Below are 142,570 nucleotides of genomic sequence, written 5' to 3'. Positions count from 1 at the left end.
AACTGGATGCCATACCCGCCTCTTCCCCTTATCCTTTACACTCTTTGTAAAAACTCCACGTCTGAATCCATCACCCAGTGGAAGTGCTCTTTCCAAATTTTCCAATAATGCAATGACATCAGTTGTGTCCCATATGACAGTTGACCACCATCGCTTCCCACTTACCTAATTTTGTTCTCTCCTGATTCTTCTCTGGTCGGTAGACCTTGAAGGTTAATCATTTTGTTCCATTCCAAATATTGAGTGTGTAAACTTAGGAATATGCTGGTAAATGATTAATAAGTGGCTCTCTGGTAAAGGAGTAGGGAGGAATAATGTGATCATACTCTAAAGTTTAAACTATATTTTTACCTTACTATTCTTATTTAATTTTTTCTTAATTACATGAAAACCAAACATTTCAACATTCTTTTAAAAAAATTTTACTTCTATATTCTCTTTCTCCCCCTTACCTCCTTGAGAAGGCAAGCAATTTGATTTAGGGTTATACATACAGAGTCAGGCAAAACATTTCCATATTAACCATGTTGTAAAAGAAATCCCCCAAGATTAATATAGAGAGTAAAAAAGGGTTTGCTTCCCAGCATGACCTGTTTTTGAAAAAGCCATACTAATTCTTAGTGAGCACCATTTTTCTTTGTAGATGCTGTTCTCAAGCTCTCCCTTGAGTAATTCTGCAATGGCAGAATGTTCTGGGGAATTGAAGTCTAGTTTACTTACCTGTAGTTTTCAGATTCCCTTTTCATGGATATTTGCCCTTCTACATTCCCGTAAGTGTTTTCTCATTTACTCCAAGATCACCTACAGTGGCTTAGCTATCACTTTTTCCAGTTCTTTCAGTAACCAAGATGCTGCGTTTAAATTACATTAACATTTTTCTATAACTTTCTTAAGTCTAGACAATCAACAAAATAATAAACCAACCCCCTGATTTTAAGCATTTGCCAATTTTTGAGGAGGAAATGTCCACATTGAAAATTTAATAATCTTGTTTTCCTATTCAATTGGCTTCAATACACCCCTGGACTGTGCCCTGGACCCTCATCTCTCAATACGTACTCTACTATTGATGAAGTCCAACAAATCATGAAGGTGGGGAGCTGTCTAGAATGAATTCACAGGATCATCTGATTCCCAGATCAGAAAGCAAAACTTTGTTTTAAGGTTTAGTAAGTGGGCAGAGTTCCTAATGAACTTGCCATTAATAAGAGATAAGATAACTGTATCAGTACAAAATAATCCAAATGGTCAGATCCAAATGGTCAGCTTTCCCCTCAGTGGTGTTCACTTAGATAATGAGTTGCTATCAGAGACACAGTCTTCCTGGAGTTTATTCACTACATCATTACCAGAAGCTGTCATACTTTATGTAGCTAAATCCACATACCTAAATAATCTATATATCCAACTCATGCTGGATCTCTCCACCCAGATGTCTTATAGAAATCTCAAACTCAGCCTGTCTCCCAAAGAGCTCATTCTTTCTCTCTAAATTCATTCCTCCAACTTAGTTATTTTTAATTTTCTAGTTGCCCAGACTCACACCTTAGGTATTATCCTCAACTTTCTGCTCCAACAGCTAGAATCTTGTTGATTTTAGCCCCATGATAGCTATGGTTTATCCCTTCTCTTCTCACATAGTCATCATCTTAATTCAGGCCTTTATAACCTCTTTATTATTACTATTATTATTATTATTATAGCTTTTTATTTACAAGATATATGCATAGGTAATTTTTCAGCATTGACAGTTGCAAATCCTTTTTGTTCCAACTTTTTCCCTCCTTCCCTCCACCCCTTCCCCCAGATGGCAGGTTGACCATACATGTATAACCTCTTTTTAAAAATTATCTTATTTTTAACTTTAAATGATCTTATTTTTATTAGTACCTTTGTTTTTATATACCATGTATTTTTTTATCATGTCCTTCCACTCTCCCTTACCAAATGAATCATCCCTTGTACTAAAGATTTATAAAAGAAAGAAAAAAATTTCAGCAAAATCAACCAACATATCAACTCTGTCAGCATATGAAACTGCCCATTCATAATGTTTTGCCTCTGCAGTTAGGAGGGATGTACATTTTTCCCCATTTCTCTGGAGTCAAACTTGGTCATTACAATTACACATTGAACATTTTCTTTTTGTAGCCGTTCTTTCAGTTTAGACTGTTGAGACAAGGCATTTTTTTTTTTTGGCTGGTTTTGATTACTTTTCTTTACATAAATGCATATCAGGATAATGACCCCTCTGCCACTTTCCTAACTCAGCACTTAAAAGCTGCAGATTTTGTTACCAAGGGATAGCTACTATGTCAGTTTACTCTGTTTACACTTTTTTCCCCCTGAGGCAATTGGAGTTAAGTGACTTGCCCAGAGTCACACAGCTAGGAGGTGTTAAGTGTCTGAGGCTACATTTGAACTCTGATCCTCCTGACTTCAGGGCTGGTGCTCTATCCATTGCCCCACCTAGCTGCCTCCTGTTTATACTTCTAAAACTATAGATCACAAGCCCCTACTGGTGCATTTCTCTTTAACTGTCAGCCCCTACATACAATTAATTCAAAGCAAAGGTATTTACTGACATGGCATAATAAAGCCAGTAGATAAAAAACACCTCTCCCATTCCCCTCAAAAACCCTGTGGAAACATTCTTTTCAGTCTTAGGGATATTTTGAGCAAAATTTCCCCACACCCCTCCCTCTGACAGTTCTCTTAACCTAATTTTATTGATTTTGCTCATGCAAAAATTTCATAGTTTCTTGTAACCAAAAGAAATTTTTAAAAATCTCTTCTATTTGATTGAGAATTTCCTGCCTACTTGCTATAAAAGCTACCTGACTTCCTTCTTTTCTTGTTTTTTTTTTTTTTTTTTCAAATCATCACATATCTTACTTGGACTTAGGATAGACTCCTAATTTATTTCCTTGCCTTCAGCCTTTTCCTCCCCCAATTCAACCTCTACAAAGCTACCAAATGGATTTTTCTAAAGCAAAGGTCTATCCATGTTGCTTGTGAAGATTTAATTGCTCTCAATTATTGTCTTTAGGAAAAAATGCAAAATCCTATTTTTGACAATATTGTTCCAGTCTATCTTTCTAGGATAATTTCACCTTTTCTACATTTCAGTCAAACTTTCCAACTTGCTGCTTCCCATATGTGATACTTTGTCTTCCACCACCATCCTTTGCACAGGTTGGGTCTCCCATGCCCTTTTCACTTCTATCTTTTATCATTCCTGTCTTCCTTCAAAACTTAGCTCAAGTATCCATTCCTACAAGAGGCCCTCTTGCTTCTCCGAGTCATCAGTACTAATTATTGCCAATTTTGTATCTATATATCTGTGCTCACATTATATGTTATGTTTGCAAGGAGCCAGCTGGTAGATAAAGAATCTCAGAAGCCCTTTGCAGTTTTAGGAGGTGGTGGTCCAGCTTTAATGAGCCTGTCTTCTCAGCAACAAGGACTCCTCTTCTCTTTCATGCTTTTTTCCTTTCAAAGGTGACCCAAGCGAGCATTTAACTTGATTTCCTTTCTAAAATGTTGGTGGGGGAAGGCCTAGAGGTCAGATGATCAAAGCAAAGATGATGTCATTCTTACACAAGCTTCTTATCATATCTGATTAAGGGAAATTTCAATCTTGGTTGATCTCTGGAATCAGCATCTTGAGCTGGGAAATTCAACAATGACACTTCATTTGATAAATCAGTCTCTGCTTCTTTTGAAAGAGTCTTCCAGGATTCTTTGAATGATATAGGACTGCTTCACTTTGAGCAAACCCGACACACCAAAGTAGAGACTGAAGATGCTGATTAATTAGGGTATGGTGACTTACTTTACTTTTGTGGGAGATTTGGTATTAAAGATTCAGGCTTTAGGCAAGGGGTGAACTAGATTGTCTCCAAGATGCTTCCAACTTTATAATTCAACTGTGTTGTCAATTAAGGATTAATAGACTAAATCCAATATGGGGAAACTTTATCAGCTGACATATATTTGTCTCTGAGAACAGAATGTAGCCCATTTCTAGTTCACCCACAGGGGTACTCAGTTCATTCTATCAGTTGCCACCCCAACGGCTTAAGAAGTAGCAAGTTCTCAATAAACATTTGACCATAAATCATTTTTTTTAAAAATAGATTTTTATTGATGTGTCATCTTTGTATCATTGAATTTCTCCCAGGATGTTTTCCTTTACCCTCCCAGAGAGAAATCTCTCATATATATTTTCCTTTCTCTTTGACTAGTCTCTACCTTTCTGCAATTGAATTTTTTAGTATATGTGCTGCCGAAGCGAGCACATGCAATTGAATTTTTTAAAAATCAAAATAAAGTGCAAAGTCTTCAATACATGGATGCATAGTTCAGTATAATAAATCCCCACACAATATGTCTGTTTATGCATTTTAAATTTATGTCTTACATATTCAATTTAAGTATAGAAATCTATCTCACCCTGCAAGAAAGTAGGAAGGGAAGGTGATCTGGAAAGGCAGAGAGTGTGATAAAATAGAAAACATCCTGGAGGAGGGTTGATCAGTAACAAAACATTTTTGAGAAAGGTCAGGATGATAGGAGAGAGAAAAATAGAATAAATAAGGGGACAGAATACAGTTAGCAAATGTAATTGGGAAAAGAATTTTGAAGCGACTTTTTATGATGAAGGCCTCATTTCTCAAATATATAGGGAATGGAGTTAAATTTATTTAAGGAAAAAAAAGAGCCATTTGATAAGTGATCAAAAGATATGAAGTAGGGATAGCTAAAAGGTGCAGTGGATAGAGTACCAGCCCTGAAGTCAGGAGGACCTGAATTAAAATCTGGCCTTAGACACTTAACACTGTCTACTTGTGTGACCCTGGGAAAGTCACTTAACCCCAATTGGTTCAGCCAAAAAAAAAAAAAAAAAGATATGAATTATTCCCAAATCCTTTGACTTATGAATCCCCAAAGAGATTTTTTTTAAAAAAAGGAAAAGAACCAATATGTATAAAAACATTTATTGCATTTCTCTTTTCAGGGCAAAAAATTGGAATGGAAATTGAGGGGGATGCCCATCAATTGCAGGAATGTTTATAGTCTCTCTTTTCTGGGGAAAACATATATATATATGAATACATACATACATATTGTTTATATGTATATATACACACACACATAAATTGTTCTCCTAATTCTGCTCATTTTCCTCTTCATCAATTCATAGAGGTGTACCCCATTTTCTCTGAAATTATCAGTAGTAGTCCTAATAGCAGTAGTATGATAGCATATAGCATCTTAAGGTATGCAAATTGCTGAATAAATATCTCATTTTATTTTATAAAGACCCTGAGATATAGATACTATTATTCTTTTTTTTTTTTTTTTTTGCTGAGGCAATTGGGGTTGTGACTTGCACAGGGTTACACAGCCAGGAAGTGTTACGTATCTGAGGACAGATTTGAACTTAAGTCCTCCTGACTTCAGGGCTGGTGCTCTATCCACTGCCCACTTAGCTGCCCTGATATTACGATTATTTTTATTTAACAGATAAGGAAACTGAGGTAGACAGAAGTTAGATGTCTTACCCAAGTTGACATAGCTTATAAATTTATAAGACTGGGTTTAAACTCAGTTCTTCCTGACACCAGATCTTTAATTCTATCTATATACCATGTCACTCAGCTGCTTCTGACTATATTGTTGTTTTTTACGGCATGATAATATTCCACTAGTTTGCATACCCCAATATATTTCCCAAATGAGAAGGTACCTTCTTCCTTCGTTTTCACCTTGGGGACGCCATGAAAAGAGTGCTCTAATATTTTGATACACATAGATCCTTTTCCTCTTTCTTTGATTTCTTTCAGGGTATAAACTTAGATACTTGGTCAAAGGATTTGCTCAGTAACTATTTGGGCAAAGTCCCAATTTGCAGAAAGCATATTTATCACAAAGAAAGAATTAACTGGGATGAGATTAGTACTTAAGTCCAATTACCAAGGAAATGAAGTTGTTTTCCCTTCCCCTTCTGGGGTAATCAGAAGAAATCCACAAATCTACTGTGTCTGACACTATGTCTCATTCTGCCCTGCGTGCCTCATGTGAATCGTTTCTTATGGGGCCCTCCCCTACAGCATGAAGGGAAACGGTCCTTTCTTATCATGGGTCATAGGTGCTGAGAAGGAAGGTCCCTTACAATTCTAGGAAGGTTTCCTTAAGCAAAAGAGAACCTAAGTTAAGTCGATTGCAAACTAGATCAGAAATGAATATTGAGCATGCTTGACATACTCAATAAGCTTATGTAAGTTAGCCAGCATTCAGGGAATTAGTGAAATCGGATTTATGTGAACATTTTTGAGAACATATCTATAGCGTACAGTGGCTCTGACCTGTACCCAGTGTTCTCTAGTGGGGAGGGAGGGAAGGGAGTGGTATCCGGGGGAACCCTGCTCCCCGTCCTTTGAACACAACGGTCCTCTGAGCTGGCCACCCCCTTCAGTCTGAATGAGCCAGCCAGCGTGGAGGGACCTTGGCCCACCAACCAGGCGGCCATTCTTCTCTTTGTTTCTGGCATCATTGAGCTGCCAGCCTGAGCCGACATCCCACAGCCAGCCTTTATTACCAGCAGCCCCTCCTGGTCTTCCCTCCCACGGTCTGCGTTGAGAAGAAGGTTATACAGATATGAAGCACCTCTCGGGCTGTCTCTCCCCCTCCTCCCTCCTTCTTTCCTTTGTCTGACTCAGGAACCAGGACCCCTTCCTTTGCTGCTCTCCTGCACAGAGCTTAGGTCCACACATTACCCTAGATTTCTGCCTTGTTGCTATTCTTCCAACTAAAATAAGAGCTGTGTCCCCATTTATGGTCCCAGGACGGGGGAGGAGAGGATTTCTACGTGCCTTTCCTTCTCACCTCCCTTTCCCTGGGCCACTCAGTGTCATATGCAGGATCCCCTGACTCTCCCCATTCTAGAAGAGAGAGATTAGGAGCTGCCTTCAACCCAAACCCCCAGCTCAGCCCTCGGACTTCTGGGATTCATAGGAAGCAATGAGTGCCGGGGTTTGGGAAGGTGGGGCTGCTGCCATCGTGGGCCCGCCAGAGGGCAGTACTTTTAATGAAGCTGTGGCCAAGCCCTGGTCATTTCCTACATTGTTGTTTTTGTTTGTCCTTCCTTTTCATGCCATAACATGGGAGGGAACTGGATTTAGGTGAGGGAGGATTGTGCAAAGTCACCAGCCTCAAGTTCCCCTCTAGAGCCATCGGGGTCTAATAAGTGTATTAGAAATACACTCTTGACACTGAAAATCAGGTATCGAGGAAAATTTATTAAAGAAGAATCTTAAGGAATTGTCTTAATGTTTCTGGCCAGAAACGGGCTCCACTCCTCTTTGGGAAGAGGCAGTCCTGAGCACAGATATGGGAAAGGCTTTATACTTGTTAGTTTGGCGCAGTCCCTCCCTTCAGAGACTGGATTGGTCCATATCCTTCCAGGTTACAGTCTTTCAGATTCACCCAATTACATGTTTCCCCTAAATATATATAAGCATGTTTCCCCTTCCTCATCATGCATCCCATGTTCAAAAATGGTGGAAAACTCCTACATGATGTGTTGTTTAATATGCAGTTAGTCCATTAAGCAGGTACAATAGTGATTTGGTCAAGTCAGGTCATTGACCCCAACTCATTTGGGCTGATGGGCTATTATCTTAAGTTTGTGGTTTTCTCTGATTGGCTGAATCCACCCTGGGCCTTCCTGGGCCTTCCTAGCTCCCCAATTCCTTGTTTGCTCAAAATTTCTATTGATCATTTAATTGTTCTGTGGGATCTTAACCTTCCTTAATCTCTCACATTCTGAAAACCTCTTGGTCAGTGGTACCCACTACCCTACACTACCTGGAAGCTTGTAACACTGGAAACCTGGCTTCTCAGTATTTCTCACAAATATCACAGAAATCAGAACCACTGACCATGGCTCTGGAGGCAGCTGGAGACCTTGGCTTTTTTAAGCCAAGGTTTTCAACAGGTCTCAGTGTGACTGAGGCAATGTCCAATCAGTGATCAAGGCTAGATAAGAAATGAGGCACAGGATAGCCTCTGCTACTTAATCAATTAGAGCCCAAGCAGTAGTAGCTGTGACACACACACACACACACACACACACACACACACACACACACCCATTCCATATCCACTCTCCAACTTTTTTTGTTTCTTTAATTCCCTAAATCCCTTCAAAGTTGAATTCACATACCCACATCTCCATGTTGCAGATCACGCCTAAGTGTGAAGGGGCGGGAAGTGAAGCCCCCACAACTGTGAATCATAACACACTTGAAGGAATTGGAAATCAGCCTTTATTGACACAGATGTTTGGGAACTGGGAATGAAATAAATTGGAGGCAAGAGGGAAGAGGAGGGAGGTCAGAGAACACAACTGCCTCTCGGTCTCCTTGTATCATATACGTTAGCATCCTTTCCCATGAAGGGATCTGTTCTGCTGGCCAGAAGTAGACCCTTAATAGCCATTGGCAGGTGGCTCCCGTAACATCTCCAGGAGGCTTTTTCCATGCTCCTGCTAATCAAATCTTAGTACCTCCTTCCCTTATAATCTTGCATTCAAAAGTCTGCACTTTTTATGTACTTATATGTGTTAATTTTCTGTTTCCCTTGATAGAATATAAGCTTCTGGAGGGTGTCATTTTTCCATAGCTCAGTAACTAGGTATGTAGTAAGTTTGTTGTTGCTTGCTCGCTTAATGTAGTCCTAAGCTTATGAGTCAGTCACAGTCTGCTATGATTTGAAAACCTAATCCCAAAGGATTGGGACAGTTCTGGTCCTTTCCTGATGTCCCATCCAAGTAGGAACTCCATAGTACCTGTAAGAGGCTGGAAAAGGAACTATATTCCCAATTCTGAAAGGTCATCTCACCCAGCCTTTTCAGTTTACTGAAACTGGATCTGTGAGCTCACTGAGGTGGGGACTGCTTCCACCAGTAGAGGCCATAATCCATCCCTCCCTTCTCATCTTTTCTACACCCATGTAATGTCTTCCCAGAAATCCTCCATAAGAAGGAAGGGAATGAGTATTTTTTTATTTTTTTATTAAAGCTTTTTATTTACAAAGCATATGCATGGGTAATTTTTCCAACATTGACCCTTGCAAAGCCTTCTGTTCCAAATTTCCCCCTCCTTCCCCTCACTTCCTCCCCAAGATGGCAGGTAGTCCCATATATGTTAAATATGTTGAAATACATGAAATACACATCCAATATATGTGTACATATTTATAAAGTTATTTTATTGCACAAGAAAAATCAGATCAAGAAGGAAGGAAAAGAAACTGAGAAAGAAAAACAATGCAAGCAAATAACAACAGAGAGCATGAGAATGCTGTGTTGTGAACCACATTCAGTTCCCATAGTTCTCTCCTGGTGCAGATGGCTCTCTTTATCACTGAACAAGTAGAACTGGTTTGAATCATCTCAATATTCAACAGAGCCACATCCATCAAAACAGATCATTGTATAGTGGTGTTGTTGCCATGTATCATTATAGCCTGTACTACTTACCTGTCCCAACACAGCTGACAGTTTTCTTGCATGATTTTTTTTTCTGAGGCAATTGGTGTTATAAGTGACTTGCCTAGGGTCACACAGCTAGGAGGTATTAAGTGTCCTCAGGTCCTCCTGACTTCAGGGCTGGTGCTCTATTCACTGTGCCATCTAGCTATCCCTTTGCATGTCTTTTAACATTAGTTGGATAGCAGTCCAACACTCTGCCTATTCATCATTCATCCCCACAAATTGCTGCATGACCAGTCTAACCCACCTCCTTTTCCCATCATGTATTTCTTGGATGGTATCCCTTCCATCACTTCCTTGCTCATAAATCATCATTTGGGAAAATGCCATTGCCTATTCGTACTCATTTTCCATTTCTTCATTGCCCTTTGGGTCAGCTCCCATTCTGGTTCTTTGGAGACTGTAATATCTCAGGCTGGGTAGCCAGCCAGCATCACCTGAAGATTATATCTGGAGTATTGCAATAACTTCAGAATAGGTGCAGTAGATAGAGTGCTACTTTTGGAATCAGAACGACTCATCTTCATGAATTCAAATGCAGCCTCAGACACTTCCTAGCTGTGTGTCTCTGGGTAAATCATTTAACCCTGTTTGCTTCAGTTTTCTCATCTATAAATTGAGTTGGAGAAGGAAATGGCAAACTACTCCAGTGTCTTTGCCAGGAAAAACCCCAAAAGAGGCCACAAAGAGTAGGGCGTATTTAATGATGACTAAACAACAAAAAGTACTGGTAATCCCCAAGGTCTGGCAGGTCACTCCCTTGTTTAAAAAGCTCGGCTGACTTCCTGCTGCTTTGCAGATAGAACAAAAATCCTTCAAGTAGGCATTTAAAGCCTTCCCATACGTTGGCTCTACCTTCCATTTTCAGCCTTATTATACATAATTCCCCTTCATACAGTCTACATCCCAACCAAACTGTTGCCAATAAAAGATATTCCATTTCCCCTCTTTGTACTTTTGCTCAGGCAGTCCCTCATGTCTGGAATGCCCTCCCTCCTCACTTCTGTCTTTTAGCTTTATTCAGAGCTCAACCCCAACATTATCTTCTACAGGAAGCCTTTCTTCATCTCCATTAAGAGTGTTTTCCTTTCCCCAATTGTCTTTGTGTTTATTTCACATCATCTTATATAAACACAAATTATTTCCTTCCACCTAGAGCATGGGAAGACCCTAATTCGTTTCCTGCCTTAGAGGCTAGCCATGATTTGTGAGCAGCCAGTATCACCTGAATATTATATGTGGAGTATTGCAGTAATGTCAGAATTGATAGAGCACTGGTTTTGGAATCAGAACGACTCATCTTCATGAGTTCAAATGTAGCCTCAGACACTTCCTACCTGTGTGACCCTGGGCAAATCACTTAACCCTATTTGCCTCAGTTTTCTCATCTATAAATTGAGTTGGAGAAGAAAATGGCAAATGAGTCTTACCATCTCCACGTGGCTCAGTTCCAATATCTATAAAATAAAGATAGTAATACTGTGTACTTCTCAGGGTCGTTGTGAGTGTCAATTGAGTTACCATGTGAGAAGTGCTTCCCAAACCTCAAGCACTATATAAATGCTAGCTATCAATTTTACTACCTGGTAATTCTGGGCAAGCCACCTAACTTATATGGGTCTCAGTTTCTTCATCTGTATTAGACTAGATATCCTCTGAAGTCTCTTAAAGATTTATATGGATTTTCTTTTATCCTCATTGCTTAAGTGGTACTTAGTAGGCACTTAATTAGTGCTTATTGAATGAATGGATGGATGGATGGATAGATTTTATAGGAAGAAAAATCCCAGAGGAGAGTCACTATCAGAATTTGCCAGCACAGTAAGCTGCCTCTTCTCACTGACATCAAATGTAAAAAGAATTTCCCCTATAAGTCCGAAGGAATTGTGGTCTTCCTACAGAGTGACCTATTTGAGGACTAGATAACCAAATCACATTACAAAGGAAGATGGTGACGTCCTGCCCCCCTGTGGCAGAGGCTAGAACTGGGACATTTTCATTCTGGGGTTTCAGTTTTAGTCAGGAGATCTGGCTCCAGATGTTTAGGTAAGGAGGGATTTGAGAATTTCATTTCCTCCTTGGTCCTGATTGATATAGGGCCGGATGTCACTGCGGGGAGGGAAGTCTGCCTTCCTGGCTTTTCATTCACACGCGCACACACACACACACACACACTCAGATTTGACTTTACTACTGGCTTGCCCTGCTCTGCCTTTCCTGACTGGGAGATAGTTAATACTAGATACAACACTAGGCACTAGGATTTCAAAGGGGGGAGGGGGAACAAACATCTCCACTACCTAGGAGCTTTTATTCTACCAGGAAAGACATCGTTTACAAATAGAAATATATACCCAGGGGCATCTAGGTGGGAGCAGTGGATAGAGCACCAGCCCTGAAGTCAAGAGAACCTGAGTTCAAATTTGGTCTTAGACACTTAATATTTCCTAGCTGTGTGATCCTGGGCAAGTCACTTAACCCCAATTGCCAAGAAAGAGAGAGAGAGAGAGAGAGAGAGAGAGAGAGAGAGAGAGAGAGAGAGAGAGAGGCGAAGAAGAAGAAGAAGAAGAAGAAGAAGAAGAAGAAGAAGAAGAAGAAGAAGAAGAAGAAGAGAAGAAGAAGAAGAAGAAAAGGAAAGAAGGAAGGAAAGAAGGAAGGAAGGAAGGAAGGAAGGAAGGAAGGAAGGAAGGAAGGAAGGAAGGAAGGAAGGAAGGAAGGAAGGAAGGAAGGAAGAAAAGAAACATATACTCAATAGATCCCCCCAAATAAAGCAATTTGATTGGAATGGGGAATCAGTAGTGACTATGTACATTAGGAAAGACCTCAACATAGAAGGTGGTATATAAGCTGAAATCTGAAGGAAATCCCATATCTCCAAGAGATGGAAGCAGAAAGAAAGTACATTGCCAGAAGGCCCTGTGTGAAGAAAAGGAAGAAAAAAAAATTAAGTTAGTTTGACTAGATTGTAAAGTGAATAAATACATATAACAATTTTAATAAATTGTTAATATATTTGATATATAATTATATAATATATAAGTAATTGTTAATATATTTAATTTAATGATAAAATTGTTAATGTTTAATTTAATAATAAAATTTAATATGTATAACAAGTATGTAATATATACCTTGCTATCATTATTACTAACTAGTAACTTTGGGCAAGTCAGTTAACCTCTATGGGTCTCAGTTTCTTCATCTGTAAGGCTTTTTTTTTATCCCATCGTAATGTATGATAAGTCTGGAAAGATAAATTTCAGGCAGATTGTGAAGAGCTTTATTTCATTCATGCAAAAGCTTTCTAATTTCATGTCATGCAAATTACCTCTTTTATGTTTTACAATCACATCTATCCTCTATTCAATTAAAAATTCACTCCTAGCCACTGTTGAGAAGAATAACTAATCTGGTTTTCTTCTAACTTTTCATGGTATAATCTTTAATATTCAAGTCACATATCCATTTTGAGTTTATTGTGGCATATGGTGTAAGCTGTTGGTCTAAATCTAATTTCTGTGAGACTGTTTCTCGTTTTCCCAGCAGTTCCTCTCAGAGTTTTCTTAGGTATGTGGAAGGCTTTAAATATCAGAAGAGTTTATTTTTTGATCCTAGAGGTGAAAGGAAGCCATTGGAATTTGTGAATAGGGGAGTGATATGACTTTTAGAAACACTTCTTTAGCAGCCATATGGAGGAAGGACTGGAGAGGCAGAAATATTTAAGGCAAAAAGAAGGCTATTAACAGTAGCCTGAGAAGTGATAAAGATATAAAACTAAGGAGATGGCAGCTGTGTGAGTGAAGAGAAGGAAACAGATGCAAGAGATATTGAGGAAGTAGAATCAAAAAGATTTGGTAATTGACTGGCTATCACTCAATGTGACAGAGGATTGAGGATAATTTTGAGGTTGAGAACCTAAGTAAATGTGAAATGGGGGCACCCTGGACAGAAATAGAAAAGTCTCAAACAGAGGTACATTTAGAGAAAAAATGATGATTTCTTTTTAGGACATTGTACTTGAAATGTCTTCAGATTTAGAATGTCTACTGGGAAAAAATAGAAAAGCTTTTTTTACAGCAAAATCAATGCAATTAGAATTGGAAGGGGCAGGTTAACGAGCATTCATTAAACACTAGGTCCTAAAACAATACTTGTTCTCAAGGAATTCATATTCTAATCAGAAACAATATGTAAAGAATTATTTGTGTGTCTCTTGTCTATCTGTCTCTGTCTCTATCTCTGTTTCTGTCTCTCTCTGCATGTGTGTGTTTTTCTCTCCCCATATCCAAATATTATTCACACATATATATGATAAATTGGAACTAATTCAGAGGGAAGGCACTAACAGGAACCAAGTTTCAAAGAAAACTGGGGAAGCCAGGAGATAGAGATGAAGAGGCAGGGCATTTCAAGCATGGGGAAGAGCTAATGAAACTGTCCAGTCAGAAGATGAAGTATCTTATGTGAGGATCAGCAAAAAGAAATCATCCTCTTTTCCCTAATGTACCCTCTTTGAGACTTTTCTATTTCTGTCCAGGGTGCCCCCATTTCACATTTACTTAGGTTATCAACCTCAAAATTATCCTCAATCTTCTGTCACATTGACTGATAGCCAGTCAATTACCAAATCTTTTTGATTTGTCAGTGTCATTGGAATATGTCAAGAGGAGTAAAGTATAAGAATAATGAAAGGAAGGAAGTGATCAGGTCAGGAAGGGTCCTATAAACCAGACAGGGTGTTATAGTTGATCCTTGAGAAGCCACAGGAGCAGTCAGATTCGTATTTTAGCAAAATCACTTTGATAGTGGAATGTAGGATGGACAGGAGGAGGGAGAGACTTGAGGTAGAGAGAGGAACCAGAAGGCCATCGTAATAAGCCAGGCACGATGAGGTTTGGTACCAAAGTAATGGCTACATGAGAGGAGAAAAGGGCACATGAGAAAGATGTTGTGAAGGAAGAAGTAAGACTTGGCAACAGTTCGGATGGAAGGAGTACTGAAAGTGAAGACAAGTTAAATAATACTACTAATAATAGCTAACATTTTCAGGGCACTTTAAGGTTTACAGAGTCCTTTACAAATATAATTTCATTTTATCCCCATAACTAGGGAGATAGATGCGATTATTATCTCCAGTTTACAGATGAGGAAATTAGGGCTGGGAAAAATTACATGACTTGCCCAGGCTCATACAGTTAGTAAGTAATAAGACTGAATTTGACCTGACTCTAGCTAGGTCCAGTATATCCATGGTACCACCTTATTGCTTAGGTTTCAAGGCTGGGTAGCAAGAGCCATTTTCTAATAGATAAATGTTTAAAGGAAACAAATAGACAGATTTCAAATTAAGAAAATAAGTTTATCAGGGGCAGCTATGGGGTGCAGTGGATAGGGCACTAGCCCTGAAGTCAGGAAGATCTGAGTTCAAATTTGATCTCGGGCACTTAACACTTCCTAGCCGTGACCCTAGGCAAGTCACTTAACCCCAAATTGCCTCAGGAGAGGGAAAATGGAAAAAAGTTTATCAACAACTAAATGAAAAAACATGCTCTTAATCCTTACTACCAAAAGAAATTAAAGCAACTCCACAATAGTTTCCACAATAGAGTCATCAGATTAGCAAAAATAACAAAACAAACAAAAAAGAAAATGATCATTACTGGAGAGGCTATGGAATCACATGCATACTGATGTATTGTCAGAGGAGTGGTCACTTTGTCTCTATTTTCAGGAAAGTAGTCTAAAACTGTGATCACAAAATATATCACGAAGCAAGGCCACTCAACAGGGAATATACCCTCCATGCAGCCCCAAAGACTCTAAAAATGGGAAACATACATTTAAAAACATTCATTATATCACTTTTTGTAATAGAAAGAAGTGGAACTTAAGAGGGTGCCCATTGATTACAGATGGCTGAACATCAGCAGTGTATGAATGTAATGGAACGCTATTGTGCCCTAAAAAGCAATGGATTTAACAAATTCAAAGATTGGGAAAACTTGTATGAATCAATGGAGGGTGAAATGAGCAGAGCCGGGAGGACAATTTATACAATGACCACCATAAAGTAATGGGGGAAAAGCTTTAAAGGATTATAGAATTCAGATGAGTGCAGCAATTAATAATGACTTCAGAAGACATAGTTCTCATCTCTTGACAGAAATGTGATAAACTAGAGGTGCAGATTGAGACGTGTCTTCAGACATGGCCAATGTTTTAAATGAATCGTTTTGCTTGATTATAATCTTTCATTAAAAAGGAAGATGTCTTATTGCAGGGTGAAGAGTGAATTAGTGAGCAGCTATTAAGATGCAGAAAAAGAATCATCAATAAAACATTTTAAAAGAACAAAAGAAAACTGAAACTATTCAGAAGGCAATATAAATGAAAATTTTGTTGCTATGGTGTTAAATTCCACATAGATTTGTTTTTTTTAAAAAAACAATCTGTATATAAAGCAAGTTCATGGTTTCATATACAATCTCGTTTTTGTGCGCTGAAATGTTCATCTTTGCATATTGAGTTCACAATGCAAAGGAAAATTGTTTAAAAGAAAGAAATTTGCAGTAGGTAATTGGTGACACAGGTCTGGATCTCAAGAGAGAGATGATGGTTGGATATACAGACCTCAAAATCAACTGGATAAAGATGATAGTTGAACCCTGAAAGAGAAGCCCTAAGACAAAGCTACAGTTAGCAATAGGGATGCTGAGCCATCAAAGGAGACCGAAAAGCAATGTCTTGAAAACCCAGAAAGGAGAGACTATCCAGGAGGAGAGGGTTTCAACAATGTCAAATATTGCCATGACTTTAAAAAGGATGATGGTTGCTTTAAAAAAAAATTGGATTTGGCCATTAAATCATTGGTAACTTTGAGAAAGCGCTTTAAGGGGCAGTTAGGTGGTGCAGTGGATAGAGCACCAGCCCTGAAGTCAGGAGGGCCTGAGTTCAAATTTGAACTCAGACACTTAACACTTTCTAGCTGTGTGACCCTGGCATGTCACTTAACCCCAATTGTCTCCCCGACAAACAAACAAACAAATAAATAATGAACTCTTAAAAAAAGAAAAGAAAACCCTTTCAGTTGAAAGTCAGATAACAAGGGAGTTCAGAGCCTTATAGTTGCAAGGTCATCCCAATAGCAGAGGTTTGGAGCCACATTTCTTCTTGCCTTAGCTACATCTTAACTATCTACACAAGATTGCCTCTGCTTTTTAAAATCCTGTTCTCTTCTTTAAAAAAAAACAACTTATGATATATGAATGTGTTGTAACATGATTGCACTCCAAGAAAAATGATGGATATGTGAATTCTGAGGAGCATGGGAAATTTTACATGAACTGACCAGAGTGAAATAAGTAGTAGTAGAAAAACAAAATGCACAATGACCACAACTATGGAAATGGAAAGAGCAACAATAATAAAATAGTCAAAATTGAAAACTGGAAAATTATCAAGCTTGGTCCCAAAGCAAAAAGTCACTTCCTCCCTACTTTGAGAAGCAGAGGTTTGACATAAAACATTCCTTGTAATGTCAGACTATCTTCCTGATTTTTATTCTCTATTATTATGTAGATAACTCTGTAAGATGTGGAAGGGAGGTTTATACTGGGAAATATCAACAAAAATATATTTCAAAAAGCATATTAAATTTAGCTTTATTGTGTCAAAAATCATCCTATGTACCTGCATTCTCTTTTAAACTTCTTTCATTAGGGACAGCTAAATGGCCCAGGGGATAGAACATCAGCCCAGCAGTCAGTCTTCTGAAGTCTTGATTGGTCACTTCTTTGACCAGAGTTCTTGGAGCTTTCAGAATTGCCTTCTTTTACATTATTACATTTTATATTTTACATTACATTTATAATACATCTATTACATTTAAATTACATTACATTATGGTCATTATGGAAATTAACCTCTTCTTATTTCTTTCTGTATCAATTCATAGTCTTCCTAGGTTCCTCTGAATTCATCATATTCACCATTTCTCACTCTGCATTAACAGTCGAGGACATTCATAGGTGAGATTCCCTGATTGAAATACACTAACTTTGTTTCCAATTCTTTGCTAAGAAAAAAAAATTTCCACTGCAATATTTGTGTATGTATGATCTCCTCCTGTCTTTGATCTCTTTGGGGGTAAATGCTCAGTAGTTGAATTACCTGGTCAAAGCCTATGTATCATTTAGTGTCTTTGGTGGGTATTGCTCCAAATTGTTTTCCAGAATACTTACATCAATTCACAGCTCTACTAACAATGCATCAGTACAATAATAAGTGTAGTACAATTAGCACTTAATACTCATTAGTACAATAAAATTAACACAATAAGAATCTGTTACATTAATATACAATAATTTGCTTAGTTACTCCTCATTTCATCTATTTTGTTTTTAATTCTTTGCTACTAAAAGAAAAATGCATTACTATAAATATTTTGGCATGAATGGAACCTCCTTTCTGTTTGCCCTCCTTGTGATATATGGCCTAGCAGTCAGTTCCCTGGGTCAGAGGCTATGGATATTTTAGTCATTTTCTTAGCATAATTCAGAATTGATTTCCAGGATAATTGGATCAATTCACAGACCACCAATAAGAGTATTAATATTCCAACCCCAACCCCAACAATGGGAATTCTCTTCTTAGTCAATTTGCTGGCTCTGAGGTGAAACCTCAGAGTTGTTTTGTTTTATTTTTCTTTTTAGTAATTTGGAACATTTTTTCTCACGTGGTTGTTTAAAATTTATAATCCTTTTTTTGAGAACTATTTGTTCGCATCATTTCACCACTTATCTCTTGGGGATAATCTATTGCTTAATCCAATAGCTTTTTCTCAGCCTTCATTCTTCTTGACCTCTCTGAAGTATTTATTACCCTGTTGATTACAATGGTCAGAAAACTTTCTCCTTCCTGAGTTTTCTTAACATTCTCTTCCTTTTAAATTACCCTTATGTACAAAAATATTTTAGCAGTTCTTTTTGTAGTAGCAAAGTTTGGGAAATTAAGAGAATATCCTTCAGTAGGAGAATGGATGAATTAATTATGGCATATGAATGTATTAGAATACTACTGTGCTGTAAGAAATACAGAAGGGAAAGTTCCAGAAGTCTGGAAAGACTTATATGAACTAATACAAAGTGAATCAAGCAGAATCAGAATAATACTGTATAAAGTAAGAGTATTGTGACAACGAGCAATTGTAAAGGCCTTAGTTATTCTAGTCAATATGATGATCCAAGACAATAACAAAAAACTCATGATGAAAAATGCTCTCTACCCCCTCAGAGAGAACTGATGAACTCATTGTATATTGAAACAGATTTTCTTTTACTTCTTTTATTTTTCTTTCTCCACCCTCACTCCACCCTCACCATAACATGTCTAATATGGAAAAATGTTTTTCATTATTTCATGTGTGTATTGGGTATTGTACTTCTGGCCTTCTTAATGGATATTGAAAGAATGAAGGGAGAGAATTCAGAATTAAACAAAAAAAATTTTAATTCACCAAAAACAATAAATCCCACTACTTTCCTTCTCTTCCCACCCGTCTCATCAACTTTTCTCAGCCTCTTTTTTTGGGATCACGATTCAAGACCCACCTATGCTGTATGGGTGTTCCTCAGGATTTTGCTCTGAACTTTCTTCTCTTCTCTTCCTCTCTCCAAAATTTTCACCATCTCTTATGGATTTAATGATCATATCCTTGGTCCCTAAATCTACCTATCCAGCTCTCATCTCCTGAACTCCAGTCCCACATCTATAACTGCCTACTCAATATTTCTTCCCATATGTACCACAATAATTTCATATCCAAAAGCATGTCCAAAGCAGAATTAATTTTCTTTCCCTATAAGCCCAATTTTGATTCCTAACTTCTCCATTTTTATCGAAGGTACCAGCATTCTTCCAATCTACTCAGGCTCACAACTTAGAAGTCATTCTGGTCTCTTCATTCTCCCTCACCACCACTGCCCCATACCCAGTCAGTTGCCAGATCTGTCATTTATACCTTCACAGCATTTCTCATTTTTGTCTCCTCCCCTCCATTTATATAGCTACCTCCTTAATTCAGTCTTTCATTTTCTCTTTTCAGAACCAGCCTGGACTTCTGTTTGCTCTCATTGCATCTAATTTCTCTCCTTTCCAATCCATTCTTCCTCTTCAATCCATCCTCTAAACAGAAGTCAAATTAATATTTCTAAAGTTATGTCCCAACCATACTGTTTTCCTTATCAAGAAGCTCTAGTTTCTCCCTATCACCTGGAGAATAACATATACATGCTACTGGCACTTTATAATCTGCATCTGGATTTTCTTTCCAAGCTAATGATATAGTATCTTTTCTATCAATTCTGTGTTCCAGTCATATTATCCTACATGACTGGTTTTGGACAGAGCACATCATCTCCCACCTCCAGGTCTTTGCACATTTTCCCCCTTCATCCCTAGGCACCTTCTAGTTGGAAACCCCCCAGCATCATCAGTACTTCTGCATATCCCAACGTTCAGGAACTTTGAGAGCCAGGAGACATCACACTGATGGGTAGTGTGAAAGAATAAACTCTACTCTGTTATTCTTCTCTTTGGCTAAAGCATTTTTTGTTAGACTAAGAGAGGGAGCATTAAAATATGGATATGCTGCAGAGAAGTTTCTTCCTTAGTTGAACAGGCTCTTTTGAGGAAACAAGAATTAAATGAAGAAAGACAGATGGAAGAGGGAAGTACAAAGTAATATTGATAAAAATATATAAAGTAGCATCAGTGAAGTTCAACAGTCAAGCAGATTTCTTGCAATATTATGAGAAACATATTATGAGTTACTATATACTTGATTATAACATCACAAGTGTTTTCCATTGTTTTGCTTAGAAACAGCAAGGATTCCCACGGGAAACACAATCTTAATTCTTCATGGTAGCAGTGTCTAGTCTACCCAAGGCCTTTACATTAATGTCCGACTTATAGAAGTCCAGCAAAATTTCAGGCCTAGAGTCCTGATCCTACAGAAGTAAGTAATAGAAGTGGAATATTGTTCCTGTGTACATCTTTGCCCAATGAACAACCAACTTCTCCATTAACAAGGAAGTATAGCACCATGTTACTTAGCTCAAGAGACCAAAAATCAATTAGTTTAACTCATACAATTGATACAGTTAATATACAATATACAAGACTAATGAACAACTTGAAGGAATGAATTGTGATGGAAGAGACAGGAACAGGGAAACGGTTTTTCTTAGCAAGCTCTTCCCCAATTAAGGTTGGAGAATACAGAAAACTAGGGAGTTCTCTTGATCGTGATCTGGTGGAAAGTTTAGAATCCAGGCTCCACACTCTATACCAAACAAGGAGTTCTCTCTAAAAATCTTCTCTTTTCTCCAAGACCTATTCCAAGCAATGGAATTGCTTCATGAATCCACATTCATCAATGTGAATGGTTGAGCAAGGGCTAGGGGATGGAGAATCGGGAAGGAAAAGGGAACCTGGTAGCTCAGTAAGGGAAGCAAGGCAACAACTAGGGAGAATGACTCAGCTAGAATGTGAGGATCAAAGGGATGCATATGTGCACATGTATACGTACATATTCACATGTGTATTCATGCATGTGTACTTATATTATGTGTCTGCATATATTTACATATGTGTAAATACAAATGCATGCATTTATATGCATGTGTATCTATATGTGGATATGTGTATCTATTAGTATAAATATACATGATATATGTATATATTTACGTATATTTGTAGGTATGCATGTCTGCAATGCATATTTTCACACACTATATACATGTATTTATACCTTATACCTTACTGTATCCATGTGTGCATATATCCGTATACATATATTTACACACCATAATGCATATGGTTATGTGTATGTCTCTCTATATGAGTGTTTACATACACGCATGTATAAATATATCTCTGTGTGTACATACATGTATACACAGTCCTTATAGAATTCATAGCTAGGATACCTTTTCCCTCTCTCCTCACTTTCTCTGGGCAGTTCTTTTGTGGCATTTTTTCTTTTCCAAGTTTCCCTGAATCTGCATTTTAACTTGACAGGGTGGAGAAGTACATAGTGTATCAACCTGGCCCAAGAGATGACCTTGTATTCCCCCCAGCACACCATTCCAAACCATTCTATTTCTTTAATTTCTCCTTAGCCTGAACTATGTCCTGCCCTTCCTGTTTCCAATCCATTCTTCATTCACTCCTGCAAAGGCAATTAACAAGAGAAGATTTTTAGAGAGAAGTCCTTGTTTGATAGAGATAGTGGAGCTGGATTCTGAACTTGCCACCAGATCACGATCAAGAGAACTCCTACTTTTCTGTATTCTCCAATCCTAATTGGAAAAGAGCTTGCCAAGAAAAACTGTTGCCTTGTTCTTGAGCCTTCCATCACAGGTTCATTCCTTCAGATTGTTAATTATTGATGCCCTTACTATGTGCTAGGTACTGGGCTAAGCTCTGGGGACACTGAGAAAAGCAGCCCAGGTCCTAGGAGCTCCCAGGCAACATGCAAACCACTATGTAGATGTAGAGCTCTACAGGGAAACTTGGAGCAACTCTCAGAGGGAAGGGACCAGCACTAAGGGAGACCCGAAAGACTTCTTGTGGAGAAAGAGGACATTGGCTGAGACTTGAAGGAAGCCCAGATGAGGAAGGAGAGAGCCCCAGACATGAGATTTCATGCCCAGGGTCAGGAGCTGGGGGAGCGGTGGGAGGGGAAGGAGAGAGGATCTGGTGTGAGGAACAGCCAGGAGGCCACTGTCCTTGGATTGTTGAGTATGTGGAAGGGACTAAGGGCTAAAAAAAGACTGGAAAGGGCGGGGCAGGGCTTTAAAAGCCAAACAGAGTTTTCTTTGATCCTGATGGTGAGTGCTGGTGGGTGTTATTCTTGAAGATGAGGTAACATCAGAGAGGTGACGCCAGGACATGCAAGTGAGTTGGATTTAAGTGAGGAGGATTGTGAAAGTCACCAGTCTCACTCTCTACTCCATCTTGCCACTGGACCCCAATGATTTGATCCTAGAAGGATTAAGGAACCACCGGAGTTTATCAAAAGGGAACATGACTTGATCAGACCTGAGTTTTAGGAAGATCATTTGGGTTTGTTTTGTTTTGTGGGGGAAGACAATCGGGGTAAAGGACTTGCCCAGTGTCATACAACTAGTCAGTATCTGAGGCAGGATTTAAACTCGGGTCTAATTGCTCTATCCACTATGGTGCCATCTAGCTGCCTCACTTTGGTTGGAAAAAAGGAAAAATAATTGCCTTTGCCCAGCGGTCCCAGAGTTTCTCCAGGGGCAGCAGTTTCTGTCATGATCTGTCCCTTATGTAGTATGACAAGAAAACATGGTGTGAAGACTGGAGGGTTGAAGTTCTGCCTTCCTAATCCCTAGAATTCCAAGATCTCTTCAGAGGTGAAGAGACTCTATCTAGTGGATAATTCTTAACTTAGAATCCAAGAACTTTTAGATAGCTATAAAGATACAAATATATACAGATATATACACACATATTTGGATAACAATAATTAATACTTAAAATGTCTTACATAATTTACATATAAACATTATATTTTAATGTTTGCAAAACAAAGTGATAACCCTGAAAATGCAACCTTCTTCCTCAACTACACTAAGTGATTTATCTAGGGTCTTACAGCTTGTAAGCCCTAGAATAAGAATGCTTTCCCGCCTAACTGTATTTGGCAATTTCATTTGTAATGTTCTGTACTTTATTTTATGCATTTAAAAATATTATTCTGGGATAACCTGGTGGCACACTGGGTAGAGCATTGGCCCTGGAGTTTGCATCCAGATGCAAATACTGTGTGACTCTGGGCAAGTCACTTAACCCCAATGACCATCAAAACAAAACGTTATCCTAGGAAGGGGTTCAGAGGCTTCGTCAGACTGTCGTTGAAGGATTTGGTCCATGGCAAAAAAGGGGTTATGACCCTCTGCTCTAGTCCAACCTTCTCATTCTACAGATGAGGAATCTGGGACCTAGAAAGTGAAAGTCTGTCTGGGTCACACAGGAAGTAAGTGATGGGGTCAGAACTTCAGCCCATGTCCCCAGAGTCCCAAAGCAATATCATGTATTCTGTTACATTAATTTGGAGTCATAAACCCAGAATTTAGGATCCCTGGAGGCCATCTCGTCCAAGTCCCTCATTTTAGGGCTAGGGAGGCTAGGGAATTAGAAAGGCTTCCTTGGGGTCATGCAGATAGTAATGATCACAAGGAAAATTTGAACCTAGGGCCTTCAGACGCGCAAAGCTTTGGTTTCTCTGCTAGGGTATATGGCCTCCTCCCCCTCCCTCGCTGAGTGATCAGGGGAGCGAGTGGCTCACCCTATCAGAGACTCAGTTTCCTCATCTGCAAAATGGGTGTGGTTTTTGAGCTCCGTGCATTTGTTATGAAGAAATCGCGTTGGAAGTTTTTGAGAGCTAAATAAATGGGAGTTGTTGTTATGACTGCCATTATAACGATCACTCCTCCACGCTGGCTACTGGCCACCTCCTGTTAGACCTAGCAGTGTTGCACAATGGGAGGGGCTTGTTCTGTTTGGGAGGAGAGGAAGAAGGGGAAGAGGAAGAAGAGGGCCTGCAGCCCAGAGGGGACTTGGAATCTCTCGATTCCCGGGGAGCAGCTGGTTTGCATTTTGGACAGCGCTTGCCCCGGGACATTGCGGGGGATTGCACGCAGCCCGCCTCCTCCCAGCCCCTTCTGAGCTTTCCCCCCATCTGAGAGGCCCCCTGGGCTCCTGCCAGAGACACAGTCTCAGCAGGCACACCCTGGGAACACAAGGTTACGGGGAGCTATCCCACCACGTCGGGAAAGTCAGTGGGACAGAAACCGCTTCCAGAAGCTTCTCCTCCCCTCCCCTGTCTCCTCCCAGCTTGAGCTCAGCAGGCAACTGAACAATCTTTGGGGCCCTCAGCCATCCCGTCCTCCACAAAGCTCCCAAATGCCCTTTCCTAGCCCCCTCCACTCCCCTCGGCTCCCTGGCTTTGCCAGGACCTCGAGTTCCACCAGACCCCCGCCCGTAGATCGCCAGTGTGGGGCTGGGGGAGAGATATCGACTCTGGGGACCCACCATTGCCACTGACTATCTGTGGAACTTTGGGCAAAGCATTTAACTGCTTTCGGTCTCATTTTTCTCGCAGATGGACAGAATGACTTCCAAAGTCCCTTCCACCTCTAATTCTATGCTTGAACCCCAGTCAATGGACCAGAGAGGAAAGCATCATGGGGGAAGCATTTCTCGGTCCAGGGGAAAGCATCCCAGCCCCTTCCTCTTACACTTTGTTATTTTCTCCATCTTCCATCCTGGCTCTGCATCCTCTGCGGTTTGGAGATATGGGCTTAAGGGATTGGGAGTTTGGAGGGAAGCTTAGAGATGATTCAGGAGACGTTTTAATGGTAACTAAAAGTGTTTTCCACTCTTTGAAGCTTATTGTATATCATTCTTATTGTTGTTCTTTTAGAGCAGAGCATCCTGGATTTTATGAAGGTGACACGACTTTCTCCAAGTCATGCAGCAATGTGACTGGATTGGAACTCTGGTCCTCTTTCAAAGCCCACTACTCAATTTAATTACACCAAGCTGTCTGCTCCTAGTGGTCTGACAAGATTATTCCCATTTCACAGGTGGGAAAGGGAAACACAGATTGTGATTTGGTCCTGAGGTGAGCAATGTGGAATAAGACCCATCCGGATTGCAGTTTCTTTTTATAAAAATGAAGAGATTGGATTGCCTGATCTTCATGTTTCTCTGCAGCTCTAAATCCTACAATGCTCCCAAAGTTAGAGGTAAAACCCAGGATTTTTGACTCCTGATCCAGAGACTTTTTCTACTTCTCAAAGACCCAAAAGGGGACTTATCAATTCTTCCTCCATCTACTGTTCCAGATTGTATAAGAAATTTCTTTATGATTTCTAACTGGCTTTGATGATTTCTTTTTTTCTTTTTCTACAAAAAGGCAGTCGGGGTCAAGTGACTTACCCAGGATCCCACAACTAGTAAGCATTGGAGGTCAAATTTGAACTCATATCCTCCTGACTCCAGGAACAGTGCACTTTTTACTGGTGCCACTCAACAGTCCCCCTCAATCATTTCCTGAGATCTTTTCCAACAGTTAGATTCCAAGCAATTCTAATGAGATGCCTTCCAAGGCTGGGCGAGTCTCTTAATCCTTCTGAACCTCAGTTTCCTTGTTTATAGAATGGCAGGATTCAATTAAATAAAATAAGCATGAATTAAGTGCCCACTATATATCAGAAACTGTATAAAGACAAAATAGTTCCTGCTCTGGAGGAGCTCACATTCTACTGACGTAGATTCATTGACTTTTGTGGTCTCTTTCAGATCTAAATTTGGAGATCTACATCATACTTTGTCATCATCATCATGAAGGGTATTCATTTTCATGTATAGATATGATTTAATTCTGGATTTTACTTTTAAAAGTATAATTGTTCAATTTTTTTTCTTGTAGTTTACCTCTTTTAAAACATCCTGCTTTAGGGCAAAAAAAAAAAAAAAAGTGAGAGGATGCCCATCAAATGGAGAATGTCTAATTAAATTTTGGAATGTGATTAAAAAATAAATAAATAAAGTTGGAAATCTAGTTCTGCAAACAAGGAGAACAAATAAAGAGAGGAAATAGGATGACTGGGTCTGTAGGAGCCAAGCCTGTGCTTGAAGCTATTTGGGGACTGGACTAAGGAGCTCCAGGATGATCTTCCCTCCTCTCAGCTTCGTCAAGGCTATAATAAAATTTGACATAGAGTGAGGGCAGCTGGATGGTGCAGTGGATAGAGCACCAGCCCTGAAGTCAGGAGGACCTGAGGTCAACTCTGACCTTAAATACTTAGCACTTCCTAGTTGTGGGACCCGAGGCAAGTCATTTAACTCCAATTGCTTCAGCAAAAAAAAAAAAAAAAAAAAAATTAAATTAAAAAATATATATTATATATGTATGTATTTGAAATAGAAAAATCTATCAATCTCTACTTCCCTGGATCCTCAAATCATTGTTCTCAGGCTCTGAGCTTTAGTCTTGACCCCCAAATCAACACTAGTATCTTTCCTAAGTCTAGACAAAAAGGCAAGCGTTTTGTCTCTTCTGACTGATGCCTTTTGTTTTCGTGTCACCTTATTTCTGGATCTAACCACAGCCCTTCCACCCGAAGGGCCTCCCTTTGTAGTGGAGAAAAAATGTTAAGCAAAACCAGCTCACATAGCAGCTATGTCTGACAACACATGCCACATGTGTCTGGATCCCATAGAGCCTCTCTCCAAGCAGGGGAAGGAGGCTGCGTTTGGCCGTTCCGGTGGGAAAGCATCAGGTTTTGTTTTACATTTGCAAAGGTATTTATATCTCCTTTTGTCTAAGAGTTGACTCACTCTCAGATCCACTGGAACCACTCAGAACCAGCTGGATCACTTCTAAGAAGTCTTCTCGGCCGTAGGAAGTGGGAAACTCACTGCAGGACGCCCATCAGGCGCGAGGTGACAGATGTTGAGCTCCATCAGTCACTCCAAAGGTAGCTGACCTCCACGTGACCCCTTGACCATTTGAACGAGATGCTACAACACAGAGATTAAGGCATTAAGTATCATCTCGTACCCCAAGACCCTGTATAGCCCCCAGTTCAAAATCAGGAATTTTGCCGTTTGGCCCAACTGAGTCCTTGAAATCTCCGTTAGTCAATCCTGGAGGTTAAGACTGAAAGCATGAAGGCAATGGAGGAGAGTGCATACGGTATCTAGGTTGAACATGGGTTCAAGACCCATTTCTGCTACTGGCTCGGACAGCTCACCTCCAATCTCTGAGCCTCAGTTTACTTATTTGGAAAATGAGGAGTTTGGAAGTACATGACATCTACGTTTCCATCCTGCTGTAGAAGAAAGGTGTTTTCTGAAAGGGAGAAGTCTTAGCACCCTCAGCCTGAATCAAGTTATTCTTCCGAGGGACCATCATGGGCTTTCCTGCCTGAAGGGGTCTAGCCCCAGCTCTGCTACTAGGCGGCTGTGTGACCTTAGCTAGGGAATCACTTCACCTTTTGGGGACTCGGTTCCCTCATTTCACCTCTGTGTCCTTCCTCTGGGCCCCAGCCCTCCCCTATGCTGGGATCCTGAGGTTGTTGCAATTCTCTGCTAGGTTTTCACCCCGGCTTGAGGGAAATGAGCCCCAGGTGGCTGGCTTCCTTTTTCATGGTGGGAGGCCAGAGGGGCCTTTATGACTTGGAACGTACTTGAGAAAAACAGAAAGAAATGGAGCCAGAGCCAGACCCTTTGGAATGTGAGTCCTAGAGGGTGGAGCCTACCAGGGAAAGAAGGGGACAGCTCTTGATACTCAAGTATTCACTTAGAGGCACAGCGTTCGGCTTGAGTCAATTCTGCAGCAGCTTCCCCAAGCTCGCAGTCAGGTAACCACCCAATAGTTTGTCCTGCTTCTTTCTGTCTCTCTCTGTGTCTTTCTCTTTCATATTTCCTTTCTCTCTCATCTCTTTTCTTCTTTCTCATCTTTCCCTCCTCTTCTTTCTCTCTCTTTCTCTCATCTTCTCTATCCTCTCCTCTTTCTCACCTTCTCTCACTTCTCTCTCATTTTCTCTCTCCTTTCTCTCTCTTCTTTCTCCTCTTTTTTCTCTTCTTTCTTTCTTTCCCCTTTCTCATCTCTTCTCTTTCTCTCCTCTTTCTCATCTCTCCTCTCTCATTTCTTCTCTTCTATATCTCATCTCTTCTTTCTTACCTTCTTTCTCTCCTCTCTCTCATCTCTTCTCTTCTGTCTCTCATCTCTTCTTTCTTACCTTCTCTCTCCTTTCTCTTTCATCTCTTTTGTTTCTCTTCTCCTTTCTCTTCTTTCTTTCTCTCCCTTTTCTCATCTCCTCTCTCATTTCTTTTCGTCTGTTTCTCATCTCTTCTTTCTTACCTTCTCTCTCTTTCTCATCTCTTCTCTCTCATTTCTTCTCTTCTGTCTCTCATCTCTTCTTTCTTTCTTTCTCTCTTCTCTTCTTTTCTTTTCTCCTCTCTCTCTCTCTCTCTCTCTCTCTCTCCTCTCTCTCTCTCTCTCTCTCTCACACACACACACACACACACACACACACACACACATACACACACATATCTTTTCCCCTCCTTCTTCACCCTCACCCACCCCAATTTGTTTTCCTGGAAATGATGGGAGATAATGTGAGCCTTTCAGTCACGAAGGCTCCCTTCAGCAGACTTAAGTAATTCTTTGGTTGTTTGGTCCAGAGCCAGCTTTCCTATTTCATGACATTTAAAGGGCCCCAGTAAGAAACATTTGCCCAAATATCTCCTCTAGTGGCGTTTACTTGGATAGACACAGAGGTAATCAGTACAGGATCATCAGAAAATTTGCTTACCTGATATTATTTCGCAAAGAATTCATTCTTATTGGTTAACATGTGGGTTCTTTTTTAAAAGTACAATTTCCCTGGGAGGGGTAACAATAATAAGACTTCACAGCATTTTGAGGTTTTCAAAGTACTGTATATACCTGATATCATTTGCTCTGTTATTATTTGATTTCACAGATTATAGATTTGCAACTGGAAGGGATTTCAGGGATCATTTAGTCCAACTCCCTCATTTTACAGCTAAGGAGGCTGAGGAATGGGGAGATGAAGGACCTGGCCCACGGTCACCACAATACTTGAGGTGAGCCTCAAATTTCTAAGGTCCAGGGCAGCACCATGCTGCCTCTCTACAGCTAGAGCAAACTGTCTCACTCATTTATGCATTATCGAGAGGGAGTTGATCTGATCCAAAATGAAAAAAGGGCACTCATGGAATGAAGAATTTTGATGTGGAGATGGTTTTGGCTCTTGAAATTTTGTTTGGAGGCTGGATAGCCACTTGTAACTTAAATGAGGTATACTATGGGTTAAATTAGATGGCTCCCTTCTTTCTATTCCTCAAAATCTAGGATATGTGATATTGCATGGAGATGCTGGGTCTTGGGAGAGAGTAGGAGAGTGAGACAATTGCTATTTTTTATTTGTACCAATAGTCACTAGCAAGAGAGTCTCAGAAAGAAAAAAGGTGATGGTTGGGTCTCAAAAACCATTTTACTTCTGACAGGCTCTGGATGCATCTTGGGTTTGGGTATTGTGCTGTGTCTGAGATTTTCTGGGGTTTATCAGGAAACTTGGCCAAATCAAAGACCTTACATCCCCCGACATTCTTTTCATTTAATAATTCCTTTTTTGGGATAATAGGAGCCAGAGGAACTTGGGAACATGCAACAGATAACTATCATGACTAAATAAATTTGGAGGCAGGGGACCTAAGTTTAAACCTGCAATTGCTACTCATTAGCCTTGTGAATGTAGACGAGTTTCTTTGCATCGCTGTACCTCAATTTACCAATCTGTAAAGTGAATAAGGGTTTGACTGGAAAAGCCTGTGAGTTCATTCCCATGGGATGACTTACGGGGGATGCCATGTTGGCTGCACTGGCATGAGTCCCGGTACACTGCCAAGGAGGAGACTCCCAGGAATACACAGCTAAGTAGAATGGTAGTCAGGCCAAACCAGGATGAGGGGCAGGCCCATTAAGGCCCATTTCACACAGCAACAAACTGCTGCTAGCAGTCTGGGAAACAGGTTGGGGCTCGTAGTGATCTATGGGTTTGAGTACTGTTAAGTAGGAGCAACAGTATGCTATAGCTCACTGAGGACATAGCATGTTCTTAAAAATACTGGTTTTTTATCTTTGTAAATCAAATTGAGTATTAAATACAGTTCAGGAACTGGCTTTCAGTCTGTTAGTCAAAAATTAATTTTTAGGAGCAGCTAGGTGGCTCAGTGGATAGAGCACCAGTCCTGAAGTCAGGAGGACCTGAGTTCAAATCTGACCTCAGACATTTAACACGTCTTAGCTGTGAGATCTTGGGCAAGTCACTTAACCCCAATGGCCTCAGCAAAAAAAAAAAAAAAAATTATTATTATTAAATACTGACTATGTGCCAGACCTGTGTTAAGCAATAGATAGAGAGATAGACTTGGAGTCACATAATACCTGAATTCAAATCCAGTTTTAGACATGTCCTAGATATGTGACCTTTTGTCAGTTAATCTTTGCTTCAGTTTTCTCTGTAAAATGGAAATAATAATATCATCTGCTTCTCAAGATCATTGCAAGGATCAAATGAGATCTTATTTGTAAAGCCCTTAGTGCACTATATAAATGCTGCCTAGTATTATCCTTATAGTATATTGGTTAATTGTATGCAATTATTATATTTATATATTATACTATTATATAATTATTATATATGAATATCAATGATTATTATATAATTAATAAATCATAAAGAAAGGCAAAAACATGATTCCTGCCTTATCTAAAAAATCAGGGCTTCTCAACCTATTTTATACAGGGATAATACCTAGTGGAAATGTTACGAGCATCAAATGAGATATTATTTTCTTTTTTTTAGGTGAATTTTTTTATTAAAGCTTTTTATTTTCAAAACATATGCATGGATAATTTTTCCACATCGATTCTTGTAAAACCTTGTGTTTCGATTTTCCTCCCTTTCCTCTGCCCCCTCCTCCAGGTGGCAGGTAATCCTATATATTTAAACATGTTTATGTAAATCCAATATATACATATATACAATTATCTTGCTACACAAGAAAAATCAAATCAAAAAAAAAAAAGAAAAATTGAGAAAGAAAATAAAATGCAAGTAAACAACAAAAAGAATGAAAATTCTATGGTGTGATCCACACTCAGTTCTCACAGTCCTTTCTCTGGGTATAGATGGCTCTCATCATCACAAGATTATTGGAACAGGCCTGAATCATTAGATATTATTTTCAAAGTGCTTTTCAATATGTCTGGCACATAATAATGCTATATAAATGATAGCTATCATTCAGAATAATATATTATTCTTAGAAGAACATGTTGAATGTACCAAATATGAAATACATGAGATTATAAAAGAAATCAGTTCCCCGAAATATAGTTATCAGAAGAAAACAATTTTTCAAAAAGTTAATGGACCGTAGGCTAAAGGAAACTCACAGTGAGACTTTTTGTAAAGTGAATTAAACAAAATAAAAATAAAGTGAATTATTCCTTCCTCCCCCAAACCCTCATTTTGTCATATGTAAATCTTATCTTTTTTCTGTAGTGTTTTTGGTCTACTTGGGACAATCTTTCCCCTTAATATCTGAGGATATTTCCATGTATTAAGGGATTAAATTGTCCTGTCATCGATGATTAAATAAATTCACCAAGCATGGATATTGTCAGTGTGATGGAGTTGGGTCCCATGGCCTCTCAGATCCCATCCCATGATGCTGCTTGGTGTTTGGAGGATCCTACCCATTCTACCCATCCAAAGAAGCCTGGGGCAGGCAGCAAGAGGCATGAGTGTGTGGCAGCTTTTTGACTCTCTACCCTAAACCTATGGGGATCATAGGAGACCTAAGGTGTTACAGATGAGGAAACTGAGGGCCAGGGTTGCGGCTTTCACAGGGTCACATGGATAGTAAAATCAGGGTTCATTTGAAACCAGTTATTCTAACTCTAAAGCTTGTGCTTTTTAAAAAGCTAGCATGCTGTCCTCCTATATCATGGTAATAATGATTGGAAATGTATATGTGGGTGAAGGAAAGAATATCTCCCAGGTCCCTTTACCTTTGCCCACCTTCGATAGATAGGGCAACAGAGGACTTGCACACTGTGGATACAACTGTGCTGGTTTGTACCAAGTGAATGATACTTCTCCTTCTGCCTTTTAGTAAAGGGATCTTCAGGAAAGCTGAGCAGAGTCCTGTACAAGGTAACAAGGTGATTAAATCTCTGATTTGGAGCGAATGCTTATGGCTGATTTGTACCAATGATCAGTTAACATTTAAGTGTAGAATTATGGGCCAGTCACTGCGCTAAGTATTGGGAATACAAAGAAAGGAAAATATAGACTTTGCCCTCAAGAAGCTCACATTCTAATGTAAGGGGAAGCGTCAAATGTGGAAAGACAATACACAAAAGGAAGTTGAAAAGAGGGAGGAAGAGGAAAGGAAATCTCTAAATCAGGGACTATTTGTTATCTAGTTGTTTTTCTTGGCAGATATTGGAGTGGTTTGCCATTTCCTTCTCCAACTCATTTTACAGATAAAGAAACTGAGGCAAACAGGGTTAAATGACTTGCCCAGGGTCCCATAGCTAGTGTCTGAGAACAGATTTGAATTCTGAGTCTTCCTGATTTCAACACTCTATTGCTGTGCCACCTAGTTGCCCAAAAGAGACCAACGTAAGTAACTGTAAACAATCTGTTAAGTGCTGGGTATGACTTTGTGAATTCTTTAATGGTTCAAGAATCTGGAATTTCATGAGTGAATGTACTTCTTCATCAAGGCAGATTGAAAGTCCTCTAGAACTTAATAGATGCTCTTGAAATTTGTAGCAAATAAAAATTAATCATCTTTTGACCAACATGGTGATGTTCATCATTCAGGCTGATCTAGTGCATCCATGATCTCATCAAGGAGGTAGAGTCTTCAAGGTACAGATCATAGCAAATCTAATGCCTGCTCTTTCCCCATGTCTTTCAATAAACCCTTAACAAGGAGTCTACCCAACATGCTGTGAGGTTTACTCAAGAATGCTGGGGAAATGGGTGCGCCTATTTGTTGGACACCTACTTTTGCAAGAATGTAAATAAAATTCTTTTTCTGGAAAAAAAAGAATGCTGGTGAAACATCTGGCATCAGTGGGCTATCTCTAACTCTTGCCATGCAAGAAGCCCTTATCCTTTCTGGCCCTTTGGGGATATGTTTTAGGTTACTTGATACATGGAATTCATGGCTCAAAATATGTTACAGGCTATTTTATGCCCATTATACATCTATCCATGGACATGTGAGTGACCCACAATTCTAATTCCTTATAGAATGTGGTATACAGTCAACACTCGTTGAATAGTCCCTGAGTAAAAAGCACTATATTAAGCACTGGGACAATGTTCATTTGATACTGATTATCTAAGGATCATCACAGTTATTTCTGTCACAACTGTTGAGAAATCTTTACCCTGGCATGGATTCTGTCAATATAAAGTTATTATTAAATAAAATAAAATAAAATATTAAAAAAAGAGAAATCTTGAACACATGTTAGAAGAGCCTCCATGGCTTTATCCTACTCTATCAAATGTTTTTAGAGTAGACAAGTTTGAAAATGGACCAAATTTGAAAATAGAGGAGTGAATTCAAATTCTGGTCTTGTTTACTTAAGATATATGTCTCACGCAAATCTCTTAACTTCTCTGGGCCTCAGTTTCCCCATATGTAAGATAAAGGGGCTAGACAATAATCTCAAAATTGCCATTCACATCTAATTCTGTGAACCATAAATGATGTGGGATCTTTTATTCACTGTATTTTTCAGTCAGTTTAGTGACTACAAAGAGTGGTTTGTTGTAGAATATCATTTGGGAACATCTGTCTTTTCGCATATTGTCACCAGGATACACTCAATATGTGAATATATCATTCTCAAAAGGCTTTGCAAAAATAAAAAATAGGTATTTGGATACCTATAATAGCAGATATTCTCTTGATCACCTTTTTGGGAGTATTAGTAATAGTTATGATTTTCAAAAAATCTTCCCCACTCTCAGAAATCTAAAGAGTTGATTCTTTAATATCTCAAAATATATCACTTCCAGAACAGAAATTCCTCTGACTGTATTTAATCTGGTGCAGCTGTTCTTCCCATCTTTGTTTGTTTTATATATATCATTTCCATTTCTTCTTGTAGCACACTGATGTTAGATTTCAAATGTAGAAGTTTTACTGTCAGTGATTGACAAAACAGTTTGTCATAGAAATCAACAGGTATTTTCTATTTAAATCTATTCAATATTTTCCCCCAATTTTATCCTTAAAAGCTCTTGAAATGATCTCTCAAGTACATATCATGCCAAAATTTGTTTTTTCTTCCACCATTTCTTCTTGCTTTATGAGTTGATACTCTTCATAATTTCTCCTGTATAAGCCGTTACAAATGAGTTTGTATTCGAAATTGTTCTTGGCAAAATAAGGTGTCCTGATAAGTTTTTAACAATTGGTACACCAAAAGAAAAAATAAACTTTTAACATTTAATCTGCTTTATTAACATTTTCTCCATGACTTTCTAAATTCTATATAATCAACAAACAATAAATCAAGTCTAATTTTGTAGCACTTGTCAATTTTCAAGGTATAAATGCTCAAGCAAAAATGTATCAATCAGTTGTCTTGAACTGGTAGAAACTAGTTCCAACATACCCGTGCTTCTTAATTCATGTTTCTTATGTTTCTTAAATCCACAGGCATGTCATAATCCACATTGATGTTGGCTCCCTTCTCCATTTCACATTTCAGTAAATCTAGTATATTTAAAGAGGTTGGTCAGATTGTAGTTCATTTGAGTATATATCTCATCTTTTCATTCATATTTTAATTTGGTACTGATTTTGTTCTCTGACATAACAAGTGAATGGTCTGATTATATATATAGACAACTGATTTAAAAATTCCTCCAAAATCAGTAACCAGTTTTTGGTCTCAGCTAGGATATTATCAATTTTATACTTTTAAGGATAGTAGTGCCTCCTGCTTAACTTCCAGAAAGAAATATTCATAATATTTAGGTGTGTAGTCTATAATTCTTTGACTACTTTGATTTCTTTGTCTTGAGCAATATTTTCCAACATATCCCCCCCCCCCCGTATTTCTTATATCCATCTTTGCATTGAAGTTACTGAGTACTGATTTTACATGGAACATCTTGTCAAAGTTCTTCCTTGAATTTCTGTATTTCTGTGTCTTCTCTAACAGATATGTTGACATGTAAATTGTAATTTTCTCCATGGTGATCATTTTGCTAACTCAAGACAAAATGACCAACATCCCATGACTTGATGTTTCTTGAGATATACTAAATTGGCCAACTCCTTTATTTTTCTCTACAAAGAAAGCCAGTAAGCCATTCACTTAGAAGCTGTAACTTCCTTGTGGAGATCAGTTTCAGTTGTAAGAATGTCATGAGGGTATGATTCAATTCTTCTAGCAATAGATTAACAACTTATTCATCATTAGATAAGAATGTCACATTTAGAATACCAAAATCTAAGTTGTCATTTATAGACAGACTAAAAACTGTGTGACTCTTAGCAATCTCTGCCTTTTTCTTCCACTTTGCCAGCATCATTTTAAAAGGAAGCTAAATAGGAATGAGAGTAATTTTAAAATTGTCCTTTGTTTTATCATTTTTTCTTTTGTTTAGACCTATGATTTCATCAGAATTGGGAAGTCCCAGAGTGGAAACTCCTTCCACCAATACAAATTAGCCTACCCTCTGTAATATATAGTACTAGGGAAGTATTAAGAAGTAGGCAAACAGCTACAATATGTCAGAAGCAGGACTGAAACACAGGTTTTCCTGACTACAAAGTGTGTATCCATTATTCCAGAATGTTTATCACCATCATAATTGATTTTATTATATAGCATTTAAAGGTTTTCAAAATGCTTTTCTTTTGATGACCACCTCCCTCACAGTCCTCCCCCTTTAGAGTCCCTCCTTTTTTTACACCTTTCCCCTAATTCTTCTGCTTTCCCTTCTATTAGTCTTTCCCTTTCTTTTTCCCCTTTCTCTTTCTTTTCCCCTTTCCCTTCTACTTCCCTATAAGATGAGACAAGTTTCTTTATGATACCAAATATGTCTGATATTCTCTCTTAGAGCCAAATCTTATGAGTAAGATTCACACAATGCTCATCTCCTTCCCTTCTTTCCCTCAATTATAATAGGTTTTCTTTGCCTCCTCATGAGATGTAATTTCCCTTATTTTACCTAATTTTTCCTCTTCTTCCAGTATGATTTCCTTTCTACCTCTATTTTTTCCCATATTATCATAATAAAATCAAATTATACCGCATTCTCTAAGTATACCCATAACAGAAATATAATTCTCAAGAGTTTTTTTCCTTTTTAACCTTTTTATGCTTCTCTTGAGTTCTGTGTTTGGAGATCAATTTTTTTTTTTTGCTCAGTTTTGGTCTTTTCATTAGAAATAGGTGAAATTCATCTCTATCATTGAATATCCATCTTCTTCCCTGAAAGATAATGCTCATTTTAGCTGGATAGCTTATTCTTGGCTGTAATCACAGTTCCTTTGCTTTTCAGATTATCAGATTCCAAGCCCTTCCATCCTTTAAAGTGGAAGCTGCTAGGTCCTGGGTAATCCTAATTGTGGTTCCTTGGTATTTAAATACTTCTGAAATTTAGCCACAATATTCCTTGGGGATTTAATTTTGGGATCTCTTTCAGGAGGTGATTGATGGATTCTTTTGATGGCTATTTTACCTTCTGATTCTAAAATATCAGGGCAGTTTTCTTTTATTATTCCTATAAGATAATGTAAGGGTTCTTTTTTTCATCATGGCTTTCAGGAAGCCCAATAATCTTTGGGTTGTCTCTCCTAGATCTATTTTCCAAGTCAGTTGCTTTTCCTAGGAGATATTTCATATTTTCTTCTCTTTTTTCATTTTTTTGTTTTTGTTTAACTGGTTCTTTAAGTCTTATTGAGTCATTCACTTCCATTTATTCACTTCTCATTTTTAGTGTATTATTTTCTTCAGTTACCTTTTCTAGCTCCTTTTTCAATTGCCAATTTAATTTTTTTGTTCATTGCATTCTTTTTCCATTTTTTCCATTCCTTCTTATAATGATCTCATTTCATTTCTCCATTTTACTTATCTCTTTTAAGATCCTTTATGCAATTTTTCAGAGAAAGCCTTGTGAAATGGAGACCAGCTCATGTCTCTCTTTGGGACTTTTTCTGGAGTTGCTTTGCCTTTAGGAACCTCAGGGTTTGAGGTCTGTTCTTCTCTCTCTCCATAGAAACTATGATGAGAGTTCTCTTTGTTTTTTATTAATTTTTTTTAAGGCTTGAGGTTTGTTGAATGCAAAGGAGCAACAGCTGCTTTAATTTGTCCTGGAGCAGTTCTGCTGATTGATTTCCAGTGCTGGGTTATGGTAGCTAGGTCCAGGCATTCTTCCCAGGAGCAGTGGTTTACAATTTGCCTTTGTAGCAAATCTACCAAACCACCTGCTTGCAACCAGGACAGAGTGGCCTAAAAGGCTCATAGAAGATTCCCAGGTGTGAGGAAGCTACAACACTCTGACTCTCCACTGCAGCCTCTTGCCCTAATCTCCCTATGTTGTGGTCTGGTTTCGGCAAACTATTCCCCTGCCCGATTGAAACCGACCTGTTCTGAAATATCTTCATCTGGAAATGTGTTGTACTCCAAATATTTGGATTCTTGACTTCAAAATAGTTTAGAGGCTTAAGCCACTGTTGGTTTGAGAGAAGGTTAGAAGGAGTTACAGAGAGTCTTGTCTGCTCTTGGCAATCTTGGTTCCATCTCCCCAAAATGCTTTTCACATATTGTTTTATTTGATCATTTTAACAGTCTTGTGAGGTAGATACTACAAATATGTTATTTAGTCATTTTTAGTCATGTCCAGTTTTTTGTGACCCCATTTGAAGTTTACTTTTTAAATTTTTTTTTCATTTGAGGTTTTCTTGACCAAGGGTCATTTCCTTCTCCAGCTCATTTTACAGATGAGGAAATTGAGGCAAACAACATTAAGTGACTTGTGTAGAGTCATACAACTAGCAAGGATCAGAGCCTGGATTTGAATTCAAGTCCTCCTGACTCCAAGCTCAGAATTCTATCCACTGTATCAGCTAGTTGTCCCCAACAATATTACTAGTGATCTCTTAAATCACTGAATCTAATGGTTTTTCCTTAGTCTTCATCCTTCTTAATTTCTCTGCAGGTTTGGACACTGCAGATAACTATTTCCTCCTGGATAACATCTCCTTTCAAGGTGATCTTGACATTGCTTTCTCCTGGTGCTTCTCTTATCTATCTGGCAACTCCTTCTCTCCATTTTGCTGGATACTCACTCAATCACACCTCTAAACCATAGATGTCCACCATAGCTAAGTCTGGATCCTTCCTCTTTTCTCTCTATACTATTTCAGTTGATGATCTTATCAACTCCCATGGAGCTCAATGATCATATCTACCCATATAATCTTGGATTTATCACTCTGACTCTAATTTCTCTCCTAATGTATAGTCCCATATCACCAAGTAGCTTTTGGACATTTGAATTAGATTAGAATTTGAATTAGAATTAGAATTAACATGTCCCAAACAGAAGTCATTATCTTTCCCCTTAAATCCTCTCCTTGGCTTTAAACCTTGGTGCCATTAACTCCTCCTCAGTTTTGCTCATCTCCCACGTTCTGTCTGTTACCATACCTCTTGTGTCATCTCCAATCCCTCATATCTTTTGCATATTCCTTCTTCCTTTTATTCACATAGCCATCTTGGTACAGTCATTCTCTCCTGTCTCTGCAATATCCTTCTAACTTTTCTTCCTGCCTTAAGTTTCTACCTACTCCAGTCCATCCTCCACTTGGCTGCCATAGTTATTTTCCTAAAGAATTGGTTTAACCATGTAAACCAGCCCTGTCAGTCATTCAGCTTCTTATCCTATTGCCTCCAGGATCAACTTCAAAAGAGAATGAAAAGGAGGAATAAGCATTTATTTGGCAGCTTCAGTGTGAGAGATGCTATGAAATCTTTATAAAGCATTTATAAATATTTTATGAATATCTCATTTGATCCTCACAACAACTTGGTGAAATAGGGGTTATTATTACTCCTGTTTTATAATTAAGAAGACTGAGGAAGACAGAGGTTAATTGGCTTGTGCAATCACTAGTGTCTGAGGTAAGATTTAAATTCAGGTCCTCCACATGGGCAGAAATGTTTGTAGCAGCTTCTTTTGTAGTGGAAGGAAATAGAAAAATGAGTTTGGTGAAGGGCTGAATAAGTTATGGTATATGAATATAATGGAATATTATTATTCTATAAGAAATGATGAGTAGGGTGATTTCAGAAAAGCCTGGAAAGACTTACAGGAACTAATGCTAAGTGAAGTGAGTAAAATCAAGAGAACATAGTAACAAAATAATGTGATGATCAACTATGATGGACTTGGCTCTCTTCAACAATGAGGTGATTCAAGGCAATTCCAATACACTTGTGATGGAGAGAGCCATCCACTCCAGTTATCTTGGCCAAGAAAACCCCAAATGGGGTCATAGAAAGTCAAATGCAACTGAAATTAAAATTGTAGTTTTATCTCACCCACTGGAACACAAAATCCTTCAATGCTGGGATTGTTTTGCTTCTTCTCTATAGTCCAGCTCTTGACACATTGACTGGAGTAAATGCTAAATAAATGCTTTTTGATTGATTAATTGTTCTCAATTATATAGAGTCTTGAGAAGAATATTGCTATTAAACCTATAGACCTTTGTCTTAAGGGTCATTAAAAGAATTTTGCAATTCTCGAAAGAAAATAACATTCATTCTTCTCTTGTTTGGTTCTGATCCTATCAAAGGCATTTGTCAACAAGCATTTGTAATGTCTAGTCCATACCAAGCACTGATTATACAAAAAAAAAAGACAATGAACAATATAAACAAATAAAAAAGTCCCTCTCAAGAAACTTATAATCCATTGAGGAGATAGTATGCAAACAATCATTTACACATAAAATGTATACATTTTACATTCTCAGAGTCAGGTGCTAAGATTAAGGAGGATTAGGAAAAGCTTTTTTTTTCAGAAGACAGGATTTGAAGAAATTCAGGGGAGCCAGTAGATGGAATCGGGAGTATTCCAGGTGTGACACATAGCCAGAGAAAATGATCAGAGCCAAGAAGTATAGTGTCTTGTTTATGGAACAGTCAAAAGGTCAGATTATTGGACTGAAGAACATATAGAGGGGTGAAAAGGCGTGGAGATATAATGTATAAGACTGGAAAGGTTGGAAAGGGACAGGCTTTAAGGACTTTAAAAGCTAAACAGAAGGCTTTATATTTGATCCTGGAAATAATATGGAACCACTAGAGTATATTAAATAGGGAGTAGCATGGTTAGTTAGATTTAAGGTTTAGGAAAATAAATTTGACAGCTAAGTGGGAGATGGACTGGATTGGGTAGAGATTTAATATGGCTAGGCCAACCAGCAAGCTATTTCTGTAGTCCAGTGTGACAGAATGAGGGCCTGCACCAGCCAGTGTCAGAGAAGAGAAGGGAGTGTGTGTGTGTGTGTGTGTGTGTGTGTGTGTACATGTATATGTGTATGTATGCTTATCTATGTATGTGTATGTATACAAAATACAGATGATATTATGAAGATAGAAATTATAAGACTTGATAAGCAATGGAACTTGGAGGAAGGCAGCAGTAAGAGTGAGAAATTGAGGAAGATGCTTAGGTTGAGAATCTGGATGATTAGGGGGGTGATGGTGTGCTTGACAGTAACAGAGAAGTGAGGAGGTAGGGAGAGTTTCACAGAAAAGATAAGTTTGGTTTTGGACATGTTGACTTTAAGATGTCTAAGGGACATAGATCCAATTAGCAATTGAAAATTGAGACCTGTATGTGCAATAATGTTTGTGGCAGCCCTCTTTGTAGTGGCCAGAAATTGGAAACTGAGTGGATGCCCATCAGTGGGAGAATGGTTGGGTAAATTGTGGTTTATGTTATGGAATGTTATTGTTCTGTAAGAAATGACCAGCAGGATGATTTCAGAAAGTCCTGGAGAGACTTCCAGGAATTGATGCTGAGTGAAATGAGCAGAACCAGGAAATCATTATATATTTCAACAACAAAATATATTTTAACATCAATTCTGATGGACGTGGCCCTCTTCAAAAATGAAATGAACCAAATCAGTTCCAATTGTTCAATAATGAATAGAACCAACTACACCCAGTGAAAGAACTCTGGGAAATGAGTGTGAACCACTACATAGCATTTCCAATCCCTCTGTTTTTGTCTGCTTGCATTTTTGATTTCTTCTCAGGTTAATTTTACATTATTTCCAAGTCCAATTCTTCTTATGCAGCAAAATAGTTGTATGGATATGTATACATGTATTATATTTGAAATGTACTTTGACATATTTAACATGTATTGGTCTACCTGCCATCTAGGGAAGGGGGTTGGGGGAAGGAGGGGAAAAGTTGAAATGGAAGGTTTTGCAAGGGTCAGTGCTGAAAAATTACCCATGCATATATCTTGTAAATAAAAAGCTATAATAAAAAAAGAAAAAAAATATGAGACCATAGATCAGGAAAGGTTTTGTCTGGACAAATAAATTTGAGAATCATCTGCATACAGATGAAAATTGAATTGTAAACATCAAGCAAGTTATAAAAGATCTGTTTATCAAAGATGTTCATCACTGTCATGGAACAAACAAAAGTCAAGGGATCTTCTATAAATGGTGAGGACCTTTGGATGTTTCTGTTGGCAGATAATATTGTGCTGAACTGGTCTTTCTGCTATGCCTTGAGCATGTCTCCTTTTACTGGTAGTTCCCCAAGGCTAGAATATATGTTGAAATGGATTGTCATTTCCTTCTTCAGCTCATTTTTTTCAGATGAGGAAACTGAGGCAAACAGAGTCAAGTGACTTGCTCATGGTCACACAGCTAGTACATGTCTGAAGCTGGATTTGAATTCGTGAAGATGTCTTCCTGATTCCAAACCTAGTGCTCCACCCACTATGGCACCTAGCTGCTCCAACATCTGTGCCAAATGATTTTCTCAAGTGTAATGAAATCACCAAGAGAAACAGTACAGAGGAAGAAGAAAAGAGTCCTGGAGAAAAGACAGCCATAGTTAGCAGGTGTGACCTAGATGAAGATTCAGCAAAAGAGATTTAGAAGGAGTGGTCTTTTAGGTAGGAGGAGAACCAGGAAAGAATAATTTGTACCTTTGTAGTGTTCAAGGATTATGATAATACACATATAGGTTGTATATCCTACTGAATTCTCCATTCGTTTGTATTTTCTGATACAGATAGTGAGGCTAAAACTGTGTGAAGTGATTTTTTGATGCCTTTATATTTTTTATTAAAGCTTTTTAATTTTCAAAATAAATGCATGGGTAATTTTTCAACCCTTGAAAATTTAACCCTTGCAAATCCTTGTATTCCAAATTTCCCCCTTCTTGCCCCAACCCCCTCCCCTAGATGGCAAGTAATCCAATATATGTTTAAAATGGTAAAAATACATGTTAAATCCAATATATAGTTATACAATCATCTTGCCGCACAAGAAAAATCAGATCAAAAAGAAAAAAATGAGAAAGAAAACAAAATACAAGCAAACAACAACAAAAAAAGTGAGAATGCTATGTTGTGATCCACACTCAGTTCCCACTGTCCTCTCTCTGGGTGCAGACGACTCTCTTCATCACAAGATCATTGGAACTGGCCTGAATCATCTCATTGTTGAGAAGAGCCACGTTCATTAGAATTGATCATTGTATTATCTTGCCTTTGCTGTGTACAATGATCTCCTGGTTCTGCTTATTTCACTTAGCATCAGTTCATGTAAGTCTCTCCAGGCCTCTCTGAAATCATCCTGCTGATCATTTCTTACAGAACAATAATATTCCATAACATTCAAATACCATTAACTTATTCAGCCATTCTCCAATAATTGACGGACATCTACTAATTTTCCAATTCTTTGTCACCACAAAAAAAGCTGTTACAAACATTTTTGCACACGTGAGTTCTTTTCCCTCTTTTATGATTTCCTTGGGATACAGACCCAGTAATGACACTAATGGGTCAAAGGGCATGCACAATTTTATAGCCCTTTGGGCACGGTTCCAAATTGCTCTCCAGAATGGTTGGATCTGTTCACAACTCCACCAACAATTTATTAGTATCTCAGTTTTCCCACATCCCTTCCAACATTTGTCATTGTCTTTTCCTGTTATCTTAGCTAATCTCTTCATCACAAGATCATTGGAACTGGCCTGAATCATCTCATTGTTGAGAAGAGCCACGTTCATTAGAATTGATCATTGTATTATCTTGCCTTTGCTGTGTACAATGATCTCCTGGTTCTGCTTATTTCACTTAGCATCAGTTCACAACTCCACCAACAATTTATTAGTATCTCAGTTTTCCCACATCCCTTCCAACATTTGTCATTGTCTTTTCCTGTTATCTTAGCTAATCTAAGAGCTGTGTAGTGGTATCTCAGAGTCGTCTTAATTTGCTTTTGTGAAGTGATTATGAATCTAATTTTAAAAACTCTACTATGTCTAAAACTTTCTATCATCAGTCAAGTCAATAAGCATTTATTAAGTATCGACTGTTTGTTAGATACTGTGCTAAGTACTGGGTATGCAAAGAAAGGCCAAAAATAATGTGTGACTTCAGTGAGCTCAAATCTAATGGAGACAACATATAAAAAATTTATATAAACAAACTATGAACAGGATCAATTGGGGGTGATCTCAGAGGGAAGCATCAAGGGTATTAGCATTAAGGTAAGGTCCTTTGTGGAGAGGGATTTTAAATGAGACTTGAAGGAAGCCAGGAAAACATCCCAGCCAGAGTTGGGAGCTGGGAGTTGGGAGACCAGATCAGCACAATGTTATCTATAAACAGGGCCATCTGAAGGACCACACCAACTATAGAGAATCCCTTTTTGACTTGGACTCTGCTCTGGTTCTGTCCCATGATGGTAGTGAACACCTTTGACAAACATATTTTATAACTTGATCAGAATGGTCAGAAGGTCATCTCTGTAGGTGTGTATGTATGATTTAATATCTTGTATGATTCTGAGATAAGCATAGGAGACATTGTGTTGTGTGAGATCCATTAAGGTTCTACAAAACCAAATGTCTTAGTGAGTCAATGAACAAGAAGCCCAGTGGGATGGTAAAAATGGGCTATGCTGTGTAATGTGGTTTGTGAAAGCTTGACTTTTCCCATCTATTAGGGATGACTTTAATGCACATATATTAGCCTTTTTAAAACTTTACATGGGCAGTTAGGTAGTACAGTGGATAGAATACTGGCTTTGGAATCAGGAAGAGTTCAGATAGTGTGTGACCCTGAGTAAGTCCCTTAACCCTATTTACCTCAGTTTCCTCATCTGCAAAATGACTTGGAGAAGGAAATAGCAAACCACTCCAGTATCTTCGTCAAGAGAATCCCAAATAGGGTCACAAAAAATTGGACATGACTGAAAATAACTGAACAATAACAAAAAACTTTGTACAGACAAGAAAACAGGTCTGTGCACCAACAGTCATTGATATTCTTTTAGGTTATTTTTTTTCTGGTTGTAATAAGATCTACCCTTTTTTTCATGCCGCTGGTATCTTCTCTTTTGTATATTTTGGTAACTGCCACCTTAAAAATTGTTATCTTCAGTACATGACTTTTCAGTCTATTCTTGGGTTTATTTCAGCTGTTTTTCCCACCTTTGTTTTCATAAGTATCATTCCCACCTCCCCTAGAAACCCATTCAGGAAGGTGATACTGGGGGCGGGTGATTACAGTTGTTAGGATCTCCATTTAGCAGATGAAAGGACTCAGGTGTTTTTTTTCCTGTGGTTATATGAGTGACTGTCAGAGGTGATATCGCTCACCAAAGCTCTTCTGACCCTATTGTACAACATGGCCTCTCACATACACTGTCACACCATCTGATACTCTACCTTCTCACATACCTCAGGGGTCACCATGTCTGCATTCAAACACCTTCTAGAGGGATAGAACCGTTTAGTGCTTTCTATCCATTCACTGAAAGAACCTTGGGTCACTTCCATATACTGGGAAGAATGGAGGCAGCTGGGAAGAAAAATGGATAGAACATTTAAAGACTTGAGTCCAGATACTTACTTAGACTTGCCCTATGACCCTAGGCTAACCATTTTCCTTCTCCCAGTCTCAGTTTCTTCATCTGCAAATGGAGATAATAGAAACACTTACCTGTTGTGAGGATTCAATAAGTTAAAATATGAAAAGTGCATTGCAGACTTTAAAGCATTGTGGAAAGGCAAACTATCATTATTATTTACATCCTGGAAAAACATCAGAAAAGATATTCAGTCAGAAGAGACTTGTGAAGATCCAAAGGAAAACTAAATTGGTGATCTGGCCATCCAACAAATCATTCATGTGCTTCCTACAGGAAACTAGCCCACGCGAGCATATAAACATCCTATATGTGTCACATAAAGTCAATAAGCATTAAGGTTTATTATTTATTAAGTGATCACTTATTTATTTATATTATTATATATTTTATTGATTATCAAGTTATTACAATATGTTAGGCTGGAATACCTAATATGAAATAGGAGGCAACTGTGTGAATTAGAAAGAATGTCACAAGGAGGGGGGGAGAGAGGAAGGGAGAGAGGAAGAGAATTTGGAACTCAAAACAATTTTAAAATATTAAAAAATTGTTTTAACATAATTTGGGACAAATAAAATATATTTGAATTTTTTTAAAGAAGAGGAAGAGGAGGGGGAGAAAGAGGAAAAAAGAGGAAGAAGAAGAGGAAAAATATCATACTTCAAGTCAGGAGACCCAGGTCGAATCCTGGCTCTGGCACTTACTATGCCAGATGAATGATTATGATTGATTATGAGTGATTATGATGAATATGGCCTCTAATTTCTTCTTCTCTTATTCTCTCCTTGACATTCTACAATTTGCCTTCTGATCTCCTCAGCCAACTAAATGTTCTCTCTCCAAAGAGAGAACCCTTCTCCTATAGGTGAACTCTTCCTGGAATCTCCATTTTGAGGAACCTGGGACAGCCATCCTTCTTTCCTCTTCTGGTTCTGATTCTGATTCTCTGAACCTTAACTCTATGCCTTGGCAGAATCTTCTCATCATTGCTCCTCCCATCTTTTTCAGCTCTTTTTTATGAATTATCTTCTTGGATTAAGTACAGTGAGGTTGCACAGTGGATAGAGCGCTGAGTCTGGAGTCAAGAAAGTCACTTCACCCTGTTTGCCTCAGTTCCTCAAATGTAAAATGAGTTGAAGAAGGAAATGGACAACCACTCCAGTATCTTTTCCAAGAAAACTCTAAAAAGGAATTACAAAGAGTTGGATATGACTGAAAAAACAACAACAACTTTCTACATTAGAATGTAAACTCCTCGAGGACAGGTTCTAGCTTACCTTTTGCTTGTATTTGTATCTCTAGCACTTAATACAGTGACAAGCATTATAACAAGTACTGAAAATGCTTATTGGTTTGCTTGAGTTCCATCAGTGAAGAGAGTGTCCATACCAGGACTTCCCTACTACATCAATCACAGGAAGTGGGGGAGGGGGCAGAGGGAGAGCAGGAGAGAATGAGAGAAAGGAGAAGGGGGAAGAGAAAGAGAGAGAGAGAGAAAGAGAGAGAGAGATTACTATACTTTATAGGTCAAGCTCTTATATGTCACCCACAGCTCTTATATGTCTCTCTACTCACAGAGCCACTTTCTGAATTCAGGGCCTTGTCACCTTTTCCCTAGACCATTGCAAAGACCTCCTAGTTGCTCTCCTACCTCAAGCCTCTCACCACTCCAATCTATTCTCTGTAGATCTACTGAAATGATTTTCCTACAGCAAGTCTAGCTATGTCACCCCCTGACTTAATTGAAGTAAATCCTTATTACCTCCAGGACCAAACAAGCTTTTGTTTTACAGTAAAACTCTTAGTCATCTGACCTTAACCTTCCTTTTCAGTCTTATTACACATTGTTCCCCTCCAGCCTTCCCAAGCAGATTGGCCTTCTGAGTAGACCTTCCCCTTCTCACCTCTACATCTTAGAAATCAAAATTTTCTCAGCTCAAAAGCCACCTTCTGCTTGAGGCCTTTCTGTATCTCTGCAGCTGCTAATTCCTTCTTATCCCAAGGTTGCCTTTTATCTGTCTGTTCTGCATGTACTTTATGTATGCATATCAGTCTCTTTTTTTTTTTCCCTCTGCTTTCTCACTTGATCTTAACTCCTTATGGGTTCAATTATCATCACTAGGCAGACAATTCTCATATCTATTTATCCAGCCTGAGTCTGTCTCCTTTGCATTCTATCCCTGTATCACCAAAAGCTGCCTTTTGAACATCTCAGATTGTTATACAGCCATCTCAATATGTCCAAAATAGAACTCATTATCTTTACTCCTCAAACCCCATCCTCTTCCAAATTTCCCCATTTCTATCAAGGGCAATACCATCCTTCCAGTTATCCAGGCTTGAAACTTCAGTGCCTTTCTAGATTCCTCACTTTAACTGATATCACATATCTAATCTGCTGCTTTTTCTTTTTTCCTTCCTTTTTTCTTTCTTCCTTCCTTTCCTTGTTTCCTTCTTTCTTTTTTTATTACAGCTTTTTATTTACAAGATATATGCATAGGTAATTTTTCACCATTGACAGTTGCAAATCCTTTTGTTCCAACTTTTTCCCTCCTTCCCCTCATCCCTTCCCCCAGACAGCAGATTGACCAATACATGTTAAATATGTTAAAGTATAAGTTAAATACAATATATGTAGACTTGTCCAAACAGTTATTTTGCTACATAAAAAGAGTCGGATCTTGAAATTGTGTACAATTAACCTGTGAAGGAAATCAAAAATGCAGGCGGACAAAAATAGAGGGATTGGGAATTCTATGTAGTGGTTCTTAGTCATCTCCCAGAGTTCTTTCCCTGGGGTGTAGCTGGTTCAGTTCTATTGTTTCCTTCTTTCTTTAGGCATTCCTGATTCCAGAGCTGGTGTTCTACCCACTGTGCCACTCAGCTGCCCCTCACATCATATTAGTGCCTTTATAACATCTCCTATATATAACTTTCTTCTTACACAGTCACCACCATAATTCTTTCAGATCCTAATCACTTCTCAGCCCGTGGCCAGACACATAGTAGGTACTTACTAGAAACTGATTGATTGATTGGTAGCTATGCTGTCATAAGCAAGCACTCTCTCTAAGTCTATTTTCTCGTCTATTAAAAAAGGATCAAACTATTTCCTTTAAAGGCTTGCTGTTGGAAGAAACTCAAAAAGAAAAAAAGTCACATCCTGTTAGTGTTCTAGGGAATAAATCTACCACTAAGACCAAAATTAAAGGAGAGTGAATAGAGGATCACTCTTGGATTCAAGAAAATCTAGATTCAGATCTTATTTCTATTACATACCAGCCAAATGGCCACAGGCAAATAACTTGACTTCTTGGTACCTCAGGCATCTCTCTAAACCTTTCAAAGGAGTTGACTCCACCACCTGCCTCCGATGCCCTGGGAGTTCCCTGAACACTTATGATTTCCATAACCTGAAACATCCCTCACCCCAACAGAATCCTTCTCCTATAGGTGAACTTTTCCTGGAATCTCAATTTTGAGGAACCTGGGACAGACATCTTTCTTTCCTTTTCTGGTTCTGATTCTGATTCTCTGAACCTTAATTCTATGCCTTGACAGATTCTTCTCATCATTGCTCCTCCCATCTTTTCCAGCTCTCTTTTATGAATTATCTTCTTGGATTAAGTACAGTGAGGTTGCACAGTGGATAGAGCGCTGAGTCTGGAGTCAAGAAAGTCACTTCACCCTGTTTGCCTCAGTTCCTCAAATGTAAAATGAGTTGAAGAAGGAAATGGACAACCACTCCAGTATCTTTTCCAAGAAAACTCTAAAAAGGAATTGCAAAGAGTTGGATATGACTGAAAAAACAGCAACAACTTTCTACATTAGAATGTAAACTCCTCAAGGACAGGTTCTAGCTTACCTTTTGCTTGTATTTGTATCTCTAGCACTTAATACAGTGACAAGCATTATAACAAGTACTGAAAATTCTTGTTGGTTTGCTTGAGTTCCATCAGTGAAGAGAGTGTCCATACCAGGACTTCCCTACTACATCAATGAAATCACAGGAAGTGGGGGAGGGGGCAGAGGGAGAGCAGGAGAGAATGAGAGAAAGGGAAGGAGGGAGGGAGAGGGAAATGGACTATGAAGAGAAAGGGGAAAGGGAAGGAGAAGGGGGAAAGAGAGACAGAGAGAGAAAGAGAGAGAGAAAGAGAGACAGACAGACAGACATTGCTACACTTTATAGGTCAAGCTTTTATATGTCACCCACAAATTTTTCTCATCCTTTTCATCTCTTCACAAAAAGTCCTTGAAGAGATGGTTACTCAGATGCTTTACAGTGTTCTTTTGTGCATTGGACTAAGTAGTAGACAGCTTGTTTATTCTGATGCAGAAATAAAATGAAAATGGAAAGCTTATAACATAATAGGTGGACAAATGAAGGAGTATCCAGTGAATTATGGATTTTGTAAATTAACAGAATTTAATAGAAAGATGTTTGGAAGGACAAGGGCAAGGAGAGAATGGAACCCTAAGAAGATAGCAGATGAATGTTGCCAAAAAATAGTCATTATTTCTGGGTTGCCATGTCATTAAATCACAAGATATTTGAAGGGAGCAACTTCATCAGCCATCTATCTAAACCAGAATCCCCTCTGCACTACCCCCATGGGAGAAATTAATATTATTCTATCATATTAATAACTATTTACTTTGCAATCCATCCTAATCCTCCTTTCTTAAGACCCCCAAGCCTCAAAAGGTCAGTCTCTGAAGGGTATAACTTAGTAAGGATATGTACCTGGATAAGGACTCTTGCTTTTGTTTATAGGGCAGAGACTCTTACTTTTTGCTTACTCTGTAAACCAAAGCTAGTCTCAGCTAGATCTTTTCCACAAGACATGTCTCTTTGTCCTTGATCCCCTTCATTTGAGTTTAGGATGATCTAGCTCACGAAGGAGAAAGCTAGTTCCCACAACTCACTGCCCTGCACCAAACCTCATCATTTAGGTCCCTGATTGAGAATCGAGGGGAGCCAAACCTCATCAAGAGGGGCCCAAATGAAAATTACTTCCACTGCTCAAATGCCTTGAAGCTGCTGAGTCTCATGATCCAACCATGTTGTCAGTAGAAGGAGCTGAAGACTTTGTTATCTCCTCATTAAATATCCATCAATTAGAGTTGGATATATCATTTGTCAGAGAAATTCCTTGTCAGAAGGTACGCACCTGATTTAAGGTATTTCAAAGTCTCCTATGTAACTGGATAGTCTGAAAGAAAATTAGAGCTAGAGCTGAATATAATGTGATTCTAAAAAGCAAAAATATATAGGATAAGGTAAAAAGAGTAATTATTTTATATGAATGAGGTACAAGAGGAAGAGAACTGATATGGGGAAGAGGGCCAGCAGTTCCCGAATTATGTCAGATATGGGTTAAAGAAAGAATTATATATATATATATTTAAAAGGGCTTAAAAGTCTTCTAAATTTATAAAGCAATAAGAGGGTAAGGAAACAGGAGAGTGGAGTTTAGAAAGGTGTTTAGTAAGAATGGGATAAAGAGGGAACACACATACACATTTTTGGAAGGGTATAAAGGTCTTCTAAATTCAGAAACAAGCAAGAAGGCAAGAGTAAAAGGGAGATGATAAGGGAGAAATTCTTAGGAGAAGGTTAAGCCGCAGTAGTTCTCAAACTTTTGTTCTTAATATCTTTATGCTATTAAAAATTGTTCAGGATCTTTCCAAAGGGTTTTTGTTCATGTGGGTTACATTTATAGATACTTACCATATTAGAAACAAAAAAAAATTTTGAAATCGTAGACCTTCTGAAAAGATTTCGTAGCCCCAAAATTCTCTGGACCATACTTTGAGAACCACTGGGTTAAAGAACAGGAGGGCAAAGTAGTAAGTAGAAGTAAAACAGGGGAATGAGAAGGGATAAGAATAGGTTAGAAGGATAGTATGAAAAATAGGAAGGAAAAAATATACAATAAGTAATTATAGCTTAGAATAAAAATGGGATGAATTTACCCATAAAATGGAAATTGAAAGCAGATTAAAGTTTTGAATTCAACAATATGTTACTTTCAGGAAATACTATAAAAATAAGAGATATACACAAATATGAAATGAAAATCAGGAATAGAATTTCTTATGTAAAAAAACAGGGGTAGATATATACATGTGTATATACATATATATATGTACTATGACTGAATTTATTTTTCTAGTCTCATTTTAAGTGAAATGTGTGTCTCCTAATAAGATGTTTATGATATGTCAGAATTTATTTTATATTTGGCATTAAGGCAAAGTGTTAGAAATATATATTGATAAGAAAATGGGTTACCTGGCTGGTTTTAAGTCAAGTTACTTCAGCTTATCAATTTATTAACTGTATGAAAATAATGCCTAACATATTTATGGTTTAGAAAAATTAGCTCTTTTTTTATTCTCTTGGGTTATAGATTTAATTGTTAAAAGACTGATGTAAAAAATAAAAAAAACCTCTTTAGATAGAAAAAATTGTAATAATGGTTTTCTGTGAAGTTTATAGCAATCCATGAAAAGCAGAATACTAAGATTCTACCAATAATTAAGCTTGAGATTTAATTTTAATTGAGAACTAGAAATTATAAAAGGAAAAGAATTAATCTCTAACCATTATATCACACTGTCTAAATTCTTAGTAAGTTACAAGTGAAGTGAGATATAAGGAAGCATCTGGTAATTTTTCTCTTTTATCATGTGGTGAGATCTAGATCAAACTGTTATCTCTAATGAGAACATCAAATAAAGAACTTTAGACCAGAGAATTTACATTTCCCCTCCTTCTGCTTGCTACTTTTATCTTTATCTAAACACTGCCAGAAACAGGCTGAAGGGAGAATCTATAAGAATCCATGAGGATCTGATTTGAGCCCTTTGGGTTATGAGTTTGGTATTTACCGATCTAGTTATGTAAGCTAAAGCTAAACGTGCTTTTTAAATTGGCATTGACTCCACTGTCATTGAACTTTGGGTGTTCGTCTATATCATTCTTCACTTCAGATTCAAGTCCCAGAAAGGGATGAACTTTAGTTTATTACTTATAAGTACCTGGTGATGTAAGGTAGCAAATTAATATGTTGATATATTTAAGAAATTCAAACAATAACTGGAAAAAATTCTGAACCCAATTTTTATATTTGACATAATTATCGAATCATGCTTTTTTTTCCAATATATAATTTTCACTCTAGCTATTTACTTTGTTATATACTTTGAGTTCTTCATTCTTTCCTTAGGAACATAAGACTCTGCTAAGGATTTAATCTTAGACAGGTGTGCATAAGTAAAGTATTCTTTGTAGATGGGTCACAAATGAATTTACGTAATAGACACTAATTTTATTCCAGTTATAACCAAAAGCTGTTATGGGGCGTATTCCAGATTGTATTGAATGAATTGTCTATGGTAAAAACAAAAAAATAAACATGTTCAGTTATTACCCATCTCCTACTGAACCAGATATTACAATTTCATAGATCACCACTCTCAAATTCTCTTCGGATTCTTATATAATTTGACTGCATTCCAGTGTATGCTTTATATATAATCCCACATTAATATAATATTATTTACGATGAGCTGAACAGTTAAAGGAAATGTTCGAAAACTTAATATTCTGAAGGGCTGTAATTTTAAAAACTGGAAGCTTTCTATTTGCTTACAGAAAAGAAAGTTTTATTGGTTACAGGAATACTTTTTGATAAAAGGGGGGTGTTCATTAGGAATTTTTTTCTCAATAGTATTTTATTTTTCCAAATACATGTAAAGATAATTTTCAATGTTCATTTTTGCAAGATCTTGTGTTCCAAATTTTTCCTCCTTCTCTCCCTTCCCTCCCCCAATTAGGAATTTATTAACCAACTTAATTTTAACAAACCACAGTCTTAAAGATTTATTTGATTGAATATTAATTACCTGGAAACTCTTTATGTGGGGAGGGTGTTATTCACTACACTAAGGGTAGCCATCTTGCCTTTTCCTTAAAACCTGCAGTGAGGGGAACCCACTAACTAACACCTCATAGAGCAGCTCATTAAGCTCTCTTTTGGACAGCTCCCATTATTAGGACTTTTTTCTTTTTATCCCTCTTATCAAGTTTAAACTGATGTCTTTGTAGTCTTTACCTGTTGTCTCTGTTTCTGACCTCAGAGACCAAACAAAACAAATTTAATGTATCTTCCAGGAGATAGCCCTTCAAATACCTGGAGACAGGTATTTATTTTCTTTAAGTCTTTTCTTCTCCAGGCATTGCCAAGGAAGGAAGGGAGAGGGGGGGGGGGGAAGAGGGAAGAAAGGGAAGAGGAAAAGAATGAAAGGAGGAAAGATGAAAGGAAAGGAGGGAGGGAGGGAAGAAGGAAGGGAGGGAGGGAGGGAAAAAGGAAGGGAGGGAGGAACAAAGGAGAGAAGGGAAGAGAGAGCATTTTAAGTACTTATTATGTGCCAGGTACAATGCTAAGTATTTGTACAAATATTATCTCATTTAATACTTATAAACAACCTGGGGAGATAGATGCTATTATCCCCTTTTTCAGTTGAGGGAACTGAGGCAGACAGGTGAAGTGATTTGTCCAAGATTACACAGCCAATAAATGTCCGAGATTTGATTTGAATTCATTTCTTTCTGACTCCAAATCTAGTGTTCTGTCCACCGTGACACTTTTCTGGTGGCTCTTTACCTAGCCACCTAGGCTCTTTGCCATTCCTGTTAGTCTCCTATAAACACCCTTCTTTATCAATTTCCTTCCTAAAATGTGGCGGCTATGCTTACCAATGTTGATATTTAAGACAAACATGGTCAGGTTCTTCTATTCCTTTGACTCATGCTCCATTGCGGATGCCAGGCTAAGCAAAGCAGTGGGGACAAAGATGACCAGAATAGCTCTTTCAGGGAATCACACGAACCAGGAAGATAATGCCAGAAAGAAATGCTGAAACAGTCTCAGAGACAACAAACTTCCAGTCTTGTCCTTGTTGATATGAGAAAGATCAGTAGGACAGGAAACCATATGCATTAAGGAAAAACTAGAATTCTTTTCTGGTACTGAGTCATTTAGTCTGGAACCTTTTCTTTGTTTTCTTAAGAAATAAATTTTATTGAGGTCTTTGGGTTATTTTTTGTTAATATCACCAACATTTTCTCCAATATCTCTCTCACTTCCCCTCACAGAGAGCAGGCCCCTACAACAAATGATTTTTTTTTAAATCAACAAAACTGAAGAATACATCGTAGAAATCTGGAAATATGTGCAATATGCCACACTTTGGGTTCTCAACAAAGGGATGGGGTGGGGATGTTTTCTTGTATGGTTTTTTGTTTGTAATTTGCTTTTATTTGTTTTTTGCAACATTAAATTTTTATTTTTTTAGTGATTGTTCTTTATATTTATATTGTTGCAAATGTATATATCGTATTCTTGGCTTTGCCTTCACTCTACATCTGTTCATACAGATCTTTCTCTGCTTCTTTTCATCACATTTATCATTTCTTTCATCACAGTAATATTCCAAAATATTCATATACCATATAAAGTAGTTTACCTAACTATTGTTTCCAATTCTTTGCTATCACAATAAAATATTGCTGTGAATATATTGATGTACATGGGGACTTTCTTCTTGTCAACAGTCTTCTTAGGGTATAATTCTAATAATAGAATTTCTGTGTCAAAGAGTATGAATATTTTAGTTACTTTATATATATATATAAAATTTCAAGTTACTTTCTAAAATTATTGTATGGGTTTAAAACTTCACCAACAATGTACTAGGTGTGCCTATCTTCTCACAAGTTTTCTGACATTGCTATAGCCACCTTTTGTTAGTTTTGCTAATTTGCAAGGTGTGTGATAAACCTGAGTTGTTTTAATTTGCATTTCTCTTATTTGTGATTTGGAGCATCATTTCATGAGATTATTGATACTTTGAAATTCTTTTTCTGAAAATTATTTGTCCCTATCCTTGGGTCAATTATTTTTGGAGACAGTCTGTATAGTCTTAAAGGTAAGGTAGGATGGGCCAAAGGGAGATTTGCTTGACACTCTGAAAAAAAATTTTCCAAATGGTTGAGTATCTTGAATACAAATCTGTCTTTTTTTGTCAAGTTAAAGAAAGCCTATCCTGTTATTGTTAATGTTTTGCTAACCTGGATGCTTGCAGGAGTACTGGGGGCTCTTTTGATAAAAATAAAATGAGCCAGAACCTGACTTTCCAAATTCTCAAGAAGGAAGATACCAATTCAGAGAGATTTTTTTTTGGGAGAATTGCTCCAAAAATTATGCTCAGATCAATTTTGTCAAGAGAAGGGTCCCAAGTGTTATATGGATTCTACCTTGCCATAGGGAAACTCGAAGGGTTGTTTTTTCATTCAATGGATGAGAATCATTGGTGTCCTTAAGCCCAGACCCTTCCCACCTCCCACCATTGGGTTCTTCCCAGTTCCCAGTTTATCTTCAGGCCCAAATTTTGCTTTACAAACAAAGCATCCTGGGAGTATAATTTGAGCTGGGTCTTGAAAGATGAGTTGGATTTCTCTAGGTGTTTCTTGAATTGAAGGATTTTCATGTTTCAGAAATATCATAAATATCTGTTCAATTGAACAAAAAAGAAAACAGTTTTGAGACAGGAGAGTGTAGTTTGTCATGAAGAAGTCCTAAAGACAAGCTCAAGTCTTAAGGAAAGAAAGTGACAGCAAGACATATTTTGGGTGGATGGGTAGATTGATGTGCCTGAAATTTAGGATGCACAAATAGGAGATGTGAAAGTTGAGGAGAGTCAGTCAACAAGCATTTATTCAATGCTTACTACATACCAGGCATTGCGCTAAGCCCAAGGGATACAAAGAAAGGTAAAAAGTGCAACTCCCACCCTCAAGCTCTTCACATTCTAATGGGAGGAAAAGCATGTAAAAAATGTACATTCTGGCTGCATACAAGATAAATGGGAGGTAATCTCAGAGGAAAGACACTAGAAAGACATTAGACAGAGAAGAACTGGATTAAAACTTCTCTATGACTTGAGTTTCCTTGGGTGGATAGCATCCATACAATTTACTCCATTTCTTTGTGGTGTTCCACTTGGGATATTAAGAATAACTAACAACAACAATAGCTGGAATTTATATAGCATTTTAAGGTTTGCAAAGCATTTTACAAATATTCTCTTATTTGATCTTCTCAAACAATCCTAAGAGGTAGATGCTATTATCATCCTCATTTTACAGATAAAAAAACTGAGGCAGAGACCAAGAGCCTTCTCCAAGTACCCCAGCTAATGTCTCAGGTGCCCAGTGCTTTGTGCACTATGATACTACTTAGCTTCCTTTAATATGAAATGAACTTGCGATTAAGATTTTAGGGAGGAATCGTTTCTGCTTTCAGGAGCCAACTTGATGCAGAAGTTAGATAACTACTTGATGGATAGTTTGTGGAGTAGATTCTCTTGCAGGAATGGGCTGGGATTTAGTTGGTTCCTTCGGCTTCTGCCAATCATTGATTCTGAGCTGGAACTTGTGCTTAATGGGGACAAATACTGACTTGTATTTCCTTGAGGGGGGATGAGTGTTGAGAAGATGGCAACAGGCAGAAATAGTGATCAATTATCTCTGTAGACTGTTAAAAGGATCCCAAAACACTGTCTGAAAAACAGTCGTATTTATTTATAGGATGATATCTATCAGACTTGGCAGAATTGGACAACTAACCACAAGCTGCATTAGCCTCTTGGTTCAGAAATGGAAGTCTCTAGATTGGAAGTGCAACTAAGTTAATGAAATACAAATGCTTGTCTAAAGTCAGCTCCTGGCCCTGTCACTGGTTTAGGGTTTATCTTTAAATGAGTTACTTAGCTTTTCATTGATTTGTCTGCAACAAGAAGGGAGTTGTCTGAGGTTAATTTGTGTTTTTCTCAAAGAATCATTATGAACTCAAGGTTTTTGGGTGGTGGAGAAAGGAGTATTCCAAGTAGTGAGTCATAGGGGATGAGTAAATGTGCAACTAGTACTGAAGGGAATGGCCAAGGATGCTGAGGGTCCAGTGAAGGCCAGAAGATGGAAGAGCTGGGAAACAAAAGGGGAAAGGGCATTTCAGAGAGTACAATGCAGAGGGTGGGTAAAGCCGGAGACAGACACTGGGAGAGAGGGTTAAGGGGATGAGAATAAGAAGATGAGCAGCTGGGCATGGGGAATGGAGTTCAGATCCCTGGGATAGGGAGAGGATGAGGGAGAACCAGGAAAGCTCCTGGTATGATGCAATAGTTGCAATAGTGATAATTTATCAGCTACTGACACCAGTATAGACTTAAGAGCTGTCACTTTTGCTTTGTTTTGAATGGCAATTGCAGTAAGTAACTGGCTCGGAGTCACACATCTGGTAAGTGTCAAGGGTCAGAGGCCGGATTTGAACTCAGGAAAATTGAGGAAAGGTGACTCTGGATAGGGAAATTTCTAGCTCCAGTCTGAAGAGCACAAGATTTGAAGTCAGAAAACTTAGATTTGAATGCAAGCTGTTTTAATCTCTGGATCCCAGTTTTCTCATCTATAAAATAAGGGGTTTTAAGTGGATGATGCCTTCCATGTCTAAGTCCTATGATCTCTGGCTAATCCCCCTTCCCCACTTCCCCATTCCCAGGCTGCTCCCCTGACAGGATAACTGAGTCAGCCTCAGGACGTGGGAAAGGGAGAAGGAGCTGGCTCCTTTTGTTTTTGCTCATCTCTCTATGTTTGTTCTTGGGTCCTGAGTCTACATCTTCTCTTTCCCTCACAGTCTGATTCTGTTGTTGTTCAACCATTTTTCAGCCATGTCAGACTCTTCATGACTCCATGATACTGGAATGGTTTACCATTTCCTTCTCCAGATCATTTTACAGATGAGAAAACTTATCCAGGATCCCACAACTAGTAAGTGTTTGAGGCCTGATTTAAACTCAGGTCCTCCTAACTCCAAGACTAGCACTCTGTGTACTATGGCACTCTTTAGTTGCTCCCATATTCCCCCATTATGAGACATTTCCTGTCAAGTGGGGAATGGCTGAAGTGGTAAATAATTGTGGAAGAATGTGATGAAGGGGATGGTTTCAGAAAAATCTGGGAAGACTTCTATATGAAGTGATACAAAGTTAAGTGAGCAGAATCAGAAGAACATTGTACACAGTAATAGCAATATTGTAATGATATCAGTTGTGAATGGCTTGGCTATTCTGATCCAAGACAATTCCAAAGGATCCATGATGAAAAATGCTCTCCATTTCCAAGAGAACTGATGAACTTTGAGTGAAGATTGAAACATTTTTCCCACTTTATTTTTCTTCCCTCCCACCCCACAGCATGACTAATCTGGAAATTGTTTTGCATGATTTCATACCTATAATTTATTACATATAATATATATTTGTGACTTCTCACTAGATGGGGGAATTAGAAGTAGAGAATTCAGAATCGAAAATACTTAAAAAAAAAATAACAGTACTAATGTTTTGCCATATTGATCGCTAGCCACTTTTTAGGCAATCTTTTTTCTTGGTTCTCCTTACCCTTCACTCCTACTCCAGATATTCAGTGTCTTACTACATCCTCTGACAACCCACAATAGTGATAAATGCAAAGAAGTATTTTGTAGAGAACCAAAATGAAATTCAAAGAAATTCTAATCCAAAGAAATGACTTTCTAATGATGGAATTGTTCACTATGGCCATTGAATGGATGGTAGTGGTAGCAAAAAGTAGTTTTAGTCCGGGAATTCTTTCTTGGTCTCTCAAATTTTAAACTGCTTATTCCTTAAAAGGTCTGCCTTCATTGTCTAGTTTTAACCAACTCTTCCAGACTCATTTCATCCTTTATTCACTCTACTAGGATTCATGAACTTTTAAAAATACATATATTGTTACAACTGTATCACAACATGATTGTTTTCCTTAGTCGTACTAAGTATTTTATGCCTTTGAGAACATGATTCTGAGAAGAGGTCCCTAGATTTAAGATTTTTTATGTCCTACTGCTTAAGGACCCTTGACCAAGAGAAAGTGGCTAATCAAGAAAAGTCTTTGTTTTTAACTCATGTTTTCACATATTAAAACAAATATGAGGCAAAACTTAACCAACTGAATCTACATAGCAGTCTTATTATTTAAAAAAAATGGATTGTGGATGGCTCATTTTCAAGTCTGCATACTAATAAAAGTTTCTGAAATTGCTTATATAGTAAATGTACATGTATACAAATATATGTATGTATAAAAGAATTCTCATCCTAGAGACTATTTTACAGAAAAAGAAACTGAGACCCAGGGAAATTGACTTCTAAGGGTCACTCAGTAAGCAGAAGCAGGAGTATGAACCCCAAACCATGGTTCCTCCCAATATATCATTCTGCCTTATGTTCTGATAACAACCCTTACACATCCATAGTGGCTGCCTGGCTTCCTTGTTAACTAAAACTTTAAACTCAAGCTCTTTTCCCTTGGAAATGCCCCACCTGTGTCATAAAGCAAGTCAGTTACCTGGGGGGTTGTCAAACCGGTATTGTCCTATTTCAGAAAGTTCTTCTTCTCTCAATTTTTTTTCTTTTATGTATTTATCTTTTTTTGCCCTTTTTTGGCATAAAATATTTTTTTATTTATTGTGAGGAACACAGGCTACTGGTTTTAAAAGAACTGTTGGATGGATTAAAATTTTTGTGCATTGATTTTTAGTCACTGTCAGACCAGGTGGTAGCATTCCTATGTGAGCTTACCTAACTTTTTTTTTTCTTTTATCTATTTTCTGCCTAAATAACTATTCAGCTATGGGTAAAACCAGTTTTATGGGACAGATAACCCCAACTACCACATCCTGGTCACCTACTCTGTTTCAAATTCAACAGAGTCGAGGATTCTGGGATTTGAGATTTCAGATCCATTCCTTGGCCCAGCCCTACCCAAAGTTCTGGTCTGTTCTCAGTCCAAAGGGCTTGTTGTTGCTTGTGGAGAAGCAGTATAAATATCCAAGTTAATCCTATACAACACTTGCTTTCCTGGCCAAAGGGCATCGTTGACTGTTTTCACCTGGCACAAAAATGATATTGTTGTAATACTTAGTCTATTCCTCATAGGGAAAGATAAGCCCAGGGCAGCAGGGAAGTAACTTGGCAAGTTTCGAGAGCCTCCAGCCAGTTTCTAGAGGAGAAATTACAACACGATGTGGATTTGGTGGTTTTGGGCTTGTCTGGCACTCTGCACAGCAGACGTATACAGGGACCAAGCCGTGAGAATCATGAGTGAGGTGCCCTTAATCGATGGGTAAGTAGTTCTTCCCTCCTCTCATTCCCTCCAGCACTCAGAGAATAGTGGATGGCACAGAGATAACATCTTAACTGATGCAGAAAACTCTCAAAGAGTTTGGATTCCTTTCCCATCCTAGAAGCCCCCTTTGCCCAGTGCTACAACCTGTCTAGAATTCTCTTTCTACAACTTTAAATGGGGCAGAAGTCTCTAAGACCATCACTCTTTAGCATGTGAAGCCCCTGTCAAGCTGCTTAATTCCTGGTTTATTCACTAAGGATTTATGAAGCACTACTGTATGCTAGATACCATGTTAGACTCTGGGGTCAGTCCTTGCCTTTAGGGGGTTTACATTTTACTGGAAATACAAAAGATGTACACAAAGTAGTAAATACAAGAGAATTGGAAGAGGCTGAGAGTCCCAACCACTGGCCACATGGGCAAACATGGAGAGATTTTTTTTTTTTTTGCAGCCTGAGGTGGTTCCTGAGCTAAGTCAGAAGAAATGACAGGATTGCAAGAGGCAGAGGGAAAGAGGTGGGATGAAGGGCCAGCCTCTTCCAAGGCAGGGAGACAAAAGGTGGAATGCCTCCTTTGGGGAAGTGCAACTCCCAGTTTGATTGGAATGGAGTGTGTGAATCATTCTAGGGATGATAATAACTAATAGGGAGATTAATAACTCTTAGACATTAATATTGTGCTTTAGAGTTTACAAAGTTTTATCTTTTTTCTTCTGGTTTTAGAGTCAGAAGATATGGGCTTAAAGGCCTTCTGATGCTGCTTAATATTAATAATAATAACAATTATTAGCATTTATAAAGAGCTTTAAGATTTGTAAAGTGTTTTACACTTTACACAATCTCTGCTCCCTTCCTTTAGGAAATTTATTTTGGCAGCTTCATGAAAAACAGGTAAGAAAGGGGAGAACCTGGAAGCAGAAAGATATACCAGGAAGTTTTTGCAGTAGAATTGATGAGAGGTAGAGACTATGAAGAGAGAGAAGGTCCCAATTCTAGAGATGCTGTGGAGATTGAATTGATAAGACTTGGAAAATAATTATTTATGAACAGTGTAAAAATAAGAAGAATCACAGATGATAGAGAGTTTGTGGATCTAGGTGATTAGAAGGATGGTGGCTGCCTTGTTGGAAATAGAGAAGATTAGAAGAGAGATAGTTTTAAAGATAATTCTGTTTTGGACTTGAGTCAAAGATGCCTTTGGAATAGCAACTGGGGGAGATCCAAGAGTTCCTGCTAAAATGGAATTTAGGCCATAGAGCAGGGTGAGAGAGAGAAAAGAGAGCAGCCCAGAACAGAGCCTTAGAGCTTAATTCATAAAAGATGGATGATAATATGGCAAGGGATATTGAAGAGAAGTAGTCATTCAGGTAGGAAATGAAGCAAAGGATGGGGGTCTTTTTAAGGGAGAAGAGAAATTCTCCCCTTGGTTCTGTGGCTTATGTGGATTGATCATGTATGGTCACTGAGATATTTTTCAACTCTAAAATTCCATGATTCTGTGAAAATGTCTCCGAGAAAGAAAGAATATGAAAAGCTACAGATGGTAAAGGTAAATGTCAATGAAGAAAAGGTCATCAAATGTAGCTGTTGAAGTCAGGAGTGACCTCAGAAAAAGCAGTTATAATGGCATAGTAGGGTCTGCAGTCAGGTAGTAAGGATTTGAGAAGGGAACAGGAAGTGATGAGATGTGGAGAAAGCTTTCAAAAATTTGGCTCTGAAAGACTGAAGAGATAGAGATATGAGATGCTAGTGTGGGGAAATGGCAAAATCAAGCATTGTTAATTAAGGGATGGACTAGATTCCATCAGGAGGCAACAGGAAAAGACCCAGTATATAAGAATCAGTGGAAGATTAGAGACAAAGAAATCAAGTCAAGAAATATTTATTAAGCACCTATTATGGACCAGGCATTGTATTAAATGTTGGGTATACAAAGGATAGCAAAAAGTAGCCCCTGCTCTTAAGGATCTCGTGATCTAAAGGTGGAGAAAATGGGCAGACAACTAGTGTACAAACAAGGAATGTACAGGGTAAAATGAAGGTAATTGACAGAGGAGAGGGATTCACATTAAGGGAAACTAGGAAAGGCTCTTACAGGGGAGACTTTCACTGAAGCATGAAAACAGCCAGAAAAGCCAGGAAGCAGGTGAAAAAGGAGCAAGATCATTCCAAAAAGGGGTGAGTCAATGGATTGTACAAGTCAGGTTGGAGGAGGAGGAATAATAGAGGTGTAAGAAAGCTGGAAAGATAAGAGGGAGACAGGTAAAGAAAGGAAAAGTTTACACATCCCAGAGATAATACAGCTCCTGCAGAAGATAAGAGATATAAAATAGGACCAAAGGCCTTGATATGGAGCAGGATGCTCTCTTCCTCAAACTGGAAAAAATGGAGAATTACATGACGAGGTTCTGAGGTATCTGTAGGGGAGAAGGGAAAACTTAGAGTGAATGGCCTCCCTTTGCTTAAAAAAGGACTTTTCTATGGGGGGTCAGGCTTGGCAAAGAGAAAGTAATTCACACAAAGGTATAAAAGAGGCCTAATCCTTTCTAAAGTGTTATTTGCATTCTCAAAATGGCTACCACCCCAAACTGACCTTTAATTAAGATAAACTTTAAATCTTTCTGAACAAGTACCAAGGGAAAAAGGAAGAGCCCTTTAGAAGACTCTCTTAACAGGGGGAATTTTCAAGCTCAATGTAAAGAATACTGAGAGAAACTTGTAAAGAATAATTGTTTGGGGGGAACTTGAAGGTGGAAGGAAGGTAGCAATAAGCACCCACCAATTCATGGTGAGATACAGTCTCTTTTGGCTAAAGCAAAAATTGTTGTTAATGATGATATTACTTGTTACAATATCATTTACTAAATTCTTAAAGGTATTCTTTAAGGTAGGAAAATTTGCTACTTATTAGCTTATGGAAGGAACATAAGCTTCTAACATATAGTCTAACTAGTCACAAGGCTATATCTTTTATTATTATATAGTATTTTTCCAAATACATGCAAAGATAGTTTTCAATATTCACCTTTGCAAAACCTTGTGTTCCAAATTTTTCTCTCTCTCTTCATCCCAACCCCCCTCCCCAAGACAACAAGCAATCTGATACAGGTTAGACACATGCAATTCTTCTAAACATATTTCTATACTCATCATTCTGTGCAAAAAAAAAAAATGGATCAAAAGTGAAAAAAAACCTAGGGAAAAAATAAGCAACAAACAAAAAGGTGAAAATACTATGTTTTGATCTACATTCAGTCTCCATAGTTCTCTCTCTGGATGTGATTGGCATTTTCCATCACAAGTCTATTGGAATTGCCTTCAATCACTGCATGGCTCAGAAGAACCAAGTCCATCACAGTTGATCATCAACATAATTAAAGGAAAGATTGGTAAAACAAAGGAGCATCCTATCACCTTCCTTGTATTTTTCCTTGTTTTCCCAAATGGAGAAAATCTCCCCTGGCATTGGAGCAATACTTAATTGCCCCATCACACCAAGTTTTCCCTCAGGGAAGCCTCCCAAGAGAGGGAGAAACTGTGGGAAGAATCTTTTCCCTACTCACCTCTCCAAATTCCACAAAGTTATGTAATGTCTGTATGATTTTGGGATGATCATTTCTTTGGGACTTGGTTTCCTTATCTGTAAGTGGAGGGAATTAGGGATTGGACTAGATGGCCTAGTCTGGTGTCCCTTTCAGCTCTTAGTCTGTTGGTGATTTTAGAAAATGTTTATGTTAATAATTTTCATAAGCTAGTATAGGGCCCAGGGTTTTAGGATCCAGTTGTTTTCTACACTAATATATCACATTCAAGATTTGTAAAGCACTTAAAAATATTGCCTCATTTTACATTCATCAACCCTGCTGTTCTTATGCCCCTTTTTCAACATGAGGAAACTGAAGCAGAGGGGCACACAGCGTCTTTGGCAGATCTGAACCTAGGTTTTCTTGACTCCAGGTGCAGTGCACTTCCTGAGTAAGAGGAAATGGGAGAATGTAAAATAAACTGAAACAGATCCAAGGGAGTTATTTATTGATGTAATTAGATTCAGATGTTTATCAGTTGACACTGAACATTGTACAGATGCAGAAAGGTAGGAATGTCATTAATGGGCTAAGAAAAGTGAAGAGAGGGGAAGAGGTCATCTACCTGAATGAACTTGATGTTGACAGGTGCCCACTTTCCATTGAACTACCTTCCTAGGGCTCCTAGAAGGTGCAGCCAGGGGTCACAGCTGAGCCACATGGATGGAGAGCCTTTTGAGAAATTGTGGAAAATGGGAGCAGTACCATGGGAATGATTTTAAAACAGAAAAAAAACAGAATCAGCAAAACTAGACTGGCAGGCTCAAGTTTGATTCCTGGCAAAATCTAAAATCTCAATAAAGGGATAATGTATGAGCAAGACTGAAATCTTCCTCCAACATCTCACTGTAGCATAGGGACTGGGGGGGACAAGACACTGCATTCTTAAAGACCCAACCAGTAGGGCCTAAGTCTTGCTCGGTCCTATGTCAGGCCTGAAAGGCTTTGGGCAGGGGGGTCTACCAGACTAGCCATACTGAGATGGGCTCAGCACCAGCTTAGCCACAGCAGGGTCTTCTAGTTCTGAGTCCAGTCTTTTCCCCACTGTCCAATTTCCTTTATATGAAGCATCTCAGTAATCACTAAGACGATATTAAGTTATTCTCTGAACTGAACCTCTACCTCCAGGCACTCATTGCCTTCCAGATCTTCAAACCTGGTTCAGGTGAGGTTTCCACAACCGAGAAGGGTTAAGGAATAAATAGCATTTTAAGAGGAACCAAAACTTTAAACCAAAGGGATCTCTAATAACATAAAGCTTTGCCCCTTTTAAAGACACAAGCCCAGTCAAAAGCCCCTTCCTCAATTCCAGTTACTTAGGGGTGTTCGAGGGGGACGAAGCTGCAATCTGGAAATTGTGTAGCCTACAACAATCCTGGGCAGCAGGGAGGACATTTGGAGTCTGTTGCCTGGAACCTTCTCCTCCAGCTGATAATCAATAGCCCCTGTCATCCCTACACTCCCTGTCACTGGGTAGCTAAGACATTAGTCAGTAATGACAATTGGTTTTAAGTGACAAGAGTAAGAAGAGAGGAGAGGTAGCTTCAATCTATATGTATTCCATAATTGCTTCCAGGGCCCTGTAAATATAAAACTTATAAATTTGAGTTCATATATTAATGTAGAGCCAGGAAACCTTTTTTCTTCCAAGGGCCATTTAACATCATTCACGGGCCATACAAAATTATCAATTTATAGAACTCAAGCAGCAGGAGGTTATTGCCCCTAGCTTTCAGCTCATCATGATGTGGGATTGTTCCCCACTCCTGTAAATGGATGAAAATGACTTGTCATATCAGCACCACCACCCCTACTCCCCCGCCACCCCAAGTGGTCCATTCTGGACCTAGAGAGAGTACATGGACTATTGAGAGACCGAGGAGACATTCTTAGGCTACAAATAAGGCAGGAGATGAGATTTAGGAGATTGGGATTAGGGTAGAAAGGAACCTGAATGGCTGGATACAGCTCTGATCTGTATTCTAGGGTCTAGGCTGAGGGGATGCCTGAAGGCAGGAGAACTTTTCCTTTTCCAACATTAATAGTTAGTATTCCCATGGCACTTTTCAAAATATTGTACACTTCTCTCATTTGATCTCATATCACCATGGCAAGTAGGTGTTAAGATTATCTCCTTTACAGTGGGGGAAAATTGGGGCTAAGAGGGATTAAGGGACTTGCCAGTAAGCATCTGAGGTCTGGCTTCGTCCTGACTTAAAGCCCAGCATCCTTGGTCCACCTCAGTGCCTCCCAGATGAGTCATTTGAAGAAAGTGGGCATGTTTGTCCTGGAGAAGAAAGGATTCTGGGAGGCCTCTACAACTGCCTTCTAAAAGGACATCCTGTGCAAGAGGGACTGACCTCTGTTTACGCAATCTCAGAGGGTATAACCAGGACCAATGTGGGGAGGGGCTTGGGCTGGACTGGGGACATTTCAGAATGTGGGTTGAACAAAGCAAGGGAGAGTCTCTGAGGTCCTTTCCAACTTTGACCTCTCATTTTAGAGATATTCCCTTTTACCTTCTCCTTGAATATTCTTCTCTGCAGACACAATGATCTCCCGTGGCAAATACTGAATAAATTCCAAGGGAAGCTGCAGAATCAGACAGCCAACCTGAACAACTTGGAGGGGACACACACCAATATTCCGAAGCTGAAGAAGGGCTTCGTGGGCGGCCAGGTGCGAGGGCGGCCAGCATCTGGCTCGGGGCCATCTGGCTGGAGGGAAGCCCACCTAGTCACACTCGGGCACACGGACCCTGCTGGAGATTCAGGGGTGGCACAGAGAGGCACACTGATAGGGGCTGTTGCGACAGCAGCAGGAGCTTTGGCTCACTGTCCCCCAGGGAGGAGCTCCCCAGGTACCCATCCGAGGCCAGCCTGGGCCAGCTGCTGGTTCTCTGCCATAACACTGGGTTTGGTTAGACTCTGTGTTCTGGGGCTAGTCCAGTGGCTCTCCTTTTAATGTCTGCTGGGATCCAGGTACAGACATCCTCAAGCTGTGTACTCATGCGCCCCCTCCCCATGTTCTCGCCCCTACTTGAACCTCCTGCTAGTCCCCCGTCCCTTCATCTACCTTGCTAGGCTCGTGTTTTCTCAGTCAGAGGATTATGGATTTCAATCAGAAAAACAATCTTTTCTAATGTGGTGTTCCTCCCTGCCATCATATTGCCTTATTAACTTGATCTTAATCTGCATGACTCCAGAAGTCCCTTAAGAGACAAATCACATGGTGTGCATTTCAACTTCAAAGCTTCTTCCCCTGCCTGGGTGGGGAAGCCTTGGGAGATGTGAGAGCTCCTTCAGGGTGTCCATCCCTACTGACTATACCACATATAGGGAAGGATGGCTCTGGTTCAGATAAAGAGACTGAAATACTAGCCTCTGATCACACAAGGAGTGGGGCCAAGGGGCTTTCTAGGGACAAGACTGAAGACTGCTGTACCTTAGCCAGTCCTAGATGGAACAGATCCCTGCAGGGACCTCTCCTGATTCGGATTCACAGTCCCAAGTCCAGGGAGAACCTGGCTGCAGCAGTAGCCCCAGGCTTCCTGAGCCCAGCTTCCCCAGTTGACTCTCAGCCTGGGAGTCACCCTAATAGCTCCTCAATGTCTTCTCGCTCCGCTTGCAGTTCTGGTCGGCTTACGTGCCCTGTGATACCCAGAACAAAGATGCAGTGAAGAAAACCCTAGAGCAGATAGACCTCATTCACAGAATGTGCCAGATGTACCCCGAGACCTTCAGTTATGTCACCAGCAGTTCAGGTGAGTTGTTACCGGCACTGGCACGCTCCCCTAGGGTTAAATCAGCTGTGCCCCTTTGTTCCCAACACTCCCTCACCCATTCATACCCATATGCACGCAGAAAAATATTCTCCTTTAGACCCAGAAATGCCTAAGTTGATCAATTCTTCCAAATACACAATCACGAGGGGAAGTCCCATTGACTTGTTCCTTCCTAGCTTTGGTCTCTAAGTCCCTACCATAGGGCCGCTTGGAAGCATCCAGGGTGGGCAGTGAAGGCTTCCTCACTAGGCCCCTTGAGCTTTACACACATCTTTCCCCTACAGGTATAAGGCAGGCCTTCATGGAGAAGAAAGTGGCCAGCCTGATCGGTGTGGAGGGTGGCCACTCCATTGACAGCAGTCTGGGTGTTCTCCGGACAATGTACCTCCTGGGCATGCGGTATATGACACTTACCCACAGCTGTAACACACCCTGGTAAGAACTAATGGCTAGCCCCCATGATTCTAAGGGAAGAGAGTATGACCCTAATTCCTTAGAATTTTTTTTAATTTAATCTTTTACAAGAATTTTTCTTTCCCTCCTATGCCCTCCTCCTCAATGACTGAACAAAGCATAAAAATGTTTTCCTAACTATGATTAATTAGCTTTGTCGGTCATTCTCAGGGCTGACACAGACTCTCTTGGACTAGGGAATGGAGGAGGGGTGCCTCTACATGCCCATTCTGAGGTGGGAAAGAATCCCTTGGGTCATTTACCTTGGCCAGAGGCCTGTGTTTGCCTGCCATGCCTTAGCTCTGTTTCCTGACTGGGCTTTGGGGAGGGACTGATGGAGGATCCAAGGTCAGAAACAAAAGAACAACTGAAGGAAGAATGCTCGAGGGCCACCCACAAGCCCTGCACTCCCTCCGGCCTCCCCTCCTGACCCCATTCAAGCCCCAGTCCTTTCAGCCCTTCCTGCCATGTGACTCTGGACAAAGCATTCAAGCAGCACCTGTTTCCTTAATGTTTAAATGAGGGACAAGTGTGGTGACTCAAGTTCTGGGGAAGCTGAAGGAGTTAACCTATGCCCTCTGTTACTTTTTTATTTCATCGTCTTAGGGCTGACAACTGGCTGGTGGATAAAGGAGATGACAAAGCCCAGAGCAATGGCCTGTCATCATTTGGAAAAGTAAGCAAAGATGGGTACAGGAAAGGGGAAGTCCAAGGGCAAACAAGAAGAGTAAAGGATTTACAGGGGTTCATGTTGGGGGCAGAGATGTGGACTGGCCAGGTCCCAGAGGGGCCCACTGAGGATCACCTCTCCCTTCCGCAGGAGGTGGTCAAAGAAATGAACCGCTTGGGCGTGATGATCGACCTGTCCCATGTGTCCGAAGCCACCATGAAGGCTGTGCTGAACCTGTCCCAGGCCCCTGTGATCTTCAGCCACTCCTCTGCCTATCACTTGTGTGCCCATAAACGCAATGTGCCAGATAACATCCTCCAGATGGTGGTAAGAAGTGGGAGGGGTTCTGGGAGTGGCCCCTCTGGGATACCCCCCACCCAGTCATCCCATGCTTCTCTGTCCAGCTCTGCTCCTTTATAGGCCGCTAGGGGGCAGAGTGGGTTAGTGAGCTGGACCCAGAGTTAAGAGTTCAAATTCCACTCAGAACCAAGTCACCCTCTCTCATACTCAATTTTATCATCTGTAAAAGGGGGGCAATAATAGAACCTATTTCACAAGGTGCTTTTGAGAATCCATGAGATAAAACAGCATTGTGTAAACCTCTAAATGCTAGGAATTTCCAAAGAGCACACTGCCAGCTCAGCCACCCTAAATTCCCTACTCCAAGTCTACAGTTAAGAGCCCATACCCCACTTGCTTTCCACCAGGGGACGCTACCATTTCATATTTTAGAGGGTATTTACACCCTGTCTCCTTTGTTTCTCTGGGATACTGAAAACTTAGCCCAAAATCAGAGAAACAAACAGACTCAGAGTGGTTGAAACTATTTGCCTAAGATTATCGTTAGGGGAGCCAGAATGCCTTTTCCTAGGCTAGTCCTGGGCAAGGCTTAAGGTGCCAAGGGGTGAGAAAGCTGCTCCAGAATATTCTAAAAGCCCAGGCAGCAGCACTACCTTTTCTGATGGGAGAACCCCCTTAAAAAAGGTTGGTTTGGTAACTCTCCCCCTGAAATCCACACCTGCTCATATATGGCTCACAACTGGACATGTACAGGGAGTCCCTTCTTTCTAAATAGAACAAGACCAGAAGTCTGGTGATGGTGAATTTCTACAATGATTATGTTTCCTGCAAGAAAGATGCTACTCTGTCTCAAGTAGCAGGTGAGTGTGGCTAAAGCTACTGGGGGGAAATGACAAAGTGGGGGTCATACCCCGATGACCCAGTCCTGCCTCTCCCTGAACAGATCATCTGGATTACATCAAGAATACTGCTGGTCCAGAAGCTGTGGGCTTTGGTGGGGACTACGATGGTGTTGGAAAGTAAGGAAAACAAAGACATTGTCCTGACCCCACAGAGAACAGCATTTGAGAAAAAGGCCCAATGACCAAGGCTTCCAATAGCCTGGGCAGAAAGGGGCATCTCCTCCCACATTTTCTTGGCTGGTCTATCCATCTCACTTCTTCCCTTCCTCCCCACTGTGACCTCCTTTTTGTCCAAAGATAGGCGCTGGCTTACCAGCCCAAAAGGCACAGAGCTGACCTTCTTTCCTTGGAAGACTCTCTATCAGGGATCAGGAAACTTATCTGGTTTGGGCAAAGTGTTAATGAGAACAATGATTCCCTGCAGCAATCACTTGTCTAATTATAAGGAAACTAGGGGGATTAGGTAGATGGCTAAGTAAACCCATTTCTTTTCCTAGAAACCACTTAAAAGTGGGATGCTGTATAAGCTATGTCAGAAATACTCTTCAAAGAGGATTTACCTGCAGGTCCTGGGACTCACTCCCCCTCTCTTATTCGTGTCCCCAAGAACCCAGGAGTTCTCAGCAATGTACTAATTTCTCTTCCCAGTGTCCCTACAGGACTAGAGGATGTCTCTACTTACCCAGACCTGATAGCTGAACTTCTCAGGAGGAAATGGACTGAAACAGAAGTGAAAAATGCCTTGGCCTATAATCTGCTAAGGGTCTTTGAAGAAGTGGAGAAGGTAAGATAGAAGCAGATAAGATAGGAACTAGCCTTTGGGCAACAAGGCTGGATTCTCTTTCCCCACCATCTTTCATTCCAATTTTTCTTCAGGTAAGTGACCACAGTGCCCTGCCTAATGAGAAGCGCATCACATATACTGAGCTGGAAGGTAATTGCAAGACCTCTTTTGGCTTTCCGGACCACAGCCACCAGCACCTGCCTGGAGCCTTACCTGCCTTCTCACTTTTCTACTTTCCCTCTGGCTGCTATGATCCTGTTCAGCCCACTGCCAGCCTCGATTCACAGACTGTCAGCAGGAACCAAGATAACTGCAGGGCTGGATCTAGCCCAAGACCTCAAAGAGGGGCCAAATCCATCTTCAAACCAAGTATCTCCTGATTTGTCTGTTTTCTGAAAGGAGAATGGTTCCATTTGTGATTAAGGCATCAACATGCTCCTTCCCCAGATCCTTCAAATATACCAAAGGGAAGAATCTAACCTATGAGAAACATTTGGCGAATCTGATCCAGGTCTAGAAACACATACACATACACACACACAGATGAGCAAAAAAGGAAAATTCAATAAAAGTTGCAGTTATTGCCATTGAAAGCATGCACTTTTCTTCCTAACACCACCATTGCTAAACTGCAGGATAAAGCATTATCTGTCTCCACAAAGCAACACCAGACCAAAGGTCTGGAGATATATCTAATAGTGTTGCTTTCTTTGACCAGGTGGCCCCAATCAAGTGATTTCATCTCCCCTCGTAAATTATAAAGTATTATATACAACCTTTAGGATTTGTCAAGGATAAGGGAGATATTAACATCATCTTATGCGCTCAAAAAAATCCTTTTCAGTCTCAAACCAACCTCTAAAAAATAACTAGCAGCAAACTGCTCTGACTCTGAAAATCTTTGCTCATTAGCATTTGGTAATCACTTTTCTAGGCTGGGAAATATTCAAGCCCTTGACTGCCACTAAACCAGGTGTAGGACTTTGGACAACTTTCCCTCTCTCATTTATCTATAAAATGAAGGGGTTGGGCTCTAAGATTTCTTCCAGCACTGACATTTTAGGCTCCTAGAATGCTTTTGAAAGGGAAGCCAAGGAAAGGATGAGCACAAGGCTAATGTGAAAGTTGATGGTAAGATCATCTTCAAACTGGTGCACAAGTTAATAACTTAAACCTGGGAAGGCAGCTATAGATTCAAAGTCAGTATAAAGAACTTTTCAAGAACTTCACTCTGGAAAGAGCAATAGGGATAGCTAACTTTTGAATCAAGGGGTTAGTTCTTCATCCCTACTCAAACTGTTTATCAATTCCATTAAAAGTGGGATGCTGTATAATCTATGTAGAACAGGACAAATTTAACAAAGGCATGTAAGTAACTGACCACTCAATGAGAGAAAAGCAACTTTTTAGGGTAGCAGTTGTTACTGACATTTAGTCACTGAAACAAGGGATTATATTCCCATTTTAGGTTGGCTCCAATGTAATAAAAAATGCATTATGAGCCCAGTGAAAGGCTTTGAGGCTTTAGGAAAAAATACAACAGAAGACCTTGGATCAGCTTTCAAGTCCTGGCCTAGTCTCACTTTGCCTCAGTTTATGCAGTGGAGTCCTAGAGCAGCCTGATCCTCACTGGCTGTTGATTCCATCTTCCGAGACTGTATCTAATATTCTCTGCAGCTTAAGGCTAATGGGTTTACATCTTAGAATTGAGAAACTGTCAAAATTCTGCCTCCTTCAGCCCTCCTCCCCCTAGGAAACCTCATTCTTCTCAGGAGTACATTTCAGATTATGCATTGCCTGGACAGCTAAGGTCAATGTTAAAAGGGCAGCAATATGGTTATCATGGTTTTTTTGTTTTGTTTTGTTTCATGCAGTTCTATCTATGGGGCCTTTATCCCACCTGACTTGGGATGGTCTGAGTCATTTCCTAATCACAGAAGACTAGCTTTGTAGGAAAATGGCACCCTCTTGTGGGGCACAAAGTAATTGCAGCTGACTTGGCATTCTAAGAATAGTGGTGTCCAAGCTAGGAAGCTCTTCGGAGTGGTTACACTTAAATAGACATCAAAAGAATTTCACTTACTTTTTAGTAGACAACTTCCAGGCCTACTGATGATTTCAGTGGAATCTGGAAGTGCTTCCTTATGTCCTTTTCAGAGCCCTCCCACTCCCCTTTTTGCCCATGTCCTCATTTATCCCCCCTACTCCCAACTAGACCAGCCCCTTCATTTTGCAGCAAAATGAAGCCCACAAGTTGAAATCATTTGTCCAGGATTCACAGGTAATAAGGGCCTTTGTCAGGACACTCAAACTCATGTTCTTCAACTCTAAATCCAATGCTTTTTCCATTACATTTGCTATCAGGAAATGTGGAAAACTAATCATCTCCAGGCCTTAATACAGCCAGGCTATCACTTAAATAAAAGGAGAAAGGGAAATGCTACTTGGCTGAAGTCTGGAAAAATCCCGATTTGCATATAAAAGAAGAAAAAGGGATCCATGGTAATTTACCAATATTACCGCCATAAAGTCCGCAATCCTTTTTGGGAAGTGCTACTATAACCCATCATGGCAAAGTGAGCAGAACACTTGCCTAGAGGTCAGCTTACCTGGAGTCAAGATTTAACCTGCTTTAATCTTGGACAAATTCATTCAACTGTCCTGGGCCTCAGTCCCTCTTATGTAAAATGAGCTTGGTTTAGGTGGCCCCTATGGTTCCTTGTGCTTTATGTCTGTAATCCTGGTGCTTCTCCATATGTAAAAAGAAGTGCAGCAAAATGGAATTTAAAGTCTTTTTCGATTCTGCTCTTCTCCAATATTCTTATATCTGAGAAACCAAGGAAGACCTGTTACACAAGAACTCCCAGGAGTTAGATGGGCATGGTCCGAGGCAGAAAGGGTTGCCAAGATTGTAACCAGGACCAGTAGAGGACACACACATAGACGTGACCCATTCAAAACAGAAAATCTGTCAGCTGCTAAAGGGAATTAGTAAGGGATTGGACAACTGGACTGACGCTCAATCTCTTACCCTGCATCCTCTTGCTTCCCCAGCCATACATTTCTCCCCGGAGCTCCCCAAACCAACAAGTTGAGATTTCAGGGATAAGAACTTGTTTACTTAAAATGACACTGTAGGAAATTAAGAGTATTGATTGTTTTAAGGCAAATTAGCCTGTTCCTTTGATGAACATAAGAACCCCACCACATCCTCCAGTGCTGGGCCTCTCTGGGCACCAGGCTTATCACCTGGTTCAGTGGTGACAAACCCAGAAGGCCTCTGATCGTATAGGCCTAAAACAAGGTACAGTTCAATAACATTGCGGGTTCCTCCATGCTTCTGAGACCGCCCTTTTAACAATTACAATTCTCTCCTCATGATGCTTTCAGTTACATTCTTGAAGGCTGGGGAGTCTGTGGAAGTGTTTCCAAAAGTGAGCATCCATCCTGGGTAAATCACTGAGCTCCTAACTCTACATCCACGATCCAAGCCAATGGTGGGAAAAGCAGGGCACCACCACCTTAGAAACAAGCCTGAAATCTCTCTAGATTACACTAACTGGTACACACCCCCACCCAAGAGAGAAAAGGTTCTTGGGCCTCTCTCTCACTAAAGGCTTTGATCCAACATCCAAGTTCCAAGCTTCGAAGGAAATCCTTAAGGGGGCCTTTTTATTACATTGAATCCAGATGTTCCCAAGGCCACAAGGATCAAAAGTAAAGATTTTCAAACATATCTATACACAACTCATAAAAAATATATACAATTCCCTTACTATGCAGCACGGACAATTTGGAACCTACCTATGGGTATCCTTGATGAAGACTACACAGGAGAAAGCTGGCCATGTATAGGCACAAGGTGACATTTCCAAGTACCAATCTTACTGAGTATGTGTGTTGGGGTGGGGATGCTAAAAAGATTTACTTCAAACAGCCTGCTCCTTCCACACTGACAAGAAACAAAAAAGTCAAAAAAACTCTGAAGCTTCAAGAAAATGGAGTATCAGCAGAAGGAAAACTACTCTGAGCTCACTTTTTTCTGCAGGACTGCAAAGAGCTATTTGGGCAGGGGAAGAAGAGGGGAAAATAATAAAACCAAGCACACTATTAAACTTTTTTGCTTTTCTTCCAATGGTTCAGAGCTGCAGATAGTCCCTAAAGTTTTATCATTGATTGACATCTGTGGAATAATGTCCAAATCCACCTTCACAAGCCCAGTGTCCCAAGTAGAGTCCCTTCACAAGACAAACAACAGATGTGAGCAGATGGGGCTTGGAGGAACTGCCAATGGGGAGTGGGAGGGAAGAAAGAATAAGAATCCCATTTCTAATAAATGGAAGAAGGAAAAAATAAACAAAATGGCACAAACAACAAGAAGGTATTTTGAACCTTCTATAGATAAATAGCAATGTTCTCCTGAGGCGCCCAGTCTGAGGGAATATTAACACTCCCTCATCCCTCAGGTCATGAGCTTTCCTTGGTTTGTTGAGGAGGAAAGGAGCCATATAAACATACATTATCATTAGCTACCGATCCTATGGCAGAGATTCGAATTATGAATCAATTTTAATAACCCAATTTTTGGTAAGAGTTGAAATGTAAACCACAACACTTCTCTCTAAAAACCTAAGAAGGGATTTTAAAAATGATTATAAATACCCACTGCAGTATCTTCAGGGACTATAGCAGGACTCCCTAGGCAAGTGTCACCCAGGAAAGGTAAGGCTTATATGCAGTGTGTCCCAAAAATCCTACTGCCATTCTAAGCCTTAATAGCCAGTTGTAGGATTCCAATTGGGGAAGGAAGCTATTAAAATAGGCTGCTCTAAGCTCAAGAGTTCACAACAACACTAAGACTTCTGGGATACCTTGTCTATTAGGGACTACCATTTTTCATGTGTCTCCTCCAACCTGCCCCCAAGAACAGACCCAGTTCCTAAGAGCACAGAAATCAGCTGTTCTCCCTCGTACTGTTCACTGAAGGAATACATCCGATGGAACAGCTGAACAAGTAAGTGAGAGATTTTGAACGAAGTCTGGTCTGGGTCAGGGAGACTACACCTTTAACAATGGGAGGAAGAGAGTTCCTTCCTAAAAGACCACTCTCTGGGAGGAAAATTTTTAAGGGGTCACTTGATCTGCACAAAGCCAAACTCACCAATATGACCAATTAGAATCACCGGGGGGACAGGAATCACTGAGGCCCACCCAGCAGTCAACTCAGTCACAAGAACCAGGAATCCCTTTCTGTACCCAGTCAGTGCCCAAGGAGGTTGGGGGCTTCTGCCACACACCCACTGTAGAGTCCATTTCTTAGTTAGATATTTGCAAAACGAAAATCTGTCGGTGCATGTAGCCTTGGCCAAAGATGCCCTGCTCTTTCTGGAAGGGGCTGATTCAACTTTATATGGGATAGGACCCAGACATGCAATATATTGGAAATGAAGCAATACCAAAGAGTCTAATTACCTAAAGCCCCTAAAATAACCAAGTAGTGTTGCATTAAAATCAAGTCAGTCTTCCTTCAAGTGTACAGAAAAGATATTCCTCTGAAGATGTCAGAATCCAGACAGCATGGCCCAACCTCCACCAAGAGCCCAGTCGACAACACCAAAACCCAAATGATGCACTGGGTCTGTCAATGCTTCGGCAGCGGTCCACTGGCACGGAAACAAGGTACGTATGGATGGCAAGAGCTCACTCCCCACACCGAGATCTGCACCCAGAGAAAAGGGTAAATCCCAACACCATCACAGACTGGCAGGGCAAAGGGCAACAGTGGAGGGAGGAGTTGGCTGCTTCTCTTTGCAGAGGCTGTGGAAGAGTGGGGGGTGGAGCTTTCCTCCCGCTCCCTTTCCAGGACGTGATCAGTGCAGGGAAAGCAGTCCATCAGGCTGAGATACAGTTTAATTCCGCAAGGCTGCCAACCTGGGGGAAAAGGAGGTGGTCACTGGCAGAATGAACTCTGGCAACTCCCAGCCTCTTGGGGAAAAAAGAAGGTTCCCCTTTATATCTAGGTGCATCAAATAAAATTTTCTTACAGCTAACACCTTAATTTCACAGGTCTTAAGATCATATAGGAAATATCTCATTAACCAGAGAACTGAATTGGAAAGCGATAACCAGGTAAGCTAGGAGCAGGGGATTATCTAAGGAAAAAAACAGAAGTCATAACTTTGCTGTCCCTTTGAAGCCAGATGTTTCATGTGTGCAGAAAGGAATGGCAAAAAGAAAAGGATCCAAGGTCAAGAACTGAGTTCTCAAAGGGTTACCATTCAGCTGTCACTCAGTTCAATAAATTCAGTATCATAGGGATCAAAGATAAACAGGTGTGATGTATTTACATATTAAGAAGTCTACTTTCCCTTGGTGATGAAGCCTTCTCCAATTACTCCAGCTTACCCCACCCCACTCTCTCTTTTCTATGCCATTCACAAAGAGATACCAAAGGATCTCAAGAATATTAAAGGATAAGAGCAGCTTGTATTTTCCCCAAATGGAACATGGCAAACAGTGGACACTTTTCAAATATGCCTCAGTTGGCTAGCACAGACTCAGTGGTCTGATAATGCTTGCTATTTCAGGTTCTAAACTTCCATCAATCTTCACCACAACGGTTAAAATGGCATATAGCCTTAGGGAAGCGTTCTGAGCCATTGGCATTAGGACCATACAAGTGGTCTCACCCAGCTTAGCCATAATCTTGAAACTGACAAGCAGTGACTTGACAACAGCATAGCTCTAGTGTCTCTTATCCAAAGGAATAACTAAAATGACCTCCCTCCAATTCAGAGTTAAAGAACTAGGACGAATATCCTAGATCTACTGGGTTAGGGAAATTGGGGGCAGAGGGCAAGGAAGGAATGTCTACTGAGCAAAGAGCTAGCGTGGGGAAAATGTACCTTCGAGATAGTTGGTCTTCCTGGCTCCTAACAGAGCTCTCTCCTACAGCAGAGGCCCCTTCAGGAAGCTGACTAAGTTGGTCCATGACCTCCAGGCCATTTTCCTCAGCAATCTGAACAATAAGGCTATCCACCTGTTCCTGAGGAGTAGTCAGTGTGGTAGCAGAGCTCATTGAATCCTCCATAACCTAAAGAAAGGGGGGAAAATCATCATTGCAGCAATAGGAAGAAAGAAGACTAGCAAAGACAAAAAGGATTCTATTGTACTTAACCTTAAAAATAATCAATTCAAACTTATTTTACATGGATAGCAACTAAAAAGAGAGATCACATTCCCTGCTCATTCCTTGGCCCCACTTAATTAATCTCTCAAATCTTCACCATGCCAGGCTCCAAGGAAGAGTTAAATCTTATGAAGAACATCTTTTTTACTTAGGTGCTCGCACCTATCTCCTCCCCTATGCCACAAGTTGTCATCTTTGCTAAATCACTGTCCATCATCTGCCCACTAAGTGTAGATATCCACTGAAGTTCTTTCCTAAGCCATTCTCTCGCTGCAATTGCTCTTTTAATTTCATTAGTTCCTATGGTGTAATATTCTCTTATTGGGGTTTTCTTGGGGTTCTCTGGGAGTAGCCTTCATTTCAGTTCAGTAATCACCTCACAAGTAGCCAGGAGTTAAAGTCCAAATCCTTTATTGTCTCTTTCCAAGTTTTGTCTCCTTTCCTGGGGCCCAGTTAGCTTTTTTAGAGGCCTCTTTCTCTCCTTAGTTCTGAGAGCTTAAGCTCCTGCCGCTAGTCCTTTGTCTTCTCTGCCTCTGCCAGCTTCTTGAGGTCCTCCTGAATGTGTCTTGATTTCTGTGGGGGAGGCAGGAGGACCAACACCACGGTCTCTGTCTTCCCTAGTTCTCCTGGCTGAGTTTGTCCCAGCTTATATGCTCTCTTATCAAAGGTGTGAATCTTGTAGAACTATAGTAAGTACTAAGTACATGTACTGAACTAGAGAACTGTTAAGCACCATGCTAAATAACCATTGTCTGTATCAATTCCATTGACTTAGCACTTTGTTTCAAGTTCTGGCCCATAACATTATGAGTTGAATTATTACCTTTAGGCAATAAGATGGCTCCCAAATCTAGATATCTAGCCCTAAATTTCAATTCCACCCATTGACAACTTAAACTCAATCTATCCAAATGAAGCCATCTTCCCTGCTACACCTGCCCCTCACTTCCACCTTATCTTTCTACTGAGGATACAATCATTCTTTATCACTCAGGCTGACACTCTACAAATTATTCTTGAGAATCCCCTCCCTCTCACTTCTAATCAATCAGCTGTAAGTCTTAGATTCTACTTCCATCATCATCTCTCATATCCAATTCTTTTTCTTATTTCATAGGATTTCTACCATGATTTAGACCCTTGTTATCCCTCACTTACTATATATAACAACTTCCCAACTGGGTATTCTGCTTCTCGTCTCTCCTCTCTCCTCTCTCCAATCTATCACTAAAATCATCTCACTAAGAACCAGATTCTGGACTCAATGAATTCCAGTTGCCTCCTAAACACTTAAAATGTACCAATTTTGACTCCTTCGCATCTTTCCAGACTTATCTTACATCCCTTTCCATCATACTCTATATTGTGGGCACACTGGACCACTGGTTATTCCCTGAGTTTGACATTCCATTTCCTGTCTTCATGCCTTTGAAAATTAATATAGAACAGCAAAGAGTCTGTAACTGCCTCCACTGGTCCTAGTCGGGGGACCTTGGAGGAGTGATTTAAGCTCTTTAGATCTTCCCTATTCTATAAAATGAGGCGGTCAGGCTAGATAGCTTCAAAAGACCTTTCTAGGACTAAAAGCGTAAGCCCAGAATGCACTCTTCCCACACTTCAGCCATCCCCAGTTTCTTTCAAGGTTCAGGCTTAAGGACCAGACTTTCCCTCCAAAGTCATGTACTCAATTACTGCTCTACACATGACATGACTCTCTACAGAACATACAATCCTCAGAAATGAGCCTAAGAGACACCTAATGACATCAGGCACTGCATACATAGTAAAACAAAGACTGTTGTGTGGATTAGCTGTTTGTCTTTGTTATAACGGATGGAAGTCAAGGCAGCTAGATGATACAGAGGTCCTAAAGTCAGAAGGACCCGAGTTCAAATCCTGCCTCAATCCTGCCACTTAACTCATGCAAGCTGTATTGCACTGGGCAAGTCACTTAACCCAGTTGCCTTGAATTAAATTTTAAAAAGTTAAGAGAAAAAAAAAGGTAGTCATTTCTAGTAGCTGCAGCTGAGGAGCAGTGAAAGACATGTGATGATCGGGTTCTACTGGAATATCATTGTACTACATTAATAAAACTTTTTAAAAAGGAGAATAAGCTCCTCAAGGCAGGTAACCCTGGTGCTTCATAAATGTTTCCTGACTCACTGTAGTTTGCTGCTGAATACTTCTATCACAATGCTAGCCTCTGTCCTCTCCTCTTTATATAGTGACCTTCCTTCACAAATACACATAGACATCATCTGAAATGTAGGACACATTACCTACCGATGTGTGAACATCCAGATTCTGAACCTGCTGTTCAAATTTATCCATTACAGCAGATACCTTCTGCAGGTCCATGGTATTGAGAGCTTTATCCAGGGCCTTGGTCACCTGAGCCATATTCTTAGTTACCTAAGAAAGGAAATGGGTAGACAGAGGAAGTCAGAGAAAGAAAAAGATTAAAGCCAAGAAAATGGGGAAAAATGATGGAGTTCTGAACTCACTAATACTTCACTGAATCAAAGAAAAGAACTGGGCCTTTCCTATCTTCATAATGCTCTAACTAGGCTAATTAGGGATAATATGGATCCTGGGACTTGGGGGAACATGAACATTTCTCTGAGCCCAGAAGAGGTCCAGCCTTAAAATTAGGACTGAAGGTGCATATATTTTGAAAATAAAAAGCTTTAATAAAAAAGAATTTTTAAAAATATTAAAAATATATTTTAAAAAATGAACTGAAGGTAATTAAGGACATGTCAATGAAGCAGAACATCCCATAGATCTTTTATATTCCCCCATAGTACTCAGAATAATGCCTTGTCCATAAGTAGTTTTATATATGAACAAATTAATACAAAGTCTGGAGCAAAAGGGAACTGATAATAACTAACATTGTATTAGCAGAACCCAGGAGAGAGGAAACAGCAGTCATTTACCCCCTTCATGGTTACAGCCGTCTGGACCTTGGAGGCCACTGCATCCACACGGGAAGACATTCGAAGCCAGTTCAAACCCTCATTCTTTTTACGAATTGCATTCTCAGCATAGACCCGAGCACACTCCACATTTTTCTGCTGAAGAGCCTGTAATGACAAACATTAAAGTTAACTGAAACCAACTGGTTAGATTTTTATTTTACAGAATTTTCTTCTAACTCCTTTCAATCATGCGATTTTTATTTTTCTTCCCAAATGTAATTTGCAAAAGAAGTCCACCCTCCCAAGGATCTAAGCTATAAACTAGACTAACCTTAATAATAGTTTAAAAGACTCTAGATTTATGAAGACTGCACCATGTAAAGTTCTTTGGAATGTATCCTCATTCCCTGGCTCTCCTCCCCTTCATAGACTCAAGCCTTCCAATATTACAAGACAGTAAAGTTAAGAGTGTCCCTCCTTCCCACAAATAATTCACATTCATATAGTCTTTTGAGGTTTACTCAGATTCATAATAAATCCTAACCAAGAAGGGGAAGGAATAGGAAGAGGGCAAAGAAAAAGAAGAAAGGGGATGATCATCAAATTGTTTAACATAGAATCCCTGTTTAAGTAAACACTTAATAAATGCAATATACAGATAGGCAGACAGGCAGGCAGGCAGACAGACAAATAGACAGGTAAAAAGATAAGATTCTTAAGGCTCTGACATGTCCAGCATGGATATTATCCACAGGATTTGTGATTAGACAGAGTATGTAAGAATGAGTGAGTGTGTGTGTGTGTGTGTGTGTGAGTGTGTGTGTGTGTGTGTGTGTGTGTGTGTGTGTGTGTGTGTGTGTATCACACATATTTTAACCATAGAATCACTGGATTAAACAGGGCTATCAAGTTACCTCACCTTCTTGACTTTGGCTTGCTCAGCCTTGGAGTCCTTCTCAGCCTTCTTGGCCAACTTCTCCAACTGTTTTGCTGTGAACTGAAGAAAAATTTTAAAAATATATTTAGCAGTAACTGGATAAACAGTACAGCAGAAGGCTTTCTCAGTTTATACTAAGTTTCCCTTCATTGCAGATTAAGAGTCCAAAGAAGCAATACCAGTTAGTTCTGGTCTTAAGGCCCTCTGTCTTGTTAGCTGCCTTAGGGTACCCTCGTTACTTAACATGTCAGTCACCACTGTGTGCTAGACATTTTAGAGGATGAGACCAGATGCCTGCAGGTGTGTGATTTTTCTTTCTATGGTGGTGACAGTCAGGTTTCCAGAAGCTGTGATGCCTGTATTTTCTTTTTCAAACAATTAGTCGCATCCTCTTCCAAGCTAAGTCACAGAAGAGATCTAAGAAAGTCTGACTAATATTCTTTTCTTAACTTGAAGAATTTGCATGACAGAAGCATGCAAGGTAACTAGAATTTCTGTTCAGTTCTGTGACATCAGAACAATAAAATAAACAGTTTTCTTAAATTTATTCTATCCATAAATTTTCAAAATTAGCTACTGTGGGAAGAAAAAATTATGTGAAACAATTCACACTCAAAACTTAAAAAAAAAACAAAACTATTTTCCATTTATTAAAAAAAAAAATGTGATGTTCAGGTTAGCTTTCTGGAGGACCTCGGGATTAGAGTTGATCTTAGTGCAGGAGACAGGACAGCCATCACGAGGCTGGTCAAAAGATGGAATTAATCATTTCCAGTCCTTCTCAGCCCTTATATACCTTAGTACAATTATATCATTACAGCATGCTGAAAATGTGTGAACTAGAGAACCATTACATCACCATACTAAGTACTAAATATATATGTGAACTAGAGAACCATCATCTCATCAATTCCATTGATGAGATACTTTTGGAACAACAATCCAGTTCAATGTATGTAAAAAGGTAGTAGTGAGCTTAGGAGAGGGCTAAACATATGAATCTAGGAATCATCTGTATAGAGATAGCTGAAGAGGTCACCAAGTAAATAAGTACAGGGAAGACCCAGCACAGGATCTGGGAGCATATCCAGTTAGGGAGCATGATAAAAATAATGATTCAGCAAAGAAAACTATGAGTTAATCAGATAGATAAGAAAACCAAGAGAAATAAATGTCCTGAAAACTCTGAGAAGATAGTAAATAGTAATAAGCTGCAGAAAGATCAGGAAGGATAAGGATTGAGAAAAACCATTAGATCTATCGATTAAGATGTCATTGGTAATTTTAGAGAAAAGTTTCAGTTGAGTGATGACGTCAAAATCCAAACTGCAGAGGAGTTTGGAAAGGCAAGAAGAGAAGAAGTAAAAGCAAAAAGGGGAGACAGTTTTTTTCAAGACATTTGACTGAGGAGAAACATAGGATGATCACTTTCAGGAAAGGTAGGGTACAATGGTGATTCTTAAGGATGAAAGAGAATGAGGTGTGTTTGTAGGCAGAAAGGAAGAATTTATTAGAAAGGGAAAAAAATGAAGAATATGAAACAAAGGATAGTTATCAGGGCAATCTGTTAGAGAAGACTAAAATATACTGCATATACAGGGTACACGTGGAGGTGCTGGCCCTGGCAAAGAGAGGGAGGACTACCTCTTCATCAGGGACAGGAGTCACAGAGGAGCTAATGAAGGATCATACCAAGGAACTGGATGATGAGAAGAAGAGTGGCAAATGGTCTCCATTTCTCAGTCAAGAATGAAGTGAGAAAAAGGCTAGGCCCCCTGGGAGGAAGTCAAGTAGAGCCACATGCTACCATCAGATGCCAAAAGAAATTCTAATAAAATTTAAGTGTTTGAGTCCTTGCTAACTAAAATTCAAAAGTTAAGTCACCACATAATATAAGACAAAACTGCCATGTATCCAACAAGCTACCTAAGATATTATTTTAACCTGTTTCTTATGGTTCTGTTGTCAGAAGAGAAAGAGATCAATCAGTCATCACTCTCCACTTGAGAGCTCTTCAAATGAAGAATATCATTAGAGAGCAAAGCCAAGATATAAAATAAAATAAAGGCCTGGACCCAGCTGAACTCAATAGTCTTCTCCAAACAAGTTTAATATAACACCTCAAATAAAATTTTGGAGTGACAGTTAACAAAAGGCCAAAAGGAGACATTTTTCCAGCCTAAAACAACTTAGGGGGTGTGCATGAAAGGAATGTAACACTTGGGTGGGTGTAGGCCCAAAGCTCAGCAGAAGCACCACCCATGAGTCCAGGAGGCAGCCACAACAGCCCCAGCAGCTTCCAGAGTTCTCAGCCCAAAGATGATCAGTGAGTAAGTCAGAAAGAGATTACAGGGAATCCTTTGCTGGAACTATGTGAAGATCGCGCTGCTGGCAACTCTATTGCCCATAAGCAGTTCTTGATTGTAGTTTCAGGTTGGAGAGGAGACCCAATACTTGCAGATGAAGGGGATATTTGTTAAATATCAGAACACAGACCAAGAGAGCAGCAACTAAACCTCTCCCAGGACACCACCATTTTGGACTTGCAGAACCCCAGAAATAGTTCTGAAATCTCCAACATGAAAAAGCCTAAAGTTAGTTAGTGCCACCCTATCCCTAGATGAATAAAGCCCAACTTTAACATATAGTTCAAAGTGAAGAAATAAGCTAGGAAAATGAGCAAACAACAAAAAAATAACCTGACCATAAAAAATTACTAAGGTGGCAGAGAAGACCAAGACATAAAAGAAAACAATGTGTGAAAACAACTATAAGCAACGACTCAAAGAAAAATGCTAATTGGATCCAAGGCCAGAAGTAATTCCTGGAAGAGTTAAAAAGAGTGGTACAAGAAAAATTGGGAAAAGACAATGACTTTCTTCCCTCTAATTCATTCTCTATCCAACTACTGAAATAATCTTCCTAAGTTGGGAAAAAAAATTTTATAGCAAGTGTTTCTAATAATGTTCTCATTTCTTAATACAGAGAACTGATTCAAATTTGTAAGAATGCAAATCATTCCCATATTGATAAATGGTCAAAGGATAGGAATAAGCAGTTTTCTGAAAAAAATCCAAACTATTTATAGTCATATAAAAAGATGCCCTAACATCTTGATGAGATGTTGATTAGAGAAAGGAAAATTAAAACAATTGTGAAGTACCACCTAATGCCTATCAGAAACAACAAAAGCTAAAGGGAATAAGGGAAAAATAGGTACTGTTAACTGTTGGTGAAATAGTGAACTGTACTACCATAACCAATCTAGAGACTATGAAATAATCTGGAACTATGCCCAAAGTACTATAAAACTTTTGTTCCAGCAATATGACTACTAGATCGATACCTCAAAAAGATCCAAAAAAAAAAAAAAAAAAAAAAAAAACAGAAAGAAAGAAAAAGGAAAAGGAAAAGAAAGGGGGGGATAAAAGACCTATATGGGAAAAATATTTATAACAGCTCTTTTTGTGATTGTAAATTGTGGTAGAAATTGAGGGGATAGTCATCAATTAGAGAATGGCTGAATGAAGCTTGACTATGTAGTACTATTGCACTTTAAGAAATGACAAGAAAGGCTGGTTTCAGAAAAATGTGGCAAGATCTGATGAAAAGTGAAGAACTGGCAGATGATTGTGAGTAGTAACAGCAATATTGTAATGATGATCAACTGTGAAAAACTTGATTGTACTATTCAATAAAATAATCCAAGACACATTCAAAAGACCCCTGATGAAAAAATGCTTTTCACCTGGAAAGAAGAAACTAATGAACTGAATGTAAACTGAAATGCAATTTTCTTGCTGTTTTGTAATATGGCAAATATGGCATGATTTCACATGTATAACTGAAATCATTGTTTGCCTTCTCAGTGGGAGAGAGGCGTGAGTGGAAGGAAGAGAATTTGGAAAACTCAAAAATTTAAAAACACTAAGAATAAATAATTGTGGCAGGTAAATGCAATAAAGGTAAACTGGGACACATTTTCTGAGCACAAGTATAAGCAGTTTATTGCCATGATAGATATAACTGTTAACAAAGCAGGTCAGACTGGCTACTTCAGTAAGACCAGTGACTCCAATGAGAAAAGGAAGAGGGAATTTCTCTTTACTGACATGCAGGATAGGAAGGGGTCTGGGAGTTAGGGAACATTATGGTTGGCTATACAGAGGAAAATGGGTTGGTATTAGGTGTGACTAATCACATCAGTCTCTGACAATTAAGGAATATTCATTGTTATATGGGACTCATCTGCCTCTTAAGAGATCTGAATCACTCCAAATTTGATCTCCACCAAGGGGAGACATAAGGACAGAAAACATCTTGGGGAGACTGGCACCAGGTTAAGCTGGTTGGGACTTATAAACAACAAGTAGATGTATCCCAGGAGCTGACTGCATCCATTTAAACCACATCTTTAAATTAGACAGGAGGGATGAATGAATTAATAAATTAACACAACTCCAGAGAAATGTAGCTTGACAAAATGGGGAACAGGGTCCATTACAGCTAAGAATTAATACAGAGAAATTAGAGGTAATGTAAATGTTTATCTTTTCACATGATAATTTCCTTAAAAAGAACAAAATGAAGTCTTTGGATACAGTGGGGAAAAGTAGAAGGGTATCTACTATTATCTCAGTTGTCACTCAGTGGGACCAATATCATATGTTTAGTCACTGTTATAAATAATCCATGCTAGTTCTATTAAATGAGAAATATTTTCAATTCCTGATCCAATTAAGAGGAAAAAAACCTCATCAAAATCAGTGACTATAAATTGTTCTTAAGGAAAGAGAATTACTTCTTAAAATACCCAATACCTACCAGAACTCTACATTAATGTTTTTAATGCCTTAACAGCAGCTATTAACATACCCTGGGAACCTTGAACTGCTTGCAATGTATTAAGAGAACTGGTCAGTGACCTAAAGCAGCATCAAGTTTCAGACACAGTTACCAGTTAATTTTTTTTTTTTTTAAGGAGAAGGGGAAAAAAAAAAAAAAGGGCAGCTAAATGGCACAGTGGATAGAGTACCAACTGTGAAGTCAGGAGGACCTGAGTTCAAATCTATCCTATAACACTTACTAGCTATGGGACTCTGGGCAAGTCACAACCCCAATTGTCTTGCAATATATATATATTGCACATATTTAAAATATATCAGATTATTTGCTCTTTTGGGGAGAGGAAGGTAAGAAAGAAAGAGAGAAAAATTTGGAACACGAAATCTTACAAAAATGAATGTTGAAAACTAGCTTCATATATATTTGGAAAAATAAAATACTACTGAGGGGGGAAAAAAAGAGGCCCAAGGCTCATCCAAATCAGAAACTCCACCTTCACAACACGAAAACACACAAAACACATCCCTCTATAATTTCCTTCCACTATCACCAAAGTGGATTTTGACGGGACTATCCATGGCTTGTTGCTTAGCAACAAATTATTTTCTACATACCCTTCTCAAGGGGCAGGCTGCCCTTTTGTAACATTCTCTCTCCAACTATTTCTTTTCCCTGAAACAGTTCTGTTTCTCATATTGTAGTCTTGGTTCTCTGTTAATCAAAGGTATATCTGATATTCATTTTAAATACAATGTGGAAAGGGAAAGATTGGAAGTGGAAAGGAAGGGGAACACACAAAACATGATCTGCTCTGGGCTCCTGTGCTATAAAGAATATTTCTTCTCCAGTCTCACCTTCCAAAGAAGCCAGGCATTAATTCTTTATAGATTAGAGGAGTAAAGATCCTTAGAAATCATCTCATACGACCCTGTCATTTAAGAAATGGGGAAACTGGAGGTCAGAGAGGTAAAGCATTTCTCTCAAGGTAATAACAACTTAATAGAGTGAGAACAGAGCTCAGATCGCGTGGTTTGAAGTTCTCTATGTTCTTTCCATATCACTGTTTGGCTTCAATCTGTATGATATAAAGCACCACTCAGTCTGAACCTTTTTGAGGGTTCTATTTTTTTTTAATTGAAGTTTTTAATTTTCAAAACATATGCAAGGATAATTTTTCAACATCGACTCTTGCAAAATCTTGTGTCCCAATTTTTCTTCCCCTTCCTCCCACCGTCTCCCCTAGATGGCAAGTAATCCAATACATGTTAAACATGTTAAAAATATATGTAAATCGAATATAGGCATACATTTTATACAATTATCTTGTTGCACAAGAAAAATCTGATCAAAATGGAAGAAAAATGAGAAAGAAAAGAAAACTGAAGCAAACAACAAAAGAAATGAAAATGCTATGTTGTGAACCACACTCAGTTCCCACAATCCTCTCTCAAGGTGTAAATGGCTCTCTCTTCATCACAAGATCATTGAAACTGGCTTCAATCATCTCATTGTTGAGAAGAGCCATGTCCATCAGAATTGATCATTGTATAATCTTGCTGCTGCCATGTACAATGATCTCCTAGTTCTGCTCATTTCACTCAGCATCAGTTCTTGTAAGTCTCTCCAGGTCTCTCTAAAATCATCCTGCTAGTTGTTTCTTACAGAACAATGGTATTCCATAGCTGAAATAATTTATTCAGCCAATCTCCAATTGATGGGCATCCACTCGGTTTTCAGTTTCTGGCCGCTACAAAAAGGGCTGCCACAAACATTTTTGCACATGGGAATCCTTTTCCCTTTTTGATGATCTCTTGGGATACAAGTCCAATAAAGACACTGCTGGATCAAAGGTTATGCATTTTGACAGCCCTTTGAGTACAGTTCCAAATTGTTCTCCAGAACAGTTGGATCAGTTCACAACTCCACCAACAATGTATCAGTGTCTCAGTTTTCCCATATCCTCTCCAACATTTGTCATTATCTTTTCCTGTCATCTTAGCCAATCTGAGAAGTGTGTAGTGGTACCTCAGAGTTGTTTTAATGTACATTTCTCTGATCAATAGTGATTTAGCACAACTTTTCATATAACTAGTTTCATTTCTTCATCTGAAAACTGTCTGCTCATATCCGTTGGAGGATCTTATTTTTAGAGGTTAAATCTTTTTTATATGATTTATAATCAACCTCAAGGCTTCTAGTATATACTTTAATAATATGGTTTTCAACAATATGGAAACTCCTAGATAAGTATCTCAAAACTTGTTTTAAGAATGATGCTAATGTCCTTGATAGAAAATTATCCCAGAAGGCCAGATGTATAATCTTATACTAATTTCTAGGTTGTACAGCACAGTGCCTGGCAATAGCAAAGCAATTAATAAATTCTTGATTCCATATTTATTTTAAGTGGCTACATAACTATAAAATCTGAACTCATTATCTCATTCATTTTGAAGATGATGGGATAATCATCATACAAGATGTCATTAACCCAGATCAATCTTGAAGTAACCTCAGAATTTTAGTTTGTGGGCAGCCAAACCAATTCACTATTTGAATCTAGATTTAGTGGTACTAAATGAGTAAGTCAAAAGAACAAAGAAAGGACAGAAATCTGTCTTGCTGCTGCTTCTTCTCCTTTTTTTTTCTTATCTGTTTTCCTATCCAAAAACTACATTGTATTTCCCAGAGTATCTAGCTGATTAAGAGGACCTATGCAATAATATCTCCAGTAGGTTTTAGGCCAAAAATTACTTAGAGAATACAAAACAGACACGACCTCCACATGTCAGATTACCATATATAGGGAGAGACCAAAACACATGTAAGTAGTAGTCTACTGTGGTTTAACTAAGAAAGCCAAAATTCAGGTGGAAGGAAAAGGCTTAGCTATCATGAAATCTCTTTGAAATGTGATACTAATGGATTTACTGCCATTTAGAAGCTAAGAGGCAACAGAAAGGATTAGTATAGGAGTCAAGTTGTGTTTCTTAAAGATAAGATGCTCAATCTTTTCTGGGTGAATCAAGCTATCCTGCTTTTGCTCAGATGTAGACTAGAAAAGGGATAAGCCATCAAGCCAAGGAAGAATTCCTTCTTGTCAGCAGCATAATTTTTCCAAAGCATCACACAAATTAATCATCAGGGCCACAGATCATTTAAGATTTTTCTAGTATATGACACTATACCATGAACAGCCACAAATCATTTGAGATTTTTCTAATATGTGACACTATACTATGAATATTTACCAATCAGTATGCCAAGATTAAGGGGGCAAAGATCTTTCAGTACATACCTTCAACTGGAACAGGGTATCTGAAAAGAGAAAAAAACATGGTTTAAGGATTTTAGAAGTGATTAAAAGACTACAGCTTTTTCAGGGACAGGTTTCTATATCCAAGAAGCACTAGCATGCTTTTTGATGCTAAGAGAACTAAAGGTCAATCAATAAACATATATATTTAATAGAATTCCAAAATTATACTGAGAAGGAATTTTATGTTATCTTGTTCACCCATCTCATTTTACAGATAAGGAAAATAAAGCCCAGAGAAGTGAAATTATTGCCCCCAAATCACAAAGGTATTAAGCACCAAAGCACATGTCCTGTCTTATGGGTCCATTCCACAGTATCCCATTAGTGGGCTCTCCCTACTCTTTTCCAGGCAGTTAAAAGTTAAGTTGAATGGCTCACTGGCTGAGGATTTTCCTTTCAAACTTTATGAACAAAGGAAAATAATAAAAAAGTAGGGTAATGCTGTATATGGCATCAGAAAGTCCCAAATGTAGAATATGGGAAGATAATGGTTTGGTAGTGTCAGAAATTGTTTTGTTTATTTTCTGGCTATTCCACTCCATGCATATTTAGCTACTTTTACAAAGAGATGCACAAGTAACTTAACAAGTCATTCAGATATGAAGTATTGGCCAAAGTATTTTCCCTGTTTACCAAATAAGGAAAAAAATTTTTAGAAGGTACAAATAATTCATTGCTGTGATTGAAGTCTCCCAAACAGTGAGGGTGGAGGTGCTTCTGCTATCTATAGAACACAGTCATTGCCCTAAGCATTCAGCAGCTACAGGTAAATAAACCAGTCTAATCAATGCCACAGACTACTGCATCGATCTCAGCAGAAGTCCACAACACTGGAGGAAATTCCGTTTTAAAAGAAAAAGGTTTCTTCATCTTAAGAGGGAGTGACCTACTGTTGAGTAAAATTGGGTTTGGGAACATGAAAGAGAATGCTATGCAATATTATGATGATGAAGCTTGACCCTTGTTCCTCAGAAGAAATAAAGCACCCCCTTGTCTCCTTTTTGTGGGGCAAGCAAGGGAAGTCCAAGAAAGATAGATTTGAGATAATGCACATGCTGTCAGACTCTAGTTAAATTGTACTGCTTTCTTTTCTTTGCTAAAGGGATACCCTAGGAGTAGGAGGATATACAAAAATTAAAGTGACCTTTGATCCAGCAGTATTACTATTGGGCTTATATCCCAAAAAGATTTTAAAGAAGGGAAAAGGACCCATATGTGCAAAAATGTTGGTGGAAGCCCTTTTTGTAGTGGCTAGAAACTGGAAATTGAATGAATGCCCATCAATTGGAGAATGGCTTAATAAGCTGTGGTATCTGAATGTTATGGAATATTATTGTTCTGTAAGAAGTGATCAGTAGGATGATTTCAGAGGCTCTCCGCCTGGAGAGACTTAAATGAACTGATGCTAAGTGAAATGAGCAGAACTAGGAGATCATTATACACTTCAACAATACTGTATAATGATCACTTCTGATGGACATGGCCATCTTCAACAATGAGATGAACCAAATCTATTCCAATAAAGCAGTAATGACCTGAACCAGCTACACCCAGGGAAAGAACTTTGGGAAATGAGCGTGGACCACAACATAGTATTTCCACTCCTTCTGTTTTGTCTGCTTGCATTTTTGATTTCCTTCTCAGGTTATTTTTTACCTTTTTTCTAAATCTGATTTTTCTTGTGCAGCAAGATAATTATAAATATGTATACATATGTTGTATTTAACATATACTTTAACATATTTAGCATGTGTTGGATCACCTGCCATCTAGGGGAGAGCTCGGTCAGTGAAAGTAGGGGAAAAGTTAGAACAGAAGGTTTTGCAAGGGTCAATGTTGAAAAATTACCCGTGCATATGTTTTGTAAATAAAAAGCTATAATAATAAAAAAAAGAAAGAAGCAGACAAACATTTACTTCAAATTGCAAAACTAACCACATCTATCATACAAATCTGGGACAAAGGTTAAGCAGGGGAAAATGTATTAGCAAAATCATGAGGAACTTAAAAAAAAAAATTAAAGTGAGTTCAAAATGTCAATGCAAATTTTTAAAATGAAAACAAAACTGAGTTTAGACGAAATTACCCTGAGGCATTAATTGTACATGCATGGCTTTGTGACTGACACACCCCCTGGGAAATTTAGAAATCCAGACCTGGTGGAACAGGGAGAATCAAAAAGGATTTCTCATTCTGGTCTCAGCATTTTGGCAATAACAGCTTTCTGTCTTTTTGAAGTGAAAAAGTGATTTAAGAATGTTGAAAAAAGAATTCAAGAGTTGACACAAATAGCTGCCGAAATCCCTACCGAACCAGGTATTCCGGGACACCTTGGATGCCCATCCAGCCTCCGTGTGTTAGCAGACACAGTCTTCCCATCCTTGGGAACCTAGTTACTAAGGATGCCGTCTCGTACAGACCGGATAGGATGGCCTTTGCACACAGTAGGCACTTAATTACTTTCCGTAGCACAAGCTTCTCTCTACGGTGCCTCTCCCTTATTCACTCATTCGAGGGGGCAGGGACAGGAGGAGACAGCTTTAGAGACGGAGTCTTTCTTAGGCTTGCAAAGGTCCAACCCCAGCTTCCCGAACGGATGGTTACCCAGCTTGCTCCAAACATTACCGGGGATGGGGGAAGAAATGCCTCTAAGGGCGCATCAGATTCTATAATCAATCGATCGATAGATCGACGTTGATTAGGTTCCTCCAATGTAGCAGACACTGGGGCCACAGAAGTGCCTGCCTTCAGGGGGCTTACAGTCCGAGGTGGGAAGGAGAACAGAGAGAGGGACAACCGGCCCCGCAGCCCGCCCACCGAAATGGGGAGCCACCACGCCCCCTTCTCTCGCAACACTGTTCCCCCCCACCCGGTCGCACAGAGAACCCCGAGGTAAAAGAGGAAGGTGTGGAGGGATAGAGTCCCTCCACCGCCCTAGAGCCGAGTCCGAGAGGACACGGAGGCCGCTCCCCGCCCCTCAACGTCTAATTTCCTCAGCCGCGGGCTCCAACTAAGGACGGCCTCTTACCATCCATGGCGAACGTGCCGAAGCGGCGGCGCCTCAGAAACCGCGGGGCTGGGACAGAGGAGGGGAACTGGGAGGTGAGGGTGCTGTCAGACCAACGTCGGCGACCCAGCCGACCCTCGGCGCCTCAGACGGCACTTCCGGGAATGCCCTTCCTGGAGCCTCTTCTCTCTTCTCGCGAGAGAACGGCGCGGGACTCGTCCCGCCCCTTTCCTTCGTCCGCCCCCCGCCCATCTCCAGAGGACCATTCCGAGCCACGTGTGAGGGTACGCTCCGCCCACCTCCACAGGGCGGAGGCAAGGGGAGGTGCGTGCCCCGCGGGTGGGCGGGTCCCCCACGCAGTATAGAGTAGTGATGATGCCGGGATTTATTTGTGAGTCACACTGGACTTAGCTCGGGTAGAGGAGATGGGGCGGGCGTGGGGGTGAGGACGGGGATTCAGACCGAGCGCATGGTGAGGGGGAATGGATGAACCCACTTATGGGACTTAACAAAAGCAAAGACTCGGCAGGTAAAAAGGATGCCCCGCCCCAACGCCCAAGGGGCCAGCCCCTTCTCCTCCCCCACCCGCGGGTTCCCGCCCCCTCCAGCCCACTTATTAGGCGTTGCCTGTATACTGTTGGCTGGGCAAAAAGACAAGAACAAGGTCTCTATGTTAAAGACCACCATGGGCACACCCCATGTGTTATACGTATACACGGAACATGAGCAGAGGAAAAGCCCTTGGGGGTGCGGGTGGGGGGTCTTGGAAAGCCCTCCCCCAGAAAATAAAACAGGATGTTGAAGAGGCATTCCAGATTCGGGATATGGTGAATGGGGTGGATTTGTTTTGCTTGACCATATATTTGTCACAAAGTCTATTTTTCCTCCAATGTGGGGAAGTGGGAAGGGAAAAAAATTTTACATTTAAAAGAAAGAAATTAAAGAAAAAATTTTAAATTAAAAAGATTAAATTAAAAGAGTAAGTTTTATAGAGTGTTGTATTTGAAGAACTAGAGGTGGGCTATTGCAACTACAGTATATTAAAAGGAGTTAGGTAAAAAGACTGGCTTTAAATACCAAAGCCTGCTTTACATATAGTTGGTACTTAATAAATGCTTGTCGACTTGATTCTGGAAAAGGGAGCCCCTGGAGTTTATTGAGTGGGAGTGGGGTGACCTCCTCAATCCTGGGCTTTAGGAAGATCACTTTAATGATCGAATTGGATTCAACTGAGATTTAGAAGAGATTTGCACATAAGAATACTAAGCAGAAGGCCATTGCAATAGTGTAGATATGAGGCAGTATGGCCAAAACTCAAGGAAACATACAAGAGGTTTATGAAGGCAAAAAAAAGAAGACAACAAATTGGATATTTAGGATGAGTGAAAGTGAGGAATCAAAGATGACAATAAGATTACTCAACAGTAATAGCAAAGTTGGAAAGAATGGAGGATCTTTGTGAGAAATTTAGTGCATTCTCTTTTATATCTTGAGTTTAAGATATCTACTAGACATTCACCTGGAATTGTCCAAAAGAAAGTTGGGGATTTGGGTCTGGAGCTTCGGAGAGAGATTAGAGCTGGATACTGTAAATCTGGGAATCATCTATATTGAGATTGAACCAGTGGGAATCAAAATCACTTAGCAAGATTGCATGGAAGAAGAGGAAAGGGCCAAGAGTCAAACCCTTGGAAGACACCAGTTAGTGAGACTGACCTTGAAGAAGATATGTAAAAATATGTTTAAAAAAAAACTATAGCAGAATAAATAGAAAATAATGGAGAGAAGGCACTAATTAGGAAGGACTTCCTGTAGAAGATGGGAGCTTATAGTTGTCATCCAGTGGCATATTAGATACCTTCTGACCTAATAGGCTTATCTTCCTGTGTCATATCTTTTGTCATTTAAAAACTCCATGGGTTGGTTGTTTGTTTTTGGGGTGGTGGTGGTGGTTTGTTTGCTTTTTTTTTTTTTTTTTGGCTCAAGGTTATGCTTAACATTTTGCAGTCCAGACTTTAGCAATATGTGAACAGAGAATTACTGGACATGCTGTGTGAATCACAAAATATTCGTCAAGGAAATTCAGCAGACATTTACTTGTCACATGTAGGGAGCTGTCCTAAGTGCTGGAGATAAGACAACTCGTTCTCTGAGAGGCATGATAATATTACAATAGTAATAAGAACCAGGTGAATTTAACCTATATTGGATTACTTGCTATCTAGGGGAGCTAGAAGAGAGAGGAGGAAAAAAATTTTGGAACACAAGATTTTACAAAGGTGAATGCTAAAAACTATTTTTGCATGTATTTGGAAAAAATAAAAAGCTATTATCATTTTTTAAAAAAATCTAATGTGTGGCAAAGTGATTTAGAGACTGGCTTTGCTGTTGGGATATGCTGGTTTCAAGTACCCCTTGACTCATTTTATATGTCCATGGTCAATTCCCTTAACCTTTCACAGCCCAAGCCATTCCATAAGAGACTGTTAGAGAAAAGTTATTTATCTACTTTGGTAGAGAAAATTCTCACACAGAAGTTCCAAAACAGAAAATAATACCATTTATATAACCTCTTTAGACTTACAAAGTACATGTACAATTTATATTTTTAAAGTGTGGGATGTGAAATATAGGAAAAAAATAGGAAAAAAAACCTTTTTTGTTAACAAGGGTTAGGGTTAGGAGAGGAAATGACTACCAAATGCTATAGGTGTCTGTGCAAATGAATGAAATGGAAATGAGTTCATAGGATCTAACTGTCAGACCAGTGGACAAAACTGTGCTCTTTCCTGAAGAAAGCAATAGCTCAGAGTTGGAAAGTCAGCTAATCCAACATCCACATAAATAAAAATCCCCCTACTTAAAAGGAAGGTGCTTAAAGACCTCCAGTGACAGGTCAATCTTCCAAAATACTCAATTCATTTGATGTAATCGTTTTTAGTTGTTGGAAGGATTTCCTTACATGAAGCCTCTCTCTGAGACCATTCTAACTTCCATCTCACTAATTGTCATCACTGGTAGTAGCAAACCGAACAATTTTTTTTCTTACACTATTCCCATGCAAATAGCCATGTATATCTAAAGAAATAAGCATTTCCTCCTTGATTAGCCACTCTATCGTGGATCTCATTGGGGAACAGAAGAGGCAAATTATTCATTGCCTTCATCCAGTTATTTATTTATCTTCTTACTTATTTGTTTATTTCCAGATGCATCCAGTGCTTCCGTTAAATCCAAGAAGAGTCACGACAGACGTGGGGAGAGACAATCAACAAGTAAAACAAACACCCGCATCAACAACTCAATTTCCTCTGCTTCCAGCAGTTATGATGGACAATTGAAACCAAGTGTAAAATCTTCACGCCATGTTAATAAAGCTGGTAGGAAACATCTAATGGGATCTATTTAAATTAGGAAAGATATGGCTAGGGTAGAAGGCATACCTTTTGGGTTTCATTTCAACAAATATTGATAAAGCTACTAAAATGGAAGGCTTTGGGGAATCCCAAAACACATATGAGACTGGCAATATTTGCAAGGATCATACAATCTTAAGTAATTTGTGGTAGAGAGGACAAATATATATCATATATATATATTCAAATTATCATAATACAAGAGGACTGTGATGAAAAATGCAAAAGAGATTTTCAGACAATGTGCTTAAAAAAGCATTTTGATGAAACATCTAATTCACTTCTTATTATCAAGATTTGGGAAGATTTCACAGAAGAGTAGCTAATTAGAATAGAGTCTTTAAAGGGAAGAGGGGAATAAACATTTATATAACACAAATTATGTGTCAAGTACTGTGCTAAGTAAGCATTTTTAGAAATATTATCTCATTTGATCATCCTAGTAACCTTGGGAGATAGGAGCTATTTTTAGCATCCTATTTTACAGAAAAGAACACCAAGACAGATAGTTAAAGTGACTTGCCCATGATCACATAGCTAGTGTCTAAGGCAAAATTTGACCTTAGATCTTCCTGGTTCCAGACTTCATCTACTTTGCTGATGTAGCTGCCCCTGAAAGAAAGGATTTCAGCCGGTGGAAAGGAGACAAGGAAGTATAGTGTTCTGGTGGCTTTAAACAAGAACACAGAAGGAAATTATGATGAGAACAAATAAAAAACTTTGAGGATCAGGTGACATTAGGACTTGTCTGCCAGAAGGACACTTTGTCTTGAATTCAGTAAATGGTGTAGAGTTCCTGGGGGCTTTCTGAGGAGAAGAGCAACATGGTCAGAGGGTCCTTAGGAAGATGATTTAGTCCACACGTAAAGAAGCAGCCTGGAGGCAGAAGGGATAAATGAGGAGGTTCTAAACCAGGGAGGTTCCCAAGGGAATAGAAAGGACAGAGATAGGAGAGAAGGTACCTGGGTGGAAATGGTCATTGGGTCTCATGGAACCCATCTACCATGCCAAATGTCCCTTTTTCCCTCTCATCCTTGTTCCATCATCTTGTACTCCCAGTAGAAAACTCATCTCTGAGACTGGGGGAGCCTTCTCTCCTATCTCCATTCCCTGGGCCAAGAGGAGGAGGAAGCGACAGCTTTTTCTTTATGCTTCTAATTCTTCACTTTGCTACTTTTTTTCTTTTTCTTTTTCCTTTTTTTTTTTTTTTTTTTTTTTTTTGAGACTGAATCTCCCCATCTCGCTCAGGATACAAGTGAAGCTGCTACCACTAATCAGCACAGAAACTTTGACCCACTGTGTTTCTAACATGGGCTGACCTGCCCCTTCTGAGGAAGCTTAGTATCCCCTCTCCTTCCTCTCCACATGTTTAGTTAGTAGGGACACCCAATCAGCCTGAACTCCTAAGCTCAAGCAATTCACCAACCAGCCTCACCCAGTAATCAGGAGCACAGCATGTGCTGTGACATGAAGGCAGGCTCTCCCTTGGTCTCCATTACTTAGCAATCTCTCTTCTTTGAGATTCCCTTCTTCCATCTGTACCACTCTGTCTAGACCTTTCTGGTATTCATCTCTGTCCCCCTCAGTCGTTCTCACTCCTTTCCCAAGGTGTTAGGTAGCTAATACGGTATCTCCCTCCCCATCCCAGCCATCCCCCATATTCTTAGTGGATGTTCCCTGGCCTTCCAGTTCACCAATATCCTGAATGTATCTTCTCTACTTTCCAGCCAACCCTCTGAAGTTTTTCTCTGTCATCATCACCTCTTTTTCTTCCACCTCTCCCTTCATCTCCCTCCTGCTGCATCTGTTCTTTATCTTCACTGAGAACTCTAGTTCCTGTCTTTTGCTGTTCCCTCACTACCTTCTCTGACTCCACCTTTCTCCCTTCGTCCTGCTTTCTGTTTCATCTAGGGAACCATCTAGGCCCTCCCCGCCACCCCGAATCCCTTGTGCTAGTGTCAGCCATGCCCATGATGACCCCCCCGAGCCTGGGTTGTTCCCACCGTCTGACTTCTCTGCTCAGGCAGATTGGTTTCATGAGAAATCCATGTTCCATGACATCAACTGTGCCTCCACTATTGCTTAGTAGTAATCCTTTTTTTCTTCCCCACTAGACTCAAACAATCCCACACTGTTCCAGACCTCCTAGCCCCTCATGGTATACGTGTTCGATCTCCTTCCTTTTCTCCTCCTCACCCCTCCCTTCTTTCCTACTTTCCTCTCTTTTTTCCTTTCTCCCTCTCTCCTTCCCTGCCTATCTCCCGCCTTCTTTTCCTCCTTCCTTCCATCCCTCCATCCCTCTCTTCTCCTCACTCCTCTCTTTTTCCCTTCTTCTCTCCCTTCTTCCCTTCCCTTCTTTCCTCCCTTCTTCCCTTTCTCTCTCTCCTTCCCTGTCTCTCCCTCTCTCTCTGTCTCTTCCTTCCCCATCCCTCTTTCCTCCCTTTTTCTTTTTCTTTCCTTCCTTCCTCTCTCTCCCTCTCTCTCTCTCGCTTTCCTTTTATCTCTTCCTTTCTCCCTCCCTCCCTCCCTCCCTCTTTCTTCCTTTTTCTTTCCCTTTATCTATCTTTCTCTCCCTCCCCCCTTTTTCTTTGTGTGTCTGTCTCTTTCTCTTTCTCTCTCTTACCCACTCCTCACTCTCCTCTTCCCCTTTATCTTTCCCTTCCCAGAGAACCTTATCTCTGAGCTAAGACTGATATCCTCCATCATGAGCTCCCTTTTCTCTCCCACTCCAAACTTTTCTAACTACCTTCAAAATCCTGATTCTCTTCTCTTCTGTTCCAGTCTCTGAAGTACATGTGATCCTTCTTTTTTGGCCAACACCTCTCCCTGTGCTTTCTATTTTATGCCATGCTGTCTCCTTAAGGAGTCATTCCCTCACTGTTCTTCAGTCCAGTGACTCCTTATTTGTGGCCTCCTTCTCCACTGCCTACAAACATGCCTCGGGCTCTCCATCAGCAAGGCTCCTTTAGTCTTATTACCATCTTCTCAAGTTGTTATCCTGCATCTCTTCTCCTTTTCACAGCCAAATTCTAGAAGCAGCCATATACCCTCACTCACAGCCAAATTCTAGAAGCAGCCATATACCCTCACTTCCTTAGCTTCCATTCACTCCCCAATTGCAATCTGGCTTCTGACCTTACTACTCCTTTGAAATTGCTTCTTCAAGGTCTTAAATAATCTCTTAAATTCAAGAACAGTGGCATTTTCTCAGTCTTCATTCTCTTTGACTGCTTTCAAACATTTGATGCTGTTATCCTCCTCCTGGATCCTCCCTTCTCTTACCTTCTGGGAATACTGCTCCCCTCAGTTCTCCTTCTGTTTCTCTAAGCCCTCCTCCTTTGTTGTCATTATTGAATTATTAGCCAAACCTTGCCTTCTAACTTTGGGGATACCTCAGAGCTTTGTCCTAATTCCTTTTCTCCTCTCTCATTATCCCTTTTCTTGTCAATCTCAACTCCCCTAGGTTCAGTGATCACCTTAGCACTCCTATTCTGTTGAGAGCATCCCATCTGTTCAATCATTTTGGTTCTTAACCTCAGAATCACTCTTGATACACATGCTGATTACATGCTTTTTGTAGATGAAAGGAAAGAGAGAGAGAGAAAGAGAGAGAGAGATGTTCAAAGTGCACATGAGAAAAGGAGTGATAGATAAAGCAAACTCATGGACAAGCTGGGAGGGGAAAGGATTTAAAGTTTAATTGTAGCTTTCTGTTGATGTTTGCTTGCATTTTGTTTTCCTTCTCAGGTTTTTTTTTTCTTAGATCCAATTTTTCTTATACAGCAAGATAACTGTATAAATATGTGTGTATATATATGTGGGATTTAACATGTATTGGACTACCTGCCATCTAGGGGAGGAAGGGGGAGAAAGAAGGGGAAATTTGGAACAGAAGGTTTTGCAAGGGTTAATGGTGATTTTTCAACATCACCCATTGCATATGTTTTATAAATAAAAAGCTTTAATAAACAATAAAATAAAATAAATAAAGTTTAATTGTAAGAAGCCTGTTATCTTAGGCAAGAAGGAGGACTACCTCTTCCTCAGAGATTAGAACAGATGATGACATTGAGAGATTTAGACACCTAGAAGAACAGACTGACCAGGATTGATATACTTTTTCAGTCTTTTCAAGAAATTAGAAAGCAAAGTCAGAAGGTGAGAGAGAAAGTTGGGGACTTGAGAAGACATTTTATTATAGACATTGCATGGAGAGTACTAGTTAATAAAAGAAAAAGAAAAAAAAGATTGCCATGGAATGATAGTATACTGGTGAGATTAGCTAGAACATAAATTGAAAAAGGCTCTAATCAGTACATTTCCATGATTTCATGATTTTAACTGTGTTTGGTTTCTTAAGGAGTTAAGGGGCAGATGTTAAAGTTATTCAGAACTGAAAGTTAGAAATCTAGGAATGTCCAAAATTTAAAGGAGAGAGAACATTCCTAAACTGGCTGACCACTGAATGTATAATTATTAAGACCAGGCAATGAGACAAGTGAGTCCAGGACAGCATTAACAAGCTGGGGAAATGAACAGATCAAGGGACAAAAGATCCTGATAAGGCTGAGAAAAGAGACTCTGAAGAGGGGAGGGATAAGGTATGGCAAGACAGGAGATTGTGGGACGATAAGAAAATCTTACAAGAGTAACAAGCCCCATAGGATCATTGAGTGAATCCAGAATGGCAAGAATATGACAGTATACCAGAGAAATAAGAATCATGACTTCTGCCCCTCTAGTTTCCCTCTTCCAGGACTTTGGTCACTCTGTTCCCTTCCTAATCTTTCTTCATCTCTTAACCTTTTCCTTATTCTTGAAAATGAAAGCTACCTCTTCCACAAAGATTTCTTGGAGGCAATCTTAACCCTCCCCTTACACAGAATTTTGCTTTGTTCCTTCTTAATGCCTAGTAAGGCAGATAGAGCCCTGACTAGTCAAAGGAATAATTAAAATCTTGCCTCCTTCAGGCAATTCAGCTTCTAGAATTTGGCTGTAAAAAGGAGAAGAGAGGCAGGATGATAACTTGAGAGGATGGTAATAGGACCAAAGGAGCCTTGCTGAGAATCCAAGGCATTTCAACGTCCACTGAATCAGGAGAGAACAAAGTTTAATAATAATAAGAAGAAGAAGAAATAGTCCTGGAAGACTCTACAGATAGAGATATAGCTCACTCTGTTACTACACACAGTATTCCCTAGATAGTTTCCTAGATCTGGAGCTGGTAGATATCTCAGGAACCATTTAGTTCAGCCCGACTCTCCATGTTATAGTCTAGGAGATGGAATGCAGGGAGTTTAAATGACCCAATCAGAAATTTGCTTTGTGCACTTGGTATTAAGCCTGTGGTGCAAACTGGGGAATATATAGTATCTCTTTCTCATTTTCTTTCTTCTCTGTGCCTGTTGTCCTGTAACTATGTTAAGTCTATGTCTTAAATGTTGTCTTTCTTGAGGAAAAGGTATATAGAGAAATAGTTACACTCAATTTTCTGGTAGAATTGCAAATTGGTAGAATTATTTTGGAGAACAATCATTACAGGAGTTTTAAATATAATCTTATCCTTTGAATGAATAATTCCATTATTGGAACTATTATAGCCTGAGAATAGTAGTAAAAGGGGGAAAAATAGCTCAAATATTTGTAGTATAATGCTTGCTATAAATATTTGAACAAATCATTATTATAATTATGAAAAACTGAAAGAACCTAATCATTTAATAACCACATAGTGGCTAAACAAATTATGCTGTAACAATGTAATTGATTAGTGTAACCTTATGGAATAGTATAATATAATTCAAAATGACAAATATGGGAAATACAAAGAAATGAGAAAACAGATGAGTGAATTGCAAGTAAAGAACATAAAACCAATCAGTATGCTCCAACCAGAGCTTTGGAAACAGAAAATATATGTGCTCACATAAGGATGGACAAACAAATCCAGAGTCTGAAAGGGACAACATAGTAGAAGGGAAAGAACATTTCTGGTCAGGGTGCAGAATGAAACCGCCTTTTCAAGGTTGGCCAGTATATGGATAGTGAGAGACATATAAAAGGACAGCAATTATACATTTTTAAATGAATAGAAGAAAAGGGAAAATACAGAAGAAGTTACCTATAGACACCTTTCTTTTTTAAAAGCAATGTAATAGAAACTCACAATTTCTTAGATTAATTATGTGCTGTTCATATGTTATTTTTTGTCTGTGGGAGAGCCTCTTTGGTTAATTAACCATTCACTTAACAATGTTTAAACTGGATAGGTCCGCCATGCCTTTGTCCAGGACATCCAAAGTTAGAGTCACTCAGAGCACTTTCAGTCCTTCAGCAGCATAGAAAATACTGGATTTAGTTTCTACCTAGCAAGAATTAGACCTTTCAGAGACAGCTTCTTCCCATGAGTGCTTCCAGACTTGGAAAATTCCTATTGCTCTCCCTAACTCCCCATCCTTGGTTGGCAAAGCCCCTGAAAGTAGCTCAGTGAGGGAACTCACTGCTGTTCTAGGAATCTCGAATCTCTCACTGAATTCAGGAGATTGCCTTTGTGACCACTTGATGGGGACAAAGTGGTTAAGTTTCACATCTACTTAGTAATCACTGTGCTGTATATTTAAGGAGTAATGCCCTGAAAAACCCTATAGATAGAGATATAGCTCACTCTGTTACTCTACACAATATTCCCTAGATAGTTTCCTAGATCTGGAGCTGGTAGATATCTCAAGAACCATTTAGTTCAGCCCCTGACCCTCCATGTTATAGCTGAGGAAATGGGCCACAGGGAGTTTAAATGACCCAAGTCACTGAAGCAGGCAAGATTTTAATTATTCCTTTGACTATAGAGTCAGGGCTCTATCTGCCTTACCAGGCATTAGGAGCAAAGTTCTGTGTAAGGGGAAGTATAAGATTGCCTCCAGGAAATCTTCTTGGAAGAGATAGCTTTCATTTTTAAGAAAAAGGAAAAGGTTAGGAGATGAAGAGATGTAGGAGAGGAACAGAGTGATTCAAAGACCTGGAACAGGGAAAGCACAGCTAACCGAGTACCTGTCAATACCACTAGTCATTGGAATCATTGGGACACAACTGGCTGCTTTCTGTTTGAGTAATGCTTGAATTCTCTCCCCCACCTTCTTCTCTTTAGCTCGGGTTTCTGATTCAAGGGAAAGAAGGGGTGAGTCGAAAACAATTCTTATTCCCAAAATTGTTGTGACTCGAGCTTCCACCGAGACAGTTCATAGTCTATCACCAGAAGACGATGTGCAAAAGACCATAAAGGACCAGACTGACTACGGTCCCTACTACCGGCACAGGAGCCCCAGCACTGTGGAGGCATACACTAAAAATAAGCCTGACGGTCCAAAACAAAAACCATTCCTGTAGTGATCCTCTGAGATGCCTTCTTTGGAAACTAGCTGAAACTTTTCTGCCTCTTCTCTGTCAAGTAACCTCCACCTCGCTTCTCCCAGTTCCACGGGCAGTTTGGAGGAGACCAGGAATGACTCCTTAGAAAATGAACTGGGAAGCTTTGTTAAATAAACTCAAATAAATAAATGAATTTTGAAAATTGATGAATTGGTAATGAGGCAATATGGAAATGAAAGATCCCCAAACTTATATCTAATAAAGTAAAAAGTCTTTCATTATGCTTTTTGAGGGGAAAAAAAAATGGTAAATATATCTGTAACCAGATTTTTGATTTAGGAGTAATGCAGCCATTATTCTGATTGGGAAATGGGGGGTGTATTTTGAGTTTAAAAAAAATTAGTTTGGGGGCAGCTAAGTGGCGCAGTGGATAGAACATCAGCCCTGAAATCAAGAGAATCTGAGTTCAAATCTCACCTCAAGACACTTAACACTTCCTAGCTGTGTGACCTTAAGCAAGTCACTTAACCCCAGTTGCCTTAGCCAAAAAAAAAAAAAAAAAAATTTAGTTTGAAGAAGCCATCATAAAACATCTTTTAAATGGCTCTGTGTAAATGTGTTGATCCACTGTGGAGACACCTAATCTGCGTAGTTCCAAGTAATGAGAATTGGTTTCAGTTGTGGGACATCAAGGGAAACCTGAAGGGTATCTCAACTCTTCAAAGTTTTTTTTTACTCTCTTGGCTACAATAATCTTTTAGAATGATGTGGGGTAGTCATGGTTGGTTAAATGTTAATACTTTTATTTTAGCATAAAAAGGGGGGAATATGACCAAATTAAGTATTAATTTTAATTCAATTATGAAAATAACTGGAAAGTCTTAACATGGCACTCATATCCTAAGATATCAGTGCCTAAGGAGAAAATTACTAACTTGCAAAGCACAATGTCAGCAAATTCCCAAATATAAAATGATGAACAATATGACACGGTCTTAACAATTTTCTCTCATTAGAGAAAGAACATTCCTAAAGGAGGGAACAGACAGAAAGACAGAAAGACAGAAGACAATCTCTCTCTTCTAAATTTCCCATGTGAGCTCACAATGATTTGGCCTTTTACTTTAGCTTGTCATCTAATGGAAAATAAAGACAGCTAGGTGGCACATTGGATAAAGTGCCAGGCCTGGAGTCAGGAAGACTCATCTTCCTGAGTTCAAATTTGGTCCCAGACACTAACAGATGTCCCTGGAAAATCACTTAATCCTGTTTACCTCAGTTTCTTCTTCTGTAAAAGAAACTGGAGAAGGAAATGGCAAACCACTTCAGTATCTTTTCCAAGAAAACCCCAAATTAGAAGTCCAAAAGAGTTGGACAGACTAAAAAAAAAAAAAAAGAGACTAAACAACAACAATAATAAAGGAAAATGAAAAGGGAAAATTATAAGTATCTGTAGCTTTCTCTAAAGAGGCTGCTTGTTCCCATTTTACAGGTCAGGAAACTGAGTTTCTGAAAGACTGAATGACTTGTCCAGAGATATACACTGCTATTATCCCATTGCAAATCTGTTCTGACTCCCAAAATTGATGGTCTTGTCAGCTGCTTGTATTTTAATTTTCTTAAAGTCCTAGATAACTGTGTCACATTGTATAACAGAGAAGTTGTTTTCCTTCTCTGGGCCTCAGGTTCTTTACTGTTAAACATGGAGATTGGATCAGATACCTCTAGAATATCTTCCAGCTTTGAGTCTCAAGCTCTGAAAGTACTCCAAAAAATATTTCGAAAAATCAAATAAGAGAGGCAGAGGAAAAAGGGACCCAGGGGGAGGGGGGAGGAAGGGGGAAGGAGAAAGTGGTGCAAAAAAAGAATTCCTGAAAAAAGCAGAATTGGCCAAATGGAAAAAAAGAAAAATTAAAAACTTACTGAAGAAAATAATTTCTTAAAAATTAGAATTGAACAAATGGAAACTAATGACTCCATGAGACATCAAGAAACAATAAAAGAGGGGGCAGCTAGATGGCACACCAGCCCTGAAGTCAGGAGGACCTGAGTTCAAATCTGACCTCAGACACTTCGTAGCTGTGCGACTCTGGGCAAATCACTTACCCCCAATTGCTTCAGCAATAAATAAAAAGGTGAAAAAAAGAAACAATAAAACAAAATCAAAAGCATGAAAAAATAGAAGAAAATCTGCAATATCTCACCAGAAAAACAATTGATATGGAAAATAGATTGAGAAAAAAATAATTTAAGAATCACTGGATTATGTAAACAATCATGATCAGAAAAAGAGCCTAGACATCATATTTCAATAAATTATCAAGGAAAACTACTCTGTTATCTTAAATATTTCAAGAAATTACAAGGAAAACTGCCCTGATACTTTAGAATCGGAGGGTAAAATAGAAATTGAAATAATCCATTGATCATATCCTAAAAGAGATCCCCAAAAAGAAAATATTCCAGGAATATTATAGCTTAATTCCAGTGCTCTCTGGTCAAGGAGAAAACATTGCAAGCATCCAGAAAGAAACAATTCAAATATCATGGAGCCACAGTTAGAATAACACATGATTTAGCAGCTTCTACATTAAATGAGCAGAGGACTTGAAATATAATATTCCAGAAGGCAAAGAATCTAGGATTACAATCAAGAATCACTTACCCAACAAAACTGAGGATAATTCTTTGAGAGGAATGGATATTCAATAAAATAGAAGACTTCCAAGCATTCCTAATGAAAAGTCCAAAGTTTAATAGAAAATATATTCAAACAGAATAATACTACTCAAGTAGTAAAAAGGTAAAGAAGAAAAAGAAATCATAAGGAATTAAGTTTAAACTATTTACATCCTACATGGGGAGATGATATTTTTAATTCCTAAGAAAGTTTTCTTTATTAAAGTGGAACAACACAGAGGATAAAGGTATGAATTGACTATGATGGGATGATACCCCAAAATAAAATTAAGTTAGAGAAAAAGAGATGCACTGGGAGAAGAGGGAAGAGAGAAATAAAATGGAGGAAATTATCTCACATTAAAACGTAGAGCTTTTATAGTGGAGGAGATGATGGGATGGGGGGAAGGGCAAAGGCAACACCTGAACCTTACTCTCATCTGAATTAGTTCAAAGAGGGAATAACATATGAATTATTAGATATAGAAATCTATCTTGCCCTATAGGGAAGGGAAGGGGGAGAAAAAAGGAGAATGCTGATAAGAGAGGGGCAGATTCGGGGAGATATTGATTAAAAGCAAAACAATTTGAAAAGGAATAGAGTGAAGATAGAAACAAAGAAAGGATAAATGTAGAGGGGAGGGAAAGCATGATGGAAGCAAATAAATAGTATTCATAACTCTGAATGAATGTAAATGGTATTAACTCAACCATAAAACAGAAGCAGATAACAGAGTAGATGAAAAACCAGAATCTTACAATATGTTGTTTATAAGAAATACATTTGAAGCAGAGAGACATACACAGAGTAAAACTAAAGAAATGGAGAAGAATATCTTATGCTTCAACTAAAATTAACAAAAAAAGCAGGAATAGCAATCATGATCTCAGACAAAACAAAAGCAAAAATCTAATTAAAAGAGAGATGCAGAAAAACCACATTTTGCTAAAAGGTACCATAGACAATGAAGTTATATCAATATTAAACATCTATGCACCAAATAGTATAGAATCCACATTCTAGCTTGTTTGTTTGTTTGTTTTCCTAACTTGCCCAGGGTCACAGAGTTAGAAGTGTTAAGTGTCTGAGGCCAGATTTGAACTCAGGTTGTCCTGACTTCAGGGCTGGTGCTCTATGCACTGTCCCACCTAGCTGCCCCCAAATTCTGTTTTTAAATAGCATTTTATTTTTCCCCCAATTACATGTAAAGGAAAATTTTAGCCTTTATTTATACAAGATTTTGAGTTCTAAATTTTTTCCCCTCTTTCCTTTTCTTTCTGCCTCTTTTCTGAAGATGACAAGCAGTTTAATATAGTTTATACATAGTATCCAAATTCTTAAAGGAAAAATAAAATGAATTGCAGGAGAAAATAGTAAAAACATACTAATAGGGAACCTCAACTTTCCCTTCTCAGAATTAGACAAATCTAACAAAAAAATAAACAAGAAAGAAATTGAATAGAATTTTTAAAAGTTAGATATAATGGACCTCTGAAGAAAATTGAATAGAAATAAAGAGGAATATATCTTTCTCTGAACAGTATATGACACACAAAAAAGTGATCATATATTTGGGCATAAAAACCTCACAATTAAAAACAAATATTAGATGCCTCCTTTTAAGATAATAATGCAATAAAAGTTACATTCCATAAAGGACCATGGAAATCTAAATAATCTAATCTTAAAGAATAAGGCAGTCAAAGAATAAATCATAGAAACAATAATTTCATTAAAGAGAGTGACAACGATGTGACAATATACCACAATTTGTGGAATGCAGCTAAAGCAGTACTTAGGGGAAATTTTATATCTCTGAACACTTCTATTAATAAAATGGAGAAATAGCAAATCAAGGAATTGGGCATAGAATAAAAAAAAAAAAAAGAACAAATTAAAAATCCCTTGTTAAGCTGGGGCGGCTAGATGGCAAGGTAAAAAGATAAAGCAGTAGCCCGGGAATAGAAGGACCTGCATTCAAATAGGTCCTCAAACACTTAATATTTATTAGTTGTGTGACCCTGGGCAAGTCGCTTACCCCCAATTGCCTTATCAAAAAAAAGAAAAAGAAAAGCCAAATTGGAAATCTAAAAACCAAAGAAGAGATTAATAAAATTGAAAGTAAGAAAACTATTAAACTGACAAATAAAACTAGAAACTGGTGAACAATAAAATTGATAGAAAAAAAATTACTATCCTAAAAAAAAAAAAAGAAGGTGAATTCATCACCAATGAAGATGAAATTAAAGCAATTATTAAAAACAATTTTGCCCAATTTTATGCCAATAATCTAACAATCTAAGTAAAATAAATATGTACAAAAATATAAATTGCCCAAATTAACAGAGGAGGAAATATAATACTTAAATAATGCTATCTTACAAAAAGAACTGGATTCTAGTCATATGAAAAAATACTCTAACTCACCATTGATCAAAGAAATGCAAAATAAGACAACTCTGAAGTGCCACTATACATATTTCAGATTTGGCTAAAATGACAGGAAAAGATAATGATGAATGTTGGAAGAGATGTGGGAAAACTGGGATATTAATGCATTGTTGGTGTTGTGAACTGATCTAATCATTTTAGAGAACAATATGGAACTGTGCCCAAAGAGCTATTAAACTGCACACCCTTTGATCCAGCAGTGTCTCTACTGGATCTGCATCCTATAAAGATCATAAAAAAGAGAAAAGGACCTATGTGTGCAAAAATGTTTGTGGCAGCCCTTTTGACAAGGAACTGGAAACTGAGTAGATGCCCACCAGATGAGGAATGGCTGAATAAGTTATGGTATATGAATGTTATGGAATATTATTGTTCTATAAGAAATGTTCAGCAGGATGATTTCAGAGAGGCCTGGAGAGACTTACATGAACTGATGCTGAGTGATGTGAGCAGAACCAGGAGATCATTGTACAACAAGATTATATGATGATCAGTTCTGATGGATGTGACTCTTCAACAGCGAGGTGATTCAGGCTAGTTCCAATAGACTTGTGATGGAGAGTGCCATCTGTACCCAGAGAGAAGACTGCAGAGATTGAGTGTGGATCACAACATATATTTTCATCTTTTTATTGTTATTTGCTTGCACTTTGTTTTCTCATTTTTTTTCTTTTGGATCTGATTTTTCTTATGCAGCATGATAATTGTGGAAATATGTATAGAAGAATCACATGTATTTAACAAATATTGGATTATTTGCTGTCTGAGGAAGGGGCTGAGGAGAAGGAAGGGAGAAAAAAATTTTAAATTTATGTCATCATTAGGAGAAATTTTATACAAATTTATATGCAAAGTGAAAGGCTTTTAGGCAGTCTCTTCTGAACCCTCTTGTTATATAACATTATAAAAATTTGCTTATCAAAACCAGGAAAAGTAGAGTGTAAGAATAGAACTTTGAAAATCATTTTTGATAAACAAAAAGGGCAAGAGTAGCCATCTAAGAACAGACATACTAAAACAATATATACCATTAATTATCTCACATTGAATAACATATCCCATGCCAACTTATTTTTTTTTTCATTATATCATTTTTCCTCAAAGAGGAACAGAAATGGTTAAAGGGCTAACTCTGCCACTCAGCCCTCCTGTCATCATATGTGATGTGATGTGATGTGATGTGATGTGATATGATGTGATGTGATGTGATGTGATGTGATGTGGAAGGATGTCAATAGGACATGGAGGGGCCTTGCTAAGGTAATAATCTGGGGTCGAGGTTTTCTTTGTATTTCCACAGATGAAGAAAACATAGATCCCAGAAAGATGTAGCTGCCCTGTCCAAATTGATCCAGAGCATGAAAAGAAAAAAAGACTCACAGAGTCTGACCACGCCGCAAGGAGAATCAAGTGGCTTGGCTCCTGTAGCTGGCCCTAGTGATGACATAAATTAAAATGGGAGAAGGAAAAACCAAAACCTTCTGGGGTATTATACAAAGTCCACTTTGGGTGAGAATAGTTGATTGGGGAGAATACATTTCTGAAATTCTATTGTATGGAAATGGATCTCAATATTTAGTTAAGGAATTTTGGTATTAATAAGCATGGAGGGGAGTCAAATAGTTCATAATTAAATTTAATTTTACTGGACTTACTAAAGACCTTCCCCTATGTATTACTACAAATGCTAGCTTTGACAGCTATAGTCTGATACAACCTATTCATTTTCGTTATAGAGATGACCCTTTTCACAGGCTAGTAGGAATGTTGTGAACCCTCTAAGCATGTAAAAAAAGCTTTGAGTTTGTAGATTCAAAGCATACAAAGCATACAACATTTCCTCAATCTAATGACCACTGTTATGAGTATATTGGGACAGAATTGTGAAACAACTCCCAATTGGGAATCCATATATCATCCTGTCCGAATCAGGACCAAGGGACTCTGAAGAAACTGAGTCTCCTTTTCTAGACTGCAGAACAGAATAGAGACTTTGTCACACAATCTGGAATCAGACTTATGTGTCTTGGCTCATAACCGCCATATACCTGGGGGCTACCCCAAACCAAATTGGTGGGGAAATAATCAAAAGGGGAATGATAACATTTGGAAAATCACATTGATAAGGTCTAGATTTAGGGAACCAAAATGAGATTAGGGTTTCTGGTGGTCAGGGAGTTAAATAATAAAGTCTAGCGGCAGGTTTGGGGTTCAGGGAACCAAATAGAGAGGTTTGGCTCCCATGCACCCCCTTGGAATTCAGCACAAGTGTAGGGAGTTTGGGGGAACTCATTTATGAACTCAGGTCATCCTGACTTCAGGGCTGGTGCTCTATGCACTGCGCCACATAGCTGCCCCCAAATTGGGGGTTTTGGTTCCTTCTGGCGGTGCAGAGATTCTCTGTAAAGGAATTTACAGACCCAAAAACCTAGATTGATAAAAGAGGTTTATTATAGGGATTGGAAAGTAAGGTTAGACATCCTGACAGAGAGGCATAAAGTCTCATTAGGGAAATAGGTGAGAGTAAAGAGAGGGTGACACTGGAAAAGAATATTCCAGTGGGCAGAGGCCCTTGGCATACAAGCATGGCATAGCTGGCATGTTTAGAACCTTTGCAAAGAAAGGATTTTAGTTTGGCTCTTTTATAATGGGAGCTTTGGCTAGAAGCTGAAGGGAACTTGTGGGTGGAGTTCTACAAGCTGGATTTCAGCTTGAACTGAATTTGAATTGAATGAGTTTCTTTCTAGATAACAGAATTAAATTGTCTGCTTTCCCTTGGGCAGAATCCCTCACTGAGGCAGAGTTGAAGGAGATTTTCTCCTTCAAGGATTTTTAGAGTTTCAGGGGTACCTTCTTCATTACTGTTTACTCCTACAGAGGGATATTAACAGAATAGAAATAAGAATGTATTATAGAATGCTACAATGTAGGCATATTTGGGGAATGATTATGCTTTCATGTGGAGAAAAGGAAGGAAGAAGGAGTTTATAATGTTACTTGCAGGGAATGCAAAGTTTCTGAATGCATACGAAGTAAGGTTAATACTAGTATTATGTTATCATGAAGCCTTCATTTAATATGCTACCTATGTAGAATAATAGGTATCACACTTGAGCAGACCATTCCTTGGAGAACATTGAACATTTACTCAGCAAAAATAGAAAGATATATTTCATGTATTGTTTTTGGTATAATTCCATTAGTTTCTATTTTAGTTTCCAGTGCCTCGATTGCTTTATCTGTAACCACTATTTAAAATCCAGTGGTTCAAGCTAATTATTTGCATGAACTTAAATATCTCTAATTATTTGTATGAACAAAATATCTCTAAAGGGTTTGCAATACAGAATAAAATTAATAAGGAATTTTATAAAGCTATAAATCAGTTAAGGGAGGATATCCTTGAAATAGGGTGAGAAGTGAATTGAGGATTGTTTAGATGAAGATGGGTGACTATAGATTCACTAGTTTTTGTATGATTAATAAGGAATACAATGAGTCAGAGTGGGAATGGGATAAAATTAGAAATGACCTTAATGGATTATGGGTAAATTCAAATGTTACATTGGATATTGAAGATCTTCAAAAAATTGCTGATATGTTAAAGAATCATATCAAAATCTAGAATCTGACCAGACTGCCCAAACAATTGCTGATTGGGTTAAGAGAGCACCAGGAACATTCAGTGCCATTGGATATGAAATTATACTCAGCATTTGCTGTAATTTTACTTATATGTACCTGTGGACCTACTCTCTTAGGCTGTTTTTTAGAAATCTCTAGAAACTAACAATGTGCTTCAGAAAGTTAGATCAGAGAAAACAGAAACCAGGGTTGGTCACAGAACAGTGCTGTTCATAATAACATGTGGTTTTAGGATATATAAGCAGAATGATTTCTCTTAATAAACGGTTCTGTTGACTTATCAGCAACCCTCTCTCCTTATTTTCAAGGGCCACTAGCCCACTTTTGTTGTGCTGGTCACAACACACAAGAGGTACTTGACTCCATCCATCACTCATTGTGAGTAGGAATTGTTTCCTTCTTTCTACTTGTTTTCTCAATGCATGGCACATAATAGGTGCTTAATAAATGTTTATTGATTGATGACTAATAAGTGTTTTATGTTTATTCCCAGTGCCTGGAACACAGTAGGTTTTTTTTTTTAATTTTTATTTAATAATTACTTTATATTGACGCTCGTTTCTGTTCCGATTTTTTTTTTCCCTCCCTCCCTCCACCCCCTCCCCTAGATGGCAAGCAGTCCTTTATATGTTGGATATGTTGCAGTATATCCTACACAGTAGGTTTTTAATCATTGTTGATTGACTGATTACTCTGTTAGCTGGATGTAGAGGGCATAAAGTTTGGTAGGTCCTTAATAAGTGTTTATTGAATAATTGATGATTATTGTTTATGTTTATTCCCAGTCCCCGGAACACAGTAGATTTTTAGAAATTGTTGACTGATTATTCTAACAGCCCGGTGTGGAGAGAATAAAGTTTCACTTTCCCATACAGAAATAGATCACCAGGTGGAGGAACTTCCTCCACCACCAGTCTAACTCTTAACTGGGAACTCAGATACCCGTCCAGGTCCTCCCAGGTAACCGTTGCTAAGGGAAGGTGTGGCCCTCTGAGGAAGTCGATTTACGCATGCGCAGTTCCTTCTTTCAGCTCGCCACTGCTCCAGGCGCTTGCGCATGCTTGCGGGGGCGGAAGACGCGGGCTGCAACATGGGAGATCCGGAGCCGGAATCGGAGCAGATTCGCCTGAAGTGCATACGGCGGGATGGTTTCTTCACGGTGCCTCCGGAAGATAGGGTGCGTGTGTGCGGGATACCATGAAGGCCAGCGCTGTTTTTCCACGGCCTGCCACTCTGTTGGGTATTGGCCTGTGCTTCTTTGATAGAACTACAACTCCCAGAGTTCCTTTGGGCAGTCGCGGGGAGTCGAGGGTGGGGGGACTCCGCGTCATTTTCCCGCGGAAACTGACCGCTCTTATCCTGGAAAGCCTCTTAATTTGTTGCTGGAAATAAATTTTAGATTAAAAAAAATGTTTTTTTCTTTAACCTTTATTGATCATCTAGGCCAATTCTCCACATTTTACATGTGGGGAAACTGAGGGCCAGAGAGAAGATCGTACTGGGGGGAGGCAGGATTAGAACTCTAGTCCCCTGTTTTGTAACCCCTGTTTTCCCCGTGCAGTTACTCATTTAAAAAAAGTTTTGCACAAAGCCACATGTACAAGTGATATATTGTTTGTCTTCTCAGTCGGTGGGGGAGGGGCGGGGGGGGAGTTGAGAACTCGAAATTTTTATCAGTTAAAATGTAGGTACATGTTATATGTATATGTATGTATGTATTATTGGGAGTACATTGTGTGCAGGCCAGTGTGGATTGCTGTGGAATTGGGCTAGGTCATCCCCAAATTTTAATTTCTCTGTTCAGACCCATGTCGTGAGGAGAATCTCTTGTCCTTGCGCAGGGGGATAGCCTCGGAAGACCTCACCGCCATTATTCTATCTAGTAGCATATCCTGGACTCCCTTACTTGTAGTGAAGTTCCCTTGGCCAGCTTTTCTGGAGTTTTGTTTTTTGGGCACGGGTCTCTTAACCTGCCCTTGTGCCCTGCTTGATTGAAAAATAGCCTTACTTTTAACAAGATTACCATTACAAGGAGGCAAGTGGGCCTTTAACTCTGAGTGGGCAACTCTGAGTATCCTCAGGTATTGGATGGTCAGGTGAGCCGCCGCGACTTCCTCTCTCCTTGCAGCTGGGACAGTGTCGGAGTGTGAAGGAGTTTGAAAAACTGAATCGGATCGGGGAAGGCACCTATGGTATTGTGTGTGAGTATGGGCTCAGAAGTCCCGCATGGAGCTATCCGTCTGCATTAGGTACCAAGCCGGGCTGGGGTGGAAGGGGCAGCTGTTCCTGGGGCTGGCTGGGCTAGCCGGGAGTCGAGAGGAATATATGTTGGAGAAAGAAGCCATCCCAGACATTCTCCCTCCACATCTCTCCCCTCACACCAAATCCATCATCTGGACAATACAATAGCCTCCTACTTGGTCTTCTTTCATCCTGCCTTTCCCCTCTGTAATCCAGCTGCTATTCAGCTGCCAAATTGCCTAAGAAGCCTCAGTGCTTCCATGTTGTCTCCGGGATCAAACTTCTCCATTTAAAGGCCTTCACACTCTCTCCAGCCCGTATTTCCTCTCCTTGCATTCAGCAATTGGCCAAACTGGTGGACTTGCTTTCCCCCTTCTGGAACAGTCCCTATTTCCGTAACTTTGAACAGGACCCTGTGTTTGGAAAGCTCGCTTTCTACCTCTCCTTGGAAATCCTGTTCCCATTGGTCTCAACTCAAGTACTAGATATTGGTGCCTTCTTTCCTCATTACTTTATATTTTATTTGAGAACATATTAAGAGAATTTAAGTTCTCCGAGGGCAGGGATTGTTTAATTCATGTCTCTGAATCCCTAGCTCCAAGCAAATACCAAATGGGACTCTTGCTGCCTTGACTCGAATTCTGAAGCACTTCATTAGAAAAAGAAAAGCGATATTTCTCTGTCCCTGTGGCTCTGGGCAGGGGAGGACTTGGGACGCTGGCTTTGTGTTTTCCATGGATCTGTTGCCATTTCAGATCGAGCCCGAGATACCCAGACGGATGAAATTGTGGCCCTGAAGAAGGTTCGGATGGACAAGGAGAAGGATGGTGAGGTGGGGAGAGTGGCTGCTGGAGACCTAGTCAGTGACCTGAAGGGAGAAGCATGAACGAGGCAGTTTTAGAAATGCACAGGGTCTCTACTTCTAATGGGACCCAGCAGCTGCCGGGCCTGAGAAATCCTGGGGAAGCAGGAAGGGTGCAGGGGAAGCAAAGAGCCCAAGCTTCTGATCCCAGCACTGCCCCTGAGGCAGGATCTGTCTCTGCCTGCCTGCAGCTGTGAAATTCAAATTAGGGACAAGTTGGGAAGGTCTTGCATTCAGCCTCAGGACTTTCACTAAGTCCAGTGCTGTACCATTATCACACCCATTTGGATAGATGGAGGATGAAAGGATGGGAGTGATGAGGTGGGCCTTGGTACAGAAAGCTGGAAGCACCGATTGGCGCCCAGCTTCTCAGTCTTAAGTGGGCCTTGTGTTCAAGTGGACTTTTGGTTACAGTCCCACCCCAGGTGGGGAACTCTAGAAACCCCATCTTTATCCATCCACAAGCCAAGTTATGGCCAAACCTGAGATTGTTTCCCCTAAAAGAGATCTGCTCCTACTAACTGGACACCTTTCCTGGGAGCTCAGATCTCCACTTAATTGTGCATCGCCAAAGGGCTGCATTCAGGGACTCTGAGCATTAGCGTCTGGCGCAGCTACCAGCTGCTCCTTGCCAGTAGTAACTGAGACGGGGAGACACCCAACCACAGATTCCCCGGGGAGAGGATGAGGAAGGAGGGATTCCCCTGTCGCTGGGGAGCTGGTCCAGGACTCCAGAAGGGGAAGTTTGTGCTGGGGCCAGAGACCTGAGTGCCTCTTTCCTTTGGGCAGGGATCCCCATCAGCAGCCTCCGGGAGATCACACTGCTCCTTCGGCTTCGTCACCCCAACATCGTGGAGCTGAAGGAGGTGGTTGTGGGGAACCACCTGGAGAGGTAACCACCCCTGGGCAATCTCTCTCCCCTCACCCACTCCCTGATCAGTCTTGCTTTCTACTGAGCCTGTGATTTCCCCTTCATTGGCCTTCCCTCTCAAGGCCAGGCCCTAGGGGACAGAATCAGGTCACTGTGTCCCCTGTGTCTCTCTTCTAGCATCTTCCTAGTGATGGGATACTGTGAGCAGGACCTGGCCAGCCTCCTGGAGAACATGCAGACACCCTTTTCAGAGGCTCAGGTATATGTGGGCCACAATCACCTTTATTTTGATTTTGATTTTTTGGCTGAGGTAATGGGGGTTAAGTGACTTGCCCAGGGTCACACAGTCTCAGTCTCTGAGCTTAAGGAACTTAAATTTATATTGACAGAAAGCAGTTAGGAATGCAGGGAAGTCAATATAAGGTATTTACAACATAAAGGCAGAAGTAAGCAATAACTGGGGAAATCAAGGTAGGCTTCTTGTAGGAGGTAGCCCTTGGCCGAAGGCTGGAAGGAGAAGGATTCTAAAGGCAGCTGACTGGTGGGACTCGTGCCCTTAGAAGTGCACTAAGAATTTCTAAGAATTTCTTGCATGGGATCTTACAAGGAGTTGGGAAGGTTCAGAGGCAAGGGGGAAACAGTCCCGACTTAAAAGAACTTTCCTCCTGAGGGCTGTAGAGGTTCACTGCATCGCTATATCCTTCTCTCTTGGTTCTTGTTCCTTTCCCAGTTTCTCCTTCCTTCTCCTTTGGCCCCTGGCCCACCTGACATCACATGTGCTTCTGCAGCTGGGCACCATGGGAGCTATTGAGGAGCCCAGAGTCGGGGCGGGGCACCGTGACTGGGAGCCCTTCCTCAGGCTCCAGGGTGGCTGAGCTGCCCGCTCCGAGGTTGGACCTGGGTCATTTGTGGGCTTTCTCCCCCTTACAGGTGAAGTGCATCATTTTGCAAGTCCTCAAGGGCCTTCAGTACCTTCACAAGAACTTCATCATCCACAGGTGAGGAGGGAAAGAGTGGGGAGAGCGAGACCTGGGAAGCACAGCGGGGACACACTCGGGGAGGTTCTGCTGTTCAGAGATGGGCACCGGGGACAGGGCTGGGTGGGCAGTGACTCCCGAGCCCTCCTCTGCCCCCCTCCAGATAACATCATTTTCCCCTTGTCAGAATAATGTTTTTAAAAGCATCACAAACGTAAGATTGCAAAGGAAACCGATTGTACCGAAACAGGGCAGCTAGGCAACATGGGATAGAGCAGCAGCCTGGAGTCAAGAGGATCTGAGTTCAATTGCTCTTTCTCCCCCAAAAAAGAAAGTTATCAAAATGTTTTGAAAAACAAGTTCACGGACTCCAAGTTAAGCACCTTTGATTCAGGGAATAGATAAATAGTGGATCAGTTCCCCAAAATAGACCCTCCAAGCCAAGAGCAAGGTGCACCTGTCCACTTGTCCAGCCCAGAGGCTTAAAAGGGGCTCTGGCCCATCTTGGAACAGTCGTGGAAGTCGGCTTCCCCAGGGGTGACTAACGGTGTCTCTTCTTACAATGACAGGGATTTAAAGGTTTCCAATTTGCTTATGACTGACAAGGGCTGTGTTAAGACAGGTGAGTGTCAGCCTGTTTACCTGCAGCTCTGTGTGTGTGTGTGTCTCTGTGTGTGCGAGTGCACGCCCCCACACGCGGGGCGCCCCTCGGACGGTGGTGCCCCCCAAGGAGCAGCTTGTTCTTCGTGTCGCCCGTAAGCGTTCGCCCAGCGCGCCCCCTCCTTCACGGTTCTCTCCCCTCTCTCGGCAGCGGACTTTGGCCTGGCTCGGGCTTACGGCGTTCCCATGAAGCCGATGACCCCCAAGGTGGTTACGCTGTGGTGAGTCGGCCTCCGGATTGGAGGAGAGAGGGGCGAAGGGGGAAGAGGAAGGCAAGGAAATAAGCACTGAGGCGGTGCCTGCTGGGGGCCTGGCGGGTGCCTGGCACAAAGATTATCTCACTTGGTCCTCACACAAACCTTGAGACGGGCACTATTATGATCCTTATTTTACAGTTGGGGAAACTGAGGCAGGGAGCCCTGCCAGGGTCACACAGTGGTTGCCTTTCTGCGGGCCTGGATCTGACCGGGCCAGTCAAGGTCCTTGAGACGGGCCGTCCTCTGGGGCAGGAGAAGTCCGAGGGCCTGGCAGGGCGTGCAGACCCCGAGGTGATGGGGTGCCGCCCCCGGGGCCCTCTGCAAAGGCAGAGCAGGATGGAGGAGGCCCGCCGTCGTTTGTTAATGAGCAGAGGTCACTGATTGGTCTGTGCTGAGCCAGCTCAAAGCCCGGGGTGTGTCCCCTAGATAGCAGCTGTGGCAGGGCAAACATCCCGGCAGCGGACCAAAGGTCTGGCTCACGAGCAGCCCCGGGGAGCGGGTCTTCTCGTAAAGTTTTGTTCAAGATTTGTGCCCACTCCCCTCGGAAAGAACTCCAGATGGGCCTGCGTGAGTGGGCCAAGGGAGCGCCCTTCCCGGGCTCTTGGGGGCCCCGAGGTGAGCTCGGCAGAGCCAGCCCAGCTGTGCGGGGCCAGGGCAGTTAAGCCACCATCACCCTGCCTCCTCCTGGGAGTGGCCAGGGCCTCGCTCCTAGCGCCAGAGGGGGGACCCGGGATGGACCCTGGCTCTCGCAAAGGCCGATTGAAGCAGCTCAGTCAGGCGGGCGATAAATGTTTGCTAAGGGCTGCCACGTGCCCGGCACTGCAAACAGGCAGAAGGACCCTGCCCCCCAGGAGCCGGCAGTCCGGTAGGGGAGGCCTGCACACACGCACAGAGCAAGGGAGACACCGGAGAAGCAGGGGGTACTGGGGAGAACGTGGGGGGGGGCTTCCTGCAGGGGGCGGGGCTCAAAGCAAGCCGGGGCGGTCAGCAGTTAGAGCAGAGAGGCAGGAGCATTCCTGGTGGGGGGGCCGGAGTGGGGGGGGAACAATCAGAGGGGGGGCTTGTTCATGGAACGGCCTCCTGGCCGGCGTCCGAGGGTGGAAGAGGCCCTGAGACCAAGGGGTGAGAAGATGGGGAGGAGGCTGAGTCGTGCAGGGCTCTGAATGCCAGACTCAGCATTTTGAAGGAGGAAGGAGGGTGGGGGATGGGGGAGGGGTCAGCTTTGACCCTGTTGAGATTAAGATGTTGATTCCACGTGGAGCTGGAAGTGTTTGGAAGCAGCTGGAGGTGAGACTGGATGTGGGGGGGGGGGGGGGGGAGGTGAGTCTGTGCCTGGGCAGGGCCCAGGGGGCCGATGAGGTCACCGAGCGAAGCAGTTAGTGGAGGCCAAGTGGAGAGGGCCGGTGGGCATCTGTGTTAGAGGGTGAGACTGGGGGAGGTCCCAGCTAAGGAGACCGAGAAGGGGCTGGGGGGGGGGGGAACAGGAGCGGGGAGGGGGGAGACTGTCCTGGAAACCTGAAAGGAAGAGAGTGTCACGGGGAAGTGACAGACGGTCAGGGAGAGCCAGCGTTGAGAACTGGCCACTAACGGACCGCGGGTAAGGGAGTGACTTCAGTGGGATGGAAACATCAGGAGCCTGGGGGAGAGAACGGGCGGCTTCCGGGCAGTGTGGCTCCTGAGGGCAGGAGGGCCGCGGATGGGAGGGTCGCCTGAGGTTTTTCTCGGGATGGGGCAGACGGGGGGCAGGAGAGCGGGCGACACTGAGAGTAGGGATGGAGTGGGGAGGACGGAGCCGCCGAGGAGATGGGACGGGCTCACGGAACAGGCAGAGCGAGGACCGGGAGCACTCGGAGCGAGACGGCTGTGGGAGGAGGAGTGTCCCAAGGCACCGGGATGACAGGAGATGAGAAGAGGGAATTCACAGCAAATGGTCTCAGTTCTTTCTGTAAAATGTGAGCTGCGGTTCTGGGGGGACGGAAGCCAAGAGAAGTTTGAGGAGGGGGGAGGAGGTCTGGCAGAGCCTGTGAGAGTGAGTGATTGCCCGGTGGCAGTGAAGCCCCGCTGAAGTTCATAGTGGACCCTGTGAGTGATGGAGTGATCTCTTCTGCCACCATTCACCGTGTATAGGAGGGAAGGAAGTGAATGGTGGGAGAGATCCCAGGCTTGGCTGGGTACCACAGAAAGGAGTTCGTATAGAGCTGAATTGATTGGCCAAGGAGCCAAGAGGGGGAAAGAGTGGCCTTTGAAGGGGAGTGGCCTGGGAGAGAATCGGGGTGTCACGGGGTCGAAAGTCATGGTGAAGGTACAGGTTGTCTAAGGGAAGGCAGCAGGAGAGGTGAAAAGCCAATAAACTGTGTTCAGATAAGGGGGTTTCAGAATTCCCGAATGTTTGTGAATGATGGCAAGGACACAAGCATCTGTGTGTGTAGCTGAGGGATGCTCCTCGGAGCCGGAGGGAGAATCAGTATGGATGCCGAAGTCCCCGTGTGAGCATCAGTTGGGGAGGAGAGAAAAACGGTGGACTTGTAAGCAGACGTGACGTGAGTGAGTGCGATTCCCTCCTTGTGCAGGTACCGAGCTCCCGAACTCCTCTTGGGAACAGCAACCCAGACCACCAGCATTGACATGTGGTAAGCGACAGCCCCTTCCCCGGACTCTTGGAGTGAGAGAGGGTTGTCAGGGCCTGGCTGGGGGAGGAGCTGGCCCTTCCTCCGCCCCCCCCCCCCCCCTTCACAGGGATCCAGGAAGTCATCCTGTGCGGGCTCTGTTGGGGTCTGACTCAGAGAGATAAAACTTCAGGATGAAAATGTGGGCGAAAAATGGCAGGATCTTGTCTCAGGGTTGGGAGGGGGGGAGGAAATATGCTGGAGATCCTTCTAGAAAACTGGCCTTTGCTCTGGCTGGGGCCCAGGTCTCCACGCCTTGGCTAGGCTGGGAGCCCCCGCCTGGAAGGCTTCCCCTCCTCGCCTCGCTCATTTGGGCCCCAGCCTCTTTAGCTCAGATCCACCTCCTACAAGAAGCCCATCCTGATTCCTTCAGTTAATGTTCCCCACCTCCAAAATTAATCCGTTTAATACGCGGGGTATCCCAGAAGCCTCGGTGCAGTTTGAAGCTTTATTTTGGAGACCCTGAGAACGGTGGGTGTGTTTGAGGTGATTTCTCTCTGTGTGGTCCCCCCCGTGGACGCCTCTCGAGAGCAGAGGCTGTTTCAGGCATTAATGGAGCCAGTGAGAAAAAGCTAGAAAAAGACCAAAGTGAGTATTAACCCACTTGGAGGGGAAATGGTGCTTCCTTGGCCATGGGATGGCCCCAAAGAGCTTTGTTTTTACAGGAAGGAAAACTTGAGCTTGCAGTGTCAGGTCAAAGACATCCCAGGATGGAGCGGGCTATCTCTGGCGGGGGAGAAAGTTCTTCCTCTTCCGAGATCTTCCAGCAGTCACTTAGCCCACACCAGGCACTAGGCCAGGCTCTCAGCGCCCTGAGAAAGGCAAAAATTGGAGCCCGCCCTTAGGGAACCCACATTCTAAAAGGGAGACAACATGGAAATAACTGGACCAACAAGTGTAAACAGGCTCACTTGGAGATAATGCAGAGGGAAGGCCCCCAAAGTAAGGGGAGTCCGGAAGGGCTTTTACAGAAGGCAAGAGCTCAGGTGGAACTGAAGGAAGTCAAAGGTGATGGAGACATGTGGGGCCAGAGAAGGGAGATGGGGAGCCAGCGTCCCTGAATCGGCGTCTGGGGAGGCCCGTGGAGGGTCAAGGGGCCCGGAAACGCCGCCTGTTAGGAAGGGCTTGAAATGCCAAAGGATTTTCTCTTTGATCCTGGAGTGGATTAGGAGTCGGAGGGTTTGTTGAAGGGGAGCACATGGAAGTTCACTTGGACAAGTGAATGGGAGAGAGGGGTGTCCCCCTCCTTGGGGACCCTAGAAGCTAGTGATGTCCAGATTTGAGGTGATGAGGGACAGCAGCAGGGGTGACAGTGTAGAGAACGGGGCGCACATGATAGAAGTTGGCAAAGTAAAGTGGCCTCGTGGGGAGGGAGGAAGAGGCGGGGTTTGGGAGAGCAGAGTGCAGTTTGAGAAGTTTGTGGGGCATCCGGATGAAGATGTCCAGGAGGGGAAGGGGCCCTGGATGGAGTAACAGCCCGGGGGTCGGGAGGTCCTGAGCTCAAATGTGGCTGTAGACACTTACTGTGTGTCTGGAGGAGATTTTAAGGATGTCTCTGGGCAGCAAAGGAAGCAGCCAGTAACAGTGGAGAAAATGGAAGGGCAGGCTGTCGGGGGGAACCCCAGGGAATATGTCAGGTGTAGAGGGAGGGAAGAGGCCGCCATCTTCCCGTGAGACAGAGGCAGGGACAGAAGGAGGCTGAGGGATTGGGCAGGGAGAAGAGGGATCTCTGGACAAATGTCCCCAAAGTTTTCAGTGAAATATGAAGCACAATTCTTAAGTTGAGAAGAAGGGGGAAAGGGAGCTATGGAAGGCTTGAGGAAGGATGAAGACACTGGTGGGCAAGTCAGGGAGGTGTGACAGGATTGCCTTGCGCAGTGAGTTGGGATCATAGAACAGATTTGCAGCGGCCCCCCCAGGCAGCACGTGGTGAGACTTCCTCTAGCTTTGTTCAGAATGTGAACAGGAGTAAAGGCAGCAGATGGTGGGACCGACCCAGCACTGAAGAGGCCGGGCAAGATTGGTGGTATAGGGGGCAGGGGACACAGGAACGGGGCGGGGGACGCGGGAGTAAGGTGGGGATCTCAGGAACGGGGCGGGGGATGCGGGAGCGGGTCCAGGTTGTAGGGTTGGACTGGTTCACAAAGTGCCTGGATGGAAAGGGAGATGAATGTAGGCAATGCCCAGGAGATGGCCAGGGAGCAGAGGCTGGAGTCAGCAAGGGAGAGAGCAGGAATGACAACAGATTGGGGTCAGGGGAGGGAAGGAGAGGCAGAACATTCCTGCTGAGGTGAGTGTAGGGAGAGAGGCCATTGACGTCCCCTCCTTCCCCCCCTGACAATTGTGAAGTTGAGGCCGTGCTCTCCCACCCCTTTCCCCACGCGGGGTGCTGAGGAAGTCCAGGAACGGCGCCTTAGCTCCCCGGGCACATTGGGGCGCTGCAGGGTCCGCCACTTACTGCCCCTCTCTTCCCCAAGGGCCGTGGGCTGCATCTTGGCCGAGTTGTTGGCTCACAAGCCCCTCCTCCCGGGCAGCTCTGAGATCCACCAGATTGACCTGATCGTGCAGCTGCTGGGGACGCCCAACGAGAACATCTGGCCGGTGAGTGCCTTGGGGCCGGGCGCCCGATCCCTGGGGCTCCCTGGGGCTCCCGGCCTCTCCTCACTCCCTGACACTTCTCCCAGGGCTTTTCCAAGCTGCCCCTCGTCAGCCAGTACAGCCTGAGGAAACAGCCGTACAACAACCTCAAACACAAGTTTCCGTGGCTCTCCGAGGCAGGCTTGCGTCTGCTCAACTTCCTCTTCATGTACGACCCCAAGAAAAGGTACCCCGGGCCCTGGCCAGCGGTGGGGGGGCAAGAGGAGCAGGCCGGCAGGGGGTCTCCCCGAGAGATGAGCCCTGGGGGTCTGTTCCGGTCAGGATCCGGGGGAGAGCGCGGGCCTCCATCCTGTGGGAAGGGCAGGGCCCCCATTTCATTCTCCCGTTAAGTGTTCTTCTTGTAGCCCTGGGCCCCTAAGCAGCACGTCCGGGCCAAGCTACCACTGGACGGTTTGGGCTGGCGGGCACCTTCCTCAGTTCTCGGACCTCCTGCCCGCTCTTTTTGTGGCTCACAGAGCCCAGAGGGCCCCCAATTTTGTGTCAGCAGCCCACTTATTCCTTATCTTCCTATTGTCGGGAAATGGGCCGAGGGCCTTCGCGTTGGCAAACTAAACCTTGCCCAGAACTGGCGCCGGTTTTTGAGCCACGTAGAGGCAGGAGCCAGGGTGGGGCCCAGTACGGGTCCCTGCCCACAGTGGGCACATAACGGGTTTCCTGTACTTGCAATGGCATTGCTCCTCCTTGACAAGCCGACGGGTTCTCTCCAGGGCCACCGCCGGGGACTGCTTGGAAAGCTCCTACTTCAAAGAAAAGCCTCTGCGTGAGTGTTCCAAGGCCGTGGGGGGCGGGAAGAGCCGTGGGGTGCCCAGGAAGGCCAGGTCTCGGGTGGGAGTCCCTGGGCGGTGTGGGGCAGGTGAAAGTGAACGTCTTTGCCCCCAGCCTGCGAGCCGGAGCTTATGCCCACCTTCCCTCACCATCGGAACAAGCGGGCTGCCACGAGCGCCGCCGCCAACACGGGGGCCGAGAGCCAGGGCAAGCGCAGCAAGCCCTGAGGCGGTAAGGGGCCCTGTCCCACTGGGTGACCCGGAGAGCGGGGGGAGGCAGCCCGGGGAGGCGATGGCTGGGCTCGCTCGGGACGACCCAAGTCAGTGCCAGGCTCCATCCCCTTCCAGAACCACAGGCCGGGGCAGACGCCAACTTGTGGCTTTAAAGCACCATGATCCTTCACCTTTGGCTTCTGGGTCCCTCGCCCCAGACCCCGGACTGACCAGAAACGTGCTGCATCCTTTAAGAGATCACAGGTCTCTCCATCCTGCTTTAAGAGGGTCCTTTCTACCCTCTCTCCTATCAGGGAGATAAAGTGCTCCTCTCCCTGAAGCCCATGGCAGCCCAGGTTTGAAGTTCTGAATCGAGATCCTATTTCCCCGCAGCTGGTCCCCAGAAGCCAGACTGGACCGGACAGCGGTCTGAGAGCTGGGCCGGCCAGCCATTGCCGAGCATTGTCAACTATGTTAACTTAGGGAGACTTTCTGTGAAGGGCAGCGGGACCCCCAGTCTGTGCCCCTCCCTGATGACATCGGAGCTCTCGGAAGCAGCCGTCGGCCTTTGCCGCCACGCCGGCGCGGTCTCAGATACATAAAGCTGCCGGGCGCTGGAGCCAGTGTGGCTGGTCCGCAGTTGGGGGCCACCAGCGGCCCCTGGAATGGGCCGGCTTCTGCTGCGGGCCCCGGGACGTCCACATTTCCTTAGCTGGGCGCTCCCAGGGGCTTCCGCGGGGTCCTCGGCCGTGACATTTGGACCGCAGGGCTGGCGCAGGGCATCCCCCCCGTTCTCCCTCTCCTGCAGGTCACGCCCTCAGTTGGGGCGCTGGGGCAGGCCATCGTAGTATGGCTTCCTCTGTCCTTTGCCCTCCTTAGCTTCTCAGTAAGTCGCCCCTTTTTCAGGCGGACCAGGGAGACGGAGGCTGCGCAGTTGGGCGAAGACTGATTTGTAAGTAGGCTGCTGAGAGGGGCCGGCCGCATCCCACTGAGACAGCCGCTCAGGTACCTCCGCAGGCGCCTCCCGGACTTCCTCTGGCCTTCTGCCGGCGCTCCGCCTGCGGGATTTTGGGGCTGGAGAGGAGAGGGTTTCCCCACCTGGAAGACAGACACAAGGTTTGGGGAGGGAGAGGAAGGACGGCTGGAGAGTCCCACGTTCCAGGCTCTGTCTCGCTCTGACCTGCTTCCTTCCCTGGAGATGGGGTCCAGTAGGGTTCCGTCCTCTGCAGCATGGACCCCCCCCCCATCCAGCTGCCTGATGGGTCAGAGAAAAAGCCGCAAGGACGGGGGCAGGTTGGATCAGCCCTGATGCTGAGCCCGCTTCAAGGGGAAGGGATGGTGCCAGAGGTCCCGATGTTCGCAAAGAGCTTAAGGCAACAGGGGCCTGGTTGTCTCCTTGGGTGAATACTTCCCTCCAGAACCCCACGGGGAGGACCTTGCCAGCCTTTCACCAGTATGACTGATGGTGGCTAGAGACAGCCTCCCGTCCTAGAGGAGCCGTCCTGGATGAGGGCACTGGGCAGACCGGGTTGTTCAAATGCTGCTTTTGGAAAATGTTTTAAAAATGTATCTTTGAATGCTACTCCTGGCATTTGGCTTTGTGAAATGGATTGTTTTGGAGACTAGCGGGGAAAGTGGGAGTCAGGGGGCAAGAAAGGGGAAAAAACTGCCATTTGGCTTCCTGCCTAGAGTCTAAACCGGGGTGTCCGGGGAGAGGGGAGGGCGGGAGACCATCCTGGGATACCCCCGTGGGCACTTGGGTCACAAGGCAGGGCCTGGAGGGAAATCCTTCCCCCACTCCAAGCAGCACTCCCCTAGCCAGCCCCCTCCCTTTAAAGGATCCTGCTGGGGGCAGGGATGGAGTCCCCCCCCCCACTTTCTCCCTTTAGGGTCATGGGATTTTAGGGTTGGAACGAACTTGTCAGCAATGTCTGCGGTGCCTGTTTTGTGCTGGGCCCTATGACCTCAGCCCTCACTTTGAGACCAAAGGCCGGGGCACTGGGGACCAGCCGGGGTAGCTGCAGAGCTGGGCCCCGGCTTTCAGGCATCACACTTCCCTTTTCATGGCTTTGGTTTCTTCCCATCCTCTCACCTCCTGATTTAAAAGGGGAAGCCTTGTGGGTGGTGAGCCAGGCTCCTGGGCCTGACCTCCCCCTCAGTCTGCCTCCAGCTCCTGCTGCTCCCTGAGGAGCTCAGGCCTGCTTTGCCGAGGTCATCCAGGGAGGAGGGAAGCGGGCTATTCCATCCCCCATCCAGGCCCAGTGACTGGCCTTGGATCCATTCTGGAGGTCATCCCTCCTCCTTCCTGGGGAGAGAGGTAAGGCCCGCCCTTGGGGCACCAGTGTAAAGGCTGGACAGTAAGTGCTCTGGCTGAGGACTCGCCTCTGGACAGACAGAATTCTCCCTTGGGTCACGGGGGTCTTCCATGCTCTCTAATTTGTCCACGTGCAGAAGGAAGCATGAGGGGCTTCACCTCCCAAGCCTGTGATTAACTCGCAGCATTTCCTCCACAGAGAGTGGAAAAATAAGTGTTCTTTGCTCTCCCTCCCACCTCTGCCCCAGGATCCAGCAGTTCCCAGCCTTTTCTCAGAAAAGGCTATTGATAGTAAGTGAAGGCATTCACTCAAGTATTTTAAAAAGCACCTTTGTGAGGATGGAGCACCCAGCCCCCAAATCTCCTTCACAGATGACTTTTTCCTTGGTGTAGTGGGAGGCTGGCCTTAACCGCGGAGGTGTTTTTGCAAATACATTTCTCCATGGCCACTTGGGAAGAGACAGTTTCTAAATTTGGATCTTTTCTCAGCAACCAACCCTGTAAACTTTCTTGGTAACGTCCCCTCTTTGCTGACTCTTACCTGTAAAATTCCCCATTTTCTTACCTCCCACACCCTGCTTTTAATGCAAATTTATCAATAAAACAGGATTTTTTTTTTTTAAACACAGTGTCTGGTTGCAGGCCAAATTCACTGGAAGAAACCAAGAAAAACATTTACTCAATCGATGTAATGGGAAAACTGGGTTCGGGGTCAGTGGCCAGGAAGAAGCTATTGCGAGCAGACTGCTGGTGGCCGTGGTAGCCTGGTCTGGCCAGCTGAGTCTCTCGGTAGATGAGCCCTGTTCTCCCCGCCTCGGGAAGGCTCCGGTTAAGCGGCCAGGCCCTCCGGAACACCTTCTGTTTACCCGGTGCACCGTATCTTCACATCCAGCAAAGAGGGAAACTTCTGGTTACTCATACTTTAGGCTTCTGGTCCCAAGGGGGAAATGAGAGGGAGAGGACAAAGATCGTCCACCCACAGTTCTCTCCAAGTCGGCCAAACCTAAGAGGAGCCAAGGGTCTAGAAAGGGAAGTTTAGAAAAAAGGGTGGATCAAATGTGTTGAGCCAGCTTAGGGGAAGACCCAGGTGGGCTGGTCGTTCTGGGTGTTTCACACGGCATGTTTCAAGGGGGAGAGGGGAGATGATGCAGTGTTGGAAGTCCCTGGGCAGCCAGCTCTGGAACAGTCCGGCTGAAGAACTAACCAAGAACAGCAAGGTCCTCGATGAACACCGAATCACCTCACACACTTTAATACAGACAGCCACCCATACAGGACAGGCCCCACTACACCCAGGCCCTTCCTCCCTGAACACAGCCCTGCTGGACAGAAGGGTCTGGGGGTCAGGGATGTGGGTGGTGCAAAGGGGCAGGCCGGCCCCTGCTCATGGAATGCCCACACTGCCACTCTGGGGCCCTCGCTGGCAGAAGGGCTCGCACTAGGTGGTGGTGGGCGGGGGAGCTGCTTTTATAGCCCAACTGGCTTTCTCATCGCCTCACTTACTTTACCTTCCATTTTCAAGACAGGAGTTCCCTCACAGAGAAATTCCAGCTGACACTGTTGTGACACTTGAAGCTTTTTCAAAATGTTTTCCACTACATCATGAGGTTGTTAATCTCCCAGGACTTGCTTCCTCAGTGACAAATGGGGACAGTGAGTGACTTAACAAAGCTCACACAATTAGTTGGGGGCAAAGGGAACTAGATCTCCCAAACTCCAGCCCCCAGGTAACGCTGCCTCTGGCCACTGATTTAGAGGAGGGGCTGAGGGGGTAGGTCAGGGGACCAAGATTACAGACCCTCCTCTGAGGGCTCCTGTCCCCTCCAACCAGGAGAGAAGCCGGTCTCTGGAGAAAGGGGGGACAGCCATGTAATTGGGGGAGTTCACTTTTGGCCCACCTCAACCTAGGGCCTGGCTCTAGGGGGACTCTCATAGAGCAGGGAGTCCAGCTGGGTCCTCTGCAGCCAGAGACGGCGCTGCTTCTCGCTCAGCAGCTCGTGCAGTGTGTGATCCAGGCGGCAGTTATACAGGGCCTGGCAGTGGCTGGCGTGGAGCTGGCAGCACGTATCACAGCAGTAAGCGGGCAGAGTGCCCACTGGCAGGCAACCGTGAAGCTGGTAGCGCTGGGGCTCCCCACCCGCGGCAGAGGGAGAAGCGGGGGCCCCTTCGGCGGCCTCAAGATGCCCGGCGGCCCTGACGTGCCGAGGGGAGCGGCTGGGGCTCTTGCCCCCGGGAACTTCTGTGGTCAGCTCTCTCCGCAGGGCGATGAAGGAGAAGGTGGTTCTCTCTTCCGTGGGTTCTTCAAAAGCCTCATAGGACAGGCTCTCCTCCACTGGCTCCTCCACGCTCGGAGACTCCCAGCTGCTCCCGTTGTCCCGAAGCTCCCGGGCGCTGGAGGCCATCTGGCCGGTGCCCCACAGTTTGGCACTCTGTTCCCAGACCGGGGGTTGATAGGCTAACTCTGGGGAGGGCGACTCTGGCCCAGTGAGGGGCTCACCATACAAAGACCCATCCTCGGGCCCTTCTTCCAGCATGTCACTGTACAGATCGATGCCGGCGGGGTAACTGACCAAAGGCCTCGTGGGCGGCTCTCCGGTTCCAGCCAGCCGCCGCCTCAGCCGGTCCACGCATGTGTCCACGTCCCCACTGGCCCTTCGCTCCTCGATCAGCTCCTCGGCAGACAGGAGGCTGGTCCCCAGCTTGGTCAGGATCTCCCCGAGAATCTCGCACTCCAACCGTAGAGCGAAGCAGCCGAGAGCCACCTGAACGAGCTCATAGCCCGGCGGTGGCGTGGCCACGACCAGGTGGTGTTCGTCCCTCCTCGTGTAGCCCATCTTCTGGAAGCACTTGGTGATGAGGTCCTCCGAGAGCACGCCCTTCAGGAAGTGGACATAGCCCCCCGAAAATGTCTGTAACCAAAAAGAACCACGTTACTGACTTAGGGGTGCTCAGTCTGTCGCCCTTTCTCCCTCTCTGTTAATAACTGGGATTTCTATCGGGTTCCAAAGGATTTCCTCTCAGGACCGCTGTGAAGTTGGGAGTCAAGTATTACTTTCATTTACAGATGGGGAATCAGAGTCAGGCTGCCTTCCCTGGGATTACAGTATTATTCAAACCCCGATCTCAGACTCCAAGTCCTCCGACTGACTTCTATAGGTCAGAGGTTCTAAATCTGGAATCTTAATTAAGGGGTTCTTAAGTAGAATTCATTGGATCCATGATCTTGGATGTACCAAAAAATTAATTTTTATTTTCACTAACCTAATTTAAAGAGCTTTTCCTCCCATTATTTAAAAAGATTGCTCTGGAATTTTTTTTTCTGGAGCAAAGGAGTTAAGTGACTTGCCCAGAGTCACACAGCTAGGAAATGTGGAAATTTTTTTTTTTAAAGATTGCTCTGAAGGGGGTCCCCAGGCTCCACCACGCTGCAAAGGGGTCCATGGCCCACGAAAAGCTGAAGCGCCCCTCTCTAGGCTCAGTGGGCCAGCAGGTGGCGCTGCCGAGTAACCTGGTTTCCGAAGTTGTGCCCGGGTTCCTGGGGAGGCTGGGGTTGCCACAGTAACGGAGTGGAGGTGTTACTCTCCCACGCTGCCCAAGATGACATCACTCGGCTCCCTCCCCAACATTCACAAAGTTGCTGGGGCGATCTTTTTCCAGCTGTTCTAGCTGGCACTCTGATTGACATGACAGTTCCCTGCTCCCTATCGCTTCTGGGCACGGAATACACAGGAGGCAGGAGGGTGAGACGAGGGCAGGTGCAGGCTCTCCACCTGCTCAGGAACCGGCCCACCCCGCGGTCTGCCCTCGTGCTTCGTGACTTCAGGGTGTCACCCATCTGCTCGCAGGATTGAGGAATCATTCGGGTCCAACACGGGGAAACCGAGGCACGGAAAGGGACGTGAACCTGACGCCAAATCCTGCCCACTTTGCGCTCCCCTCCGTACCTACTTAGCCCCGCTCTAACAAGGCTGCCGGTGACCGAGAGGGTCCCCGGGGCAAAGGTGGCTTGGAAGCGCGGGCCCCTTCCTGGGCTCCGGCGGCCAGGCGGAGAAGTTCCGAAGCTTGGACCACCACTGGCCCCAGAAAGGGCAAGCAGGGCCCCCTCCCCTTTCTCCTCCGCCCCCCCCCCCCCCGCCTGTCGTCCTTCTCCCCACTCCCCGCCCCCATCCCCTGGCCGGCACACCGCTCGGGCCCAGCCGCGGAGCTCCCGGCAGATCCTGGCCCTTCGGCCAAGCAGAGCTGGGGACATCCCGGGCCGCTTCTACCTTGATGGTGGTGAACTCCTTCCTCCAGGGAAAGAGGTAGAGGTGGACAGCGGCTAGCTCCAGAAGCTCGAACGCCCGGGCCAGGTTGCGCAGGGCGGGGGCCAGGTCCCCTCGGCCCCACAGCCCATCGGTGAAGAGGGCCAGGGCGTCGTCCTGGAGCAGCCCGTGGAGGTCGAAGTCCTCCACGAGGATCTGCCAGAGCACGGCCCGCAGAGTGGGGTCTGCACAGACGCCCGAGCCGCCCCTCCGCCGCTCCCGCTCCAAGCACAGACGGTAATCCTCCGACAGGGAGCTGGCGCCCATCCTGGGGGTGGGGGAGGTGGGGGGGTTAGGTGCGAAGTCCCCTCCCCCGCCTCCTCCAGGACCCCCTCCCCAGCGCAGCGCCCCCCTCACCCCCAGACGGCCGAGCCAAATCAGAGAAGCGCTCCCCCGGAGAACCGGGCTCAGGCCGCCCCCACACCCGCCCCCAGATGGCAGTCTCGGGGTGAGGATGGGGAAGGGAAGGGGAGGCGGGAAGCCGGGGAGGCGTCTTTACCTGTCCAGGTTCCAGGAGTCTCCTCCAGCGCCCGCCGCACAACCCGGAGCCCAATGGACCAACAGGGCCCTTCCGGCTTCACGGGGGTCTCGCCCCCCCATTGGTCAGACACGAGGGCTGACGCATATGGGGCGGGGTTTGGGGGTTCCGCCCCCCCTTCCCCGCCCAATTTTGAAGTTTAACTCTGTCCTTGCCGGACCGAAGACTACAGAGAAGGGGTTTCTACAGAGAATGGAAGGGTGATGGGCGGAGGGCGCTGGTGAAAAGGGGAGGGGGTCCCCACCTGGGAACAGGAAGCGAAAGAGACAGTGGGGGGACGCTTAAATTCGTCACCTCCTCAGGAGTCAGCAACCTCCAGATTTGGGGTCCGAAAGTCAGGCTAGCGGTGTGACAGCCCCCAAGTCCTGTTTCCTCCTCTGTGGTGTGAGGGTCCTGCCCTCCCGCTCGCAGGCTCACGGCGCTGCTGGGCTCGTGAGTCAGGACTTGGAAGTGCTGTGGTCCCTAACTCAGGTAGGGGGGAGGGGTCACTCGCCTGGCCCCGCAGCGGCCCGAGAGCGCCGGGAGAATCGCGCGCTCTGCCCAAGGCGCCTGGCTCTTTGGGAAGCGAAGTTTCCTCCACCAGGGCGCCCGCGGCACAGATGACTGACACTGAGACCTGAAATCTGGGCTCTCGTCCCAGCCTTGCCCGGCTTTGCCGTGAGCCCTTCCGTGGGCCAGGGCGTGGAGAACACCCCGGATTCTTCCTAGTTCTAACGACCCGAAATCGGTTTCCCTGTGGCAGCGATGGAGCCGGGAGCCGCCCCTCTCCCCCATCTCACTGCCCCCTTCCCGCGATGCCCCCGCACGCACTCAACCTCCCTGGAACGCTAGGTGGCAATACCGGGCCACTGGAGGCCGGAGCTTCCCCGGGGGGCGAAAGCGGCTCTCGGACCCGCCCATCCTGCCAGCGGCCCAGAACCATCCAAGGTCAGAACCGTAGGAGACCGAAAGGCGCAGACTGAGGGAGGTATCTGCCCAAGGTCATATCACAAATCAGGGCATCCAAACCCAAGTCTGCCTTTTCCCAGGATCCCCAACAGGCTCGCAGAGGGCACTGCCAAGGCTCCGTGGAGCAAGGAGATTTAAGCAGGGCTTGGAGGTGGTAGGGGCCGGTAGGAACCTCACCTTTATGATGCTGTTCTACAGTGCGCTCTGGGAAAAAAAGAAAGCCACTGGGACACAGAAAGCCCTGGAGTTTGGAGGTAAAACAATAGGGTTTGATGCCAGACCCCACCGCAGAGCAAAATCCAGGGCAGAAACTGTAGAAAGGTTATTTTTAGGCTTAGTGGGCAGAAAGAGCCCTCCAAATGTGGAGTGAATCCCCTCATTCCCAAAGATACAAAGGCAGCTAAGTTGGTCAGTGGATAGAGCCAAAGGCCAGATCCAGGCCCCGAATTCTATCCCTTTCCCACCGAGCTACCCAAAGGCAGCAAGACCTGAATTCAGAGTCTGCCTTGGGTGTCTGAAGTGGGGGGCTCTGAGCAAGTCATTTAATCCCTTTCTGCCTCAGTTTCCTCAAAGGTAAAGCAGGCATGATAATAAGAGTACCTACCTTCCAGGGTTGATGTGAGGATCAAATGAGAGAATGTTTGTAAAGTGTTTAGCACAGTATCTACTGCTATTATTATTATTAGCAACTAGATGACTCACTGGGCAGAGTGCTCGTCAGTAATTCAAATCCAGTCTCAGACAGAAGCTTTTTGATCCTGGGCCAGTCACTTAACCCTGTTTGCCTCAGTTTTCTTATCTGTCAAATGGGCTGGACAAGAAAATGGCAAATCGCTCCAGTATTTTTGCCAAGAAAACAAGGAGTTGAAGATGGTTGGACGAGAACTATTATTTAATGGATGACCACTTGTTGAAGAAGTTTGGTGAGACAAGTAGGTAGCTCAGTGCATGGAAAAGACCTGAAAGCCAGCAAGAGTTCAAATTCGGTCCCCCTTATTTTTTTAAAGTTTATTTTCAAAATATATTCATGGATAATTTTCAACATTCACCCTAACAAAATTTTTCCCTCCTTTCCCTCATCCCCTCCCCTAAATGGCAAGTAATCTATGTTAAACATATGCAATTCTTCTATACATATTTCCCCAAATATCATGTTGCACAAGAAAAATCAGATCAAAAAGGGAAAAAAATGAGAAAGAAAACAAAATACAAGCAAACAATAATAAAAAGAGTGAAAATGCTGTGTTGTGATCCACACCCAGCGCCCAAATCCTTTCTCTGGGTGCAGATGGCTTTCTTCACAAGACCATTGGAACTGGCCTGAAATTCGGTCCCTTTAAACCTCAGTTTCTTCATTTGTAAAATGGAGACAATAAAAATACCTCCAAGGTGGTTGTGAGAATCAAATGAAATATCACAGAAAGTGCTTTGCAAAGCTTTTCCAAGCATTACATAGATGCCGGCTGTTGTTGGAGAGGGAAATAATTGTTGTGGGGTGGATTGGAACAATTTTCTTGCCCTCTCCGTAAGCTGAGAGTTAGAGCCTATAATTTGCAAACTCCTTTGCAGTTCGTTCCTTGTCCCGGACCGACTGCATAATAGATCTAGGAAATTGGCTGGCGAGATTCGGGGCTTGGCTGGCAGCCCAGGGGGCGGAGCCAATCCCTCCAGAGTGCTGAGGGATTGGCCAGCGACGGCCTCCGAGGGCGAGACGCCAAGGAACCTCCTCCACTTAATATTCGCTCGGGGTCCAGCCTTCGCTTGGTCTGCGGGGCATCCTCCGGGCAGCATGTCCCCTTCTGAGCGCCTGGTCCTCGTGCTGGGAGGAGCTGGGACCGTGGGCTCTGGGATTGTGAAGTCGCTCCTGGAGAAGGGTGAGAGACTTCGGGGGGAGTGGGATGGGTGGGACCATGGCCCCCAGGTGGGTGGGAGCTCGAAGCCACAGGCTAGATACAGGGTGGGAGTGTTAGGAAATCCCAGATTGAGGAAGTCTGGTCCTAGGATTTAGAACTAGAAGGAACTTGAGTCCAAGTTGCCATTTTACAAAAGGGGACACTGAGACCCAAAGAGGTCACACGAGTAGGAAGTAACAAAGTCGAGCTCTGAACCGAGGTCCTTTGACTATAAATGCAAATCCAATGTGCTTTCCACTCCACCTTGCCGGTGTTTTACCTTGGGGATGTAAGTCCAGTCTCGCTCCCCAAGATCCTGGAAGGATACTCTCCCAGCCACCTGGGAAGGAGCTAAACCATATTTTTCATTCCACTCGAGCCCCGGGAATCCGTAGAGGCGGCTGGACAATGAGTCTGATTAAGTGCTGCTTTTTTTTTTTTTTTTTTTAAGCCCTTTCTTTTTTTCCAGTGCACTTCACTTGGGGGGAGAAGGATGTGCAGAGCTGGGATGAGAATTGGCCAGGAGCCTAGTGGGAGAACATCCCGATTGTAGATCCCAGGACCGAAAGAACTGGACCTAGGGTTCCAATCCTTCCAATCCCCATCTCCCACACTCCTTCTCTGGATCACCCTGGGTCAGATTATTTAAATCTGGACATCAGTTAGTCCATAAAATGTAATGGTTATAGTCCTAGAAAATTCAAATAGAAAGAATCCAATTCAGGGATTCTTAACTGGAATCCATGCATACATTTCAAGGGGTCCATGAACTTGGGTGAAAAAAAAAAGTCTTCATTTTCACTAATATTTAAGTGAAATCCAGCAATTTAACAATTATGAATTTTAAAATATTTATCATTTTGCGAATTCCATGGGCTTCCTAAGCCCCAAAAGGGTCCATGGAACAAAAAAAGATGAAGCAACTCTGAATCTTCTAGCTCTCTCCTGTTAGAAATGAGGAAATTGAAGGAACTAGTAGAGCTGATATTTGAACCCTGGTCTCCTCTGACTTTTATGTCTTCCAGCTCTCTGGTTTTATTTGTTTTAAATTTTTTAAAAATTTATTTGTTTTTAATACACATTGCTTTATGAATCACGGTGGGAGAGAAAAATCAAAGCAAAAAGGAAAAACCATGGGAGAGGGGGAAAAAAACAGAAAAAAAGAAGTGAAATGTATTGATTTATATTCAATCTCCATAGTTCTTTTTCTGGCTGCAGATGGCATTTTCTGTCCTAAGTCTATTGGGATTGCTTTGGATCACTGAACCACTGAAAAGAACGCAAGTCTTTCATAGTTGATCATTGCATAAAATTGCTATCATTGTGTACAATGTGTTCCTGGTTCTGCTTGTTTCACTCAGTGTCACTTTGTGTAAATCTTTCCAGGCCTTTCTAAAATCAGCTTGTTCATCAATTTTTATAGAACAATAATATTATTCCATTATCTTCATCTATTAGCTCTCTCATTTTAGAGATGAGAAAATCAAAGCCCAAGTAGGGGAAGCCTTGTCTAAAATTAAAGGAAGTGACAGTTGAGATTTGAACTCTGATCTCCTCTAATTCTACTTTCTCCTGTTACTTGGGTTAGATGGTTTCTGGGGCTCCTTATTCTAAATTTCTGGGACTCATTTGCTTCCGTGTACAGGACCAGCTTTGACAGAGATTCTCCTGGCCACACTTTTAGCCATTGGGATCCCATCCTGTAGATTCCTATTTCTACCTCCTGACCTTCCTCCACCTCCATAGGGTTCCAAGTGGCTGTCATTTCCCGGGATGCTACACGCCTGGAGAAGCTTCGGAACTTCCTACCAGCAGAAGCCCACAATCGCCTGTTCACTGTGGTCGGGGATGTTGGTGAGTCACCAGCTCCGCTCTAGGGTGGGGTGCGACAGGGGTTCTGGGAGTGCCCCTGGCAGTGGGGCTGGGTCTTGGTCTTGCATCAAGAGGCAAATGTGAACTCTTCATGTGTTCTGGGGAAAAATGAACAGGGAGGAGCCGGCAGGAACCAAAGCTGAAGGCTGAGGGGAAAGAAAGGTGAGAACTTGTCCCTGAACTCCCTGAATTAAATCCAGCAACTTCAATCAGAGATTCATACATTAATACTGAAAAGAAGACATGAAATAGTACCCTAAAGCAGGGCTTTTAACTTTTGCTGGATTTTTTAATCAGGCTGGTAAAGCCTGGACCCTTCCTCAAAATAATGTTTTTAAATGCACAAATTAAAACACACAGTTTTATAAAGGAAACAAATTCTATTAAAATACATTTGTCATTTTTTTTCTGCCAAACTGTTGGAGGGATAGAAATTGAAACTGAAACCTAAAAAAAAAAGTAAAATTTAAATGTGAAAAAAGGAAGATTGTTTTAATATTTAATTGGGGAAGAATAAAATATTATTTAAAAATTTTTTTAAAGTTCACAGACTGAAAATTAAGAACTTCTGCTCTGGAGGCAGAGCAGTGGAAAGAGTGTTGGATTTGGTATCAGAAGACTTGAGTTCATTTTCCATTTCTGACATTACCTGCATGGCCATGAGCAGTCACTAAAGAAGGGGATAGATATACTCTGAGACACTAGGAAGTACTGATGATATTATCCTCTGTGTTTTCTACATTGTCTACCTTTGGGACAAAGTCCTGATGATCCCATCTTAGTTACAGCTACATTTATAGCATTTGAAGTTGGGAAGTGCCCAGCAAACAGTAAGTGTTTAATAAATACCTGTTGGCTGACAGAAAGAGAAAAGTCATTCAGTTTGTAAAGAGTATAAAGTACCCAGAAGGGAATCATATCCAGTGGCCAGACCCCTGAGGAGAGGTCCAGAACTCTTTCCATTTGTAGATTGCAGAAATCGAAGCCCGTAGAGTTTAAACATTTGGCCCAAATCGCAAGGATAGTAAGTGTTGGAAATGGGATTTGAATCCTGGTCCTCTGACTGCAGAGGTTAAACACTATGTCACAGCAAGAGGCTGTTCTGGGGCTCCCTGATTTCGGGCAGCTCCTAAGAGCCATCTGGGGCTAGGATGATCCAGGAATGACAAATACTCCTTTCCTTAGGTACCCTGACACTCTCACTCCTAGAGAAATGTGGCTGTCTTCAGAGAACTTTTCAGTAGCTTTCTCCAAGACAGAACAGAGGGAAGGGGGAGCTTCAGTCTTTTACCCACCCCCTTGGCTCCCTTTCCTTCCACAGGCACTGAGGATGGAGCAGAAGCAGCAAAGGTGTCTCTGCTGGAAGGAGGCAGGAAGGTCACTGATGTGGTCTCCTCTTTGGGTTTCAGCTGGTGGCAAGGGGGAGCGCCCCACACTCAGAGCCTGAAGGAGCTACAGTGGGTACGGAGGGGCTGTGGGGCGAGGGAGGAAGAAGGGAAGAGGATAGCAGTGGGGGAGGGCGAGAGGGAAAGGCAAGGAGAACTGTAGCTAAGAAAAAGCTCCCTCCTGCTTAGGTCCTGGAGACCTTGCTCCTGAGTACCTTCACTGCCTGGAAAGCCTTCTTTCCCCTGGTCTGGGAGAACCCGAGGGGCTCATACACCTTTATCACAGGTGAGGCTCTGACCCTGGGACTGAGCAATAAGCACCAACAGGTCGGTGCTATTCTGGGATCCCCTGGGGGTTGGGGGAGCCCTGGCAGAGTAATCCCCTTCTGTCTCACCTCACAGCTGGATGCCCAGCTCCTATCCCACCTTTCCACTCTCTTTGGGGGGGGGGGACAGGAGAACATTTGCACAGCTCCTATCCCACCCTTCCACTCTCTTTGGGGGGGGACAGGAGAACATTTGCCCAGCTCCTATCCCACCCTTCCACTCTCTTTGGGGGGGGGGACAGGAGAACATTTGCACAGCTCCTATCCCACCCTTCCACTCTCTTTGGGAGGGGACAGGAGAACATTTGCCCAGCTCCTATCCCACCCTTCCACTCTCTTTGGGGGGGGGACAGGAGAACATTTGCACAGCTCCTATCCCACCCTTCCACTCTCTTTGGGGGGGGACAGGAGAACATTTGCCCAGCTTCTATCCCATCCTTCCATTCTCTTCTAGGGGGACAGGAGAACATTTGCCCAGCTTCTATCCCACCCTTCCACTCTCTTTGGGGGGGGACAGGAGAACATTTGCCCAGCTCCTATCCCATCCTTCCATTCTCTTCTAGGGGGACAGGAGATCATTTGCCCAGCTCCTATCCCACCCTTCCACTCTCTTCTAGGGGGACAGGAGAACATTTGCCCAGTTTCTATCCCACCTTTCTACTGTCTTCTAGGTGGGGCAGGAGATCATTTGCTCAGGCCGGGCACAGGCTTCCTGACCCTGGGGGCCTCAGGGGCTCTATCCTTCAGCAAGGTGGTGCGTGAGGAATACCCTGATGTACCCTGTAAGCTGAATGAGGTAAGGAGCCTTAGGGGAAATGTCTATGGATGAGGGTGTGTCTCAGGCATCTGAGGTAGAGGGCAGGGAGGAGGAACACTACAAGTCTGACTAACCAAAAAATATCAGTATTCATGTCAGCCCCCCTGGGCTAGCTCTGGAAGAGACAGCAAGATTTTAGGTAAGACACAGCCCCTGCTCCCCTGATTTTGGGGTCTAGAAGAGGGATGCAGCTGGCTGTAATACAAACAATATCTGTGAGCTGTTATGTAAGATGTAAGGAGGAAAGGGTCTTTCCTGACTGAGGGATCAGGGAATACTTCATAGAGAAAGTGGCATTTGGGTTGGATTTTGTAAAATCAGGATGAATTTGCAGAGCTATGAGTGATTTTTGTGCCTGGGGCAATCAGCAGTACATGTGTTATGGAGGCCGTGTGTGTGTGTGTGTGTGTGTGTGTGTGTGTGTAAGAATTCATCCAAGAACACCAGGAAGTACAGATGATATGACAATATTATTGCCTGTGCTCTCCACATTTCCTACCTTGGGGCGAATGGCTCGATGGCTTTATTCTAGTGTATTAATGTTTAGTCACTGTAGTCATGTCAGACTCTCTAATCCCATTTGGGGTTTTCTTGGCAGAGATACTGGCGTGGTTTGCCATTCCCTTCTCCGACTCATTTTCCTGATGAGGAAACTGAGGCAAGCAGGATTAAGTGACCTACATCTCCATTTAGCATTTGAAGAAGGGAAGGTGTAAACATAGAGGATAGCATGGAACGCAGGGCCTGTCCAGAGTAGATATTTAATAGTTGCTTGTTAACTGACAGAATATATTGATATGTTGTCTAGTCTGTATGGAGCAGACACATAAAGAAATAATATTGAATAAGCCTGGAATTGCAGAGGCTTGTAAGATCAGGCAAAAACATTTTGATCTTTATTCAGAAGGCGATAAGATCTTTTAAAACATACGTGACCCATTGCATACACAAGAAAAGTCAGTCTGACAGTCGGTTTGAAGGGAAGGTTGGAAGGGCAAGAATCAAGGTAGGAAGACCTGGCCAGAAGTTCCTGCAGATATTCAGAGAGGACGGTTCTTTCCCATGTGAGTTTAAACCACTAAGTAGTTAATAAAAGCTTAGTGACAGATGCCAGGAACCTACAAAGCTGTCCCTTTCTATGGAAGGGAAGAAGGCTGTGTGTGTGTGTGTGTGTGTGTGTGTGTGTGTGTGTGTGTGTATTGTGAATCTATATCTATATCTATATAGATATAGATATAGATGCAGAAAAGTCGAAAGAGAATAGGGATGGAGGAGGCTGCCTGGAGAGGAGCTTCTTATAGGAGGATATACTTGAGTTGAACCTTAAATGGGCCAACCCCCCATCTTCCATCGACCTCTGTCCTAAATGGGGAAGAGAGCGGCCGACGATGTCTCTTTCTGCCCACCCTCCAGGTGAAGATCAATATGGGGGTTGCACGCCCCGAAGCGCTGGCTCCTGGCTATGTCAGCCACCTGGAGGTGGGCCAGGCCGTGGCCTCCCTGGTGGATAAGCTTGCCGTCTCGCACACTGTGCTGTGTGTAGACTCCCCCACTGATCTTCAGGTCTTGACCTCAGAGGGGAAGCTGTGACCCCTCCCTTCTCCCAGGAAACCTGCACCCCTATCCAGCTGGCCACTGTCAGCACCCCGACCCATTCCTCCTCTCAATGGAGCTTGCAAGGGTTGAAAAAGCTCCTTAGCCTAGGTCATCCCTGTCGTGAACCTCCTGTTTTCTGTATCACTTCCTCATATTACCCAAAGCCCTTCCAGGTGGGGCCCCAGGTGAGACCTGCCCTTAATCCTGGAGGGGGATAAGAAACTGAATGACTCTCACAAGGAGCACAGAACCTTGCTACCCCAGGAAAGGGCAAGAGCTGCCGCAATGGAGGATGTTACCATTCCTGAAGCCCGTTGCACTAGGCTGTGTGGGAGGAAGGCTCCGGTGCTTCAGGCCTGGCTCTCGGTAAGAGAGAATGCACAGTGGAAGAAGCTGACTCTCAAGTCCCCAGCCATTTGGGTCTGGAACTCATGGAGACTCCAGGGAATTTCTGGGAGGGTGGGGATAGGAGGATAGGAAGGAACCTAGAAACAAGCCTGGGGTTTGTTCCCCAACTTACTCCAGACTCACACAATACCAGAGCATTTCCTAAGAAGTAGCATCTGCAGCCATCTGAGTATTAGCTCCTCTCCCTGATTCCTATCCCAAGGAGCCAGAGGTCAGAGATTCAGGGTAAAAGCAACTGAAAAGATGAGAAACACAGAGAATGATTCCTCCACCATCAGCCCCTGGAAAGGCATCCTTATCTAAAACCAAACACCTTCCCATCCCCCATCCCTCCATCCTCCATCCTCTCAATGCCTTCTGTGACCTAGAATACATAACCGGCCTGGTCTGATTCTTGGCTGGGCCATTTCCAGTGACAACTTCTCTGATGTATTTCCCCAGGCTAGGGATAGATACTATCACCAACCTATCTCCTCACCCATTTCTCCCAATCATTTTGTTCTCTTTTAATAAAATTTGTATGGATTCCAAGTTGCTTCTGATCCTTGACTGAGGGTTCTTTGGGGTGGATACTTCTGAATCTTACCTCTGGATAGGGCACAAAAAAGGAAATAAAATAAAACGGACATTTATCAGGCACATAGTATGTACTGGGCACTGTCCTAGGTGCTGAGAATACAAATAAAAAACCGTGAGTCAGTACTCAAGGAGCTTACATTTGGGGGAAAACATACATAAATGAACAGAGAATAAACCTAACTTTGCAGGTACATGGGATAGTTTAACAGAAGGAATAGGAGATCTGCTAATAGTAACCTTACATTAGTGTAATTCTTTTAGTGTCACATGTTAGCTCATTTGATTCTCACAACAAATCACGGTTTTCAAAAATGATGACCTTGAATTTTGCCAAGGTCACAATGGAACTTTCCAATATTTTCCTGTCCCCTGAAATGCTCAAGAATAGAGATGGATAAGCCACGTGTAACCATGGTGATCAGATCCTCTGCACATTTCTTTTTTAGATCTCAATT

At 42.0% G+C, this 142,570-nt stretch overlaps 6 protein-coding genes across 10 annotated transcripts; 4 read left to right on the top strand and 2 right to left on the bottom strand.

Moving 5' to 3' along the window:
* Nucleotides 1–27,921: 27,921 nt before the first annotated feature.
* On the top strand, nucleotides 27,922–71,788 carry DPEP1 (dipeptidase 1). 2 transcript variants are annotated; one of them, XM_051974757.1, is made up of 11 exons: nucleotides 27,922–28,020; nucleotides 60,530–60,716; nucleotides 66,849–66,981; nucleotides 67,933–68,065; nucleotides 68,371–68,521; nucleotides 69,146–69,215; nucleotides 69,360–69,536; nucleotides 70,285–70,369; nucleotides 70,453–70,528; nucleotides 71,060–71,195; nucleotides 71,288–71,788. In XM_051974757.1, exons 2-11 carry the CDS (start codon nucleotides 60,616–60,618, stop codon nucleotides 71,573–71,575), a joined length of 1,350 nt encoding a protein of 449 aa, XP_051830717.1. In that variant the 5' UTR covers nucleotides 27,922–28,020; nucleotides 60,530–60,615; the 3' UTR covers nucleotides 71,576–71,788. The 2 variants fall into 2 exon arrangements, with proteins under 2 accessions (XP_051830717.1, XP_051830716.1); XM_051974756.1 differs by lacking the exon at nucleotides 27,922–28,020 and having other exon boundaries at nucleotides 60,454–60,716.
* Nucleotides 71,789–74,292: 2,504 nt separating this feature from the next.
* Nucleotides 74,293–93,525, bottom strand: CHMP1A (charged multivesicular body protein 1A). Its single transcript, XM_051974759.1, has 7 exons — nucleotides 93,435–93,525; nucleotides 90,386–90,405; nucleotides 82,225–82,302; nucleotides 81,324–81,470; nucleotides 80,668–80,796; nucleotides 78,101–78,288; nucleotides 74,293–77,126 (listed from the first exon to the last, which is right to left on the bottom strand). Exons 1-7 carry the CDS (start codon nucleotides 93,439–93,441, stop codon nucleotides 77,105–77,107), a joined length of 591 nt encoding a protein of 196 aa, XP_051830719.1. The 5' UTR covers nucleotides 93,442–93,525; the 3' UTR covers nucleotides 74,293–77,104.
* On the top strand, nucleotides 93,440–104,400 carry SPATA33 (spermatogenesis associated 33). The gene is made up of 3 exons (XM_051974758.1): nucleotides 93,440–93,737; nucleotides 96,623–96,793; nucleotides 103,974–104,400. Exons 1-3 carry the CDS (start codon nucleotides 93,440–93,442, stop codon nucleotides 104,210–104,212), a joined length of 708 nt encoding a protein of 235 aa, XP_051830718.1. The 3' UTR covers nucleotides 104,213–104,400.
* A 9,589-nt stretch (nucleotides 104,401–113,989) lies between these two features.
* Nucleotides 113,990–126,721, top strand: CDK10 (cyclin dependent kinase 10). Of its 4 annotated transcripts, none has more exons than XM_051974754.1 (14): nucleotides 113,990–114,147; nucleotides 115,099–115,171; nucleotides 115,967–116,038; nucleotides 116,863–116,965; nucleotides 117,122–117,203; nucleotides 117,875–117,942; nucleotides 118,491–118,543; nucleotides 118,733–118,802; nucleotides 121,409–121,468; nucleotides 123,982–124,105; nucleotides 124,189–124,328; nucleotides 124,870–124,922; nucleotides 125,042–125,158; nucleotides 125,623–126,721. In XM_051974754.1, the coding sequence occupies exons 1-13, from the start codon at nucleotides 114,028–114,030 to the stop codon at nucleotides 125,152–125,154; spliced, it is 1,131 nt and encodes a 376-aa protein (XP_051830714.1). In that variant the 5' UTR covers nucleotides 113,990–114,027; the 3' UTR covers nucleotides 125,155–125,158; nucleotides 125,623–126,721. The 4 variants fall into 4 exon arrangements, with proteins under 4 accessions (XP_051830714.1, XP_051830713.1, XP_051830711.1 ...); XM_051974753.1 differs by having other exon boundaries at nucleotides 125,533–126,721; XM_051974751.1 differs by having other exon boundaries at nucleotides 125,454–126,721.
* A 1,968-nt stretch (nucleotides 126,722–128,689) lies between these two features.
* SPATA2L (spermatogenesis associated 2 like) lies at nucleotides 128,690–132,446 on the bottom strand. The gene is made up of 3 exons (XM_051974750.1): nucleotides 132,254–132,446; nucleotides 131,719–132,022; nucleotides 128,690–130,362 (listed from the first exon to the last, which is right to left on the bottom strand). Exons 1-3 carry the CDS (start codon nucleotides 132,352–132,354, stop codon nucleotides 129,358–129,360), a joined length of 1,410 nt encoding a protein of 469 aa, XP_051830710.1. The 5' UTR covers nucleotides 132,355–132,446; the 3' UTR covers nucleotides 128,690–129,357.
* Nucleotides 132,447–133,377: 931 nt separating this feature from the next.
* On the top strand, nucleotides 133,378–142,067 carry LOC127547769 (uncharacterized). Its single transcript, XM_051974755.1, has 6 exons — nucleotides 133,378–135,114; nucleotides 136,879–136,986; nucleotides 138,326–138,465; nucleotides 138,579–138,675; nucleotides 139,387–139,511; nucleotides 140,946–142,067. The coding sequence occupies exons 1-6, from the start codon at nucleotides 135,030–135,032 to the stop codon at nucleotides 141,120–141,122; spliced, it is 732 nt and encodes a 243-aa protein (XP_051830715.1). The 5' UTR covers nucleotides 133,378–135,029; the 3' UTR covers nucleotides 141,123–142,067.
* Nucleotides 142,068–142,570: the final 503 nt, after the last annotated feature.

This window comes from Antechinus flavipes, chromosome 2 (genome assembly GCF_016432865.1).
Source record: "Antechinus flavipes isolate AdamAnt ecotype Samford, QLD, Australia chromosome 2, AdamAnt_v2, whole genome shotgun sequence".
NCBI lineage: Eukaryota > Metazoa > Chordata > Mammalia > Dasyuromorphia > Dasyuridae > Antechinus > Antechinus flavipes.
Note: the sequence above shows the minus strand (reverse complement) of the source record. Positions and strands in the feature narration are given on the sequence as shown.

Excerpts from the sequence above, each read along its gene's own strand:
- SPATA33 (XM_051974758.1), top strand. The coding sequence starts at position 93,440 with ATGGCGAACGTGCCGAAGCGGCGGCGCCTCAGAAACCGCGGGGCTGGG. Across the intron at positions 93,738-96,622 it reads CAGGGCGGAGGCAAGGGGAG|ATGCATCCAGTGCTTCCGTT; the intron begins GTGCGTGCCCCG and ends GTTTATTTCCAG. Across the intron at positions 96,794-103,973 it reads ACGCCATGTTAATAAAGCTG|CTCGGGTTTCTGATTCAAGG; the intron begins GTAGGAAACATC and ends TCTTCTCTTTAG.
- LOC127547769 (XM_051974755.1), top strand. The coding sequence starts at position 135,030 with ATGTCCCCTTCTGAGCGCCTGGTCCTCGTGCTGGGAGGAGCTGGGACC. Across the intron at positions 136,987-138,325 it reads CACTGTGGTCGGGGATGTTG|GCACTGAGGATGGAGCAGAA; the intron begins GTGAGTCACCAG and ends TTCCTTCCACAG. Across the intron at positions 138,676-139,386 it reads CTCATACACCTTTATCACAG|GTGGGGCAGGAGATCATTTG; the intron begins GTGAGGCTCTGA and ends ACTGTCTTCTAG.
- DPEP1 (XM_051974757.1), top strand. The coding sequence starts at position 60,616 with ATGTGGATTTGGTGGTTTTGGGCTTGTCTGGCACTCTGCACAGCAGAC. Across the intron at positions 66,982-67,932 it reads AGGGCTTCGTGGGCGGCCAG|TTCTGGTCGGCTTACGTGCC; the intron begins GTGCGAGGGCGG and ends CTCCGCTTGCAG. Across the intron at positions 70,529-71,059 it reads GACTACGATGGTGTTGGAAA|TGTCCCTACAGGACTAGAGG; the intron begins GTAAGGAAAACA and ends TTCTCTTCCCAG.
- CHMP1A (XM_051974759.1), bottom strand. Across the intron at positions 82,303-90,385 it reads ATACCCTGTTCCAGTTGAAG|TTCACAGCAAAACAGTTGGA; the intron begins GTATGTACTGAA and ends ATTTTTCTTCAG. Across the intron at positions 81,471-82,224 it reads AGCAAGCCAAAGTCAAGAAG|GCTCTTCAGCAGAAAAATGT; the intron begins GTGAGGTAACTT and ends TTGTCATTACAG.
- SPATA2L (XM_051974750.1), bottom strand. The coding sequence starts at position 132,354 with ATGGGGGGGCGAGACCCCCGTGAAGCCGGAAGGGCCCTGTTGGTCCAT. Across the intron at positions 132,023-132,253 it reads GACTCCTGGAACCTGGACAG|GATGGGCGCCAGCTCCCTGT; the intron begins GTAAAGACGCCT and ends CCCCACCCCCAG. Across the intron at positions 130,363-131,718 it reads AGGAGTTCACCACCATCAAG|ACATTTTCGGGGGGCTATGT; the intron begins GTAGAAGCGGCC and ends TTTTGGTTACAG.
- CDK10 (XM_051974754.1), top strand. The coding sequence starts at position 114,028 with ATGCTTGCGGGGGCGGAAGACGCGGGCTGCAACATGGGAGATCCGGAG. Across the intron at positions 118,544-118,732 it reads CAAGGGCTGTGTTAAGACAG|CGGACTTTGGCCTGGCTCGG; the intron begins GTGAGTGTCAGC and ends CTCTCTCGGCAG. Across the intron at positions 124,923-125,041 it reads CTTCAAAGAAAAGCCTCTGC|CCTGCGAGCCGGAGCTTATG; the intron begins GTGAGTGTTCCA and ends CTTTGCCCCCAG.